The sequence below is a fragment of the Aedes aegypti genome, chromosome 3, assembly GCF_002204515.2.
Source record: "Aedes aegypti strain LVP_AGWG chromosome 3, AaegL5.0 Primary Assembly, whole genome shotgun sequence".
In the NCBI taxonomy this organism is placed as follows: Eukaryota; Metazoa; Arthropoda; class Insecta; order Diptera; family Culicidae; genus Aedes; species Aedes aegypti.
In genome coordinates, this window is record NC_035109.1 from 127,426,830 (window position 1) to 127,571,008 (window position 144,179).

The window sequence follows — 144,179 nt, forward strand, 5'->3', positions numbered from 1 at the left end:
ATTTAACGCGACTTCCGATATATTGATTGGTATTTTGTCTGTATTGATAGGTTGGCCAAGCCATCAAGCTGCGTGAAGTTATAAGTTCTACAATTGAGTGTTGACATGGTTCCATCTTGAGAATGAAGGTTCTATTATTTATTTGTGTACAAAGCAATCAGATATTGATTAAGTCGATTTGCATTTCCATAATCTTGCCATGACTATTAACCATCATAAAGAACAAATTGTTATATCACAAGTTGCAAGACTTACGAGCGCTTTCTTATTTTGTTAACTTTGAGCTTTTTTTTTGCTAACTGACACTTTAAGCATATGTACTTCGTATGGAAATCAAAAAAATATAAAAATCTCTATGTTCAGAGCATTCGTTATATTTTTTTTTTTTTGCTCGGGTATCGTGTTGTTCATCCATGAATAATCTATTATTCATTTTTTTTTCAAATCAAAATAAAATCTGTGGGGATTTGAATTCGAAACATGTAACCTTCTATGTTATCGGGTCACCAAGTGGCTCGGTTGCGTAGTTGGTAAAGCGCTCGTCTATCATACAAGAGTCCCCAATCCGAATCCCAGCCGAGCACAAGGGTTTTTTCATTATTTCACAAATAATTTATCCATCTTTACCACTCGTAATGAGTTAATTAACTTAAAAACCATGCGAATTGGATTAACGAACAGCTCAATATAAGCGTCAACAAAATAGACTAAACTAATAAGCCTTAGAAAGCAACATCAACCAATTACTTTCGTATTTCATAAGAAACAACCAATAAATGTTTAACTAAAACACATATTTTCAATGCTTATTAAGTTTCGACTGTGGTATTGATTCAATATTTGCAAGAAAAAAATGGCTTTAGTATTCTTAGTTGAAATTAAACACAACATTTTATTTTTTTCCCGACTTTCAGGTATTTTTCAAGGGTTCGATTTTCTATTGGTTTTTCGTCAAGATGGTTTTGCATAACCTAAAAATGTCATATGAAAGGAAATTTTGCGATATGGTCCATCCCAGTGGGATATTTTGTTAGTCTGACTAACTGCTATAAATTGTGCAATTAAATTTGAATTTGGGCACTTGGGTTTTGCTATCTCCAGCATTAAAAATTTTAATTTAATTTAATTTAAAATTCCCACCAACACTGCTAAACCATTTTTTCCCAAAGTACTTTCAATTCTTAAAAACATGTATAATGGCATGTATAATTTAATAAATCGTGTTAAATTATATAGTGAAAAAAATTGTGAGATCAATTAAGATGAAGGTTATGGGCAATTAGCCGTAATAAAAAAGGAACATTTTTCAATAAACTACAAAGTATGTTAACACATTTCCACTGGCTTGACTCGATGGTCTCGATAACATCTTCAACCATCCTCAATTTCAGTTTTACAAACCCAACCAGGAACAAGATTGCTCAAACGTGTTATACCCTTTCATCTCGAGCCTGTCCCCACCGGTGGCTTATAAATTGCACGAGCTGCTCGCGAATCCGGTATCGATTTTGCTTTCCAAAACAAACCCAACCGGTAAGCTAGGGCTCCCGGAGGTATGAAGTACACATGGAGGCCAGTAGCTCACATTCAAGATCTCCAAATGGCAAGCATCCTTAATTATCGAGTCGAACGAAAGTCATATTGTGGGCGTAGGTGGCTAGCGGGATCTGTATAGTAAACAACATTTGGGCCCAAGACACGAAACCATTTCCCGAATATGGTGCTCGATGGTTTGTGCTATTGGATTTTCCATGAAAGTTATAGCGAATGGATCGTTTATCATGTCCCGTTTTGTGCCTTTGAACCTTTGGGCTCGTCGAGCACTAATGGACGGAGAAGGCACTTTTGCCCGCCTTCCTTTTACCGGCTGTTATAATGAGGTTGCTTGTTTCATAAGAAGAAATGTACAATAATGGATTTCCTAGATTTTTAATTGGACAATTATTCTATTGAACAAACTGAAATTGAACCGATTTGAAGATGTAGACACGTGGGCACCGGTCATCTATGAGGATGGTATGAGGTATGACAGAAAACATGAACAAAAAGAGTTAACCAACGGTTATAGTTTGTCTTATAAATCATATATGCAATCATAGTATGAGCATAGTATATTTTACAGGTCTTATCACATTATACAAATGCAATAGCGATGAAAAAGCGAATTAAGCTCTCAATTATTCATTCAATAAATTAATTGGAAGTGCTTCAGCTGAGGATCAGGCTTTGTCACAGCACGAACTTAATGAAAGACTATTAGTACATCATAATGTGCTTTTTTGCGAATCATTTAGCAAACAAGTTCCAATTCTGCTAACCAGTTCTGATTTGCAGAAAATTAAGGAAAAATTCAAACATTCAAAACTGAACATTGAAATCACACAAACATAAGTTGGAATATTTGGGATCATTTTTCTAAAATAGAAAATACAATCTGGAATGTTTAATTTTTATAGAGTTTTAAATTCTATTATGCAAAAACCTCGGTCTTACTATGGATTTGTTCATGGTACAAACAAACTAGACGTCCAATAAAATACATCAAATTACACATCAAATCCATAACCCATGAATTCATGGGTATGGTATCCTTAATAATATTGTTCCGTGGCATGATTTGTACATCCTTCCTATCTTATTCTCCAAAAGACTATTTGATATTCAAATGGAAAAGATATATATTACTCATACGATGTGATCAGAAAATCGAAACAACGCTGCGGTATTAATCATTTTCAAAGCAAAATCTAATCTCACTGGAGAATGAACGCAAACCCATATGGTAATTTAAATATTTGGCAGAAATACATTATCAGCACCACACAGGCCATAGCGTTTAAGTTTCGATGTACCGTCCTTCCTCTGCGAAATACGAACACGCGAAATGTAAGCAAAGAGAGCAATAAAATGACCGCGAAATGCAAAACTCCAACACGCCATGTGAGGGTGGACTCTAGCAACGAAGAAAAAGAAGATGAGGCAGTCGCGGGAGGAAGCAAACTAAGGCAAAACAATAAATAAACATTCTGAGTAAATTTATTGAGTCATAAAAAGAAGGATATAAAGAAAAACTGGAGAACAAATATAAATAAACAATGTATACTAAGCGATCACGATGTTTGTATGTGATGCGCCCAAGTTGGTATAGATAGGGGAGATGCATACAATATGTTCATACAAATTTGAAAAAAAAAGTTCGATAACAAATCTTTGAGCTGTTTAGTAGAATACCTATAAATAAATGAAAATTGAATTAAGTACTATACCATTTAATTTCACTAGAGATTGTATCCCTTGACAGATATGCGTATTTTGACCACAACTATTATGCCGTCGTACTAGTACACGTCACTGAAGATGGCCTTACAGTTGACGTCGAAAAACGCATATCTGTCAAAGGATACAAACTCTATAGTGGAATTAAATGGTGCAGTGCTAAATTCGGATTTCATTTATTTAAATAAAAAGTTCACTGAATATTTAAAAGCTTTCTAAGTAACCACTGAGCATTTAACACTACAAATCGACAATATAATGCTAATGTGGGACTTATAAGACCCTTAACAGGTTCTATATCTGCACTATATGCGTATTTTGGTGAAACACAGTATTCTACTTTTTAATTCGTCAACTGGAATGTTTTTCCATCCAATATTCAATTGAGAAGTCCTCATCTGTTCAAATGTTTTTTTGCCATTCTCTTTCATCTGATGTAAACACCTAACGTTTCGAATCTTCAATAAAATTCTGGTCAGGGCGAATCGAACCTTCGTACTGTGCGTACATGAATTCTCTCTGCTCGTGGAAGTTTTTTTTAAACTACCTAAAGCAATAAAACAGTACTTCTTAGTGCCACAAAAACAGTACATTTCGCTACAATAAAAAACGATACTTTTCAGTACTATTTTTTCTACTATTGATCAATTTATGATCCTTGTTTGGACCCGGGCCTTCGATTTTTCGTTGGACTCGTTATTGAAAGCTAGCGGTTATAATCCTTCTTGGACACCGTCTTGGGAAAATAAAACTCTCAAGGTACTATAAATCACCTGAAAAGATATTTCTCTGAAAAGAGTTTCTTTCAAGTAATCATTATGAAATAGAGAATCCAATCTGGCATTCTTTGGAAAGGACTTTCTCAAGAATATTATTTAGTTCACTTTAACAAAAAAGTAAGAGGCTGTTTCCGACATACGACCGCCAAGTTGACGTTGGATAACGATAGCTTCTTTTATTTCCTGGTTTGAGACCGTCTCGATCTTATGAAAAATTTGTACTGCTAAAAATCTTATCAATTCTCACACTATTGGTTGCATGTCAGTTTTGACGTATTATGGACAGGCTTGATAATACTCCTCAACATCATCAGAGTTCGGTGACATACTCTAGTGCAGCGTGCTGCCTTTGCCTCTTGGCGAAGGAGCGAAAAAATGCTAAGCAGAGAGGCAACGAAAATTGAGCGAGGTAGATGTAGCACAAAACACACCAGAGTAAAATTCCACCAAAAAATAATGCTCTCACAACTCCCCGAGGACTGCCTTGTTCGGGCTGGGTGCTCAAGAGTTCTTTTGAAGAGTGAGTAAAGGTGAGCATCGCAACTAGAGAGAGAGAGAGTACCAGAAAAAATCCACGCATTTTTTGCACTCTCATTCGAATCCTTCGAGGATCTGTGTTGAAAATTTTGAGTTCAATTTTTTTCTCCTCAGAAAAACAGCAATATCGCCTCCTCTTTGCGTCGGAGAGGAGTTTCTATCAAGCCTGATTATGGACATTGTGTGTTATTATTTGCTTGCTGAACCAACCCTTCAACACTGATAGAATTGGTCGATGGAAGAAGAAGCATGAGCGGAAACTCTTGCTCTCCAAACAAATATTCCAGTTAAATGTTAGGTCCACGAATGATTCACTAAGATTGGTTTCTTAAGTGGGTTCCGAAGCCAGTTTGAGGTTGAAGTACTTGTCCATGAAGTCTGCGAACTCCATGGTCTTTTGTTTGCTCATATCGATGTTGAAATTGCCTGTCACGGTGATTGGCATGGTCTCCTTTTGATACTCGAAGAAGTTTCATGCCATAAAGAACTTTTTCTGCTTCGTCGGAAATAATTAAATTTCTGATAGATATCAGGGATGCTCTTAGGAAATTGCCTTGCCTCAATAGTTTAGAAATGAAAATCAATGGTTTTCATTATTGGAGTCGATTCGTAGAAAGATTTCCAATCGATTGGTGAAAAAATCTCGAAAATCTATCCTGACGTTAGTAAGTTATTAACTTTCAAAATCTAATCACTTTTCGTGACGCAAGCGATTTTCGTTTTTCGAAATTGTACCCCAGTATGTTGCCGTAAGACGTCTGACGTATCCAACGTCAAAAAATATTAAAGCTTTAGAAAAAGCTAAACTTGTGTTCGATGTCCGTGGGACACGGGAGCATTTCCAGACACCTGGAAAAAAAATTCCAGAACCCCACTCAGTGCCATCGGTGCCAAGAGTGAGGTCAAGGAACAAAACATTGCCGCATGGATGCTAAATGCATGATTTGCGGAGGTTCTTCTCACGCTAAGTTCGTCTGTCCTGTGAAAGATATTACCACAAAGCATATATGCGCGAATAGAGGGGGGCTTCATAAGTCAAACTTTTGGGATTGATCTTCGCGTAAGCGAGTCGTCGAAGCTCGTGCAGATGAACGGTCAAGTTTTTCGTTTCCGGAATTCCCCTGGTAGAGTATCGAGCAATGCACATTTCTCAGTGAACGATCGCTTGATTAGGAATCATACCCATCAGGAAGATTATAATCATACTCATTCACAAATATATTTTTTCCGTCGGTTAGCCGTTCGAATCTTTTAATTTCGAATTTAATTAATTCCTCCCCTTTTCATACTAAGAGTACCCGTTCTAATGGATCATTTAAGGTAGTTTTTGCAAGTGCTCACCGCATCAAAACAAAGGCGCCACTGTATATGGGATTTAACATTGTGACAGCATTGCTGTTTTGTCAAACACACAAGGCTACGGTGGCGCTATCTGGGCTTTTCATAGCGGCCGTTTTGTTTGGTTATTTTAATGATCCATTGTTTCAAATCAAATGAAAAAAAAACCCCTGCCGCCACAGGTAACTTCTATTCCGCCTCTTCGTCTACCGAAAATCCTAATGGAATATCATCAGATAATGTAGCCACTTCAAGTGATACGTCTGCCTCTGATTTTATTTTTATATTGAAGCAATGTTGGTATAAAATTTACTAATCACATTATTATTGGTTTACGTTTTTCAATTCGATCCAAATAATAATTTAAATATTTTAAATTGGAATGCTCGTTCTTTGAATGGTAAAGAGGATTAATTTTCTGTTTAATTTTCTAACGGCTTATAACATACACATAGCAGTTATTACTGAAACCAAAGTCAGAAGAGATCCAAACTTTTTTTGTATATCGGAATGATCGACTTGAAGGGGCTTGTGGGGGAGTTGCAATCACAATTCATAGGCGTATAAAACTTGATTTTTTTTTTTCTCATTTGAAACTAAAGTTTTTGATACTTTAGGTGCTTCTGTTGAAATACAGCTTGGTAAATATACTTTCATAGCTGCCTATTTGCCTTTTCAATACTTGCTCCAAACTGACTTGCAAAAATTGAATCGCAATAAGTCAAAAAGTTTTGTCATTGGTGACTTTAATGCCAAACATCGATCAAATAATAATTCGCAAAGAAATTCCAACGGCAGAATTTTATTTGATGAGTACTCTTCAGGATATTTCAATACCCTGATAGCCCTACACATGTTTTCTCTTCCAGAAACCCGTCTACGATTGATTTGGTCTTAACCGACTATAGTCATCTTTGTGGCCAACTGGTTACTCATGCTGATTATGATTCTGATCATGTCTCTGCTACATTTCGAATATCCCATGGAGTGATTCTCAATCCTATCAGCTCCACTTTTAATTATTTTCGAGCCGACAGGAACATATATGGAACAAATTTCGATAGTAATCTTGATGTTAACATTTCTTTACAAACAAAACTTGATATTGACAATGCTTTTGAAACTTTAACAAATTCCATTGTTGAAACCAGGCGCATTGCAATTCCAAAATGTGAAGTAAAATTTGAATCCGTGATTATAGACGATGATCTTAAACTCTTAATCCGTCTTAAAAACGTGAGGAGAATTTCAACGCACTCGCAATCCTGCTTTGAAAATTATGTTGCAGGATTTTCAGAAAGAAATTATAAAACTATTTTCACAATTGAGAAATAAAAATTTTGCAAAAAAAATTTCTCAATTGAACCTTGGCTCTAAGCCCTTTTGGAAATTATCTATAATTTTGAAAAAAAACAACTTAGAAGCCAATATCGGTATTAAAACAGGAAAACAAATTATTACTAACTAATTGCGAAAAATCTCAAAAACTTGCTGTGCAGTTTGAAAGCGCGCACAATTTTAATTAAGGACTTACTAGTCCATTAGAAAATCAAGTTGCTCAGGACTTCGAAAACATTCCCAATCAAGAGAACGTTTTCGAAAATTCTTGGGAGACTGATATGGAAGAAGTGAGAACTATTATAAAAAATAATCAAAAATATGAAAGCTCCTGACGATGATGAAACTTCCATAAAGTAGCTTATCATTCTTAGTAGATATATTTAACAAATGTTTTCAGTTGGCATATTTTCCTGACAAATAGAAAACTGCTAAAGTTTTACCAGTTTTAGAACCAGCCAAAAATCCTGCAGAAGCTTCTAACTATCGTCCAAATTTTACATGTAACAAACTTTTTTTTTCTATCTTTATTAACGAGATTTTTAGCCCTGGGCTAGTTCATCTCGGGACCAACGGCTTTACTTCCCTTCCGAAGGAAGTCGTCACTGAAAAATTTTTAGTGACTATCTCGGGGATGGGATTCGATCCCAGGTCCTCGGCGTGAGAGGCGTGTGTTCTAACCAATACACCAGGTCCGTCCCCTGTAACAAACTTGATACGTTCCAACAAATCTGAAGGCTATTCTACTGGTCTTGCTCTTCTAGACATAGAAAAAGCGTTCGACAGTATTTGGCATGAAGGCTTGATTGTAAAATAAAAACAAATAATTTAGCTTTAATTTTCCAACATTACATTGTTAGAATAATCCAAAGTTATATGTCAAATCGTACACTTCAGGCTTATTATCAGAATCCCAGATCTGAAAGACTTCCTGTAAGAGCTGATGTTCCTCAAGGCAGCATTCTCGGGCCAATATTATACAATATTTTTACCTCAGCGATGTCAAAAATCTTTGTTTGTGGATGACACAGGCCTCTCCGGCAAAGGACGAAGTCTGTGTGTCATCGGTAGTAGATTGCAAAAAAAAAAATTGAATATATTTTCTTCATACTTGCAAAAATGGAAGATTTCTTCTAATGCTTCCAAAACTCAACTAACAATAACCCACATGAACCAAAAGCTCTTATTTGAAACTCTCAAGTAGACATGTTGTCATGATGAGAGAGATTCCAATAAATTGGTCAGATGAAGTTAAGTATCTAGGGCTCATGTTAGATAAAAATTTAACTTTCAAAAATCACATTGAGAGCATTCAAGCCAAATGTAACAAATATATAAAATGTATGTATCCACTTATTAACAGAAAATCGAAACATTGTTTCAAGAACAACCTTTTGATCTTCAAACAAATTTTCAGGCCAGCCATGTTGTATGCTGTACCAATATAGATTAACTGTTGTAATACCAGAAAGAAAGCTTTGCAGGGGATTCAAAATAAAATTTTGAAAATGATTCTGAAGCTTCCTCCCTGGTACCGTAATTTCGGGTGAAATTGATCAATTTTCACGGTTTTTCTTGTCTGTTTTCTATAATGTTAACAATGCCAAACAATTGCATGCAGGAAAACAAGTACGAAGGTGAGTCTCATTGACTCATGTACCGAAATTTTCTAACAAATGTCATTTTAGTGCTAAGAAATATCTCTAAAACAAAAAATCGGGAAATCTCATTTCGGGGTGAAATTGATCACTTGTCAATGCGATTATTGTTAGTTTTCAAACCAACTCTATATAATAAATTTGAGGTCCCTGAATCCGAATATGCTTGTTAAATTCTTAACAATACAATAATTATAGAAATAATGAATAGTTAAATTTCAAGAATTACGCGAAAAACACCTACATGTATGCAATTTCCTAAGGAATATCTCGATATCTAACAGAAATTCAATTATTTCCACCGATTGACCAAATTGGTACGAGTTTTGGTTATGAAATCTGGTTTGGGGATATATCTCAAGCATCCTTACAAACTTTCAGGTTTATACCATGTTCAAATCCTTGTTTAGAACTAGAAGTTTATGGATGTTTGACAATATTGCACCGCGCATGATATTGGAATTATACATTGTTTTCATAGAAATAAGCATTCTTTAACGCAAAACACTAAACAATACACAATTCAACAATAGTTACGACAAACAACGTTCATTCACTGCAGGTTACATTGATATTTGTGCTCCATTAGGAAGAAATAAAATCGAGTGACACGGTGATCAATTTCACCCTACTGATCAATTTCACCCGAATTTACGGTACTCATGAGTTTCATAGAATATCCAATATTGAAACATTGGAAAAAATGACGATTAACATTATTGATAATTTCAGACAAAAATCGTTGCAATCGTCTATTGCCACGATAAATGGGTTAAATATCTAGGTTAAGTTATGTTAAGATGTTAAGTTAATTGAAAGCGTTTTTTTTTTCTTGTATATGCAGGTGAAATCAACTCACCTGTAAAATTCTGAACTGCTACGGCATGTGAAATGTAATATGTTGTGAACAAAAGTTTAATAAATGCTCAATTTAGTTTTACCAAATAAAGATGATAGTGTTTTCCAACACAGAACACCTAGATATAAGATATGAATGTAATGTTTGGATTGGAATGATACTACAGCAGAATTGAAAAAAGCTCAGCGTACTTTTGATTTGCTGATCAGTTTTGGAATTAATGACTTCTTCTTATAATTGCTGATGTTTTATCTATTTGAAGCCCAATATGATTCATTTTATCTATTTTCATAGCAATTTTTCTTTTCATTGATTTCTTTTCTCTGTGATTTTACGTTAAAAGACTGCTGAACTTTAAAGCTTTTCGACCACTTAAAAGCTCTCATTGAGGACCATTTTATAACACCAACTCCCACGTTAGTTCTTTCCACCATCCATTCAGTTCTGGGGTGGTGGTACACTGTGCTATGTTGCCAAATTTCCCCGTGTCCACCTATATTGACTTTGCAGCTGAACATTCACTTTTCTTCTTACCGCGGAATTTGTTTGGGCCGTCCATGAGCCATGCGGTCTTTTATGTGAGTGGAGAGGGGCCTGGACAAAGATTATCGTCCACATAAATTTTAAAAATTTTGTGTGGACAAAAAACCACGAAAGGGCAGTTGGGGTCCGGAAGTCCAAAATAATAACGCCGTGGTTTATGGACAGACCCTTTGAGCTGTTCTTCCATCGTTCTTTTTTCTCCAACTTTCAAGAAGCTAACACGCCATCATCAGCGGTGAGTGTAATCCCTCCAACTCCACGACCCTTGTTTCGCGCCGAATGGGGTTCGACGTTCTTCGCTCATCGAACGGTTGTTCTTTTTCATTCCTTTTTTTATTCGCGTGCAACCCCATAACGGCGTCTTTAGTTAGACGGATAAATGCTGGCCATGCTGCGTGTTGCATTGCAGACGGGTCGCGTAGAAATTCGCCGGCGACGGGCTGACACATGACTTTAACGTGAGGAAAAAACCAGATGAGAACAGAAGAATGGCAAAAACCTCTTACTTGCGTGCCAATGCAATGGATGAATAGAAAAAAAAATGTTTCCGGTTTGGGAAATTTATTTTTCCCCTCAATTTCGCTCCATATTGCATTCGGCTGTGGTTGACATTGAACTTTGTCGAACATATGATCGTACATAACGATAGTGTTTATGTTGCATGCAGCGTATGCAGAGTAATTTGAGTATTATTTTGGATTACAAAAAAAAAAGGGATCCCGGGTAGAGGGGAAATTCAAATGAGTCTCAAATTCTACAATTAAACTATAAAGTAACTCTCATTTCAAACAAACAAATAACGAATTTTGACAATCGAACTCTTTTGTTCAATGATAGAATTTGCTATTTAATTGCAATACAGGGTGTCCGCATATCATCCGGACAAACTTTTAGGGCATATCTTTATGCAATCAAACAGAACAATTTAAGGTAAAGATGCATCGAAGCCACACCTCAAAACTTCAAGAGTACAAATCTAGAGAACCGTATGGCGGTTCGAGCTGAAAACTTTTTTGAAAACAAATTTTCAGCTCGCACCATTATCTGCTTTTCAAGATTTGGTTTCGATTCACCTTCACCTTAAGCATTCCTACATACGACCAATTATATTCTTAATTTGTCAATTTGATGGATTAACCTTTTCATCGTCAAGTATAATCTTAATATATTTTTATATTTTCTTTTTCATCAAATTTCAAATACCGTAAAACAGGGTAACTTTGATAGTTGTTTTTTGAGAAAATCTTAATATTTCTGCATTTAATTTAAAAGTTTTTTATTTTATATTTTTGAAACAAGTAGCGATATTTCAGTTATCGATTGCACTTGATAAATTGCATAACGATCCATTTTAAATGGACTTATAAGTTTTCACATAATTTAAAGACGATTTTTGGTTTTGGGACATCTTTAATAATGGGTATGTAAACACATGGAAATCGACAACCAAACTACTGTTTGGCATCTTTTATATCCTGTAAAAAATAATATGTTAATCAGTCCACAGTTCGGGAAGTCTTACAACAACTCATATAACGAGCAATCGAAAATTTAACAACTTCATCAACACTAAAGAACAATTTCGTTCATCTCAATAATCAGCAATCGCTTCACAAGAACAACTATGTTCACAATCAACGACAATTTCGTCAGCTCTAAAGAACAATTAAGTTCAACTCTAAAAGGCAATTTCACCTCAATTTTCGAAAACAAATAAAATTGGAAATTCGCCACCCCAAAGAAAAACGGTTATCTCCAGCACACGTTTCCATGATCCTCGTCGCCACTTTTATATCCTGTAAATAAAAAAAAAAAAATTATATGTAAATCAGTCCACAGTTCGGGAAGTCTTTCTTCTGCGCCTATAGCAGCTAGTAATTATAGCTCACAAATCCTGTAGGTATGAACAAGTAAAAGGTACCAAATTCATTCAAGGTAGAATAAAGAATATCACTTGAGATAGGTAGACATGACAGCATCATTGCAGTTGGAACTTGAATGGAGAATGTAAATAGATTAGATATTGTTTATAAAATAACAGAATTTATATCCAAATTTACTTACAACAATATTGTGAGATCAAACATTCATGACAAACACCATTCTAAGTTTGTAGGAATTGGTATAAATAATATTTCTGAAAAGTTATCGATTGACATTCACTTTTCGATATTGAATTCAATCGAACGTTTTTGGAAAATGGAAAAGTACTCTTCTATCGTAACATTATGCATTACTTGGGCATTGCATACCTCTAGGCGTTTAACATCATATGGTCATTTTTGACTTCGATTAGGGCTCATTCATTTATTTCATAACGCTAAAATTGGCTATTTTGAACACCCATTCACCCCCTTGTAACGCTTTTTGTATGAATATTATTCAGTTTTTATATGGGCCGTAACATCGTTTGGACATCCACCCACCCCCTCCAGCGTTACGAAATTTGTGAATGGGTCCTTACGAAAATGGCCCCCATTCGTAAAACATAGAACAGATCGTTTGTAAGGGTTTTAAAAATGCTAAAATTTCATTGATTTTAATATTCGAATATAAAGCTTCAAATGTTAGCGATTCCAACGAACATAGCTCTGACATGAAGTGTCATACTAATACTTTTTACTTTTGTATTCGTTCTGCTTAACTGGTTAATAGAAATTATGTTATTTCATTTAGTATGTTGTAGGTCCATTACGGTATATGTAAAACTTACAAGGGAGGGTCACAATAGCGCCCCGGGGATTTCAACCGGACTATTTTTATTGGATTATATGAGAAAATGAAATAAATAATTACATATTCCTCTAAACGTGTAGGGGGAGATCTCCCAGTACCGGACACTTAAGCCACTAAATTCATAATTCGAAAAATATTGATTTTATGGGCTCGTGTTACCCATTTATGATAAATATCATCATTTTTATAGTGTACAAAAATAAATTTGAAAATATAGATATGAATTTTGACATTGAGTTTTGATGATGTATTTTAGTACCAAATTGATCGATCTTGAAAGGTGGCACCCAATACCGGATACGATCTGGAAATGCCTCGAATTCTGTAAATTTGAACATCATTGAATGTGTGCACTATAGAAATAGTTTATAATTATCAATTCAATGCAATTGCAACATTTACAAAAATAATTTGAGTTTTTCTTAGTTTGCAAGATGCCTATCAAAAACCTCTTTCATATATGATGAAAAATAGCACATTTTACGATGTTGTTATGAATGTTCATTCTTCTTAATTTTATTGCATGTTTGATACCATGGTCGACGGAACCCATGAAAAATGAAAGTATTTTGAGACACTGATGCAATAATTACAAAGATATTATATAACAAATCAAGCTGTCCGAAACTGAGGGACAGGAAGTGCTTAACCAAAATTGTAATTTGTCCATATTTACTTCAATTATGAAACAAAACACATTCATACTATCAAATTAGGATTATGTTCGATCATGCTTGCGGGATCCAAAGTATTTTTTCATATTCAAAATAATTACTAAATAGGCTCAAAATTAAGAAGATACGTCAATTTTTTAAAGATTTTCAAACTTTTCTACTTTTTTAAAAAGGGATGCATATTTCAAAGATGTGTTATTCTACGCAAAGAATAGTCTACATAATAGCTTTCTTTTCTACTAATACACCATCTTGATTGGACCATGATTTCTCAATGTTTCGACTTTGTCCGGTATTGGGTGCTGTCCGGCACTGGGGGATCTCCCCCTAGATAGGAAGAATAAACATACGGGCAATGTCAACATTTTAGAAGATGAGGAAATACGCACCCGGTTGAAATCCCCGGGGGCGCTATCGTGCTATTGTTAGTAATTTTAGAAGCCTGTTTAACCTTAGGATTGTTAGTAGGGTTAGATTTAAGATGTTTATATTTATTTTCAACACCACTTATTCTAATTTTCGAATTTTTAGAAAAGTCGTTTATTTGCTACATCTTTGTTCGTTTCTTTATGAGTTGTATAAATTTAATTATGAGTTCTTATGAGAACATTCCGATAACAATCCAATTGTTGAATTTCAGACGATTTAGTCGACAGTAACGACCTATGACAGGAGAAAACAAAATACTCAGGATTCTGAATTTTCGTATCAATGATGCGAAATCCACGATTTTTCACACGAAAGGAGAATGCGTTTTCGCTTCCTCACGTGAACATCTGTTTGCGCTCACACTTATTTTTCCTAGAGTTACGTTGGAGGATAACCGAGAATCATTCCACTCTAGGGATAATTTGTTTTTTACTCCATCATATTTTCGCTCACCAACTTCTCCCTAGAATTATCACTATGTGGATAAACAAAAACTGGATTCGAACCTAGAACATTGCTAAAAACAACTGCGATGCGTGCACGCTTACCATGCTTCCACATCAACTTGACAAAAGTAGTGATTAATTTGGCACATAAAAAAAATTGCTGCTCATGGCGATGGACACAGGAAAAGTTTTCTATGAATAGGTTGAAGAGAAAATAAACTTCTCAAACTCTCTGAAAATACCTAATAGGGTGATCAAAGTATTTTGGACTGACCGTTATGCGTATATAATTTGGTTATTTACGGCAAAATCAAATGGAAGCGGTCAAATTATATACGCGTAACGCACTGTCTAAAATACTTAAAACACCCTATAGTATAACTTACTCTATGACAACAAGTTCTCCTACAAATAGGCAGGGCCAAACTTCGTTGATGAGACATTTGACTAGAGTTTGATAAAATGTGTAAAGAGTATGCAATGTGTTTCAAAATATATAGATGAAAGATTTAATTGCTCAAGCCATAAATTATCAATTGGAGCATAAATGTAGCTTCACTACTAATGAGATTTGCAACACGTGACGTATATTCTGTCATGATAATTCAAAACAAATCTCTCTACCTCTCAATATTTTGAGGGGCTAAAAAGTGCTCGGCTCCCCAAAACTAGTGCCTATAATTAAATTAGAGTATGGGAAGCGCTTTCTTTTCCACGCCTTATAAACTGTTCAACAGGCAAAGCTGCATTTCTATTAAATTTGGAGAAAAATGGTTGCGTTATTCGTCAAAACCCACTTTACTGAATCATAGGCTAGGTTTTAACAGAAAAACTTAAAATATGTTAAAAAAATCTTTTAGTAGTACTAAATGTAATCCTATGGAACATCTTTTATTATTTATTATCATAGGCAAGATTCTCATAAAATGTTTTACAGGATGCTTATCAGGATTACACAGAATTATAGACAGGATACCTATACAAACCGAGATATAGACAAACTTGTTGTTTCGTAAAATAAATGTCTCTTTGCATTGCATATTGCATAACGAACCAGGAATTGCATTGCAAACCAGGAAATATTTTGAACTTGTCATTAACTAGGGGCGCAAAAATGCAGGTACACCAATTGGCAGGTACACTCATGAGCATGAGCATAGATGACCGTACAATTCGTAGTTGTTACTCCGTGATTGACCAGAGCAATCGAAGCTCCCAGAGATTTAATGAATAGGGCTTGGGGTTAGCTTACCATTTTCAATGTTCACAAATCGAGAGCTCAAATTTCAGAAGTCACTAACGGTCATCGGGGAAGGGAAGGAATGTTAGTTAGACAACCATTGTTACTAGAGACCGAAAAATCTTCTGCATCTCCACAGTTGTCTTGGGAGGATATTGGGTAAGTAGGATAAGGTAAAGATCTGGTAGTCACCTCCAATTGGTGATGGAATCTATGATATATTCACGCCTAATCGAATTCGCGATATTATTCGATAAGGGTTCATTCACATATTTCATAACGCTGAAAATGACTTTTTTGACACCCACCCACCCCCTCGTAACGCTTTTTGTATGAATCTTCTGAAAATTATGTATGACCCGTAACATCACAAGGACACACACCCACCCCCTTCAGCGTTATGAAATTTGTGAATAAGCCCTAAACGCATTGATCGCCGAACCTAGTGCTCATCGTTCGCCCTCGCAAGAGCAAACGATGCGATCAAGAGATCAAACACTACTATCTCGATCTGCGATCCGCGCCGCTATGATATCGTGCTACGCGAGCGACGCGCAACACGATTGATTCTGCTCACATCACCCGCCCCCGCAGGAGCAAGTGACGCAACCAAAGCATCAAACACTACTCTATATTGAGCAACGAAATTTTCAAAGCGAAAAAATGGTTTTAGCTCAGTTCCGATATTTTTCATACATAACATAGATTGACAGCTTGCTCTTGACATATTTGTAGTATAAATAGGGTTTCTCATATAATTTTTAAAGACATTTTCTCTAAGGCTGGTCAAAACCGGTGCTTCTACTTTAATCCATGTTTTCAAGTTGTCCGTGAGAAAGAGCGAGACTTCACCAACACACGGCGCACAGTAAAATTCAAAAGAACAAAAGAATTTATGGAACGTACACAGAGGCTCATGCAAGCAAATATCACCAGACCCACGGAATACGCCCGCAAGTATGCATGCATGCGACATTCCATTGTTTCAGCAGATTGTCAAATTATAGGGTAAATTATGTATTTTGGACAGGCTAAGGATATGTCTGGAAGGCGATCGATTAACTGCAGTAGATTCAAATATTTCATTACGTAATGTTACTTATATGCTTAATGTCCCATTGTATTTTGAGTTTCTGGGGAGGAAAAGCTTACAAAGTGTAGTATTAGCTTCCATAATAGCGTTTTTTGACGGCCTGTCTGACATACATTTCGGACACCTAATATACATTTTGGACACTCTCATGTGAATATAATTTAGACAGAGGCGTTATCTCAATATCCATACAATGGTTTTTTGAAAAGACGATCATATTATAAAACTTTAAGAGTTTACATGTGACTTATGCATTTTTTCGCTTATTGGATGTGTAGGGAGTCAATGCCGGTTATGGACCCTTTGCGTATTATGGACCCCCTACAGAAAAACATAAAATTAACACTCAAAGCAACTTTATTCCTATGAAAATCCACCGGGGGAACTTCTAATACATTGTTAGTCAGTAGTTTCAGGCAAAATATTTGGTTTGAGAAGCATAAATACAGATATTTGAACAGTTTTGTAAATGAAACCACACAAGAGGGTCCATAATACGCATTTCCAGGTGGGTCCATAATAGGCTCGCCGGCAGCGAGCCGGATTACATGGGAATCAAATGGAGGGTCCATAATACGCAACGTCAAATTTGTAAACAATCCTATTATGGACCCCGGGAGGGTCCATAATAGGCATTCGGACAACAGTTTTTCAAATGCACATTTCGCTGGAAAAATCGAATGATTTTGTAAGTTTCATAGACGTACTATGAAGTAAAAACATTGAATTTGTTGTTAGACTCCACAAAACGTATATGCGTCTGAGATATCGTTGCGGAAAAGCGTCTAGAATGAATTTCAGCTACTAAGGGGTTCATTACTAGCATTGAAACCCTATATTAGTGAAAATCAATAATTTCATTTAATGCAAGCAAATATCATCACATCCACGAAAAACGCCTGCAAGTATGCATGCATGCGACATTCCAGTGTGTTTCATCAGATGGCCAAATTATATCAACTGAACAAAAACCATAATCTATTTTGGACAATACTTGATTTATGCCTTATATACTCATGTTAAGATTTTAAACAAACTTAGCTTAAATTTTAGACATATTCAATCATGTTTCCACTTTCAAACCTTTTATGAATGCCAATTCTGAGCGTTATTATTGCATTTAATGTATGTTCTTGAAATGCACATCCTCTTGCATTCGTAGGTTTCACAGATGTTTTGTAGATACAATTTACAATTTTTACATTTTTGAAGCCAATATGTAATTGTTATGAAAATAATCATCAATAATAAGTAGCATAGTGTATTAATGATGCAATACATGATATCCAGTACATGTATTCCTTACCATCTAATTGGAAATAAGCATAGAACGACCAGCCTGTCCAAATTATATGCATGTCCAAATTACATACGTTACCCTATCAACTACACAATATTCATAATATATTTTGGACATCACATGATTTAGCTAAGTCCATCTAAAATCTTAACATCGGTATATGTTAAGATTTTAGATGGGCTTAGCTTCAATTTTAGATATATTTCATCACATTACAACCTTTAAATTTTTATGAATGCCAATTATGAGCGCTATTATTGCATTATGTTTGTTTTTGAAATGTACATCTTCTTGCATTCGTAGGTTTCACAGATGTTTTATTGATACAATTTACAATAGTGGTTATCACGCCCAATGGTATGAGTGCCCTATTGTAGATGTAGTTGTGAACCTTAGAGGAAAACAATATGCACTCAGTCTAGAAAAACACCCAGAAACCGGGTATAAATATTTCAAATTGGGTAATATTTCCATATGCATTTTGATGAGTCTGGAAAGTGTGTGCAAGTTTCTTTGAGGAAAACAAAAACAAACTGTGTATGACGAGCGTATGCTAGTCTACGTGTGTTCAAATGTCACTAAGCTCTATTTTGATATTTTTGAAGTCAATTCATAACTGTTATCGAAAAGGTCATCATGAGTTAGTAGCAAAGTGTCTAAATGACGCAACCATCTCACCATCTCATTGGAAATGAGCTTAGATCGACTAGCCTGCTTAAATTATATGCATGTCCAAGTTATATACGTTACCCTACCTACCTTGATACCTTGATGGCTACAGCGTAGCGTCACGCCATTGCCGGGCGTATTGTAGAGATCCATGTCTTGGGCGAAACTTCTTCAGTTGCCCCGAACGTTTAGGGTCGCCAGGTCCTTTTCCACTGCATACAGCCAGCGTATTCGTGGTCTTCCCCGAAGCCGCCGACCTCTACTTGATTCCTTGCTGAATATTATTTCCGCAATTCTTTTTTCCGACATCCGCACTAAGTGACCAGCCCACTGAAGTCTTCCGTATTTTACACGATTGATAATATTCGCATCTTTGTACACTTAATACAAATCGTGATTCATGCGTCTGCGCCACACACCATTTTCGAGTTTCCCACCGAGTATTGTCCGCAGCACATTACGCTCGAAAACACCGAGAGCTTTCCGGTCAGACTCTTTCAACGTCCACGCTTCCGAAGAAGCAATGTTTTATACAGGGCGAATTTTGTTTCCGTTTGCAAGCTGCGGGACCTAAGCTGGTTACGTAGTCCGTAAAAGGCCCTATTCGCAGCCGCAACACGTCTTTCCACTTTGCGGGAAACGTCGTTGTCACATGTCACAAGTGTTCCAAGGTAAATTAATTCTTCAACAACTTCAAACACATCCCCATCAAACACTACCTCAGCACCTACACCACCATGCCTGACTCTATCTCTACCTGCAACCATGTACTTCGTTTTGGTAGAATTAATGGTCAGGCCTATCCTCACTGTCTCCCTCTTCAGAGGCACGAAGGCCTCTTCCACTGACCTGCGATCGATTCCAATAAGGTCTATATCGTCCGCAAAGCCAATGAGCATGTGCGACCTTGTGATAATAGTGCCATGTCATTTCTCTGCACGTCAGATATACGTTACCCTACATGTGAAAAATACCGAAAGGAATACCTATCATTTTGAGTTAAAAAATATGGCGATCATCTTGGATTTCGACGCCATTTTAGTTTTAAGCAGTTGAATGAATTGTTCACCATGTTAGCACTCATCATGTTGAATTACAGGGGATAGGCAAAATGATTAAGATAGGCAATTTTTTTTCTCAAAATCAAAAGCTTTTTAAATGTTCAAAAAACTTTTTGAAAAATCAATGAAATTGGATGGATTGGAAGCATTCGATAGCAATTTTGGTCTTTTTTTTTTGTTTTCTACAAGGGGGAAATCTGGAAACAGATCCTCTGAGAAGGTAACTCAGAGAATGTAGGGATGACGCACCAACGACGACCCACTAAAACCAGCCTATGCACTGTGCTTGAGCAATTCTTTTAGAATTGCTCAAGTGGTGAACAGTGCATCGACATGACCCTTGGACTCAGACACTTATCTCCCCGGAACCACCTTACGGTATTTCTTCGGGGATGGACCAGTGCATATAGCACAACACGTGTAGCAGAAGTAGCCTAAACAAACTGCTTCTCCTAGCCGACTTAAACAATGTTACAAGGGACCAGCCTCGGCAGGGCTATTCCTCTGCAGCCAACTCTTGGTCGGCGCGCCATGGGCGCTGCAATTCTAGCATAATGTGAGTGACAGCCGTAGTTACTGCATTCCAGCACTCGGCATCCGCACACATTATCTCTATTATATTGTCGGGGACGTGTCACCTCCGCATTTAGTGAGCATGCGATCTCTCACAACAATGAAACGGGGGCAATCGAACACGACATGGTCCGCTGTTTCCTCCACACCAGCACAATTGGGACACGCAGGAGATTCTGAATGCCCAAACCTATGCAGGTACTGTCTATAACAACCATGTCCTGACAGAAACTGCGTCAGGTGGAAGTTCACTTCCCCATGGTTTCTACTATACCAACCTGGCACATTTGGTATTAGCCGATGGGTCCATCTACCCTTAGTGGAGTTATCCCATTACTGCTGCCAGCGTCTGAGCGTTTCCTCTTTACACGCGTCGCGGACTCCTCTGGTACTCCTTTAGTTGGAGCATTGAACATCTTCCTTGATGATGAGCCCGATGAGCGTCATCCCGGCTATGGACCAGTGCGACACTATCCTCGAAAGCGCCGCTATATCCGTAGATGCCCTTTTACAGGCATATGCAACGTGGCTAGCAAAGCTGAGCTTGTCATCGATCATTATCCCAAGATGCCTAAGGGATCGCTTCGACTCTTTGGTGCAATCACCTACCGAGATAAGCGCCCATTGCTCGGACTTGCGATTGTTGACCACCACCACCTCAGTCTTGTGACGGGCCAGTCCTAGTTCCCTGGACTTCATCCATTCCTCAACTATGGAAATAGAGTCCGCTGCTGTTAACTCTACTTCCTCCATCGATTCACCATAGACCACTAGGGTGATATCGTCGGCGAAGCCAACAATCTTAACATCCGTCGAAAGGGGCAGCCTCAGTACGTCATCGTACATCGCATTCCATAACAGCAGGCCCAGGATTGAACCTTGAGGTACTCCCGCGGTAGTTCGAACGTTTTTCTGCCCCTCCTCTGTGTCATACAGTAGAATCCTACCATCAAAATAGCTTTCTCGAAGCTTACACAACTGCACCTGTACCATGAGACGGTGGAGTGCGTGTGCTATTGCTTCCCAGCTTGCGCTGTTGAACGCATTCTTCACATCTAGAGTGACAACCGCGCAGTAACGGATGCCGCTCCTTTTAGGCTCGATTTCCACCTCAGCTGTCTGAATGACCGACTGGATGACGTCCAGAGTAGATTTACCTTTTCTGAATCCAAACTGGTTGTTGGACAGGCCGTCCGCACTCTCCGTATACGGCACTAGCCTGTTGAGAATCAACTTCTCCAATAACTTGCCCGCCGTATCTAGTAGACAGACAGGTCTATACGCCGACGGGTCACCTAGTGGTTTCCCCGCCTTTGGTAGTAGCACCAGTTTCTGTCGCTTCCATACATCGGGTAAGGTTCACTGATCAATGCATCGTGGTTCTGAACATGTCTGGATTCGCGTTCACTGCCGCTTTTAAGGCAACATTCGGGATACCATCGGGTCCCGGTGCATTGTTTGACGCGAATAATTTCACGACTTCTGCCAGCTCTTCGTTCGTCACTCTCGCCACTTCTTCTCCTTCATCTGCCGCACACGGCGCTGGGGGCCATGGGCTTATGGGATGGTGCGGGAAGAGTACATCGATTATCGATCGCAGCAACTCGGGCGACTTCTCTTGGGGCGCTATGGCATTTTTGGTCATAGCCATTACCACTCTGTAAGCGTCACCCCATGGACTAGAATTGGCACTCTCGCATAGACTATCAAAGCATGCCCGTTTTCGACTCTTGATTTCCTTTTTGAGAGCCAACTTTGCCTCTCTGAATGCCGCACCGCGTTCTTCTCTTTGTGCTTCTGTGCGTGCGCGTTGCATTCTTCGTCTAGCCCGAAGGCAGATTGTTCGAAGATTTGCAATTGATTCACACCACCAGTACACCGGCGGCCTGTTCTCTCTATGAGGGGCTTTTCTCGGGATGGAAAACCCATACGCTCGTGATATCACAGCAACTACCTCTTCACCGTTTAGGTCCAGAGTGTTCCGTTCGCGCCTCAGGGCTACAGTGAATACTTCGCCGTCGAAGCGCGCTGTTTTCCATCCTCGGGCTTGGGTCGAGTTACATCGCGCTGCCGTCCGCCCGCCTGGTATTATACTATAGCGAATCGATTGATGATCGCTATGAGCATAACCGTCATCAACACGCCAGTTCATGGTACCTAAAAGGTTAGAACTAAACAACGTCACGTCTATAATCGATTCTGCACCATTTCTGCGGAAGGTACTCACTGTACCCACATTTGCCAGCTCTACATTTAATGCGGCAAGGGATTCCAACAATAGCTGGCCTGTTTGATTGGTGCAGCGGCTACCCCACTCCACTGCCCATGCATTAAAGTCGCCAGCTACTGGCTGCCGATTAGCTTTCCGCCACCCAGTTCCCGTTGTTGGCTGGTATGCGGTATAGGTCCGATAGTAACACCACGTGAGTCTTGGTTTCAGAGACTGACTGCCAAAGCAGCTGCTGGGCTGCATCACAGTGGTTTAATTTCAGTAATTTGCCAGGCCATGCATATTGGCCTCCAGACACCGGAGATGTTCCGGGTTTTCTGAGGTTATGTCCAAATCACATTTTATCTGTCTTTTGTAATTTTGTGCAGTGTTAAGTTTTACAGATGTTGACATTTTTTGAATAAACTAGAACTAATTGAAGATCAAATTCAGGTGGACTCATTAAGATTCGTTGGAAATCTTCCGAGATATGGCCATTTCCGTAAAACTAGTTCCAGAAAATATGATCAGTCATGTTTGTATTTCAAACCATGTATATATCAACCAGAACTACAGTATTGGACAAAACATTTGCAACTTTTTCGATTTTCCATACAAAATGACCAACTTCGGTAAGCTATATCTCAGTTATTTATGGACCGATTCGAATGAAATTTTCACAGAACATCAGATATAACTTGAATTTTAACATATATTTTTGAATAATTTTTCCAATCACGAGTTTATAAGTAACAACGGTTTAACTAAAGTGTAATTTTCGACGAAAAATTTAAAGCTTTTTATCTCAAAATCTGATAGCCCTACACAAAAACTGTCTTCAGCAAACTTGTTCATCTCGTTAAAATCTACAACTTTGCAGAAGATACCATGAAGCTTCAACGTGTTTAGTTATGTCATTTATAAAATATCGTCAAAAAATTCACTTTAGTCAAACCGTTACTGCTCTTAAACTTGTGATTGGAAAAATCACCCAAAAATATATGTTGAAATTCAAGTAATGTCTGATCTTCTGCCAAAATTTCATTCAAATCGGTTCATAAATAACCGAGATATAGCTTACCAAAGTTGGTCATTTTGTATGGAAAATCGAAAAAGTCGCAAATGTTTTGTCCAATACTGTATATCCACGTGGCCAGGCAAATTACTGAAACTATAAAAAATTTTCCATCGAATACTTCCAGATGCATCCTATTTCATCCATTTTTGAAAAAGTTATACGCATTTGAATATGGGCAAAATTTTGCCTATCTCAATCAGTTAGTTGATTGTTTTTCAATAGTTTGACCCTTAGGTCATTTATTTCGATGTTTCATAAGACAAATGAGCGTATAAATTTATTTCAATTATTATTGAGCCACTCGTACCAATTCGGTTTAGCCCGCGTTCGTTGAAAATCGGTGGATCACCTGTGCTACCATGGGAAAGAGAGGGTTAACGATCAAAGCTCCGTCATCGTAATCATCGTCATCATCGAAACTTCAAAAGCAGTTTTTCTTGAGCTTGAGCTTGATTGGCCGCCCGTGGATGCACTCCAGTATCGCCAGATCAGCTGCACTTACACAAGGAACCAACCGAATGGCTGCTTGGGACTAACAGGCATCCTCAGTGTATAAGTGCTGGTGATCTTCTATTTTTAGGCAACAATGGCACCTGCCACGTCAGAATACAGACCAATGAGGGGAAGGGGGAGGAATTGATGATGCGTTGAACTGGCTCCCACGTAGACCGTACATTCCACTGCATCCTCGCCAGTTCATGCGGGATTGGGGGAAAGGCATGGCAGAGAGGTTTGCTTTTGTGGTTAGCAGACTGCCTATGTATCAGGCGTAAGAAAGGCGTGCGCGTGGAAGTAGGAAGCGTTAGGGAAACGGTTTCTTGTCCGTCTCTGGTTCTAGCGTTTGCTATGAACGAATAGTTTGAGTGTGATATATTTAGAATGGAAGATAGGAGCAAGTGAGAGATATACAACTACAAAGTACGAGGAAAGGGACGGGCCTGGGATTGAACCCATGACCTTCTGCCAGGCTTGATAATTCTCCTCGACATCATCAGAGTTCGGTGACATACTCTAGAGCAGCGTGCTGCCAGTGCCGCTTTGCGAGGGAGCCAAAATATGCTAAGCAGCGAGGCAACGAAAAATGAGCGAGGAAGATGCAGCACAAAAAAAAACCGAGTTAAATTCCATCAAAAAAGGGTGCTCTCACAACTCCCCGAGGACTGTCTGTTCGGGCGGCAGACTCGAGAGTTCGTTTGAAGTGTGAGTGATGGTGAGCATCGCAACGAGAGAGAGAGAGTGTCTGAAAAAATCCTCGCATTTTTCTGCACTCTCACTCGAATCGCTTGAGGATCTGTGTTGAAAATTTTGAGTTTATTTTTTTCTCCTCAGAAAAACGGCAAAATCGCCTCCTCTTTGCCTCGCAGAGGAGTTTCTATCAAGCCTGCCTTCTGCATATGAAGCAGAAGCGGTAGCCATCAGACCACCAACCCCTTCTAACAGTTTTTCTGTTCAAAACTAAAAATTATTCGATGTGTTTCGGTTGGAGAGCTGAATACAGTGAACAAATTTATTGAGCTGCCAGAATGCAAAGGTATGTGACATTTTGGTCGATTTAGAGTTGAATAAATAGAAAAAAAATCTGTTACTCAGCTTTCCAACGTATTACAGATGTTTGACACTTACACTCTTTTGCTTCTTATCCCCTCAATTGCAAGATTCCGAGGACAAATCTTTCTTTATAGAACAGGGTTTCCCAACCGGTGGTCCGCGGACCCCTAGGGGGCCGTAATGAGCTCTCAGGGGGTCCGCGAAGCCATTGAGAGTAAGTGTCGTTTATCCTGATTAATGAATAATTGTGAGGAATCTTTTATCCAACTTGATTGGAAGAGAACATTATTACTGAGTTGCAATTTTTTATGTGCAAACTATCTGTGATGTGTTAATTAAACGAACACCTATTTTGTATCTTTTAACTGTGAAAATACTTTCATTGTGATGCTATCAGTTAAGGATTGCAAGTCTGTTTTAATTACTCAACGCACATCCAGTCTAATTCTATCTTAAAAATTAAAAACTATGAAGCATCTGTAGCAATTTTCTGGAATAATTGCGGCCTAATATTTAGTAGATTTTGCCAGCTTACTGACAAGATCTAAGGTTTTCCGAGATTCCCTGACGATTTTTTTTTTTTTGATAACACTCCCAGATGTGTATCCAAGTAACCACTAGCCCGCTAATTCGTCTTTTGGGCTTAAAGGGCTGTTATACGGCTACTATAGGGCATGCAAGCTCTATTGAAACCTTATATTAGCACGGAGGGCGAATTAAAGTGCTATTTAATTACTTGGGTAGTTGGTTTCTAAAGAACCTATGAAATCTGCAAAACTCCTGGAAATATTTTTTACGATTTATTGGCGACCTCGGAATGTTTCCATGTGAAGTATTTTATTCTTTGAATTCCTGATTCACTATGGCAGTTGGTTTACAACTATAGAACTACTGAACTCATATTTGGTTAGTTGTTTCCAAGCACTTCTTACTGTCACGATTCACACAATTCGGACGAAAATATTTGCTCCCGTCGAAAAGGATCTAAAGTGCCTAAGATTTTAACTTTAATTTGAATCGTACATAAATGCGCCATATTGTTGTGTTTCAGACAATTGGATGGCGAAACACCCCAAGTAGTTTGTCCTACATTCCCTGCATGACTTGTTGAATTTTGTCAAATCCTTTATGGAAGTTCCTTGTCGTATTATTGGAAATTCAATTTTTAGCGACTTCTCCAAAGGACCACAACAGGATTCTTGCATTGACGGTTTCTCCATTAACATCTGTATGAACTACAAACATGATTTGTAGAAGTGGCTGCCCAGTACACCAGATAACACTTCAATAGTCGCATTGTGTATTTTTTACAACACAGTTGAGAAAAACACGCTTTTCGTTCACAGAAACAGTGTGGTGCTTTTCGCGATGGTCCACCATGGGTCAACCGGATGCGTAAGTCATTTTGAGAGATTCGGCATTCCTATAAACATTGTTTTCAAGAACATTCATGTGCTGCCGAGATGAACTAGCCCAAGGTTAAAAATCTCGCTAATAAAGATAGAAAAAAAGAACATCCATCTTTAGGGGTCCGCGAGACGTTTTTAGAGCTTCAGGGGATCCCGGCTTCGAAAAGGTTGAGAACCACTGTTTTAGAATATCTCTTAAGAAATCGCGAAAAAGAAGTTACTAGAAGATTTTCGCGAAGAAGAATCTTTGTAAACATTTCTGAAGGAATTGCTGGCAAAATTCCTAAGAGACCGAAGTCCTTCAAAATTTATTTTTTTAGAAGCTTTTGAGTTACAGCAAGAAAAGACACAAAAATTAAACATATCTTGTATGCTTGCAGAATTATACTTTATTACAATTGTATTCCAATAACTAAAGAACAACAAACTACTTGTACCCCGCTTAATCCATACCAGGTGGAGCTGGCTCCGGACGTTCCACATCCTTTTCCTGTTTGATTATCACAGGCATATGGGTAGCCGTCGGAACTTCTTCGTTGAAGTTAGCCTATCGAAAAGAATGAAACGTTTCATGTTAAAATACTATAATTGAGACTATCCCTGGCAAGTGATACTTACAACGACCTGAAGTTCTGTCCTCTCGGCAGGTGTATGCTGCGAAATACCTAACAAAACGTCCATGCGATCTTGCGAGACGTGACCAATCTGATGCTCCATGATCTCACGGGCATGTTCCAACATCGGTTCCCGGAACTCAGGACAAATGTTCAGCGCATCTTGCAGCTGGGGAGCTGGCAGCTGAATCAAGATTCCCAAACTTTGCGGTGTCAACCGTTGGGCACACTTGAGGAAACCATCCCAGACAACCTTTTGCTTCCAGACTTGTTTCATTATGAGACGCTGCAACAAGTTGGTCACAAACCCGGCCAACCTCGGGTGAAGCGTCAGAGATTGAATAACGGTTCGCATCAGGAGCGTTGGTAGAGGTGTGATTTCCACCAATTGGAGAATTACGCTACCGAGAACGTCGTGTGTGTAAGTTTCCTTTTCTGCCAAGCAAAGTGATGTGGCTTTCACTACCCATTTCAGCTCGACTTTGCTGGTGTCCATGGTATGAAGGGCCACAAGCAGTTCCGCCGGAGTAATCGGCAGATTTGAACTACTGTACTCAGCTCCCACGCCTAGTAATCGATTGAACACTTCTTTAACAACGACCGGATTCAGTTTGATAAGTTTCGGTAAAGCGGACAAAATTTCCTTCTTGGTAAGACCGTTTATAACGGGGATCAGTAGACGAACATCAGACACTTTGGTTTGATGCAAATTCCGGACTCGGTTTACGAGTTCCTGTGTTGGAATGGCTGAAATTAAATTAGGAATATTGATTGTAAAATTGAATTATATTGAATACGTATTCCCAAGCGTAACTTACATTTTTCCGTTAAAATATAAATGATTCTAGTAATGATGGTTTCGGAGCCCTTCGGGCAATTCTCGATAAGCTTAAGAAGCTCTTCGCTCTCGGCGCCAATTTTGCGCACCGGCGCCTCGATGGCTCTCAACATTGCGCGCTTCATGTCGGATGTAGCCTTGGTATAAACGTCCGACAGTCTGTGAATCATCTCCTGATTGTAGACTAGAATTTCCAAAAACAGACCCAAACAAGTTTTGGCTAACTCATCGGTCCACATTCTTGGCAATTCCGCGCGACCCAGCTCAAAGGCGAACACTTCTTCTGGTGGATTTTCTAGTTCCAGGTATCCAAGCCACTGCAATGCTCGCTTCTCCATTTCATCGGTCATTATACGATGCGTTGAATAAATGTGCAATAAATAGTGGATAGCTTTTTCGCGAATGATGCAATTTTCGTAGACGGAATATTTGAAGAGAATATCTAGATAAACTTTTTCTTTCGGTGGTCTTCTGATGAGTAAATCTTTTGTTATCTGCATACCGCAGTCTGCCAGTTCTTCGAGCTGACACATGTGATTCAACAAACTAATCACTTCATCCGGAATCAAAGGTGCTTCCAGATAGATGCTTTTCAGTAAGGATTCTTTTTCGCGCAAATCCTGTCGTTCCATAATGTTGGTTAACAGATTCAACACCAACTGGGTGTAAGGAAAATCTGGTTTCATTTCCGACTTGATGTAGGTATGTCGAGTGTAGCCCTGTAGAAGACTGTACTCTTCGAATATCCACGAGAAAGCCAAATCCATACGCTTCTTGACGTCTTCGTAGATGAACTCCAGAATCACGTCCCGCACCGATGGCATAAAACAAGAACCGAACACGGTTATAATACGCCTACGTTTGAAAGCGGCTCCTCCAATGAGAGCTTGCTTCTCCGCCTTCAATATTCTCCTTACAGCATCGAGCAGGAACTTGTGTTTCAAATTGTTTGGTTGTGGCTTCGTTATATCCTGCAGACCAAAAGCTTTAACTCTTTGTTTCAGTTTTGGTTCACCGCCCTTGACACGTTCCAGCGTTTCACGAAGTTTTCTAGTGTTTTCTGCACGCTTTCGTTCTTCTTCGGGAAGCTTATCTAGCTCGACGTCATCCAGATCGACTTCATCATCGGCTAAGCTTTCTGCATCCAAGTCTCGACGACGACCTACAGAAAAAAGAGAACAATGATAAAATGCTTGAAAATTCTGGTTCGAATAAAGCATATTAATGAACTTTTATATATTCAATGATTTTCATGGCAGAAAAATTTAATGCGGTTTGTGGATGCTCAGTTGGGGCTGGATTATCCACTGCAGTTTTTGTCGATTTTTACGTGGTGCGTGTATTTTTATGGGCATTGCTAATTTACGGCTCAAACAAGTGTGTCCGTTTATGTTATATAGTGTTCATTGTTAAAGGAGCGACGGATTACCGAGGAGTTTCAAAAAAGAAATTTGATGAGTTTGTTCTGATCAGCAGCGCATGATCACAATGTGTAGGTAAATATTAAACATTTGTCAGCCAGAACGTCTACCAAACGTATACCTCATGGCACTACCCTTTCCATAAACATTCCACAACATCCTTTAACACCTATGAGAGGTCGTAGAGTTCTCTGCATCTTTCTTAAGTATAGTTGTTCAGTCAATCATCCTTTCCCATTCCCCAGCTTTCGCAAGGCCGTAGCCAGGACAGCTCTCGATTATTGGAAGATGTGTCAATCTTGTCTAAGAGTTAAAGATTATTATTATTATTATAGCTTTATTAAGGAGATTTTCAGCCCTAGGCTGGTTCATCTCCGTCGTTAAAGATTAGTCACAAATTTCTTACTTTGATAACGGACGGGATGGAGGCATCCCTCATATAATGGTTCAACTTATGTTTTTTTTTTCTTAAGGTCAATATTATTGCCGTTTGATCAAAGTTTACAAAATTTTACAAATACAATAGCCATAACTTAAAAAGTTGAAGAACCAATTTCATGGTACGTAAAGAAAAGTTGTCATAAGTCATAACGGTAATTTTCCACTGCTCCTAATAGCTCAAACTTTTCAGAGACTCATTCAAAAATTACTCTGCTGATTCTTCCAGAAATTCCTTAATTCAGTCCTCAAAAAAATTCTTCAAAGTTTTCTCCAGGTTCATCGATCAATGAAGCGCTCCGTGAATTTTCCTACGATTTTCTCTCACGACTCCTTTGCGACTCCTTCTTCTTGGCATTACGCGCTCAATGGGACAGAGCCTGCTTCGCAGCTTAGTGTTCAATGAGCACTTCCACAGTTATTAATTGAGAGCATTCTTTGCCAAAGTTGCCACCGGGAATGGAAACCAGACACCTTCAACATGACTTTGCTTTGTAGCCGCGGACTCTAACCACTCGGCTAAGGAAGGTCCCATTTATTTTTGTGTTACTATTCCTCCGTCAAATTTTGAACCTTCACCTATATGCACGAGGATTTTTGGTCTTTCTAATATTTAGGTACTTCTTCTAGTATATTTAGGAACCGTAATCCGGGGGCAAATTGATCACTTTTTCACAACTTTCCGTCATGATTTCCTTTGGAATAAAAAAATGACAAATTTATTTCGGTAAAATCAGTACTTCATCGATCTCTATCAGTTTATGTAATCGATTTTTCATGAAATAAAATTTAACATATCATAATTAGTTTCAAATCAGAAAATTGAAAATGACACATTGGGGCGAAATTGATCACTATATATAAAGCATATTTTAGAAAGTAAAATTTCCCTATCTACTAAATTTGGGTCTCCTCGATCTGAAAATGATGTCAAAATTCTTACAACTTGTGTATATAATCAATTTCAACTTATGTATGCAAAATTAAACTTTGTAAATCTGCATAATACGCCTAAATGTATGCAATTTCCCTTGAAATAAGCACTTAATTCAACAAAAAGCGGTTTTACGAGCAAAAAACTATTTTTGTCATGCTGAACGATTTCAACAATGAGTTCAGCAGTTCACACTGAAGCTAACACAACATTTTTAACATTCAAAATTTACATACAGGCTTAGCACCAGCGGTTTGTTTAGTGCCGATATGTCCAACAGTATTGCTAACACATTCAAAAACTGTGAATATTTCTATGCGAAACTGACCTAAGAATAAATGAAATAGTTTAAAACCATCATTAGACATCTATAAACTAGAAAATATGGAATGTCCGTGATGGCAACGGAGTATTAAGCATCCTTGAAAGGAAATGCAATTTGGTACTGACCTGATGAAATTCACCCCATTGATCAATTTGCCCCCGAATTACGGTACTATTAACTGCCCCTTTGTACTTTCAGTTTTTCGTTTTTTTCTCTAATGCTTTCTGGTGTTTTGTACCTTGCGATATTTCTGCTTTCTGGTATTTTCAACCATATTTCGGGAAATTTCGCCTTGTAAATCATTATTTATGATTTCTCCGCGTTGTGGAGCATTCAAAACACAATTAACTTTTGAATGGTGGTGAAGATTTTGATTCCGCAACATGAATAATTTAACAAATAGAAATGGGTGGACTTTTCATGATTCGTATTCCGCTTCCTTACTTTTGCCTCATACTTCGGACACAATGATTCAAATTCCGGGCAGCTAATGAAAATCATAAAAGAAAAAGTCAATTCTTCAATTCAAGGTAGTTAGACATTATAAATTTTCATAGATATGTAGGGAAAATGCATATTAAAACAAGCTTCGAAAAGAAGAACTTTTATTTGGTCATTTCACATAACCATATTAAACACTGAGTGGCCATTTGGCATGATTGCCGTTTGGTACAGCCGAATGCCGAATGCGAAAAATGGCAACTTTGGCAAAGAAAACTCTCAGTTAATAACCTTGGAAATACTCATAAGAACACTGAGCTGAGAAGCAGGCTCTGTCCCAGTGAAGACATTAATACCAAGAAGAAGGAGTTTTTTTTAATATTCCAAATCGATGTAGCGCAGAATTGAAGTGTTAATAGCGAAGTAATTAATTAATTAATTCAATACATTTCATATGTTATGTGTTTTGGCATTTCTCCATAAATAAGAAGTTACAGGGTAACACAAACTATAGATGATTTTTCATCGAATTCCCTATGCTGAACTGGACAGAGTTTAAATCTGCAAATAGAACATGCAACGAATTCTTATCCAAATTAAGGAACAAATTTTTTACTGATTGTTGAAAGAGTTCCTTGAATAATCAATATTTAAAACTCCAGTAAACATTTCAACTTATTTAAAAAAAAAGATTTGTTGGGATTACTTTAGAAGAAAAGTATGTCAGAGATCCCTCCTGGTTATCCACCGAAAATTGCTCTAGAAAGTTAGGTAGCAATGCGTTAAACTGATCTGGCGGAAATATAGGTTTCAACCAAATTATTCAAACACGTTACCTATCAAATTCTGTCCACAATTTGTTCTTTATCTTTCTTTACCTAACATTAACCTTGACAAACAAATATCAGACATTAATTTTTGCATGGTGTTTTGTAGAAAAAAACGCCAGGAATCCCTACCTTTCTTGAATTTCAGATGTCAAGATTAAAAATAATGTTTGTCTTTCACATAACGAAAATTCTCACGACTTGCTGTTTTAGGTAAATAACATAATAATTGCTTTATCTTCATATCATGGAAATAGTGGCTTTTGTGATCGATTTTGTGAAAATAGTAACTTTAGAGACTTTTTTTTAATGAAATTTATGACTTTTTAGTGTCAAAAATAATGACCATGTATGTCACTAAAAACTGACTTGCTATCAGCAATGTGTTAATATGCCAAATTATCATTAATTCAAATGGCTTACGTCCTTATGCCAAACGACTTAATCCATTTGGGGTAGCCTCGTTTCAAATGTAAATGGATTACTTAAGCGCAACAACTATTGACCTCCTGGTGACCAATTCCATCATCGATCCGTACGTCTAAGACTCATTACGGAAGCTCCATCTCCGATCACAAGATTGTTTATCTTATTGCCGACATCCGAGTACCAGCAGCACCCCAAACAGTAAAAGTCCGCAACATGCGAAGAATTGATGTGGTTCGACTGCAGGTGGTCTTTCAAACGACAGATCTTCAGGAAATCTTCGACGCAAACGATGTCAACCGGAAGGTCGAACTGACAACTGCAAAATTACAGTCCCTACTAGACGCTCATGCTCCTGAGCGAGTTATCCAAGTGCGGGATAAACGAACACCTTGGATCACCCGAGATATTGAGCAAGCCATCGCTGTGAGAGATCTTGCTTTTGCGTTATACGTCCGTAATCCCAACCGATCCAGAGACAGCAATCAGTGGCGAGAATATGAACGTGCCCGTGATCGAATGAAGTCGCTGATTAATAGTGCCAAAAAGCAGTATGGCGATACACATTTTTCAGCTGACCTTCCTGCCAAAAAGCTATGGAGTAATATGCGTAGAGAAGGAGTACATATCAGGGCGAAGAAAACAGATTCCTCCAACGACTTCGACGCGCATCAACTTAACCGTTTTTTCACTGAAGGACACCTAACACTGCAAAACAGTGGTGTCACTCCAACAGCGCCAACAACTCGAGAAGCTGCACTAGCCATCGTTCAAGAAGAGCTACGTTTCCAACCCACCAGTATAGAGGAAGTTGCCAAACACATGTTTGAGATAAGTTCAAATGCAACAGGATGTGACAATCTCCCAATCTCCTTCGTGAAGATGCTGAGCCCATTCATACTACCATTATTGACTCATATCTTCAATACGATCATTGCTGACAAAACTTTCCCATCTTCCTGGAAAAAAGCAGTAGTAACACCGATCCCCAAATCGCCCAACCCTACGTCTCACAAAGATTTCCGCCCCATCAGTGTTCTTCTATCATTCTCGAAGATCCTTGAAAAGATTTTGCTGGCGCAGATCTCCCATCATCTCACAGTGATTTATTTCATCGATTTCACGATCAAAATAGAATAACTTCAAAACTATTGGTTCTAGATGCTTGGTGTCTTCGATGAAGTTTCTTGATATTAAAAGGCGCTTCTTTTGGTATTAGGGGTAAGATGATCAATTCACCCACAAGTGAGATAAAATAAATATTTTTTCTAAAAATAATGTTAGAGATTTCAAGTCTTCGGCAAAGTTGTAGAGTATGTAATTACAAACAACTTTGCCGAAGACGCAAAATTTCTATATATTCGCGGTAATGAGATATGGGGCATTTTGTCTTCGACACCCCTTAAAACTTGTTTTTTGTACATAACTTTTCGATAGAATTTTTCACATTTTTCAAATCTTTTACAAAGTTGTTTGGATCGATAAAATACACATTTTTGCTAAACACGAAAAACTCGTATCTCTTATCGTTAAAAAGTTATAAACAAATTTTGGTCCACTTTCACCTTAAAAATCTCCATTCTACGCAAAATGACGCAGCTAGTTTCATGGCAACTTCAAGTTCTAACTTTCTACTTTTGCATACAGGTAATAACTTTTGGAAACAAATGGTTTTTTCAGTGTTTTTCACAGATGATACACTCCCGTGCAAATGTTTGGGATCACCCACTAAAATACATGAACAATTGTTTTGTCCACATCTCTGTGATTACACGTCCAATTGAAACTCTCTACAGCGCATTTGAAAGCCAATGATTTATTCTCACTTCGTAAGTATTTTCCCGGAAACAGTTTCTGAATTTTGTATACTAAATTTTTACTTAAAGTTGTGACATTTTTCAAAAAAACACACTGGAAAAACATAGCCATTTTCCTCAGAATTGGATCGATAAAAATAGAAAAATCAATGTATCATGAATTTTAATCTTATATTCTTTGAAGAGCTACTCAATATCAATGAAACAGTAATTCAAGTCATCGTGCGAAAGTTTGGGTTCACCCCTCAGTATGATGCTTATCGTGCAAAAGTTTGGGATCACCTGAGCCGCTCGCAAATCATTTTTGTCAATATCTCTACCATTTTTCAACCAATTTCAATAGTTCATAACTTTTTCAAACCAAAATAATGGCGCGTTCATGATTGGCATGAGATTTCGATTTCGTGAATCGAATTCACGACTCCCTGATCTCTAGTTAGGGCGCGTTACCCCTACGCCACTAGAGGAGTCACGGAAGCAGAAGTTAACCTGAATTCGATTTCAGCTCAATAATCACGTGGTCCTTTTCCGCAAATTGCACCTCTTTCGGAAGAATTAGATGCCCAACCAAACACAACGCTTTCTATATATATCGAATGCCTAGCCCAAGAGCGCATTATTTTTAGGTGGAAAGTTCATCGTCCTTCATCAGACTGCATTGTAAAATTTGACGAAAATCGATTGAACTGAAGTGTACTAATCCGAACAGAAAATCGAAGGAAAGAAATTGATCAATGCAATTATGCCTTAGTAAATGCTAAATATGAAATGTCAGGAAAACAAGATCGATAATTGGTTCAAAAACAAGACTGGTGAAAAGGTATTGGGGCAATATAAACACTTTCTTGGAATTTAGTGAATGTTTATTGTTCTTCTTTTTGGAATCACTTCCTTACAAACTAAGAGCTTTGTGTGCTAAAGTTATTATTTTTTTAATGCATTTGTATTAGGGATAATATAATATCTTCAAGGCATCGATACTTTTATATAAAAAAAGTGTCATAGAAAAGTATCGATACCTACAAAATATCTAATAGGTAGAGGAGCTGATCTCAAATCGGTGCAAGCCGAACTTTGTCACCTCATTCAATTCGTCTGATCTCACCCGATTTACAGAATAAGCACAATTTCCTCAACGGCACAAATATACAAATTAGCGGGAAACGTACCATTTGGAGCCGGCCGTTCGATAGGTCAAACTATTTTTTGTGCTTTCATAGTATTGAATGGTTAGCTTCCACCGTAAATTCTGCTATTTACCTGAAGTAATCAACACCGTCAACAATGTCATAAGTTTACCTAAGGAATGTATCGATACCTACTCGAATTATTTGAGTAGTTTTTATTATGAAGGAAACATAGAACTAAAACGATTACGATAGATATTTTTAAAAATCGCATTGATGATTTATTCATAAAATAAAAATACTTTTGAGTCAAAATTCTTGATAAACTTTCGTGAATAAAACATGAGTTTTCAAAGGCTGCTACTACTCATTCGATTCAAGTAATTTCATTCAATACCTTTTTGAATTAAAACTATCGAGTATTTATTCGCATTTACTTGAATTGATTCATCCCTACATGTGACAGGAACGGTGATACTCTATTTCTAAAACAAAAAAACCATGGATCGACGGAAAATCGAACCCAGACACCTAAGTATGACTTCGCTTTGCAGCTGTGGACTTAACATAGACTAAGAAAGGCCCTGCAAACATTTCATTCAAAATTTATTAATTCCATTTCTTGAATCTTGGTAGTAGAATTCACTTTCGAGAATCTAAAACTAAATTAATAACTACACACAGCCAAATTTCTGACCCGGAAACCTACACAACTAGTTAACTAGGGCTAAAAGTGTCACTAAAAAAATAATTAAAGTGGTATTGCAAACAAACGCATAATGCTTCAATATTCCTTGCGTTATGAAAATGGTACAACAGTGAGAACTGGTACATGTTATACATTGAGCATGAGCATGAGCATTGATGACCGTACAATTCGTAGTTGCTACTCCGTGATTAACCAGAACTAGCGGAATTGCACAGGGAACCAATAGATGGGACTTGGGTCTAGTTTTCCATCCTCAATGTACACGTTCCGAAAGTTCTGTTTTCAGGGTTAATAACGGCGCCGGCCACGTCCTTACGGTCATCGAGGAAGGGAGGGATTGTTAGTGTAACATCCGTTGTTACAAGAGACCGAGTATACCTCTGCATCTCCACAGATGTTACGGGAAGGAAATGTTTTAGTGGGAAGGGATCGACAATTGCACAGCTCAGGATTCACTTTGGTAAGTGATGCGATCTATGCAATCGTATTCACACACATATATACATATACTAAAATAAACATATACGCAACAATGTCACCTCATTATGTGGAAGACTGGTGAGACCTTTTCAATTTTAACATGTGTCACCGCACAGTATAGAGGACTGGTGAACCAATTCAACACATACACACTTATTCACACATACGCACACTAATACGTGCACACACACTACACACATACAAATACACACTCACACATTCAACACACACATGGGCAGCAGGGACAGGAGTCCAGGGGCTTGACGAACCCCCCCTCTGCGAGTCGGGTGGGAGCTTAGGAAGCATTTCTTAAGCGAAAAAACTCCATGCATCCGTATGGATTACCACCTTTTGGCACTTCTCTCGAGAAGTGACCGAGCTCCTCCCAGTTAGCTCAAGCAGAGGATGCCTAGGATGTGGTGGGGGTTCAACAGTGGGCTCTGTTGGATCTCTGCAAAAAGCCACATATCCGCAAGCAACTCCGTACAAGCGGCCTGGCACCGCTTTCAAAGTGCCTTAGCCCAACCATTGGAGTGCCAACCGGCACATCAGGATCGATGCCAGTAACATCCTGATTATGGTATACTGGTGAAGGCGTTCAACAACGGACAAGCTACGGATCACGGATTGGATGGCGTTATTGGGCTGACAGTCGGGCCATTCTGCTCCCTGATTAAGGAAGGGTGACACCGACCTGAAACGGCGAGTGGGCTCATGGTTCGATTGCCTCCGTCCCGTTAAAACCTTGGCAGGCCTCCGGATACGTTCGAAATCTGTCCATCAGTTCTGATGAGTACGTAGGTTCGGATGGAACATTCCCGATCTACGCCGATCTGGCACTGTACCCGGCCCCCATAAGGGTCCGTGTCAACCCTCGCATGGCCTCAATGCTTGCAGGTATAGTTGCTTGCAGGTACAGATAACCATGGGATCGTGAAGGCGACTACGTACGGCAGATGGAGATAGCGGCTCGGAGGGGGGACCCTGAAGAATGGAAGTAAGCGTAATTGAAGTTGAGGATGAAGTGACAAATCCGTTTGTCAAGAGTGGATTGGTGAGGACACCGCCGCCGCAAACCCAGCAGGTGCAAAAGCAGCCCACGAACGAGCAGCAGGCTCAGCAGCAGGGTCAGCAGCAGTATAGCGTGTGGACGAAACCACCACAACCACCGAGGGTAGAGACAGCGAAAAAGTTGGTGGACGAGCTGCACGAGTATGTGGATAAGAGAAGTAACGTGCACAAAGACATCAAGGCGTTGGTGATTAAGCTCCAAGGCGCTCTTGGTTCAGCTGTAAAGGAGTGGAAAAACGTAGTGCAGAGAGCAGAAGCAGGGGAGAAGGAGTTGTTAGCGGTTAAAACTGCCTTAGAGGCATGTCGCGCAGCGGAAATGCGAAGGGCAGAAGCCGACACAGCTACGAGGAAGGTCAACGCGGCGAGAAGTATCCCCCCAGGGGTGCAGTCCACGCCCTTCTTTACACCGAAGAGGCCAAGGGCATCGCCTGGAGATGTCAGACCAGGTGGTCCCAAGAGACACAAGGATGTCCGTATCACTGGAGCTAAACCGCCACCAGAAGCAACCGACGTGGTAAACAGCCACACTGAATGGCAGGTCGTTGGCAAAAAGAATAGAAAGAAGGAGAAAGCGAGCAAGAAAAAACCGCCCGAAAAACGTAAGGTCGTCAGGACGAGGAATAAGAGCGAGGCTCTCATCGTCAAAGCGAGTGACGACTCGTACGCCGAAGTTCTACGCGCTATGCGGATGAACCCGGATCTTAAGGAGCTAGGGGAAGACGTGCAAAAGGTCAGGCGCACTCGTAATGGAGAGATGCTCTTTGAGCTGAAAAGAGATCCCAAGGCAGGCAGCATCTCGTACAAGGAGCTTACCGAGAAAGCTCTCGGAAACAAGGTGGAAGTAAGAGCCTTGTGCCCGGAAGCGACTCTCCTGTGTAAAGATCTGGACGAGATTACCACGGAGGAGGAAGTAAAATTAGCCCTGAAGGAGCAATGCGAGCTAGGAGAGGTCCAGATGACCATCCGTATCAGGAATGGGCCTGATGGCACGAAGGTAGCATCAATTAAGCTGCCAGTAGATGCAGCTAATAAAGCGTTGAGAGTGGAGAAAGTATGTGTGGGCTGGTCTGTGTGCCCGCTGAGCGTTTCTCAGCAACCGGACGTGTGCTTCAAGTGTCTGGGCTTTGGTCACTTCGCACGGAATTGCCAAGGGCCGGATAGGAGCAAACTATGCAGAAGGTGTGGCGAGGAAGGTCACAAGGCAAAGGATTGCTCGAAGCCTCCGAAATGCCTAATTTGCGCTGCTACGGGGGATAACGAACACCCTACAGGCGGTAGCAGATGCCCAGCCTCCAAACGAGCGAGAGCAACGAAGTCCCAGTGGAGGTAGTGCAAATCAACCTCAACCACTGTGATACGGCACAACATCTTCTGCGGCAATCTGTTGCGGAACATAGATGCGATGTTGCGATAATTTCGGAGCCATACCAAATTCCACCCGGAGATGGAAACTGGATATCAGACGGAACCAAAACTGCAGCGATATTGACAGTGGGAAAATACCCCATTCAAGAAGTGGTGCACTGCGCAGATGAAGGATTCGTTATAGCCAAAATCAACGGTGTCTTCATCTGTAGTTGTTATGCACCTCCACGATGGACGATCGAACAGTTCAACCGGATGTTGGACAAACTGACGGAAGAGCTAACCGACCGAAGACCAGTGGTAGTAGCTGGAGACTTCAATGCTTGGGCGGTCGAATGGGGCAGCCGCCTCACGAACCCAAGGGGGAGCAGCCTTCTGGAGGCCCTAGCTAAGTTGAACGTCGATCTCGCCAATGACGGTACCACCACCACCTACCGTAAGGATGGTCGAGAGTCTATCATCGATGTCACTTTCTGCAGCCCAGGAATGATACGTGATATGAACTGGAGAGTATGCGAGGATTACACCCACAGCGACCACCAAGCGATTCGGTACCGCTTTGGGCGCTGTTTGCAGATGGAATCGAGTGGAGCCCAGATATACGAGCGGAGGTGGAAAACAGAGATTTTTAACAAGGACGTGTTCGTGGAAGCGATGAGGCGTGAGAATAACTTAGTAAACCTAAGCGCAGAGGAGTTGACTGCAGCCCTATCGCGGGCGTGCGATGCAACTATGCCGAGGATGGGGAAACCTAGAAACTGTCGACGACCAGCCTACTGGTGGAATTCGACGATCGGTGACCTACGCGCACATTGCTTCCAAGCTAGGAGGAGGATGCAGAGGGCTAGCAACAACGTCGAAAGAGAAGAAAGAAGATTGCCCTATAGGGCGGCAAGGGCCGCACTCAACAAGGCAATCAAGCTCAGCAAGAAAGCGTGCCTGGAAGAGCTCTACCGCAATGCCAACGAAAACCCGTGGGGGAATGCCTACAAAGTGGCCATGGCAAAGATGAAAGGTCCAGCAATACCACCCGACAGATGTCCGGAGAAAATGAAGGTTATTATCGAAACTCTTTTTCCGACGCACGAGCCTACGGTCTGGCCACCTACACCGTACGATGAACAGGATGTACACGACGAAGAGACCCGTGTAACGAACGAGGAACTGGTCGTGGTATCGAAAGCCTTACCAGTGAAGAAGGCACCGGGTCCGGACGGGATTCCAAACTTGGCCCTTAAAACGGCAATCCAGGAGAATCCAGACATGTTCAGGACTACACTGCAAAAATGTATGGAGGACGGAAACTTTCCCGACATTTGGAAGCGACAAAAGCTGGTGCTGCTACCAAAGCCAGGTAAGCCGCCCGGCGATCCTTCTGCATATAGGCCGATATGCTTGTTGGATACTGTCGGAAAACTGTTGGAGAGAGTGATTCTTAACAGGCTTACGAAGTATACGGAGAACGAGAACGGTCTATCGAACATGCAGTATGGATTCCGGAAAGGTAGATCTACGATAGATGCCATCCGAATGGTAGTGGAAACCATGGAGACGGCACAGAAGCAGCAGAGGAGAGGGAACCGATATTGTGCGGTTGTCACTCTTGACGTTAAAAACGCTTTCAACAGCGCCAGCTGGGTAGCAATTGCCGACTCGTTGCACAGGTTGAGGGTGCCTAAGTATCTATGTCAGATTCTGAAAAGCTATTTTCAGAACCGGACACTGATATATGAAACAGATGCCGGGATCAGAAATCTGTTGGTTACGGCGGGCGTTCCACAGGGATCCATCTTGGGTCCCACCCTTTGGAATGTCATGTACGATGAAGTGCTGAAGCTGAACCTGCCCAGAGGAGTCAAGATTGTCGGTTTTGCGGACGATGTAGTGCTTGTAGTGATCGGCGAATCACGGGAAGAGGTGGAGGTACTGGCAACGGAGGCGATAGATGCCGTGGAAAATTGGATGCGAGAGAAGAAGCTAGCGTTGGCCCATCAAAAGACTGAATTGGTTATGATCAGTAACCGGAAGGCAGTACAAAATGTGAGCATCATGGTCGGTGAGTGTATCATAAACTCGAAGCGAGAAGTGAAACACCTGGGCGTGATGTTGGACGACCGTTTGAATTTCAACAGTCACGTCGACTACGTCTGCAATAAGGCGACAAAGGTGATATCGGCCTTATCCCGAATTATGCCTAACAATTCTGCGATTACCAGTAGCAAGAGGAGGCTACTGGCGAGCGTGTCAACGTCGATCATCCGGTATGCAGCTCCAGCGTGGTCGGCGGCACTGAAGACAGGACGAAATCGTGCCCAGTTGAACCGTACGTTTAGGCTGATGGCAATGCGTGTAGCGAGTGCGTATCGAACGATATCATCGCACGCCGTGCACGTAATAGCCGGAATGATTCCTATCTGCCTTCTACTGGAGGAGGATAGCGAGTGCTACAGGGATCGAGCCACAGGGAGAGGCCGGAACAGAGCGAGAGCCAACACGCTTAGTAAATGGCAGCAGCAATGGAACAACGCGGAGAAGGGCAGGTGGACTTACCGACTGATTCCAAACGTGTCGATATGGACCACTAGAGCGCACGGCGAGATTAATTTTCAACTGACGCAATTCCTGTCTGGTCATGGCTGCTTTAAGCAGTACTTGCACAGGTTCGGCCACGCAAGGTCACCGTTGTGCCCTGAATGCCGAGACATAGAAGAAACACCAGAGCACGTAGTCTTTACTTGCCCACGGTTTGCACAGCAGCGAAGCGAAATGACTGCCATCGTCGGAGACGACGTGAACGTGGAAAATATCGTCCTAAAGATGTGTAGTAATGAAGATAAGTGGAACGCGGTGAACCGATCTGTTGTTCAGATTATGTCAACACTACAGCGGACATGGCGAGAGGAGCAGCGTCAGATGACGTAGGCAGCCCTGCCGAACGAAGAAGGGCGCCGGACTGTTTTCGACACTCTAAAAGAGCGGACGAAGGGAAAGTGATACTGCTCGGTTCCGGGAGATATTCCTTTGCCGGGGAACTCTCCGCCGGAGTAGGCTAGATCCACCGCCGGGGACTAGCTGAGTAGACGCGACGTAGCACCGGTCCCGGGTCGTAGGAGCACCAGTGAACCGGAAGTTAGCCTCCACCGGAATCGCTGGACTGACTCCGGCACCCTACCGGTCGGCCCGTAAAAAATTGAAGAGCAGCAGTAGCAGCAGCAGAAGAAGAATCGGTATCGGAAGAACTTCCATCGCCGGGGAATTCTTCGTCGGTGTAGGCTAGGTTCACCGCCGGGGACTAGTTGAGTAGACGTGTCATAGCGACGGTTGAGGGTCGTCGGGGCACCAGTGAACCGGAAGCTAGGCTCCACCGGAATCGCTGGACTGACTTCGGCACCCCTCCGGTCGGCTCGTATCGTAGAAGTAGAAGAATCGGTGTCGGGAGAAATTCCACCGCCGGGGAACTCTCCGTCGGTGTAGATTAAGTCCACCGTCGGGGACTGGTCGAGTAGAATACGTCGGAACGCTGGTTTTGAATAGTCGGGGCGCCTACGAACCGGAAGTTATGCTCAACCGGAATCGTTGGACCGACCTCGGCATCTTACCAGCTGAACTATGGAAAGGAGATGGTCGCCGTAACCGTACGAGTGCGAGCTTTGTATGAGCTCAGAGTGGTGCACAAACTGGAGCCGAAGGGCTCAGAATGTTGCATGTAGGTACTAACAAATTGACGGGTCGCCAAAGGGCGAAAATAGGTATTAACAAATTACTAACGAGTGGAGCCGAAGGGCTCAGCATGAGGCACGTCGTTGAACGGTTTTAAAACTGCTAACAGGAGCCGAAGGGCTCAGGAGCCGAAGGGCTCAGCATGTAGAATAACAAATTGAAGTGGTGCGCTCAGCACGTTGTCCTCCCCTTCGAAGTAATACCGGAAGGTAGTTCCGGAGGGTGATGGTGATGGTACTAAACCTAGGAGAGTGTTTTTAGTGGGGAAGGCACTAAGTGGATCCCACACCGCGCCAAAAATTACACTGGCATGAGCATGAACATATACAGGCCAGTCTATGAAGATTTTTAAACTCCTAGTTGCATGAAAAAAAAAAAAAAAACATTCAACACACACGCGCGCTCGCACCCAACCTAGTGCTGGAGCTATAGCCAGCAACGTGACTAACATAATTACCTGAGAGAATCATTTCTCTCAGTGTATTATTCGTTTCCAATTATGCTAATGGTCACTCATTCTCTAACATAATCGGTGACTAGCAAGTATATAGAGAATACGTATTATCTATCTATCTGTTGTCACTTATACTAGTTAAACGTGCTTCAGTTCAGTCTTGGCAGTTTTTCGTCACGCTGTGGTTTTGAGTTGTGTTGTCAGTTTTTTCGCGGTTTTCGAGTCAAGCCAATAATTTTGGTTAAAATTTCACAATGGAGCACGTATTGGAAAAAAATGGCGATCGATTTTGGCTGATGGTTATTCCAGGTGATGGAAATTGCTTGTTTGGGTCGATCGTTCATCAAATCTACGGTATGACCCCTGCGCATCCATTGTTCAAGAGAGAACTGGTACATGTTATACATTGTATTGAAACCAAAGAATGTTTGTATTAAACATATCATCAAAGCTTTATAAAGTTTGAAAAATATACCTAACAATTTGATTTCACTGAAGTTGTGTCTCAAGGTCATAATTGTCCAGTATTCTTACTTGCTCCGATGTACCTTAACAAGAAAATTGTAGTTAACAGGGAGGGTTTAAAACTTAAAATTTTAAATTAACGATATATCATCTGTGAGAAACACTGAAAAAAAAAACCATTTGTTTCCAAAAGTTGTTACCTGTATGCAAAATAAGAAAGTTAGAACTTGAAATTGCCATGAAACTAGCTGCATCATTTTGCATAGAATGAAGATTTTTAAGGTGAAAGTGGACTAAAATTTGTTTATAACTTTTTAACGATAAGAGATACAAGATTTTCGTGTTCAGCAAAAATGTGTATTTTATCGATCCAAACTTTGTAGAAGATTTGAAAAAAGTGAAAAATTCTATTGAAAAGTTATGTACAAAAAACAAGTTTTAAGGGGTGTCGATGACAAAATGCTCCATATCTCATTACCACGAATATATAGAAATTTTGCGTCTTCGGCAAAGTTGTTTGTAATTACATACTCTACAACTTTGCCGAAGACTTGAAATTTCTAACTTAATTTTTAGAAAAAATATTTTTTTTATCTCCCTTGTGGGTGAATTGATCATCTTACCCCTAATACCAAAAGAAGCGCCTTTTAATATCAAGAAACTTCATCGAAGACACCAAGCATCTAGAACCAAAAGTTTTGAAGTTATTCTATTTTGATCGTGAAATCGATGAAATAAATCACTGTGCATCTGGACAACTCCAACCCTCACCTCATGGCCTCGCATCAATCAGGCTACAGACGCGGTTATAGCACCACAACTTCACTGGCAGAAGTGACACATAATATCTATGCTAATCTTGACAATCACCACTGCACAGTGATGGTACTAGTTGATTTCTCGTTAGCCTTCAACTGCGTTAAGCATGGACTCATCCTAAGGAAACTTAGCCAAGAATTCGGGTTTTCTGCAGCGGCCTGCGACCTGATCTCGTCATTTTTGATTCAGCGGAGTCAAGTAGTAAAGCATGGGGATACTACTTCTACAGAAATGCGGTTGACTGACGGAACACCTCAGGGCTCGTGTTTGAGCGCCCTGTTATTCAGCCTGTTCATCAATAGCCTGCCGAATGATCTCAACTGTAAGTACCAACTCTATGCCGATGACCTCCAGGTTTACATTTCGGGATCTATCGATCAGGTTAACAGGCTGGTTGACATCATTAACCAGAACCTGAGATCGATCGAAGCCTGGACCCAACGCAATATGCTGACGCCAAACCCTAAGAAAACCCAAGCAATCGTGTTTAGCAAGGAGGGAGACGTCATCCCACAAAATCGTATAGTATTTTGTGGAGAATCCATTCAACTTTTGGCTAAGGTTACTAACCTGGGACTTATTATGGACAACAGACTCAACTGGACACATCAAGTAAACGATGTAGTGAAAAAGGTCTATGGCACCCTGCGGACCTTTCGTCGTTTTCGAAGTGTACTATCGCTACCCACACGAAAAAAACTTGTCCAAGCTGTCATCGTACCACTGTATACGTACTGCGACGTGGTATACTATCCAGCATTAACAGAAGCGCTAAAGGAGCAATTACACCAAAGTTTCAAATCAGCCGTACGATTCGTCTACAATCTTCGCCGACGTGACACCACAGCTGACATCCGTCATACGATTCTAGGCAGAAATCTTCTAGACAATTATAGACTGCGCGTCTGCTGCTTCCTACGGCGCGGATACCTTCGAGAGCTACCCCAATACTTACTACAGCACCTCCAACCAGGAATAAACAACCGAGCACGCTCCTTCGTCTTGCCACACCATACACTGAAATGAATTTTATTGTAGAAACTACTGAATCCATGGTAAAATTAAGAACTGCACCAACGATTTTCAACCGACTACATTAATCTGTTAACTCTACCATAACATAGTCAACAAGAGAATGTATTCTGTTTATTTAACCAGAGTTGTAGTATTTATGACTAGAAATATTCTAGATTTGACAAGTTTGGCATTGTACTTTTCACTATACTGCGTTGTACGGTGGGTGTCACGGGTTGAAATACAATGCTTTGTAGTCGAGGCTACTATGGACATAGTCACATTTACTACACTGCTCAGTGATTTTTACCAGATTATAGTAAACTTAACAGAATTTTGTAGTCGGTTGAAAATCGTTGGTGCTGTTCTTAATTCTACTATGGATTCGGTAGATTATACAACAAAATTTGTTTGCGTGTACGACTGACAGTAGGAAAAGTGTGCTTATCAGCGGAGCTTCAACATGGAATCATTTCTCGCGGAACATTACTAAAGGGCCTATCTAACATTGAGAGGCTCTCTTTGTTTACTTTCTCTTTCATTAATAACTGAGTCACATTAATCTCTTCTGTTGCGTTTTTTGTATGAAACGCTAGTCAAGGAAATTAGCTTTCGATCTATAGTGAAAAACTTCCCAAAATCTTTAGTGTTCCACTGTTATAATCGAAAGAGAACGAGAGAGGAGAGAATCTCTCATTTGTACATAGGTCCTTTAGTAATGTTACGCGAGATTTGCCTTTAGCCCTTAGGCAACAATCGACGCTTGCAGCGTTTAAGAGAGACTTCACGTAGATTTATGGAACTAGAAATCTTACTTGTAATTGTACTGATTCCCTTTTAAATTCTCTAGACAACACCTAATTTTTTCGATTACTTTAAATTTCCTTTAAACCTTTCCTTGACCTGATCAAAAGTTTTTAACTAACAGGCTCACGTTGAATGAATGAATAAATTACAAATTACTTATTTTCACCTTAATCGACCCTCGGAATCCAAAGATGCCATCATAGTGCCGACTTGTGCCACTACTCACGTTTTCAACGACACAAAACTGAAGAAATAGTAGGCAAACATTCCTGATCTTCTTATTTTAAGCTTTCTGCTAGTGTACAAAGCCAAAATAAGAAGTGCAGTGTTGTTGGATGTTTTCTTCGCAAGATTAGTGCCTTTAAAGTTTTAGTGCAATCTTGAAAGTTGGATTCCAAACTGTTTCACCTTAACAATGTCGGAAAATGAGTGGGCACGGGATGCCTTCGACCTTTTAAAATTATGCCTTTCAGGTTTCTGTCTACTAAAAATGCTGCTTCTTGACATTCCTTGTGAAATTATGCCTTGTTTCACAGCCTTTTAATGCAATCTTTTAAACTTAAATTTGTTAAAGTATTCGTTCAATTTGTGATTGATGATATGACGCTGATAAAATGTAGGTCTTCTTGTTAATATACTGCTTCGCGACTAAAAATGGGTGAACCAACGTGCAAAGTTTGATTTTTGATTAACTTCACCGTGTCGCGAGTCGCTTCGCTATGCGCATCTATGCTCTCCGCCGTGTGCATTAAGGTGAAACATCTCGAAATCCAAAGATGGCCGGCAGAATGGCCGACTTGTACCCCTACTCATGTTTTCAAGGGCACAAAACTGGAGAAATAGTTGGCAAACGTTTCTGATCTTCTTATTTTAAGCTTTCTGCTAGTGCACAAAGCCAAAATAAAAAGTACATTGTTGTTGGATGCTTTCATTGCGAGATTTGTGCGTTTGAAGTTTCAGTGCAATCTTAAAAGTTGATTCCAAACTGTTTCACCTTAAGTGCACTATTGAGAAACGAGTTGCGATGCGGCGCAAACTTCGCACGCGGGCTAATCAAGTTTTCAACGCGAAGCAGTATATTTGATGCACATATCTCGCATAAACTATGACTTCCCCCGTAAAAGCCATTAGTAACCAAGTATGTAGCTTGTTGTTATTGAGCAACAGAATGAATTTACACGGTATTTGGCAATGCTACGATGAATAGAAAACCCTCCTCTATATCCCAGTGGTGATAGTTTTTAGCTTGGTTCATTCATTTGCTTAAAACAATGAGCTACACACTTGATAACCAATGGCTTTTAGGGTGAGATCACAAGTTATGCGAGATATGGATAAACAATACTCCTCGATGTAGTGCAGGGAAACGTGTATTTGTCTTAAGGATTCCGCAGAAACGTTGTCATTGATTTGTATATTGCATTGGTAGACATCGCGTCCATAGAAGTCCCGTTTCAATTTTGGATTTCAAGGATTATTCATACACACTTAATTCAGAATGCCGAATCTCGGCTAATTTTAACCGAGATCCGCACAGCCGAGTACCGTTTTGACTCATATTCCGAACACTTAAGGCCAACAGTTACTTCAAATGCATCTGATTGGCATAAATTGGCTGATATTTGTGTAAATTTTAATTTCTACGCAAAGTCTAACTGTTAGCTGTTGGGTGTACCGATAATAATGTTGATTTAATTAGTTTTAGTATTGTTTTTACCTAAAAGTATGGAACAACATTTTGCTTCAAATGCCGAACACTGTGTTCATTCTGTCTCATATTCCGAACACCTTGATTCAAATTCCGAACAGAACGAATAAATCGTATTCAAATGAATAATGTCGCAAATAAATGTATCTGAGCTTGTTCTACTGGTCTCAAACTAGCGAATGATCACTACTTCCGCGGTATAAATGATATTGGAGATGTTAAAATTGAATTGCAATTGACTGCCATTTCCTTGTTATTTGGTGACATATTTCAGCGAAACATTTCAACCAAATCGCCATACAAAAACCGAGTGTTCGGAATATGAGTCTGTTCGGAATTTGAGACAAAACGGTAGTCGGCAAACAAATATCCTGGGATCTCAGCAAATAAAAGCCGAGTATCAGTAAATCGTGCTTCGTTGCTAAGCAACCGAACAATTTGTTAGCTGAGTCTCGGCTAAATTCGGGAAACCGAGATTCGCACAGCCGAGCTCGTGAAAAAAATCTAAGTGTGTATAGTTAGTTAACATCTGAACAGATAGTACTGAATCAACAATTTCAATACTCGGTTCGTGGCCGCAGCTCTCCATTATCGGTTCTGCCCCACAATCGCCAAATCGCTGTGCACTTGATCTGCCCACCTAGCTCGCTGCGCTCCATGCCTTCTTCTACCAACCGGATTCAAAGCGAACACCATCTTCACAGGGTTGTTGTCAGGCATTCTTGCAACATGCCCTGCCCATTGTATCCTGTCAGCTGCCTGCCACCTTCTGGATACTGGGTTTGCCGTAGGGTTGGCTGAACTCATGATTCATTTTTCGCCGTCACAAACCATTTTCCTGCACACCGCCAAAGATCGTCCTAAGCATCTAACGTTCGAACACTTCAAGCAGGGTTGGGAAAAAATCTGAAATTCACTCTACAGTAGCCAAGCAAAGCCAATCACAGTCAGCGAAGCCAGTGAAACTCACGCCCATCGCTGCTGTAGGCAATATGCCTTGAAAATAGCAAAACATCCGTTGCTAAGGGCAACCCAAAACTACTGTAGAAAAATGTTCTATTTCCCGCTGCATTTCCCGCATTTAGAGCCTTCAATGACACTCATGATTTAGAAAATTCGTGCACTCAACATAGGCTACTTGATGAGTTTTTGAACTACTGTAATGGGAAAGCCACATGATTTTCGCGAAAATTCAAGCCTACTACTATTACCATTCCCAGCACTGACTCCAAGTGCTTGCAGGTTCTCCTCGAGCATTGTCCACGTTTCATGCCCATTGATACACCGGTCTTATAAGCGTCTTGTACATGTTACACTTGGTGCGGGGATGAATCTTTCTTGACCACAGCTTCTTGATGGAGACCATAGTAGGCCGAACGTATCCTCGTCTATCATAACACTGCTACCTAGGCGAGCCCTGTCGCGCTCGTCTCCACCTGCGTAACATGTACTATGTCTTGGACGCATTCACCACCAGTCCAACTTTTGCAGCCTCGTGTTTCAGGCGGGTCTATAGATCTGCCCTCTTCAAATGTTCGGCCGACAATGTCCATATCATCCGCGAAGCAAACAAATTGACTGGATCTCGTGAAAATCATACCCAGGCTGCTAAGCCGGCTCTCACCTTCTAGCGCGATATTGAACAACAGGCACGAAAGTCCATCATTTAATCGTAGTCCCCGGCGAGATTAAAACGAACTGGAATGTTCGCCTGAAATCTACACACAATTTTGCCCACCTTCCATCGTTGCTCTTATCAGTCTTGTGAGCTTCCCGGGAAAGCTGTTCTCTACACGGTCTATACTATCATTTTTCGCCTTGAAATCGATGCGTTGGAACCTGGTAATCACGACATTTTTGGAGTATTCGCCATAAGCTCTGGTCCGTTGTCGATTAGCCGTCAATGAAGCCGGTTTGATAACTTCCCACAAACTCGTTTACTACAGGTTACAGACGATGGAAGATGATCCGGCATAACACTTTGTAGGCCGCGTTTAGGATCGCTCGGAAAATTTCACAATCTAACTTGTCGCCTTTCTTCCACGTGGGCCCGCGCTCTCCGCGCCATTCAAATGTTCATCGAAATGCTACTTCCGTCCGTCAAGATGTTCCCATCCTTATCCCTGCATATCTCGACTCGCGGCACGGAGTCATTGTGGGATGGTTTGAGCTTCTGATAGAATTTCCGTGTTTCTTGAGACCGACACAGCTGTTCCATCTCTTCGCACTCCGTCTCCTCCAGGCGGCGTTTTTTCCCGAAAGAGGCGTGTCTATATTTAGAGGATTGTGTTGATATTGCTTTCTTCCAAAAATATTATTCCATTTTTTTTTTCAGTATGTTAATCTGCACATAGGAGAAGTAGTTTATTGGAAAAATCCCATTGGAATCATTAAAAAGGCTATTTGATGGCTATTTTGATAGTTATTTTAATTGGAGCGGTTTTCGCCACAGACGAATCCGGTACTTCCACATATTTATCTGATGTTTTGAGAATGTATAAAATAAGGCAACAATTGTTCAATGTCCAGATATCTTACAAATGAATTATTTCATCTGTTTTGTTCAATTCAAATAACTAAAATCTTTGCTCGACAAAAATTTTACTATTTCTTTAGTTTTCCACACACAACTGTTCGTCCTCCATTTTTCAATACCTGGAGGTTTCTTTGAAAGCCTGCAAAACGTCATACAACAAACACATCGCTATTACAAATAGATCGAATAAAAAAACACCTGAATCAAACTCACCCTGGATAATACTTCTCTCCTCGTCGTCACTGATCTTCGGTCTCATGGGGGGTTCCTTGGTCATGGCAGATGACCCCGGACCAACGCGCACATCGGTCATCTGTTGAGCGAACACCTGCGCAATTTTCTGAATCTGTTGCGGAACAGTCGTGCTTAGTGGCATCGGAGTGTAACTTTGCAAAAACTGCTGCGGCACTTCCGGTGGCACTTTGGTCAGATTATTCAGCACCAGCTGTGTGACGACTTCTAGTTTCTTAAGATTATCGGCCAGGAATTGTTCGTTCAGAACGTTTGACCTAGCCTTCTGTTCATTTAGTTCATCGTAGTCGATTTCCATTTGGCGTGGTTCCGAGGAGACTGCTGCGGCAGCGGCTGCCGATCTTTCCTTCTCGCGGCGCATGTGTTCGCCAAGTTTAGCTTTCTTAGCTGCCAGTTGGGACGTCATGGAGCTTTCGCGCGCTCTTTTGGCCCGACGTTGCTGTTCGCGTTTGTCCAGCTTGGGAATTGCTCGGCCAATTTCGCTGTTCGAGGCGCCCAGGTCCTGAAGTATCTGGACGATGGCGGTTTGATGTTCGTAACAAGCTGGGTGCTTCAGGAGGTTCAGGAACTCCATTTTTAATTTCTTACGCACAGAGCTAACCTGAGAATTCGAAAGGGTTGGTGGCAAGTTAGAGTGAAGATTCGATAGGGCTTCCACCACTTGATTCATCATGGAGGGACGCATCTTTGCTATGATGCAGAGTGTACCCGTACAAGCAATCAGATTCACCAGAGAAATGTAGGAAGCTGCATGGAACTGGAGGAGCAACTCAAAAATGTGACCAGCTTCGTCTTCCAGTTTTCGTCGCCGAGCAATCTTCAGCGTCAACGGAATATTCTCCAACGAGAAGTCGTTCTCCCGCTTCATACTGTCTTCGTCCGGATAGGTCTGGAGGATCACAACTCCTTCCAAAAATTTGATGGCATTTGTCCGAATTCCGTCGTTATCGTTGTCTATCATGTCCAAAATCGACGCCTTGATCAGGCATAATGTATTCCAGGCTTGTTCCACTTCCTCCGTAATATCCGACAGGGAACAAATCCATTGCAATGCTTGCTTGTAGATCGCCCCACACCCTTGAATAACTCGTTTCGTTACACTCGGGGCCGTGTCTCGGAGCAGGGCAAACAATATATGAACCACTTTCGGAAGATGGCTAATGTTCGTCTTGCAAACGTCCTCGATAAATCCGGCCACCGATTTTCGAACCTCCTGGTTGGAATCATGGGCAAAAGCAAGAATGTTATCCAAGAACTCCAGCATCAGGTCCGTATCCGAGTGGATAATCAGTTCCTGCACCTTGGCAATGATTTCACACTTCTGGGTTGTATTCGCAGTCAGGGATTCGTTCAGCGCTTCGATGATCTGCAAAAAGTGAGGTTATGATTGTTACGAAGCTCAGAAGAATCAGGAAGGATATAATGATAAATGTACATAAAACAAACCTTCATGCGGGCGGAAGCAGTCTTTTCGTCCATAAAGAGCGAAGCCGTTTCCTGGCTGAAGCTGGAGCTACGGAAGAAATCCATCTTTGCTGCTGGGTATTTGCGCTATCCGTTTCCGATCGTTCAAAGCCGATTTCACTGAGGATTCCAAACAAGAACGATTTCCGATAGTAAAGTTTCACTTCCGATCGATGTCGCACTGAATCTATTTCATTTTTGAACCATTAATGAATGAATTAATGAAAAATTAGCGGAAAAATTGCGACAAAATGTAGTAAAGTAATGCCAAGCCAACTTGCGAAATTTGACAATCCAGAAACCAAAACAAACCGAAGAACGGGCGGCGAGCGAGCGTTACGAATTGAGGCGTTACGCATTATGCATATGGTGGGCGTAAAAACAGTGTTGCCAAATTCCTTAGACAGGAACAAATTTCGAAACCTTAAACAGACTCAAGTCAGAAAAGTCAACAAACTTTACCTTACGCTCAGGCAAATGGACTATCGATAAACATAGGAACCCCTTATGAAAATTAGCCACAAGAAATCGAATTGAAATTCATAAATTTGCCTTATTAAACCAGAATTGGAAAACAAAAAATGTTTATGCGGCAACCTGGAATCTAACCAAGAACCTCGTGTAACTTGACATCGATAGGCCCGAGCGTACAACACGCGCCTATCGACGCCTTGATGTGAGGTGATGCTAAAACGATACATGAAGCGTTCGTCACAGACAAACAGACGTCACACTCTCATCGCTGTCCATCGACCAACTTTTTAACGATCGATTCGAATATCTGGTAGGTGGTCAATCGACCACCCGCAGCGCTCGCGTCGTTTTTGTTCGTGTTTGACGTTTACACACTACCGCCACCTGTTGGTCCATCGGCCAACTACAGTGTTTTTAGCATTGGGCGTATATGTTTTTGCGACTATGATTTTGATCGCAATTTGTTCTAAGTGTTACGTCTGTTTCTCTGTGCGTTCGTATTGCAATAATCGTTCCACCTTTCATAAGGCAAAATGTATGAAATTCGACAGTCCAGTTCGCTGCGTGTATCAATCCACAAGCTCAACCCGCTTAAATCTAGCAACTTTAACGGTGCGCGACTAAACTAAATTACATTGCGCAGCATCATTACGCTGATCCGTACCGGGCGCTGCTAACCGGGGTAGCAAAAAGACAGCGCTGCTTTCGGGAAGCATCGGGTGAGCAAATTTAGTTGCGCGATAGTAGCGCTGCTATTCGATTTTAATTTAAGCATACAGTGGGAGTTCTGAGATTCTGGTGGGAAGTTTGAAAATATGATGCGCATAAAGTGGAAATTATGAAATTTTGGGAATTCTAGTAAAATTTCAAGATTTTGATAAGAATACTAGGAATCTAATTTAATTATTGGAAATCCGGGAGAAATTTTTGAAATATTCGATTTCTTGAAAGAATTTGTCTTTCATTTGAATTTCACCTCGAATCTTTGGGATTTCAACCGGAATCCTTGAGATTCCAACTGGAATTCTCGGGATTCCAACCGGAATTCTTGGTATTCGAACCAGATTCCAGCTGAAATCCTCGGGATTCCGACTGGAATCCTCGGGATTCCGACTGGAATCCTTGGGATTCCGACTGGAATCCATGGGATTCCGACTGGAATCCATGGGATTCCGACTGGAATCCATGGGATTCCGACTGGAATCCTTGGGATTCCGACAGGATTCTAGTCGGAATCCCAAGGATTCCAGTCGGAATCCCAAGGATTCCAGTCGGAATCCCAAGGATTCCAGTCGGAATCCCAGGGAATCCCAAGGATTCCAGTCGGAATCCCAAGGATTCCAGTCGGAATCCCAAGGATTCCAGTCGGAATCCCAAGGATTCCAGTCGGAATCCCAAGGATTCCAGTCGGAATCCCAAGGATTCCAGTCGGAATCCCAAGGATTCCAGTCGGAATCCCAAGGATTCCAGTCGGAATCCCAAGGATTCCAGTCGGAATCCCAAGGATTCCAGTCGGAATCCCAAGGATTCCAGTCGGAATCCCAAGGATTCCAGTCGGAATCCCAAGGATTCCAGTCGGAATCCCAAGGATTCCAGTCGGAATCCCAAGGATTCCAGTCGGAATCCCAAGGATTCCAGTCGGAATCCCAAGGATTCCAGTCGGAATCCCAAGGATTCCAGTCGGAATCCCAAGGATTCCAGTCGGAATCCCAAGGATTCCAGTCGGAATCCCAAGGATTCCAGTCGGAATCCCAAGGATTCCAGTCGGAATCCCAAGGATTCCAGTCGGAATCCCAAGGATTCCAGTCGGAATCCCAAGGATTCCAGTCGGAATCCCAAGGATTCCAGTCGGAATCCCAAGGATTCCAGTCGGAATCCCAAGGATTCCAGTCGGAATCCCAAGGATTCCAGTCGGAATCCCAAGGATTCCAGTCGGAATCCCAAGGATTCCAGTCGGAATCCCAAGGATTCCAGTCGGAATCCCAAGGATTCCAGTCGGAATCCCAAGGATTCCAGTCGGAATCCCAAGGATTCCAGTCGGAATCCCAAGGATTCCAGTCGGAATCCCAAGGATTCCAGTCGGAATCCCAAGGATTCCAGTCGGAATCCCAAGGATTCCAGTCGGAATCCCAAGGATTCCAGTCGGAATCCCAAGGATTCCAGTCGGAATCCCAAGGATTCCAGTCGGAATCCCAAGGATTCCAGTCGGAATCCCAAGGATTCCAGTCGGAATCCCAAGGATTCCAGTCGGAATCCCAAGGATTCCAGTCGGAATCCCAAGGATTCCAGTCGGAATCCCAAGGATTCCAGTCGGAATCCCAAGGATTCCAGTCGGAATCCCAAGGATTCCAGTCGGAATCCCAAGGATTCCAGTCGGAATCCCAAGGATTCCAGTCGGAATCCCAAGGATTCCAGTCGGAATCCCAAGGATTCCAGTCGGAATCCCAAGGATTCCAGTCGGAATCCCAAGGATTCCAGTCGGAATCCCAAGGATTCCAGTCGGAATCCCAAGGATTCCAGTCGGAATCCCAAGGATTCCAGTCGGAATCCCAAGGATTCCAGTCGGAATCCCAAGGATTCCAGTCGGAATCCCAAGGATTCCAGTCGGAATCCCAAGGATTCCAGTCGGAATCCCAAGGATTCCAGTCGGAATCCCAAGGATTCCAGTCGGAATCCCAAGGATTCCAGTCGGAATCCCAAGGATTCCAGTCGGAATCCCAAGGATTCCAGTCGGAATCCCAAGGATTCCAGTCGGAATCCCAAGGATTCCAGTCGGAATCCCAAGGATTCCAGTCGGAATCCCATGGATTCCAGTCGGAATCCCATGGATTCCAGTCGGAATCCCATGGATTCCAGTCGGAATCCCATGGATTCCAGTCGGAATCCCATGGATTCCAGTCGGAATCCCATGGATTCCAGTCGGAATCCCAAGGATTGTAGTCAGATTCACATTGAATTATTATGATTCCGCACCACAATATAATAGATATTCCAGTAGAGTTACAAAAATTCCCAACCTGTAATGATCACCATTATTTTCACAACCCAATATGTTGACCCAAAAGGCAACGACCGGTACGGAAATGAGTTACTACTAAATATAGTAGCAACCGGTGTGAGAATGAGTGACTAAACTAAAATGACAGCTCTGTGGGTGATCATTTTACTCACCGGAATAGTCGCCCCCGTTAAAGATGCTCTAATTCAAATAATCACATTGAAAATGATTTGGAGAACCATAATCATACATTACTAAGGTAAAGTTTTGACATCAGGGATTAGGGCCCATTCACAAATTTCATAACGCTAGAGGAGGTGGGTGGGTGTCCTAGCGATGTTACGGCCCATACAAAAATTTAATAACATTCATACAAAAAGCGTTACAAGTGGGTGGGTGGGTGTTCAAAATGGCCAATTTCAGCGTTATGAAATAAATGAATGAGCCCTTATGGTATTTCGAGATTCGACCATATCGTGATCAAACGTCAACATCCCACTGCAAAATCGCTAGTGTTTGGAGGTGATTTTAACCTCCCAATTTCTAAATAACCTCCAAATCATCACCTCCAAGTTAGATCTAATAACCTCCGTTATATGAAATATGGTGGCGTCGATCGTCTCAAGTTTATCGTTAAACAGTCATATGAGCAACGGGTTGTTAAGAATGTTCACCGTATTGAATCGCGATTTTTCTCTTATATTTTTGATCGATCAACATTATAGAGAACATAATGTCAATGGTCGGAATTCTTGCTCGTGCACGCTTAAATATTTAAATACTGAAATGCTTAAAACCTAAACTAAAACCATATTCCGTCTATTTACTCCATGGAATGAATATCTTTTCATTATGCCTTTTTTATACATTTTTATGAATTACAATGCATAACTGCGCATTATTGTTTAGCTGCCACTATTCTTTTGTTTGCATTCAAGCCCAACGGCAGGAAGATGAAAAACAAATTAGTTGAATTGAAAGACATGATAGAAAAAACATTTATTTCAATATATAAGGCGCTCCACTATCACCGAACGACAATGAAGTACTTCGACATTCCGGAAACCCGAACACACCTGTGCGAATGACATTGGTGGTATCGGAACCCACGATGGAATCATTCCGGCGGCTGATGAAATCACACCTGGCTACACAGTCTCATGTCTCCGGTACGTTAGCAAACCTTCCCCTGGAATCGCCGGTAGGTTCCATTTGCCAGCCTGGAGTACGCTGTAGGGTAGGGGCTGAGTCCGCTGAAATAGTGAACCAAATTGGCAAATTGTGGTTATGATGGTAGGAAATGTTGTTGTGGAAGTTACCCTTTCATAATATCCTTAATGGCGCTTTTAGAACTACTGTTCTTCGTCTGCCATCTCTGCCACGAATGTTGTTGATCCTCGGAAGTTTCGTCTTTTCCTTCCTCATTATCCGGTTGGCTGAAATATATCCAATTTGTGTTACTAGTTCTCCTTGTTAGTTCTAGTTTTTCCGACTTACTTGTGGGACACTTGGGGACTGTAGAAATATCGTTCTATGCCATAACACCGACGAATATACGAAAAAACTCATGAATTAGTAGCCACGCATTGTTATTCCCATGCGATAGCCTACTGATAAAACTGTAAATAAAAAATCGCCAAGTCCCAGGTGTATCAAAAAATAGACAAAATCCATACAGAATAATAATTTTCAAAAATGCATTGCTAGGGGGGTCCGTAGCCTTGAGATTACGCTTTCGCTTCATAAGCGGAAGGTCATGGAGACAAACTGACCCTCTTTGTAGCCAGCTAGCCTTAAATGACTTAGGAACACGGCAAAATGAACCACCGCAAGAGGAAAGGACTATGGCTTATGGAAATCGATTGGATCTGAACAGCAGAGCTCTCTCCGACCTGCTCGGTTTAAGAATAAAAGAGAGAGAGAGTAGAAGAGAGTGAGAGCAGATGTAAATGTAGATTAGTCAAAAATAGATCTATATCGGTATAGTAGATACAGATGCACTGATTCCGGCACAAAGTGCCTTAAAAAAATGCATTGCAAAGGATAAATTTTATGTTGATGGTGTATATTTCATATGCATAAAAATCAAAAATGCAATCCGTGTGATGTTTTATACCCTAATAATATTTCCTAAGTTCTCCGTGCAGGCAATATAGAAAATCTCAATTTTTGCAGTGTAAACGTGTTTTAGTATGATTAAGATGAATAGAGGTCCCCAAGCAAACTACCACGAACACCAACGCACAATCAATCTAACACAAGTCAATTTCCTCAGAATGAAAACGTATCGATGTTTGTTTGACGTTATTGAGCTTTCGGTCAACAGCAGGCCAACAAGGAAGTGGTCGTGTTGCAGCAATTCTGTTTATATTTGGATTCTCACAGCAAACAAAAGCAAAGTTGTGACACTTCTCACAGCAAACAAAGAAAATTTTGTCAACATTGCACTACTACGCAGGCAACTGGATTGGTCTATATGGATATGAAGCTCTGCACAAAAATCTTCTCTACCACCCGGATAAAAACGTATCATTCAGTGAATGGAATAAACCATTAAGGTGAAACAGTTTGGAATCAATTTCTAAGATAGCACTAAAACTTCTAAGGCACAAATCTTGCGAAATGAGCATCCAACAACAGTGAACTTTTTATTTTGGCTTTGTGCACTAGCAGAAAGCTTAAAATAAGAAGATCAGAAATGTTTGGAAACTATTTCTCCAGTTTTGTGCCTTTGAAATCGTGAGTAGGGGTATAAGTCGGCCATTGTGACGGCCATCTTTGTATTCCAAGATGTTTCACCTTAATGTACAATATAACGTATTGGATACAATACAGCGTATTGTAATTGAAGGTCGAAGCAATATTATTCATGTTTGGATATACAATTCAAAAACAATATAATATATTGTAACAGAACATTGTATTGTTGTTAATTGGTTTAATACCTTACAATTTTGGTCAAATTCCTGTTTTCGCGTAAAAAAACTGTTGCTTTTTTCTATGTAGCTTTGCTGAAAGAAATAAACAAAACAAGTTCAAAAAGCCATAAATGTTGGGTGGAATATATTCAAAAAGTAAAAAAAAAGTAGTTTTATAGAACTCACTTGACATTAGCTATAACGACGAATGCAACCATGATACAGTTTGTTGAATTGTTTTTGTATTGTACAACAATACACGAATTGCTTATCAAGACAATACATGAACAATATATCGTATTGTATTTTCAAAATGTTTGTATGAGAAAATATCTTTATTTGTATTGTTACGATACTTAACCACCCATACATTATATTGCAAAAATCTCATATACCATACAGTGAACTGTTCAAAACAATATATTGTACTGTAATTGTATTGTCATTTTACAATATACTGTATTGTATTTCCAGTATATTAAATGGTACTGTTTCAATATGTTATATTGTTTTTGTATTGTATTTTTTATCCGGGGCACTTTCCCATAAAATTTGTGAACCAGCAAAAGTCAAAATCCCTTGCAAAATCAAAACGTATTACAACTAAAACACTGATCATTTTGATAGAATCAGCAGCACTTCCAGCGGGTAGGCATTGAATCGGGTGGCCATAATTGAGCGTACACCTCTATCGATGCGAGCGTCGCGACGCAACACCCGAACGTTGACAGCTGCGAAAGTCGGCTGAAAACGAATTGGAAACCGAAGCCGCTCATCAAAAATGGTTGCAAAGCGGTGCGGTGCGGTTGTTATCAGTTCACGCTAAAATTTAAATTTTATCCAGACATAGGCCGTAAAAGTTTTCAATTTCTGGTTTCGTTTGTGCATTGCTGAGTGGCGAGTAATTTACAGTGAGATTTGTGTGATTTCTGATCGGCGATTGAAGTGAAAATTCAGTGTCTGGGGTGCGTGTCAAAAAAAAAAGTGTCGGTGTGGATTGCACATCTTTAATTTTTTGCGGTATCGTAAAGCAATCAAAAAAAGTTGAAACAAATGAAAATGTGGCACGAGGCACGTAAACAGGAGAAGAAGATCCGGGGGATGCTGGTGGACTACCGGAAGCGGGCCGAGCGGCGGCAGGATTTCTACGAGAGAATAGTGCGTTTGTAGTCGGAACCAGTTTGTTATTTTTTCACTTTGCATTTTTAGAGCTACTATCCTTACTCTGCACAGTGGGATGAATAATGAAAAACACAGTCAAAAATATATTGGATAGTATCGTATAATATCGTCCCCTTAATGCTACAACTAGATAACTCGAAAATCAAAATTTTGAGATGTGCAAAATTGTAACTATGACCGTTTTACAAGGTGATGGTTATTCGCAGAGAATATGATTGGAAAATAAACTTCAAGTTATGTATATTGAATCACACGCTTATGAGCTGTAAATATTTTTCAGATCTAATTAAGAATAATATTTTGACATATTGAAGTCAAAAATTTCAAATTTCGAGTTATCTAGTTGTAGCATCAAGGGGACGATATGGTCTATTCCTGTTCTACGTTATGATGTATATACTTGTATATACTAACTGATTAATACTGATAAGGGATGGTACACAAATTATGTCACGCTAAATTTCAACTTTTTTGACCCCCTCCCCCCCCCCTTTGTCACACTTTTTGTATGCGTCCTCCGAAAATTTTGTAAGGCTTGTCACACTTGGCTCGACCCCCTCCCCCCCTTGGAGCGTGACGTAATTTGTGCATGACCCCTAAAGTTTATTTTGTCTTTACTTTCATATAACATTCTTGACAGTGCTCTAAAAATAAGTTCAAACTACAGTACTGGCAAGAATTAAGTACAAAAAGGTCTATTTTCATATAAAATGGTTATGTTTGGAAACCTGTAAAAGTTAACCGCGGGAGATAAACGGCAAAAAGTCATTTTTTTATGAAAAAAAAATCCAGTCGGAACACATTTTCACCTAATGAATTACAGTTTTAAACAGAAAAACTTCGTTTGAAGTTTCGATGATGACGATGATTACAATGATTGATGCTTCAACGTTAAGAATCAACCCAACGAACAATTTTGTTGAATAAGAGTTGAACAAACCATTCTCAAGCATACTTCAGCTGAAAAAACCGCTATTCAACTACTAATGTTACCTGAAAATAGTTTCAAAAATATGTTATACGATGTTAAACGAAGATCTTTTCAGCTTTGGTTCTTTAAAACAATAGAACGAAAATAATGTTCAAACAATAATTTCGCCAAATGCCCACCACGGTGTGTTTCGTAGAACAAGTTTATTACAAAAAAATAGGTAAGTCTGAAACTTCTCCACAATAAAGTCTAGGTTTCTCGCGTTCATTTGCTGCTAAAACCAAAATAATCGGTCGGGGGGTCCAGAGTATTTTTTTTTTGTTTGATTTCGAGAGACTTGCACATATGTTTGAATTTGCCTATCTATGTGTTTATGTACATTAGGGCGGTTCATAATAAAAAATGTTTGAGAATTCAATCTCACATATGTTCCTTACTATCCTTACTATAAAAATAGTGTTCTGTGAAATTCGCAGCTTTCTAGGTGGTGATTTAAGGTGGCCCAAAGACAATGTAGGTTTATATGGAAATTACTATGAAGATATTTTGAGGTATATTCCAAACACGCTTGTACTGTAATGTAAGTACAAACTTATTATCCCATTGTGAAAGCTCATTCTTCAAACCATAATAAAGAAATTTGCTGAAGATAGAAATTCAATTCGACAGATAGCAGAAGAGATATTCATGAGTTTGTTTGCTATTATTTAGCTTAACCCCTCTACCGGCAGCTTCATTTTTTCAGCACAAAAATATATTTGAATCGCAATTTTTGTTTCTCTATATTTTTCCACCATTTTTTCACAACTTCTCAAAAAACTCTTCTACTTTTGGAATCTATGTCGGTATTGACCATTGGTCAACTGGTTTTAAAAATTTTTCGGTGTTCCTTGGGGGACCGACACTTCCCATATAAAATTTCAATATGATGTTTTAAGAAGTTTTCAAGATCTCGTTACGGCTAGAGTGGTACCAAAAATATAAAAGCTCATTGCTCAAAAACAGTTACACCGATTTGTTTAATTTCTTTACAATAGTCTTTCATCGAAGTTTAGTTTTGAAAAGCGAATAACCGAATATGAGAAAAAATCTGTAGCCAGAGATAATTACGAGAGTTATGGCTATGCGTCGGTCCCCCAAGGAATTTTGGAATATCTCCGAATAAAGATGACCAACGCTCAAAACCGATACAGATTCTGAAAATAAGAGAGTTTTTTGAGAAGTTGTGGAAATTTTTTTCAAAAATTTTGAGAAACAAAAAAGTTATCGCGATTTGAATATTTTGAAAAAATGAAGCTGCCGGTAGAGGGATTAATATGGGGTTATGGTACTGCAAACAAGTACAAAAATCCCAAACCCATTTTAGCCTCATGATGTTAGTTTCTGATCTTTTCATAAGTACTGTGCCATTAAGATAAAAAATATAAGATTTGTAACTTCTCAAATACCATCCAAATAAGCGTATTTTTCAGCACCATGGGGCAAGTATATTACATGTCTTATAACAAGGTTTATCACATGCGAAGCCCTCTACTAGTTAATTCGAATAACTGAAATTGTGTTGTTTGAAAGGCGGATAAGTCACTTTTGTATCTAGGGGTCATGCACAAATTACGTCACGCTCCAAGGGGGGGGGTTAAGCCATGCGTGACAAGCCTTACAAAATTATCGGAGGACTCATACAGAAAGTGTGACAAAGGGGGGGGAGGGGGTCGAAAAAAAATGAAATTTAGCGTGACATAATTTGTGTACCATCCCCTATGAGTAAAAAGAGAAATCAATCAAGTTATCAATGGTTTAAGGATGAATATACATAGAAGCCAAACCTCGAATTTTCAAAAGCACAAGTCTAGAGAAGCAGACAACCGGTAACTCACTGGTCACTCGCTGGTGGCGATTAATCAATAAAATGTTCAACCCAAAAGGTTGTCAGGTTTTCAAGATACAAATCTACAAACAAGCTCTTGAAAATTCGGGATTTGATATCGATGCATCTTCACCTATTAAAAATATTTCCTAATAACCTCTTACATCATTATGACCAATTTAAGTACGATTTTCAAGGTTTTTCGTGGACAATAACTAAAATGACGTTTGAGACAGTTTTGCAATTATGCGTATATCATATGTCATATATGCTTATTACAGCTCTTTTGAGCAAGAACAACTTTACCTTCCAAGCCAAGGTGTTCAAATGGTTTGATCTTGCAGTTTGTCCCGTATCTATGTTCAACGCAATGTGTGTCGGTACAAAAACACATATCCATGAATACTTCACATAAAATAAAAAAAATGTTCTGGACCCCCCGACCGATTATTTTGATTTTGGTCGCAAATGAAAGAGCAAAGTCTAATTGTTTTTAGTTCGAAATTTCAGACTTACCTATTTTTTTGTAATAAAGTTACTCCACAAAGACACCGTGCCACAAATACCGGGTACCCCCGTTGGTTTGACCACATTTAATCTGAACACTTTTTAATCTGTACCCCGCTTATTTGCACATCGTTCAGATTAAAAATGGTTCAAACGTCATTTAGCTAATGGAACGGAGTAAAGTGAAATGGAACGCTGTGGAACGAAACGCAGAATCAAAACAAACCAGTGAAAGAGGTTACCAGAAACACGTTTCTAGGGTGACTGGATGTTCAAATTAAAAATGAACCCCGATTATTTGCATGAGGTACCGTTCAAATTGGATCCTAAAATGTTTAATGAAATCTTGTTTTTATTTAATGACACGAAAGAGCGTGTTACTGTAACTATTTTAGCAATTTTTCCCGCTCAAATAACGGCTATATCATATTTAAACTTTAATTTAAAAATTTGGTCCATAAATGAACCTTGACACTTTTGATCATGTTTGACGTTCGCTTAATCGACAAAAACACCACAGGGCTTTTAGTTTTAACACCGGGGTTGTTCCTATCTCCCTGGCCACGATCACAGGGTTTAACGGTGCCAAAGTAGAAGGTGCACCATAATAATACCCGTCTGTGAAACATATCACCTTCCCAATACTTTGGCACACCTCCAACGGTTCATGATTTATCATGAAACGGCTGCATTCAGGTGGAGGATCTGTTAATATGTTTCGGCATATTATCAGGTCCTCTTCGAACGGAGGGACCGCCAGGGCTCATTAGTTACTTATAAACCAGTGCTGGTTGTTTGATGTTTCAATTCGCTTACACGAGCTGTCGCATCCTTTGTACTAATCAGCAATGGTGGTTAAGTTTCGAAGCCAACGTGTGATCAATCGTTTTATAATGCAACATAAGAATGGATGTTTGGTGGAACTGTGCGTTACACTCGTTAAATTTAGTGATTGTGAAGGTGCTAATAGTGATTTTATAATTAAATCTATAGTGATGAAAATTTGAAAATTAAGGTGGAAGTGATTCTGATAGTTTTTTTAAAAATATAATAATAATGATGTGAACTCTACTAATTTAATAATGGCCATAATACATTGTGCAATCATTTTTCTAAATATAAACTTAATTGCCTAGTTCTTTAAACGTGCATGATAAAAGTGTTAATGACAGCGAGTGCAAAAGAATGGATCGAAGTGATTTTTTTTAATGAAACTTTCTTGATCATAGTGCTAAATCGTAGTTTGAATAGTAATGACTCTACAGCAACAAAAATAATGATACATTTAAATTGAATATCTTTTAATTACTTAGTAATGCTAACAGATGGTAATGCTAACAGATTTATATGAAAATGGTGTGATGTGAAAAGTGATATAATAGAAAGTATATCTGAAGTGTATTACGAAAGTTGATGAGTGATAATCGGTGATATACGTGATAGTGTCGAAAATAAAAGTGACGATAGTGAGTGATGAAATGAAATGGGGAATGAGGACCTTTTGATAAAACTATTTCGTTCTTCACTTTAACCACTCTAGTAGCATTTCAGGCCTTATCATAGTTTGATAGTAGTCTAAAGTACTAGACTGCAAAACTACGGCAAGGGCTGATTGCTGCTAGCGTACACAGTGACCATTTGAGCAACATTGCTTAGGAACGTCTGTGTGATGAACGCAATAGAGGCTTATAAAAGCAAATGCTGGGAAGGAGCTTAGGGCAGATTAAGAGTGCCAGTACTACCCCTATCGCTACCGACAAAAAAAAAAAAAAAACACCGGGTTTGTTCCTATCTGACATTTTGGAAGGGACACGGCAAGCAAAATACACCCAAAATTTAAGTTTAAGCCAAGGAATGTGACAAAATCTAAAAAAATGTTTTTTAAACCTAATCAAAAGAAAAACATTAAAAAATAGAGTAAACATGTGTTTTTAGCCAAAACTTAAGCGTTTGGCATTGAAATCGGGACAGGCCTTTAGGACCCTATTAGCGGGGGTGCACGGTATCGTAATTTTTCATAGTTTATTTTCATATAAATTGATAATCGGAAATGAATTACATTAGCATGATGGGACTCAAGTTTGATGCTTTGAGATATCGAAGTCCTAGCAGGCATGAAGACAGGTTCCTTTGACAATTGTTAGGCATTAAGAGCTCTCTATAAAATATGTTGCAGAAACTATACAGAACCTCACGCACGGTAGAGTAAATTGGGACAAAAGTTTGAGTAGGGCAAGAGTTCCCTTTTAAGATGTTCAGTTCAATTCAAAACAAACAAATTACTCTAAATATCATAGAAATCGATTTAGATTAGGGAAAGTTATAACTTTTTGTTTTAGACGACAAAATAAAAATAAAATGTTATTTGATTTTTTATTTCAGAGCGTTTCTAAGCATGTGTTTACTACCTGAAAAAACCTGGAATTATCAGAGAATTCTATTGAACCTGGAAAAACCCTGGAATACTCAGGGAATTTCGATAACAATCAGGAAAATTTCTTTGAGGCAGTAATTCAAGGTAAAGGATGTAATTCAAGGTGACAAAGGATTTTCGCGTCAAAACTCCTAAATAAGTTTTGGCTGAGCAGCTATCAAAACGCTCCTTGAGCTGTTAAGTGAGGTTCTTTTCCGGTAATGAAATTTTATCAATTTCCCAACAAATGATTGAATTTCATGAAAATCTCTAAATTAAATCAGTAATAGATACACATTCGAATAACTAAAATAACTGGAAAACTGATTTTAAGAAAATAATCTAGAATTCAAACAACTTTCAACTTAAAATGTTGAAACAATTAATTTCAGGGCTGGTAGCAGTTATCTTTTTAGAGACTTGGGCTCCTTTTTTGTGAAAGTTTCTAGAAAGTCTTTATTTCCCTGGGCTTGGCATTATATTTTTCAGAGTGTGATGATTTTAGATATTTGATTGCTGTATTGTGTAGTGTTGATTAGAGGTTGCATCAACTTAAAAACAATGGCAAAATTTTTATTACATTCAGATTTTTTTTATTTTGATTTAGTGATCCTATTCAAACTACTGCATAATACGGTTATCATTCATTGAAATCATTTATACTCCAGGAACATATAATTTCAAGCTAATGAGAAGATTACAAACTGAGGGTGGATTAGGAGCACAATCAGACCCCTGAAAGTGCAATGTGGGTTAGTGTATGGGAAATGCCATTGACGGTTTGTAATCTTCTACGAGATTTCGAGATCCAACAGGGCGCGTGCACCGGGTTGCGGATAGGAGCAAAGGGTGATCAGTAGCATCCACTTAAATAATAAGACAAAATGCCGTTCTTTGACTAGGTGATGTAATGTGATCTCCTATGGTGTTGTAGTACTACTATAAAGTATTTCACTTCATTCTGGGAATTCTGACCTTGATATTAATTTTTCACTTAATAAATAGAATGAAATAATCATGCTTAATAAACACAAACCACCTTTACTGCAGTAATAAATCTAATACCATCAATTTTCTATATTTGACAAGGTTTTGAAGAAAATCAATGAGTGAAAGAACTACTTTTTAAATAAGCCACATTAGCTAAGTCTATACACTTATAAAAGTTTCGTCATAGGGTCATGGCGAGCGTTTGGTATGTATGATAATAGTTGATTCTTATCTAATGGGGGTATAAAAAGACCACGCGGACAATTTCGAAACAAATTATTTCTATACATCGGTTTTATTAACCGAAAGGCTCAGCTTTGCTGTAAAACCATTCCTTAGCAAATACTCATTAGTATTATCATGTTTCAAATGTAACGCAAGAGTGGGTGTGGTTGGGCTCTGCGTTACACTAATTGTTTGCATTCGACAATGAACCGATGCACGAGTTCACTATTTGACGTTCCAGCGGTGCCGTGTTATCTACGTGACCATGGCAACGATGGCAACGAATGAATTTGGCACCGCTCAAACGTCAAATTAGTGAACTCGTGCATTGGTCCATAGGGGTATCAAGGAGAAAATGAATTGATGCCGGGCTTAAGTTCTATGGCAGCACAGATCTGGAGAGCTGGACAGCCGCTCAGGCTGAGGGCTTGATAGAGTTGTCACTCGCTGATGACCAGGCTTGGGAACTGTGACCACTATTCACCACAGTTCATCGATTCTGCCAGTCAACCAAAACACAAAGCAGCATCAGCATTAATGGATCAGTGCACGAGTTCACTACTTGACGTTTGAGCGGTGCCGTGTTATTTATGTGGCCATGGAAACTAGTGAATTTGGCACCGCTCAAAAGTCAAATTAGTGAACTTGTGCATCGGTCCATACCATCAGGCGTTGCGCTGCCAACAGTTCACACACTGCTTGACTGTTTTTGTCTCTCCACTATGATAGTTTTCGCGCAGCCATCTCGAGGTGAATGATTGAAAACAATGTTCAATAATTCAATCGCTAATATTTCGCTTGTGTTTTCAACTAATTGTAATCTATTAGCGCTAATAGCAAGAGCACAATCATTTCGTTGCGATACATATAAACAAGTTCAATTTAATGCTGCCTTTATCCAGCAAAAATGCAAAACCTCGAAAACCGGAAAAATCGTGCTCGAGTCATTTCGCATTCGGGTTTGAAAAAACGTTGGGAAGAAGCAGATTACAGTTTTGAGGAGCCGTGACATTTTTTTGTTTTGAACGGTCATGGTTTGCTTTGGATTTTGATGGTCGTGTAGAAAAATGTGAATGTTGAGGTGGTAAATGTTTACTACAGTATATTTCCCATCCCTGCTGATGACCAATCCATCAGGGTTTCGGCATGAGTGGTTGGTTGGTTCTTTGGGTTTGTGCTCATGAAGGGTTGAGATTTGGCTTTGGTTCAATTTCACCTTAAATTGACTTCAAAGACCTTGGGAGACAAAAAATCATTTCTGGGGTTCAACAATTAGTTACACAGTTAGTTTACTTGATTTTTTTTTGTAGGCATTTAGACGAAAGGGTGGATTTTGATTTCTGTAGCGACAAATAACAATTAGGATATAATCTGACAAGTAAAAATTTGTTTAGGAATATCATACAAACGACATGATAGAGTTCAACAACGACATTCAACAACTGCTTTACTGCTTGTTTCGCTATATGGATAAATGTTTTTAATTTAACATCTCTCATGTCGCCATTTTAAGTTTATTTCTCAAATTTCTTTGATTTTACAGTGAAACTTCCATGAGTTGATGTTCCATGACTCGTTATCGACTAATGGAACCATACTAAAAACAAAATGTCATGGTTACTATGATGGTTCCCTCAAACAGCTCTCTATAGCATTTCTGTACCATTACTCGATATTTCCATGAGTCGAGATAGATATCGAGAGATATCGACTCATGGAGGTTTGACTGTATCAGCGGCTTTCATTTTTTTTTTCTAAATATTGGTTTTTCTTTACATATTTTCTATTTGTTAAAAATACTATTTCAATATTAAATTGCTTTGATCGTAGGCTTTAAAAAAGTCAATAGAATTGTTTGACCTACGGATCCATTGCATTTTGCAGCATTTTTTTAGCATTATTGTGTCAAGTCTATCCCATTTACCTAACACCCAAGCCAATCCAATTTTCCTTCTCCCATGGCGTTTGTGTAGTCAGCATAGACTATTCAGCCATCACCCCTCCTATCATCGGCTTTGGATTGACTTGCGCTCTTGTTGCCCCACCAAACGCTGCAAAATGAAAATGAAACTCTGATCCATATCTGTGTGCTATCCATAAATGTGGGGTGACTGTAGGTTTAACATTTTTTCTCGAAGCAGCAACTAATAACTTTCGAATGTAGCATAAAGATCATGTCTGGGACTTTCATTTTAATACTTCAATTTAAAGAACTGCTTCCATCAGTTGATCCACTACTAGAACACGAAGACAACTACTGGTGCAAGGGATCCAAATTTTTGATAGGATAAAATAGCAAATCGACTAAACTAGAGGCAAGATATCCACCAAAAAACAGCGCATGCCGTTTTTTTCTGAAAAATATATGTTTTATTCCATAATCCAATCTACTGATACATTACAACCATTAGTACCGGCAGCCTGTTACTTTTAAATTTAAGGAAGTTTGACTAATTATATGAAAAAAATATTCACCAAAATTACATGTTTCCACTTAGTTGTATGAAAAAACGGCTATATTTTGAATACATTACAATTAGCCCTGGGCATTTTTTTATGCAAACAAAAGTTTATGGTTGGTATAAAAAATATATGTCATAAAAGTATCGATTTCGGCCAGCGAATGTTTGACCAAATCTCTTGTTCCTTCCGGTAGGGCAAAAATTTGTATACGCCAATCGATTTTAAATCTGATAACTAAAAATGGGTTAAGGAGGGCAACGTGGCGTAGTTGGCTACACGTTCGCTTCATCAGCGGATCGTCATGGGCTGGGCTGGGAATCACCCAGCCTCCCCAACAAAAAAACTCTTCGTCAGTCCGCTTGAAAACTATACACGAACTCCACCCGTCCAACACCATGGCCGTCTGAAAGCGGACTGACAACTGACCCTCTTCTGGGCGAATATGCTCTAATGTACTCGGATAACATGACGATCGACCAACGGCAAGGAATAATGGACTTCTCTCTGGACTGATAAAAAAGCAGCATCACATGTAACATCGGATCACCCAATCACTGTACGTTCCACAAACAGAGATGTTTCGTGGTGGAATAAACGCCTAGAAATTCTTAGAAAAAATACTAGAAAACTGTTCAATAGAGCAAAGAGGACCAGGGAATGGGACCAATATAAAATTGCTCTGACTGAATATAATAAAGAAATAAGAAGATCTAAAAGACTGGACTGGAGACATACATGTGAAAGCATTGAAAACACTCCTGTAGTTGCAAGACTACAAAAAGTCCTATCGAAAGATCATACAAATGGTTTAGGTACTGTAAAGAAAGAAAACAACTGCCTAACATCGAACGCAAAAGAAACGTTGGAAGTTATGATGCAGACACATTTTCCTGATTCTGTACTGATTAGTAATAATGATGAAAACATGTTAGAAAACATTATCGGTAATGAAACAACCGAGATGGACAGTCATGGTGAACACAGTAATAACTTCTCGACCTCTTGTTGTGACGCAAAAAATATAGCTGAACAAATTTTTACTGTATCTAAGGTTGATTGGGCAATCAATTCATTTGATGCATTCAAATCTCCTGGTGTAGATGGAATATTTCCAGCATTTTTGCAAAAAAGTAATGGTATCCTTACCCCATGTCTTTGTAATATGTTTAAAGCAAGTATTATACTTGGATATATACCCAAATCATGGCGACAGATTCGAGTGATTTTTATTCCGAAGGCTAACAAAAAAGATAAGACTTCTCCCAAATCATTCAGACCAATAAGTTTGTCATCTATAATGCTCAAAATTATGGAAAAACTTATTGATCAATATGTTAAATCTACTTATATGAGAAAGTATCCTCTAAATAATAATCAATTTGCTTATCAAACTGGTAAATCAACTACAACTGCGTTACACGCACTTGTAACTAAGATAGAAAAAACGTATGAAGCAAAAGAAATTTTACTAGCAACTTTTCTAGATATTGAAGGAGCGTTTGATAATGCGTCTCATAGATCCATGACGAGGACAATGTTAAAGCGAAAGTTTGACATATGTATCGTTCAATGGATTAATGAAATGCTATCAAAACCTGAAATATCAGCAAAACTCGGTAGTTCATTAATATCTGTTAAAGCAGTGAAAGGATGTCCACAAGGAGGCGTTCTTTCGCCTCTTCTCTGGTCACTTGTTGTTGATGAATTACTGGCAAGTTTAGAAGCACAGGGATTTGAAGTAATTGGGTTTGCAGATGACATTGTTATTATAGTCAGAGGAAAACATGACAATATCATTGCAAGCAGAATGCAAGCAGCTATAAACTACACAATTAAATGGTGCGAATCTGAAGGACTGGACATCAATCCTCAAAAAACAAGCATCATTCCGTTTACTAAGAAAAGAACATTCAAGATATCTGATCTTCGTATGAGAGGGACTTTAATGACACTTTCATCGAATGTTAAATATCTGGGAGTCATTTTAGATCGTAAATTAAACTGGAGTCTACATTTAAGTAACATACTCGATAAGGCAGCAAATGCACTATGGATAAGTAAAAGAACTTTTGGAAATAAATGGGGATTGCGGCCAGCTATGATCCACTGGATATACATGGCTATTGTGAGACCCAGAATTACGTATGCTTCATTAGTATGGTGGCCGAAGACTTTGGAAAAGAGTGCAATAAAAAAATTAGAAAAAATACAAAGGCTGGCTACTATATCCATAACAGGCGCAATGCGCAGCACACCTACAAAAGCATTAGATGCAATGCTTAATCTACTCCCTCTGTATCAATTCGTTCAACTAGAAGCTGGAAAAGCCGCACTACGGCTTAAACGAACTACGGTTTTTTATGATGGTGACATAAAAGGTCATTTGGAAATTTTGAAAAAAGTTCTAATTAATCCATTAGTTACAGTCAACAATGACTGGATGGAAACGACATTTAATTTTGATCGTAGGTACAATGTAGTAGAGCCGGATCGCTCTGTCTGGGATGTGGGAGGACCACAAATTCGCTCAGGTTCAATAGTCTTCTATACTGACGGTTCCAAACAAAACGATCAAGTGGGAGCTGGTGTTACAGGTCCCGGTGTATGTTTATCAGTCTCAATGGGTAGATGGCCAACCGTCTTCCAGGCTGAAATACAAGCTATACTAGAATGTGCTTCTATTTGCTTAAAAAGAAAATACAAGCATTCCAACATATGCATTTTTTCTGATAGCCAAGCAGCGCTCGCTGCTTTGAAATCATACACATGTACTTCGAAGTTGGTTTGGGAATGTACTCTATTACTTCAAAAATTATCGGTAAATAATACTATAGTTCTTTACTGGGTGCCTGGGCATCAGGGAATACAAGGAAATGAAAAAGCAGATGAGCTGGCAAGAGTTGGATCATCTCAACATTTACAAGGGCCAGAGCCTTTCTGTGGAGTCTCACCATGCTCCATTAAAATGGAGCTCAGGAACTGGGAAAAAGCCATGGTAAATACCAACTGGAATAAAACTGTTGTAGCCCGCCAATCTAAAAAGTTTATAACACCCAATAAATCAAATACACAAAAACTTCTCGCCCTGTCAAAAAAAGACCTGTGTGCATACACAGGACTAATTACAGGACATTGTTTAGTTAAATATCATTTACGACTAATCAAAAGAATTGAAGATGATATTTGTCGCTTTTGTAGTGAGGAAACAGAAACCTCTGAACACCTTCTGTGTAACTGCGTTGCACTTTTTGCTGTGAGATTAAAGTATCTTGATCAAGGGTTTCTACAGCCCTCTGATATATGGTCCTTAGCTCCATTCAAAGTAGTTCGGTTTATACGACATATTATTCCCCATTTTGAAAATACCGAAATCATGAGTTGAGGATAACTAATCATAGTAAACTATCACCTTGAATACGGTTATACAGTGGGATTCCGTTTTTGGCAACAAAGTCTAAATTTTCAGTTGCCAAAAACGGAACCGTGCCAAAATCGGAACCCTTATTTTAAATTTTATTTTTCAACTACTGGTTTTGAAAACATCATTAGAATGTTATTACATCATCCTTATAGAACCATATGGCATAAAGACTTCTGAACGGTTCACTTCGAAGCAGTTTTCCGTAATATTGTACTATGCTATGGATCTATAGCGCCGAAATGTTAATTGTGGCAAACGTTCAACATCCAGCTTTTTTTTATCGAAGCATTATGTACACTATTTGTATGAGTGGGCCATCTTAGATTAATAATCTCAAAAGTGGCTTTTATACAAGAACTGAACATTTTCCTAAAAATGTGTAAGAATACGAAAAAAAATAAATGTGTTACTGTATTCATACAAAGACGTTTTTAAGTACAAATCAAAAGCCCTGGGTATTGAAAAACATCAAAAATCAGTTCAATTTTAGGCTTTAGCGTAAAATTTTACAAAATTCGGTAAGTTTAGAATACCTTCCTAATTAATGTTTCTGATAAAGTAAAGCATTTCATAATGAATGATTGACTGCAGTCAAAAGACCAAACATAAACAACTACATCTCATGATCCATAAATGCGACTCGTAATTTTGTAGAATACTCATACAACTTTTATTATTTCTACTTGAAGTGAGTTTTTATTTAGCTAAACATATAAACATATAAAATATATATTTACATATATCCATGTTATGAAACCTCAAGAGCCTGATAGGAATCTTCAGGTGCTCGTAAGTAATCTACAGGAAAACGCTAAGGTTCCGAAGCATCTTGCTAAGAATATTGCTGCTATATTGCCGAAAATTCTCAAGTCTCCAAGGAAAATTTTCAAATGTTTTTTATTCTTATATATTATTTATATATATTTTCCCGCTAGGAATTACCAGGATGCCCTAGAAATCTTAAGAGTTTATTAGGAATCCAAAATTTCTGACTTAATCCCCAATAACCAACTGTACATTCTCAGGATCCCATAAAAAAACCCAAGTGTCCGCTAGGAATCTGCAGACATTCTCAAGAATCCGTTAAAACTTCTGAGAAGTCCTTTAAGGACTAAGAATCACCTAAGGATTCTCCAGGCTTCAGTTAGGAAACTCATAGTCCCAGCTCCAAAGGAACATTTTGTTTATGTTGAGACCCGTATCCTTGATTAAAAATCTTGTACCGAACTCGTCTCTTAAAAATCTAACGTCTTAAAGAATTTCCAACAAAGAGGGAGCGTAGTCAATTATTGAGAATAAGTGGTAGTAGTTTGGACTGTGTTCGCATTTGTGCCGGTATTGAATGGTGTTCACGCACAACGCGAACAGTGTGCAACATTTCCACCCTGATCAGTTCAGTCATAGTTTTCACCATCTTGTTGTTGATCTTGTCTATGTAATCCATTTCCCCCTATTCCCATTCATGTAAAACAACCACATAACTAACCTCGAGTCGCCGCGAGTATTTCGGCTACCACCACTAACAAACACCCTTTCCTACCTGAACCACACACACACACTACTTCACGCAACCCGACCGACCAGCTTGAGCTCTCCATCATCACACCACCCGATGCACCGCCAACTGTCTTGCGCTGATTGGATGGCGCCTTTTCCAATCACCATTCAGACAGTAGTAAGAAGAAGAAAACGTTCATTATAAATAGTGCACCCATTCTTGAAATTTGTCATTCAGTATTTAGCCGTTGTATGGCACGCGCAATAAACCGTCGTAGTTCGAAAACCGATACCCAAAGCGTTTCTCTCACCGAAGCAGCCCAGCTAGTAGTCCTTTTCAGGACTGTTGTTAAGAAATCATATTCACAGTCTGAGCTATCGACACCCCAGGCATTCCTTCAGGGGAAGGAATTGGCCGATCATCCCTGGCATTCCGAAGAGGAATTGGCCGCCGAAGCAGGGATCCTTCAACCGAAAGGATTGCCCTCGTCAACTACTGTCCGTGATCGGACAAATGAAACATTGGAATTCTTAAAAAATAATATGCAATATAGTAAAATCTTCACTTTTTTATGGCTTATATGCTGCCACTTCTGCAATTCACTAGAATTAAGCAATTTATTCTATGAAATTCCCTAAAAGTTATGATGCATGACATATTGTTGTATTTTCATTTATTACTGCGGTGTGTTTTTCATGCGCAATGTGTGTAACTCCACAATAATAACAGTGAGCTAAAAAGGTGACTTTTAGTTGCCTAATGTGCTTGTGCTCTGTTCAAACAAGCTGTTCCAAAACTGGAGAGAAGTGATTTTTAGTGTACCACCTACTGGCAGACCCAAGTGGGCTGGATACTTAATAGAAATGCCTTGGAGATTGATCTCTAGTTGAGATTGTGGTGGAGATGAATGGCCTTATGAAACGTTGCGAATGCATGACAAATGACCATCCTGAAGTAAATAAGCGCGTACGGGAGCCCTTAGTAGTTAATGAGATTTGGGGGATATCAACGAAAATGAAGATTTGGAATGTAAACGGTGTGTAGTTGACCTGCCATTCAGATAAATAAAGCAACAGACATGGTAATATTTACAAAGAATTACAAATTTTGATGATATTCAAAAATGTTGCCAAAAACGGATCCATTTTGTTGCCAAAATCGGGGGGTGCCAAAAATGGAGCATGCCAAAAACGGAGCATGCCAAAAACGGAATCCCACTGTACATTAAAATGGGTGGTGTATCACAATAGATCAAATAAATGGTCGCAGTGATTATACACCCAACACAGGAAAAAAAAAAAAAAAAAAAAAAAAACATCGGATCAGCTCCAAAAATAGATTTGATCGATAAAGCAGATTGAAATACGGACAATGTACTAAAAAGGAGCAATCGTCAATTTGGATTTGCTCTGGTGATGCTTAAGCTGGTGAATAAGAGCTCAATGAATAGAAAAAAAACTAAAAATGGGTAAATATTTTGAAACAAGTTTGTTCAACAAAATTGTAGCCTATATGTTGAAGGTTCACTGTGTGGTATTCATTTTATTTCAACTACCGTCAAACGGGGTGACTTGCAACACATGGTAATTTACCACTATATTTCACTATAAAATACAAATATTGGAAGAAAATTTGTCATAAATCGGTCCTACACGGGTAGAATTCAGAATCCAAAAACAAGATTATGACTCATAATATCATGAGTGTTTTCAGTTTATGAAAATACACCATGATTAGGACTCATGATATCATGAGTCAGATTGCCGTAAGCAAAACACACGTTATAAATCATGATTTGGGAATCAGTTTTTTTCTCCGTGTATAATACGTCTAACCCACAATTCAAAGTATTGACCACAACTAAATCTGTCATTGTATCGATTTTTCTATATAAAACATAATTCTTTTAAATATGTTGAAAACTGATATTTTATAGATGTTCAAAATTGTAGCCTGAAAACATGAGGTAGGTAGATTTAATTTCTAAAGGTAATACTGTACATGGTGTTCCCTCAACTAAATTTCCAATTTCAGCGTTACGTAATAAATGGACGCTGCCTAAATAATCAAATTTTTCGTGTACTGTTTGGAATGCTTTGAATAAATAAAAAACAATACTTGACAATTGCGACTACTAAAAACTATCGATATTTCTTTGAGGGAAAAAAATAATTTGACGTTGTGTGGTGCAAGTCTTATTGACTTTCATAGGTATTATATGATGAAGTTTTGTGTTTAATAAATTACAGTAAGGTGGGTCAAAAGTTCGACTTTAGTGGACTTGCAACACTATTCAACTTCAATCAACCAAAACCATGACCTAAGGATCACCTAAACGTATACATTTCTTATTAAACTTTTAATGACCTGCCCGCTTACAAAAGCGATAAAAAAAAGATTGAATCGAATAATTATTGACAATTGCGACTACTAAAAACTATCGACATTTCTTTGGAGGAAAAAAATAATTTGACGTTGTGTGGTGCAAGTCTTATTGACTTATTCATAGGTATTATATGATAAAAGTTTTGTGTTTAATAAATTACAGTAAGGTGGGTCAAAAGTTCGACTTTAGTGGACTTGCAACACTATTCAACTTCAATCAACCAAAACCATGACCTAAGGATCACCTAAACGTATACATTTCTTATTAAACTTTTAATGACCTGCCCGCTTACAAAAGCGATAAAAAAAAGATTGAATCGAATAATTATTCGAAGTGCAAATTACTTTTACTCTTGGTACAACAATTCTGAAGCATGTTATCAGAATATAATAAATTTTGAAAGACGAAAATAAAGCTGTTCAATATAAGATACAGGACTTTGAATTTTCCAAAATAACTTCGCCATAGACCTTCAATGATATGCTTGGAGACCTGTATTTCAGCTTCTAACAAAGCAATTGTTCTGAAATTTAAAATGAATGTTAAAAATAAATTTAAATGATACCTATGATGATATAATTAACTTCTATGTGAAGCTCGATATGGTATTGCGTTCAAGAAAAATAAAAAAACGTGACGGAATTGAAAGATTCAAGATTTTTATTCATGCGAACTCTGTTTGAAATGACATTTCTTCTCAACTGCGTGCTGCGATCGAAGAAAAATGATTTACTTGACCATTTCTGACAATAAATTTCCCACACATCGAGATAAGCGATTACCTACTTTTTGTTCCAGGTGCATACTGCACATAACTGCTTATGGGAAGTATGCACTTTAACAGAAAAGTAATTGCCTATCTCGATGCGTGGGAAATTTCTTGCAAGAAATGCTTAATGAAAGCATTTTTTTATAGCAGTACGCAGTTGAGAAAGAATGTCAATTCAAATAAAGCTCACTGTAGAAAATTTCTTGACCATTTCTTGCGCAGAAATTTTTACTTTTCTTGAGCTGAACAGCATACCTAGCTTTATTTGTCACATTCGACTTTTTTTTGACAATTTCGAGCTAATACCGTGGAGAGTCATCAAATGATAAATACTTTCGATCAACTTACTGCAATCTGTGAGATTGTTCTACAGTCGCCTCTCCACATCTCGATATCGAAGGGACCATCGAGATAAGGAGAGATCGAGACAAAGAGCATTAATTTAATGAACACTAGATTGAAAATCACTCGAAAAAAGTACCAAGTTGTTTTCTCACATCGGTAATTGTAACCGCATAACAGTCACATTGAGAATCATACATGAGCCTCGTAATGTAGTAGCAATGAAGTTTCTACCACAATTATTTTCTGACTATTTACCTAGTTTGCGATATGAGTTGTACAACATTTCAACCTCAAATAAGCACTTTTAAGTTCTTGGTAGTTTTTAGAAATTTAAGTTTCCTTCCATATTGCCATAAAATGCACATTTGGTACTTCATTCACTCAATGCCTCCTTTTGCCGAATGTTACAAATATGCAGCTATGGGCAATACTCATAAAAATTTTCATGTTATGAAAATTCGCTCTTTTCAATAAAAATGATCAAATTATTGTTATTGAATATTTCAAAAATGATCATTTTAGGATAAATGTTATATTCCTCAACGTTTTGAATTGTATCTTAGTGATTCAATTTGTAAGAAAATGTTTTCCTCTAAATATTCAAATATCAAGAATTTCATTATTTTTTACAACTAAAACTTTAAGTTATTTTCGCCATGCAGTACTTCACCATTTCCAAAACGTGACCATTTTGAATGAAAATCGACATGTGTGTACCTAATTCTTGCCAGCACTGTAGCATACAGAAACAAATATGTTGATTATCCTATGTTATTTCCAGAAAGCCGATCCGACGCAGTTTCTTCAAGTTCACGGTCGCAAATGCAAGATCCATCTGGAGGCCAGCGTGGCTGCAGCTGCCGAGAATCCGGCCATCATGCAAGTGATATTGCGAAAGCATAATTTCTGCTTTTGTTCTACATATACACCTATAACAAGACTGTCCCATTCGATGCTTCCTGTTGTGACCCCTTTTCTTTCTAATAAAGTTGCTCGAACAACGGCTAGTCTAAGTTGGACCCTATTTTCTTCCTTCGCGCTCAATAACGAAACCAGTTTCTGTTTTGTAACAATACAAGTTGAAAATAGGGTTTGATTGCATGACTACGTAAGCGAAGAGACATAAATTCGCACCGTTGTGGACCTCAACCGAATAGTTGATTAATTTGTTGATATTCCTGCTTAAAGGATGCCGTGGCAAGGTCAGAAGGACAACTTGATTGATCGATTTGATGTGCGGGCCCATCTGGATTACATTCCGACGCTGCCGGCCAAACAGGACCAACCGGTGGAGGACGACGTGCTGGACTTGGAGGAACGCTCCATGAATTACGAACGGTATCGCGTTCTCGCACAGAACGAGTTTCTCGGTGGGTAACTATGTATCCATGATTGGTTCAATATTGCCGGGCCTGTGTGGGAATGCACAGCCAACAGGATCAGCGATTCCCAATCATTAGATGCTTTTTAGAGGATAGGTAACTTCTCTGCAAAATTTTGAGGCATTCAGCGAAGCACGAAGTAATAATCATGGGCGTAGCCAGGGTTGTCATCAGTGGTGGGTGCGCTACCTCAAAAGTTCATTCACGAATTTCACGGGACTTTCATTGAAAAATGTCAGCCAAAATATCCAGAGGAATACTCGGAACAGTCCCATTTATATAGGAAATCCCGTAGAATATGGGACTGTTTTGTGAGTATGGGCGTGCAATAATAATCTAAACGGAAATATTAACTTTGAATTAATAACATTAATTACCGACTCCAAATTGGGAAACGCTGATGTAACTAAATTGTTGAGAATTGTGCAAATAACAGTTGTTTCCTTTTTTAGGAATCAGTGAAGACAAATATTTACATCAGTTGCATCTGGAGGAACAGTTCGGAGTCAATGCACAGGTTGAAGCTGAGCAGAAAGCATCCTCTTCGAAAAAGAAACCATCCGGTGGAGTGGCCATAGGTTACACCTACGAAGACAGTGATCCAACAGGGGTCGTTCCTTTCAGTCAAACGATCACAGCCATCGAACAGTCAACCGCCACTTCCAAGTACGATGAATGTATGAAGAGTGACTCGGATTCGGATCTCGATATGGACGTTTCCATTGACATCAACAAAGTAGGAAATGCACAGGCCCATGAGATGAATGCTTGCGGAAGGCACTACGGAATGAAAAGTAACGATTTCTATTCGTACCTTACAAAAGACGCCGATGAGGCGGAAGCACTGAAAATGGCAAGGGAAGAAGAGCAGGAGAAAATAATGTTTAGCGGACGAAAAAGCCGAAGGGAACGAAGGGCACAACGGGAAAGGAAGTTTGCCGGAAGGCCAACCAGTCCACCAAGCTATGCGGCAAAGGAAGAATTGGTTCCGAGAACTTATGACGATCCGAACGACAGTTCACGATCTCCTTCGCCTGTAAATTCAGGGAAAATAACCTACATTACCTCATTCGGCGGAGAAGATGAACTCCAACCTCACTCCAAAATATCCATTAGCTTTAAGAAAGATAGTCAAGGTGAAGCTAGCACTTCCAAAGGTGGTTCTTATGCTCAAAAAGTTAAGCAAAATCTAGAAAAGCTTAAAAGCATGAGCTCGAAAGAAGAAGAACACAAAAAACCGGCTCAATATCAGAGGAGATCGCGAAGTTACAGCGATCGAAGTAGAAGTCGCAGTAGAAGCACTTCTAGGACCTGGCGACGGAGAAAAAGTCGCAGCCGTTCAAGAGAAAAACGAACATATTCCAAATATAAAAGACGTTCTAGGTCTGGTTCACGCTCTCCCCGATCCCGAGGACATCGAAGCGACCGACGACGAAGAAAAACTCGTTCCTCATCGTCATCGCCTTCGCCACCTGTGCGCAAAGCAACATCCCGCAAAACATCTAGTTCGGATTCCGATTCCTCTCATAGTGATCGAAGCCGGTCCAAAGCAGTTCCCGCTCAGACCGAACGTAAACCACAAATCAAGACAGAGCCACCGGAAAAACCATCAACTGCCGGTCTGCCACCTACCCTAGTTCCTCCACTTCCTGTGACTTCGGAAATCGTTTCCCAAGAACCGCCACTGCCAGCCGCAGTGGTAAAGAAAGAAGTCACACCACCCAAAGTACCTGTTCTGATCGAACCGGAACCAGAGGTGCCCATCCGACGATACTACGGTCGTAAACGGGACAATCAAAGTTCGACCGACAGCGACCTATCGACAGATAGCTCCGACGACGAACAACAAAGGAAAAGTGGCGATCCGGTGGCGATGGAATCGTCTAGCAAGTGAGTCGGAAAGATGTAAAACGATTTCATTTCTAGTTCCCTGGTATTCCTATTTTTGGAAATATTTTTTGGCTATCTGTATTATGAAGGGACTTTCAGTCAGGAAATCAGACTTGGTTTGTTCTAATTTGCATATCTTGTACTGCGGAATTGAAAAGAGCTTAGTCACAATAGCTTCAAACTTAACATTTAATGACATTCAAGCAGTTTCAAATCGTAATAGATAATTGAACACATACTCCAATAATCAGAGGAGAAAAAATCAATATCTTCATCATCCATCTTGCCTTTGGAGGAAAGAAAACTTTCTTTCCTCCAAAGGTTTTCTAATTTCATTTTTTACCGTCCTCACTGACTCCTCAGCAATACGATTTGTCATATCGGTAGGGATTTTCGTGAAAATTCTCTAAACAATATTTGTACACGATTTCTTCAGTTAGTTCTCTAAATATTCCACCAAGATAATTTCTCCACGAATCTTCCCAAGGGAAGTGTTCTATTCATTCAAAGAATACTCCATTCATTCTAGTTATTTAGACGACTAAGTAACTAGAATGAACATTTTTCATCAAGAGAGCCTTCAAGAGTTTGTTCAAAGCTCCTTGTAGATATTCTTTCAACAAAAATCTCCAGAAATCCATTATCCCTCCCCTTGGTTATGCGACCTTGCCGCGATGGGAGGGCATAATCCATTAGCCCATATGATGGAAACCAAAGGACACTTTGGCACTTTTTGCTTAAAGCCGCGTCATAATTCATATGGCATAGACGCAATAATATCTCGGATGTGATCCAACCTGCTTTTCGTAGAATTTTGAGCAGAAAAACCGACTGTGTTATCCTAGGGTGTTTAGTTCGAACGAGCTTCCTTTTGTTTTTCGGCTATCTGAAAATACCGTATCACCGGGATTTTTTCTTTTTTTAACGGGCGGTTTTAAATAGGTACCTATGTTTGTTTTTACGCGTATCGTTATTTTTTATTTTTTTTATAAGGGTGTGGCTGAGTCGGTGGCCTCTCATCAAGTAAGTGCTACAGCAACATTTCCTTCCCCTATCCCAAGTTACGGTAAAGATGGACGTGGCCGGGAATAGCGATATGCATGCTTTTCTTCTTCTTCTTTCTGGCGAAACGTCCCCACTGGGACAGAGCCTGCTTCTCAGCTTAGTGTTCTTATGAGCACTTCCACAGTTATTAACTGAGAGCTTACTATGCCAATGACCATTTTTGCATGCGTATATCGTGTGGCAGGTACGAAGATACTCTATGCCCTGGGAGGTCGAGAAAATTTCCAACCCGAAAAGATCCTCGACCGGTGGGATTCGAACCCACGACCCTCAAGCTTGATCTTGCTGAATAGCTACGCGTTTACCGCTACGGCTATCTGGGCCGTATTCTTGTTTATGATTTGCTTTTAGTATTCTTGTTTATGATTTGAACAAGGTATACTCCCCTGCCTTGTTCCTGAAAGTAGTCAGGATGAGATTATTAAAAATAAACATGAATGTTGCTAGTATCCAATCTACGAAGTATACCGTAACTAGGCTAACGCTACTGAGGGAGGTAAATGATGTTCATGCTCAAAATCTTAACGCAATTTCTGATACTACTTTTGCAAAATTCCTGAAAAAATATACGAATTTATTCTTTGGGCTTCTTCAGGAATCAGATAAATTTTGGAGGTAATTCTAGATAAATGTTTTGTTCAATTCTTGCTGGATTGATTGTTGAAAAGATCTTGAAGTATAGTCAGTGACAAAAGTTAGAAATCGAATGCTGTTTTTCCATACGAAATGTCTAAGTGTGGGGCTCTGATTGTTCATCCAAAAGCGTTTTGTTAGATCATATATTTTCATAACATCGTAGTATAGTAGTTGAACGATGTACTGAAACCCGATTACGATATCATTGGTAAACAAAAAAGATATAGCTAGCATAAACGAGGTGTTCACTTTATTAAATGAACAGCCTTTAACTACCAACTGTCCAAGAGATGCAAAAATGAAATCTTTTAGGCTTGACTTACCTAAAACTGACGAATTCCCACCCAAAATTGTATTCAAAAACAACTGTCTCACATTCACACCAATCGACATTTGCACTCATCTTTGCTTTACTTGCAGTGTCCAAACGACGGAAACGACGGGTAGTTTACTCCCGGGAGGAGTCACCATCAAGCAGGAAAAGCTCGAAGGTGGTCCTAGTGGTGCTGCTTCCACATCCTCGTCGTCAGCAAGGTTTGGTGGTGGTAGCTCAGTGATCGGCACATCCGAGTCCAAAGTCAGTAAGAATAATTCAAATATCATTAGACCCTTCACCTCACACTACTACTGCGGCAACGTCAAGTATCACTTCTACTTCAACGAATCGTTCCACAAAACCCTCATCGTAGAGAGTGAGTGGACGGTTTTTATGTTTGAATTGGTTGGAAATTGTTCGGAAATTTTGAGCGGGGAAAACAAACGTCGGGTGAATCGTTTTTGGGCTGTGGTTTTAGAGAAAGTGTTTTTTTTTATAAAAATATTTATTACCAAATCAAATATTGAAATTGTTTATCAATGATACGCGAAGTGATTGAAATATTCTTGTATTTCATCGATTAGCTTAATTTTTGAGTTTTTAGCAGACGACTAATGTGTAATCAGAGACAGCTATTGCAGTATCGATCGTAGGCAACGTGAATCTGCGACAATCATTTGCGTAATCTTGTTTGTTCGAATATGATTTCAGGCAGTGGGTTTGTCTTCCGTTGGTGCATCGAAGTCACTTAACCCAAGAGATCGACTGAAGCGCAAGATGCAAATTTTACTGAACAAACAATGTAAGTTGCGGAACGGTTTGTGCTTGAAATTTTCGTTAATCATCATACTCTGTATTTCAGTCAAAGCGGATAAAAAGGCAGAAATCGAAAAAGTTGAGCGCCAGATTCAATTACAGCAGGAACGTGAAGACGAAATGCGAGAATTGGCCCTTAAGCTTCGTCGACGGTAATTGTTTGGATCTATTGTTTTGAAGCCTCTATTTAACTATTTAATCTTTTTACAGGCAACGTGAACTTCGTCACAAATACGGCTCGCCAGAAAGTGAAAAGAGTCCTTCCAAATCGGTAGATAGCTCTGATGACGAGAAAGGCAAGGAGCCTAGATTACCTACGGTCAAGGAACCCTCTCCGCCACCAAAGCCTGTTCCACCGTCGTCATCAACGTCGGGTTTCAGTACAAGTGCAGTGATCGAACGGAAACCCATGCTTCGTCGGTTTGCCCAGGCAGAAGCCTCTAGATCTCCGAGTCAGACCCGATCCATTAGACGACGTTCCCGAAGTCGAAGCCGATCTACTGCCGGTAGTCGTAGTACAGCTGTTCCTAGCACGAGTAGGAGATATGACGACCGTCCCAGGCGCCATACTCCTCCCCCAACTACGAGATCGCGATATCGCTCGCGATCTAGATCTCAGGAAAGATTCCGTGATCGTGATCGAGATCGCGATCGGGATCGGGGTCGTTATGGTGCCAAACCTTCCCGGGATTATGGTCGTGGCGAGGGCAGCCGTCACTACCGACGTAGATCGCGATCGACTTCTCGGGAACGGCGCCGATCTCGTTCGCGTACGCGAAGATCGAGGTCCAAATCAAGAAGCAAAACCAGTGCCGGTAATAATCGCAGGGATAGATCGCCTAAGATAGTGAAGAAGTTGGTTGATTATTGATACAAACTAGTGGTTTCCTGTCGTTCATTCTATATACCATGCCGTTTTCTATTGCCATATAATCAGAATTTTTCAAAACCGTTTAAAGCTACTACCTGTTGAACACTTTTTAGCATCGTGTATCATAAAATATATCGAAAATTTAGTGCACGCGGGTTTCGAAAGTGGTTCAGCTAATTGTGCGATAATAAAGCTGCATTATTTTTCAGGTAATTTTGTTAGCATTTGTTTCTTCCGAAATTGCCATTTATATGGGAAATGTAGCATAAGCAGAAAAAAATACACAAACAAAGCTCTGGAACATATTTATGCATTGGTCTAGAAATGCCAACATGCATTTTTCGAGAAATTCGCCCAAAGATTTTTTCAAAAAAATTTCCGTAGAATTCCATTGCCGAACTTATCGATGAAGTCTCCTGAAAACCTATGAGAATTCTTCTACATGCATTCTTCCAGGAATAGTGGATAGATAAGGAGCCGGATCCTATTTTTGGCACTTTTGATTCACTTCAATGCAGATAATGACTAAATAGATTGATCAAGGCGACGATGAATCGTACAGAGGGTTACGGAAAGGTGATGGTTTTTGGTGTTTGCAATTGCAACATTGCTTTATACACCCTATTAAGTAGCGCACCCTATTAAGTAGCGCAGGGATAGACACAAGTGGAACAATTTTTAGATATTTGTTATTCCCATGATATTGTGAGCTTCTTGGGAAAGCTGTGTGTGAATTTCCATAGCTCTACGCGGTCGATACTTCATATGCCGCCTCGAAGTCGATGAAAATGTGATGCGTTGGGACCTGGTATTCACGACATTTTTTGCCGTACAGTAAAGATCTGGTCCGTTGTCAATCGGACGTCAACGAAGCCGGCTTGATAACTTCCTATGAACTCATTTACTACAGGTGACAGATGACGGAAGATGATCTGGGATAATACTTTGCAGGCCGCGTTTAGAATGGTGATCGCTCGAAAGTTCTCACAATCACAATGTCGCCTTTCTTGTAGATGGGGCATATTACCCCTTCATTCCACTCCTCCGGTAGCTGTTCTGTTTCCCAGATTGCGCCTATCAGCCGGTGCAGACAAATGGCCAGCCTCTCCGGGCCGCCCATCGTTATGAGTTCTGCTCCGATACTATCCTTACTTACTAACTTTATTGTGCTTGAGCTGATGAATGGCATCCTTAACCTCCCTCAAAATGGGGGCTGGTTGGTTTCCATCGCCCGCAGTACTGACGAAGGCATTTCCTCCGTTGTCCTGACCTTCACCCTGTGCTCTCAGCGCCATTCAGGTGCTCGTCGAAGTGCTGCTTCCACCTTTCGATCACCTCACGCTCGTCCGTCAAAATGCTCTCATCCTTATCCCTGCACATCTCAGCTCGCGGCACGAAGCCGTTGCGGGATGCGTCGAGCTTCTGATAGTACTTACGCGTATCTTGAGACCGGCACAGCTGTTCCAGCTCCTTGCACTCCGTCTCCTCCAGGCGGCTTTTTTTCTCCCGAAAGAGGCGGGTCTGTTGTTGCCGTTTTCGTCTATAACGTTCCACTTTCTGCCGGGTCCCTTGCTGCATGCTGACCGCCCGCGCTGCATTCTTCTCCATAATCTGCCTACATTCCTCGTCGAACCAATTATCCGTCGACTCCGTCCCACGTACCCGACGTTGCTCTCAACTGCATTGTTGATGGCTGCGTCTTTATCATCATTAGTGTTTCCGAAGTGAAGGCTGTGCCAGTTTGTTATGCTGAAGTTGAAGAACCGGCCTTTGAGCCTCAACTTGCACATGCCCCGGGATGTACAAAACGCTAATATGATCGGTAGTTCTCTATGGACATGAAGCATGGGCCATGCTGGAAGAGGACCTGCAAGCACTTGGAGTGTTCGATTGACGGGTGCTTAGGACCATCTTTGGCAGTGTGTGGCGAAAGCCGAAAGAGTGAGCTGTTGCAAAATAACCGGATTAGAACCCTGCAAAGTTGGCGTTCGCGTCGATTCCGGTTGATACAATAAGGCGTGCTATAGGATCTGGAGAGCGTGGGCCAAAATGGAAGTTGGATAGACACTGAAATGGAGCGAGTAAATTGGCGTAACACCAAGAAATAAATAATATTATAGTGGAGCTCAAGAGACATAGCTCACCCCACATCTCGAGTTCATATTGACGGTGATGCAGCCGAAGTGGTCGAAAAAATCATGTATTTGAGCTCACTGGTGACCTCCGACAACGACAACACCAGAGAAATCCAGTGACGCATTGTGATTGCAAATAGTGCGTCCATTCAACTACACAGAACTCTCTGTACGCTATCGCACGAAGCGGACTACCTATCTACCAAAAGTTGATTAGACCGGTACTCATCTATGGGCATGAAACATAGGATCAATGCGCTCTTGGTGTTTTCGAACGGAAGGTGTTGCGGACCATTTATGGTAGACTGCAGATAGAAGACGGAACGTGGAATAGGTGAATGAACCATGAATTGCAGCAGAAGCTGAAGGACCGATCATCGTCCACTTAGGGAAAAATGGGAGGTTGTGGTGGGCCAGGCAAAGACCCGGCAACGTGATGCGCAGCAAGCTAGATGAGTCGATTAAGTTGAGGACGACCTTTGGACCCTTCGCAGAATGCGAGGCTGGCGAAGGGAAGTCATTGATCGACACGTCTCTTAAGAACAGCAGAGACCACTCATGCCTTAGTCTGATTGTTAAGGTAAGGTAAGTTAGTGATTTCTTCTCCGAAATATTTAATTCTTCTTCTGGGCGGAAATTGTGAATTCTTTGAGGAATTCCTCCTAGGATTCTTGCAAGAATCCAGGAATTATTCTAGGGATTCCATCACAAAAATCCTGCAAGGTTTCTTAAAAACATCTAACGAGATACCCGAATTTTTTTCAGAAATCGCTTTTAAACTACCAAAAGGATTATTTTAAGAGGAAAATAACCATCATCGTTTTAGAAATTTTCAAAACCAGTTTTTTTGCTCAAAACCGAAGCAATGTTTATAATAATCTATCATTGCATTGCACTTGCTATCTGTTATGCAGTGATAGATTTTGATGAGGATATCTTCAAGTTTGAACGAAAAAACTGGTTTTTCATTTTTAATAATTGCTGATGATTGAATGATGGATTCTTGAGCCTTAAAATAACTTAATTTGTTCCTCTAGTGACGTGTTCAACAAATTCTCTAAGAGGTATTTCAATTATTCATCCAGGCTGCAACTGAATTTCTTGAAGGGCGTGGAAAGAAATCCTCGAAGCACTAGCACTCCTCCAGGAATTTATTTAAAAAAATCAATGGATTCTTTTAAGAATTTATCCAGGGATTGTTATGAGAATTTATTCACGATTTCTTCAAGGAATTCTTGGAAATATATGATAGACACGCTGAAGAATACTGAAGAACTATTGCCCGGAGAATCTGGGGATTGTCATGTAAAACTAGAGGAATCATCAGAATACTTCTTGAAGCAATTTTTCAAGGAAGTATCAGGAGGAATCATTGGTGAAATGCTGAGGAGAATCCCAAGAGAAATAACTGAAGGTATTTCTGGAAGATTTATTTTTAAATAAGTATTATTTTGGTTTGCAAGATCATTGGCAGAAACGTGAAGAGATATCTTGATGGATTGTTGACGGATTCTACATAAAATCAGTTAACTCCTGATAAGATTTTTGTTCTGAAGTTCAGTTTAGATATATACAATATTTCACTGACCTCCCCCTGGTAGCCCATACCTCCATCTCGGTAATTTATATTAAAAGTATTAAGTAAGTTATATAAATATCATAACATGAAAGCATAAAAATGCATCCTTTCTGTTTAGTTTCCAAGAATTTTAGATAAATTGCAGGATGGGAGCAACTTAACAGGAACCCAGACAACCAAAATGTACGTATAACGAACTCACCTGGAGGCTCTATATGTGCAAAATTTCATTTATAAGATGTTGCGAAACGGCCTTCTACGTACAAAAGTGGAGGCGATATGCGTGCATATATTATGTGATGAATAATAACATACAATGCGAGTGTATAAATATTCTACCGAACTAACCTGCAATATTATGCGACTTAACTTATGATAACAAATGATGATTTGACAGCTGCTACGGATTGATCTGATTTACTTTGTACGTGTGTACGGGACGAAGCAAAATGTACAAATGAACTCAGAAAAGAAGTGTTTTATGCGAGGAAACTCATTAATCTGTCGAGTTTATCCACGGTGTTTAGCGAGTTTGATGTAATTAGTATGAATAAACGAGTTGTAACGTGAACTTTCATGCGATTTCTGGTTGTCTGGGAATTATCTCCGGTAATAAACTCCATGAATCTTGCTTGGAATTCTTCTATGTGTATCCATTGGAATTAATTTGATCAATCTTTTGACATGCGTTTTCTCTTGCTTTTCTAAATCGTTGAACAATATTATGAAAAAAACCGACAGCAGCTGTTTTTTTTCCTTTCATTGAATAATTTATGTTGGCAATTATTCAAATTGTTGTAAGAGGTATTTTTCTTGCAGACATGTCTAAGTGATTTTTTTGCAATTCTTCGCGACATATCTAATGAAATTGACACAAAAATCAAGCATCAGCATACATTTGACGGGTGTACAAATTGATAAGGTTATATATTACGGGGCCCAGATAGCCGTAGCGGTAAACGCGCAGCTATTCAGCAAGACCAAGCTGAGGGTCGTGGGTTCGAATCCCACCGGTCGAGGATCTTTTCGGGTTGAAAATTTTCTCGACTTCCCAGGGCATAGAGTATCTTCGTACCTGCCACACGATATACGCATGCATGGGCTTTGTAGCCGTGCGGTTAGCGGCGTCAGTCGTTTAGGCGTAATGTGCTACGAAGTGTGGGTTCGATTCCCGCCCCAGTCGGAGAAAACTTTTCGTCAAACGAAAAATGCTTCACTGGTCCACTGGTCGTTTTGGCTGAAGACGGTGTGAATTGTCTTTTAAAAAAATGGTCATTGGCATAGTAAGCTCTCAGTTAATAACTGTGGAAGTGCTCATAAGAACACTAAGCTGAGAAGCAGGCTCTGTCCCAGTGGGGACGTAACGCCAGATAAGAAGAAGATATCATCAAATAGATAAGCTCCATTATCACAACAATTAATACAAATATTATGATGTTTGGGGTATGTTTTCCTGGAACCATAAAAATCACTAGAATGTCTTCGGCCTTTTGTGATATTTTCGCATTTGACTAACCCATCCTGACAAATTCCTATTTAACTTTGATCTTTTTTAGATTTCTAAGTTTTTATTTCATTGATACAATGCTAATCTAATCTAATAGGGTCCTAAAGCCCTGTCTCAATTTTATTACCAAACGCTTAAGTTTAGGGCAGAAACACATGTTTACTCAATTTTTAAATGATTTTCATTGGTTTAAGTACAAAAAACATTTTTTTTATGATTTTTGAGATTTTGTCACACCCCTTGGTTTAAACTCGAATTTTAAGTATATTTTGTTTTCCGTGTCCCTTCCAAAATGTCAGATAGGAACAACCCCAGTGTTAAAACTATATGCCCTGTGGCATTCTTGTCCAAAAAGTGAATGTCAAACAAGATCACAAGTGTCAAGGTTGATATTTGGAACCATTTTTAAAATTGAAGTTAAAAAATGATATAGCCGTTATTTGAGCGGGAAAACTTGCTAAAGTAGTTGCAAGAACATGCTCTTTCGTATTATTGAATAAAAACGAGAATTCATTAAACATTTTAGGACCCAATTAGGCTAAAATTTTCAAGTACTACGAGCATATGTTTGGAAGAATTTCGAATTTTACTAAGATAAGTAACTTAGGCAAAATACATTTATGTAGAAAAGGCAAAGCAATCGGAATTAACTTTTTTAGCAATTTTAAATCACTTTAAAAAATTCCACATTCATAATGCAGGTCAGTTAAATCTCTATAAACTGATCCACACGTCAAGGTCGTGTGTTTTACTTATAGATTTGCGCAATAAGAAAACCACATGATTCGAGTGTGGTACCCATATGAATTTTGTCATTGACTTCACGGCATTCACGGTACCAAAATTGGATTGTCGTGTGAATCAAAACATGAATGTCTAAAGTTTAAATAATGAAAACTGACTGCTTTACTTATCGAATACGAAAGTAGTGGCTTAAGATAGCCATGTGTGACAGAACATGCATATCGTGAGATTGAAAGCATAAATTTGGTAGAACCCTAGCTCCCAAAATATGGATTCGAGGCACCTCTGCTTGTCGCAAGCTCACTTGAATGTTTTTTCATAAACAAATGAGCCAGCAACAAGCGGAGCGCCGCAAATTCTATTTTACTCAAAGCTGAAAACTAGGAAAATCTGTCAGTGGAATCCGATTTTTCTCCTAAACCATACATTATATTCAATGTTGGAAGTAATATATTGTATTTATAGAAAGGTAGATGAACCTCTTATTTCGGACATGTTCAATGATTGAAGAAATATCGAATCCCCTATTTTTCCTCTAACACTTTCAGCTTCAGAATTTACTTCTTCTTTTTGGAAGCATGATGGTGACTGTCGTTCGACCAGGTTCGAGGTCCAACTACAATTTAGTTCGCTGTGGGTTGATCACAGACAATTTAGAAATTTGGAACACGGCAATCGACAGCAAGCTCATCGATTTTAAATCGACCAACTCAAACATGATGATCATGACACAAGATAACCATAAGTAAAACACACTGAATCTGTGCTGTGTGATGATCTATGCACCCATAGGTTGACGCATACAAACCTGAACGGAAAAGCTTCTGGAACTCATGTATGTATGTATGTATGTAGGTAGCCACCAATCCTTGCTTGAGTCTTGCTCTGCATGCGGTTCCACTCAACAGTAAGGTCAAATTGTATTACCAATCTGAATTCAACATACCGCTGTATGAAGGGCCAAAAGGGGGGTGGCGGACCCGTAAGCAGAAACACTTACGCGAAACCCGCGGGAGAAAGAGAATCTCCTTCCAGCCATATGATCCAACAGATTGAGCATTAGAATTTGCAGTACTTGTCGAGCTACCCGGAAAAGCTTCTGGAACTCATTTGGAAAGAATATGGAATCCCTGTTGTCGGTATTTGAATCAGTCCATAAAGCAAAACTCAAGAATTGAATGTGTGTTACATGAAGATTGCAATAAAATCATAACAAACTGATATGGACGTTCATGAATTGATCCATAATTTCTAACACATAGATCAAACGTGTGGATTTTTATCAGTATATCTGAGAGACGTTGAAAATGCATTTAAACCTTAAACTGTGCTTATTCTTTTTAAGGTGAAACAGTTTGGAATCAACTTCTAAGATTGCACTGAAACTTCTAAGGCACAAATGTCGTGCAGAACGCACCCAACAGCAAACTTTTTATTTTGGCTTTGTGCACTAGCAGAAAGCTTAAAATAAGATGATCAGAAACGTTTGCCAACTATTTCTCCTGTTTAGTGCCTTTGAAAACGTTAGGGTCACAAGTCCACCATTGTGCCGGCCATCTTAGGATTCCGAGATGTTTCACCTTAATATGGCACTAAAGCTATTTTCTTGTTTGAGAGGCTATTTGTTTTATCATTATCTTTTATCCGCCTGAATTATGGTTGCTAACACCTTTTACCGAACATTTAAAATTATACCGTTTGTGAGGGCGAATAATTACAACCTATTTTGAATTACTTATGGCTGCAGGTCACTAAGTCAAGGTCACCTCCAGTGGAAAACGAAACCCGAGCAGAAGAAATGAGAATCCGCGAGACGATCATAAAATCCGTCCAAGAAAGGCTGAAACCCATCCGGCTGCCAGCGTCAGACTGAAACAATAGCCTGGCCAAATTTAGCTAAGAAAAAAAATCACCCGCGTAGCTAATTGTAACGAAGCAACCAAAATATGATAATTTTTTACCCACAATTGTACGGAACTTGGATCGTTGGTCCGAGCTGGCTGTTGTTCATATTTGCTGGCTCGTGACCACTTGTGGATTCATTATTCGCAACACTCGCATGTAACAAGTGCGACGATGAGATGGGAATTGGCGATGGAGACGATCATCAATTTAGCGAAATTTTAAACACTTGAGTCGTGTTGTTGACTGCAGAAACGGATGCTATCTATGACCTGAGGAATATTTGGTGGTCAGATTTTATTACGTCTTTGTTTTTGTAATTAAGTTTCCCCAAAACAAAGCAGACAGGGCACAATTTGTGCTAGTTTTTATCGCTTCTTGTAAGGTTGTCGAATAAAATGCGTGCAGTGAAATTGTTTTAACACCCATTATTCAAATTCGTAAACAATCCCATAATTTATTGTGACATGCAGTGTTGTGAAAAACTCAATTTCTCATAACTCACGCTTGAGATTTTTCATGCGTGAGTTGTCAATCACGCAACTCAGCAGTCAAAAAATCATGGATGAGTTGGCTCACCTTTTTGACTCATTGTCTCGTATTTCCACAATTTACTCACACACGGCAATAATTACTTGTTAGTCTGGTAAAATTATAGTAATCCTTTCTAACGTAAACAACAACATTCGGGTTTCACGAGTTTTTGACGGGTTTTGCGACTGAATCATTTTTTTACGGTTTGAGTTGATTGAGTGATTTTGCATCAAAATCTCAAGCGAGAGATTTGCGAAGCAGATCTCTAATGAGTTTGCTCTCATGGGAGAGCAAATTGATTTAGATTTGAGTGTGAGTTTATCAACACTGGTGACATGCCGACAAGATGAATTTGATGTTTATTAAAGCGGCCCTTATACGGAAAATATGATCGAATTCAAAACCTTAGAGCTTCAAATGGCATTTTGAATGCATAATCAATTAACCTTTACGTCCCTGACCATAGACGAGGCATTTCAAAATAGCTACCATTTCACCCATTTTCATACTTTTTTTTTAATTAGCCTTAGTGGGTTTTAAAAAATAAATAATATTTGCCGTTAATGAGTTATGCATAAATCGGAACAATGTCTTAGATATTCTGGATTATACTAGGGCCACGGCCCTAGGGGCCTTCCTTAGCGATCTTTATTGGAAATTTTCTCGATTTCCTTTGGCATAGAGTATCGTCATACCTGCCACACGATATACGAATGCGAAAAAAAGTCAACTTTGGTTCTCAGTTAATAACTGCGGGAGTACTCATTCAACAGAACAGAAGACTAGGGCCACGGCAATGCCAAATACGACAGATGTGATTTTTTTATTTATCATACCTAATTCTAGCACCGTATTTTTTATGTAAAACTTGTGAAAATGAATGATTGTGATTATTTGCTCACGATTTGAATTAGTGTATCTTTTCTGGACACAGTTGCTGGTTCCGTCAAGGATTCTTTTGGGATATTTTCGTTTTATGACCGTACCTTGTGGCGTCTCAATTTTGTCGTAACTTTGTTAGTCTATGCACTTAAAAATACGTTATTATTGTAATAAGAAGTTTAATCTGACTGAAATGTTATGTGATTCGAACAAAATTAATTGGCACATTGATCCAAAAGCCATACATGGATATATCTAGGAAGACAAAAATGTATGCGCCTAAACCTTCAGTTTTAGAAACATGGTGTCTTCCGGAAAGTTTCTCCATATTTTGCAGATAGGATGATAATTTATATCAAAAACATTGATCCGATCGCTTTTCGTAATTTCGAATACCAACCGGTTCCGACGCGAACACCATCTTTGCGGGATTGCTGTCCGGCATTCTTGCAACATGTCCTGCCCATCGTATCCATCTAACTTTGGCCACCTTCTGGATACTAGGTTCGCCGTAGAGTTGGGCGAGCTCGTGGTTCATTCTTCGCCGCCACACACCGTTTTCCTGCACACCGCCAAAGATCGTCCTAAGCACCCGACGTTCAAAGGCTCCAAGTGCTTGCAAGTCCTCCTCGAGCATCGTCCACGTTTCATGCCCGTAGAGGAATACCGGCCTTATGAGCGTTTTGTACATGGTACATTTGGTGCGGATGTGAATCTTTTTTGACCGCAGCTTCTTGTGGAAGCCATAGTAGGTCCGACTTCCACTGACATATATTTCCGCATTGGAAACTTTACTAATAAAAGAAAAATCGAATTCACAAATTTGCATATAACACTTTCAGCTTTAAAATTTGCTTCTTCTTTTTGGAAGCATGATAATGACTGTCGTTAACCGCAATTTAGTTCGCTATGGGTTGATCACAAACAATTTAGAAGTTTTGAACATGGAAATCGATAGCATAGCTCATCGATTTCATCATAACAAACTCATTGCGCAAATCGATGAATTGACCAACTTGAACATGATGATCATGACATAAGCTAACCATAAGCAAAACACACTGAAACCGTGTTGGGTGATGATCTATGCGTCCATAGGTTGACGTATACGAATCTGAAGGGAAAGCTTCGTGAACTTAGGGGTAGTTTGGCCAATGGGGTGGAATGAGCACCCCTTGAAAACTGCATAAATTCTTGAAATTTCATCTGAAATAACATGCAACCCCAAAACTGATGAGGAAATGAAGCGATAAGCATGTTAAAAGTTAGTGTTCAAAACTAAAAGAAAACTAAATAAATGATGTTCGAAAAAACTGCCCATATTGCCCCGAATGGCGCTTAAATTTAAATTTCATCATTACAGAATGATGATGTTTGACTGATAGAATGTTGCTAAAAAATATATGTTCATAAATACTAATAACTTTCAAGTGAAGTAACAACATAATTGAATTTTTAGATTATATGAGATTATTTTGTAATCAAAAATGGGGTGCTCATATCACCCCATCAGTAAAAAATCGACTCAAAAAATGACAAATTTTGAAAAATCAGTCATGCATCCGTAAACTTTATAAGACAAAGGAAATCATGCGGATCTAGTGTATTCATCTAAAAACTGTTGGAAATCATGCAAACATTCGAAAATATTATATTATTATTATTATTATTATATTTTCAGCACTTTTATCGACTTTTCCTTAAGGTGGCCAAACTGCCCCACTTTCCCCTATGTGGTAAAATTATGGAATCCCTGTTATCGGCTGATGAAACAATCCATTAAGCAAAACATTTCATGTGATACACACAGGAAGTTTGCAAGAAAATCACAGCAATTCGATATGGACGTTCATGAATCGATCCATAACTTTAAACACACAGATCGAGCGTGTGGATTTTTATCATTGTATGATTTCAAAACAAATATATGGAACAAAATTTTGCTTTAAATGCCTAACAATGTGTTCATTCTGTCTCATATTCCGAACACTTCAATTCAAATTCCGAACAGCATGAATAAATAGTATCGCGTTGAAAAATATCGCAAATTAATTCTTAAATGCTAGTTCTTGAACTTGAACTACACAATGATTACAACTAATAGTGTTTAAAAAAGGTTTAAAGGCTTTCTAATTTAGTAGCATCTGGCCTACGGGTTACTTATCTAAAAATAATAGGACTTATCTTTATCTACCTTCATTCTTGTTTACGGCGGGTTCGACTCTCGATCGGTCGAGGATATTTTCTGGTGGAATTTTCTTCTAGACATACTGCATATATGTTGTGGGTACTTTCGAATGTAAGCTCCCAGAACGGCGTTTCTCCGAACCCCAGTTCCCTGAGGGCCATTTTCTCAAATACCACGTTTCAATGAATATCCCATTTTTCCGAAATGTTTATGATACTAATTTTCATCATAACTCCAATTTACTGCATCATGTGATTGACCAGAAATGGGCACATTTCTCTTTCCTTCGATTGCATTTCTTCCTAGGCTAAAATCTTGTCACCGGAAGATAATCGTGAAATTTTTCAAAATATTTCACTTTTCGGGGAACCGGTTTACTCGAGGAAACGGCATTTTGGGTAAAGAGAGTTGGAGTTCTGGGAAGTTACATTCGGAGAAAAGTAATACAAGCGTCACATAATACAAAATGCAGGCAGTTACAAAAAAAAACCCTGAATTATTACACTGCGGAACACGTTTTTGTCTCAAGCACCAAAATACCGCTATTTACATAATTAAGGGTTGCTGAATCCATTGCCGTTTTCAGAAATATCATAGCACGCCCAGCTTTTGAGATATTGACTGTTGAAAATGCAAAATTTGACTATTTCAGCCAACTTGCATGCAAGTTTGCCATCTTATATGGCTATTTTTTTGCTTATTTTGACACAGAATTAAAATTTTATATATTAAACAATACTTATGAACAGTGGTAGTGCTTCGTGAAGCCCAAGCAGGACAGTTCGGTTTTGCGTCGTCCGATAGATTTTTCTCACGGTTCCGCGCGTGTTTTCGGCGCCGGAGATTTTTTTTTCCTGTTTGGAGCGTCTTGCTGTGTAGTGCTTCGTGAGGCCCAAGCAGGACAGTTCGGTTTTGCGTCGTCCGATCGATTTTGCTCACAATTTCGCGCGTTTTCGTCGCCGGAGATTTTTTTTCCCTGTTTGGAGCGTCTTGCTGGGTAGTGCTTCGTGAAGCCCCAGCAGGACAGTTCGGTTTTGCGTCGTCCGATAGATTTTTCTCACGGTTCCGCGCGTGTTTTCGGCGCCAGAGATTTTTTTTTATATATTTTTTTCTCTTTCTGTTTTGGAGCGTCTTGCTGGGTAGGTATTTGGGAAGGCCCAAGCAAGACAGTTTGTTTTCGGAACGCCAAGAAGTTTTGCTGTCAGTGTCAGTTTTGTGTTCAGTCGAGAATGGATTACCAACTGGTGAGTTCGTTTCATGCTTATGATAACAGATTTTTTCTTGAAAGCGTAACTTTTATGCAATACTAAAACAAACTTTGTATGGTTCGTCACTATAAGTGTCGGCATTATGCTATTTTTTTTATACAATTTCAATAAACATATATTTTTCTCTTTTTGACATTATTGAATATTATCTTTTGAATTGTTCGACATTGTGAATGTTGACGTATTTTTTAAAAACTTCTACCATATCGAGACAAAATGCACAGTAATACTCATATGTCATTTTCAAACAAACTATGTATGGTTCGTCACTACAAGTGTCGGCATTATTCTTGTTTCATATAATTTAAAATATATACATGTAATTTTCAGTTTTCGTCATTAATAAAAACGTCTTTTGAATTGTTCGACATTATACATGTTGACGTATTTTTTAAAGTTTCTACCAAAAACTTCTCGAGACAAAAATACAAAACTAGCTTTAAATATAAGTTGTATATTTCCCCCTTGTCCATGGATCGCATCACCGACCAGAGGTGACTCCCAGATCTTTTCCTCCCTCACTAATAAACACCCTTCCCGTGGTGATTGTGGAGATGCAGAGGTATTCTCGGTCTCTAGAAGCAACAATCATTACACCCTAACATTCCTTCCCCATCCCAACTGACTGTAAGGACTTGGCCGGCGCCGTTATTGATCAATAATATTAGATCTGCTAAAATTGCACTTCGAGAGTAAGCGGACACGGTGTGTTTCGTAGAACAAGTTTATTACAAAAAAATAGGTAAGTCTGAAACTTCTCTACAATAAAGTCTAGGTTTCTCGCGTTCATTTGCTGCTAAAACTAAAATTATCGGTCGGGGGGTCCAGAGTAATTTTTTTTGTTTGATTTCGAGAGACTTGCACATATGTTTGAATTTGCCTATTTATGTGTTTATGTACATTAGGGAGGTTCAAAAATAAAAAATGTTTGAGAATTCAAGCTCACATATGCTCTTTACTATCCTTACTATAAAAATAGTGTTCTGTGAAATTCGCAGCTTTCTAGGTGGTGATTTAAGGTGGCCCAAAGACAATGTAGGTTTATATGGAAATTACTATGAAGAAATTTTGAGGTATGTTCCAAACACGCTTGTACTGTAATGTAAGTACAAACTTATTATCCCATTGTAAAAGCTCATTCTTGAAACCATAATAAAGAAATTTGCTGAAGAGAGAAATTCAATTCGACTGATAGCAGAAGAGATATTCATGAGTTAGTTTGCTATTATTTAGCTTAACCCCTCTACCGGCAGCTTCATTTTTTCAGCACAAAATATATTTGAATCGCGATAACTTTTTTGTTTCTCTATATTTTTCCACCATTTTTTCACAACTTCTCAAAAAACTCTTCTACTTTTGGAATCTATGTCGGTATTGATCATTGGTCAACTGGTTTTCCTTGGGGGACCGACACTTCCCATATAAAATATCAATATGATGTTTTAAGAAATTTTCAAGATCTCGTTACGGCTAGAGTAGTACCAAAAACATAAAAGCTCATTGCTCAAAAACAGTTACACCGATTTGTTTAATTTCTTCACAATAGACTTTCATCAAAGTTTAGTTTTGAAAAGCGAATAACCGAATATGAGAAAAAAATCTGTAGCCAGCGATAATTACGAGAGTTATGGCTATGCGTCGGTCCCCCAAGGCATTTTGGAATATCTCCGAATATAGATGACCAATGCTCAAAACCGATACAGATTCTGAAAATTAGAGAGTTTTTTGAGAAGTTGTGGAATTTGTTTTTTTCAAAAATATTGAGGAACAAAAAAGTTATCGCGATTTGAATATTTTGAAAAAATGAAGCTGCCGGTAGAGGGGTTAATATGGGGTTATAGTACTGCAAACAAGTACAAAAATCCCAAACCCATTTTAGCCTCATGATGTTAGTTTCTGATCTTTTCATAAGCACTGTGCCATAAAGAAAGTAACATAAAAATATAAGATTTGAAACTTCTCAAATACCATCCAAATTAGCGTATTTTTCAGCACCATGAGGCAAGTATATTACATGCCTTATAACAAGGTTTATCACATGCGAAGCCCTCTGCTAGTTAATTTGAATAACTGAAACTGTGTTGTTTGAAAAGCGGATAAGTCACTTTTGTAACGAGTAAAAAGAGAAATCTCGCATAATATATGATCTCGTCCAAAAAGCCATAGCTTGTTATTACTGAGCAAATGAATAGATTTACACTTTATTTCACAATGCTACGACGAAGAGAAGATCCTCCTTTGTCTCCCAGCGGTGACAGTTTTATTTTGGTCCGTTTATCTGCTTAATAACAACGAGCTACACACTCGGTTATCAATGGTTTTAAGGGTGAATATACATAGAAGCCAAACCTCGAATTTTCAAAAGCACAAGTCTAGAGAAGCAGACAACCGGTAACTCACTGGTCACTCGCTGGTGGCGACTAATCAATAAAATGTTCAACGCAAGAGGTTGTCAGGTTCTCAAGATGCAAATTTACAAACAAGCTCTTGAAAATTCGAGGTTTGATATAGATGCATCTTCACCTATTAAAAATATTTCCTAATAACTTCTTACATCATTATGACCAATTTAAGTACGATTTTCAAGGTTTTTCGTGGACAATAACTAAAATGACGTTTGAGACAGTTTTGCAATTATGCGTATATCATATGTCATATATGCTTCCAAGCCAAGGTGTTCAAATGGTTTGATCTTGCAGTTTGTCCCGTATCTATGTTCAACGCAATGTGTGTCGGTAAAAAAACACATATCCATGAATACTTCACACAAAATAAAAAAAATGTTCTGGACCCCCCGACCGATTATTTTGATTTTGGTCGCAAATGAAAGAGCAAAGTCTAATTGTTTTTAGTTCGAAATTTTAGACTTACCTATTTTTTTGTAATAAAGTTACTCCACAAAGACACCGTGCGGAAACTCCCATCCCTTATTCATTTGGATCGTAGTGCAATTCTTACCAGTTCCGATCAATCACGGAGTAGCAACCATTGACATGTACAGTCAGTCTATGCTATGCTATGCATGCTATGCTATATATTAAACAATACTTATGAACAGAGTTTATAATACTTAAGAGTTTATAATACTTAATAGTTACCTAACTATAGAAATGGTCATAACATTATGAAGAGGGTATGTCAAGTTCAGGGCCGGATTTACAAATGTGGGGGCCCCGGGGCCAGAGTCTTCTGGGGGCCTTTTTTCAGAAAACAATTTTGATGCTATAGTATGTTCCCATTGGTGATTTCCCTTATTACTTACCGTGATGCTACCATATTTCCCGCACGCTCCTAATTTCGCTCACTGCCATTTTATCCATATTTGTTGATAAATATTGGACTATATAATTGCATGTTATGAAACCATGGCCGAAGTAGAATTATTCAAAATACTAACCAGCAAAAATTTATTTCGCTAAATATGTTTTAAAGGTCAATGAGCGAAATTAGGAGCGCTCGCGAAATATGGGTACTTTACGGTATATGTTTAATGTTTTTGATAATATTCTAACTACCAAAAGTTAGATTTGAACTGCTTTGTGGGCCTCGTGGCCGTGCGGTTAGTGTCGTCAGGCATTGCTTGTCCGTTGTCTAGTGTTAAGTTACAGTCTGTGCAGCTAAATGGCTGAAGACGGTGTCCGTGTCTTTTTTTTAAACCCTTTATAAACGCAAGTTGAGATCAAAACCTACTTTTGAGAACGGGTTTGAAGTTTCTCAGCAATACTGTACTCTGTTTTCCACGATCGACAATGTATCGCAAGTTGTAACAAGTGTGATAAATGGAAGCAGCGAACGAGAGCCCAAAAGAGAGAGCGATGATAAAATCAATTTTTCTTGCATGTTTACCGGTGGGGGTAGGTGTTTTTTTACTGATACGATAAACAATCCACGAACTTCCAATAGCAATAGTGCCCCCAAGTTTGAAGCGTGTTTAGAGGGGTTTTATCATGCACTACTATCCCCCCCAATCTGATCAAAGTTGTAGCAGTTAGCGTTGGGCGAATTTGAATCGATGTTCCGAAAATCGATGTTTTCATTCCGATTAATCGATTTTTTGAATCGATGTTTGGAGCATCTAAAATCAGGCAAGTTGATTCTCTTCAATCGATTTTTTATTCAATTCATTTTTTTTTAAATCGTTAAATATTTTTTAATGAGTTGGTGGAGAAGAAACCAAATTTTGAGCTAGCCTTGAAATGGTAAATCTGTTCGATTGATTTCCAAAACTGATTTGATTGAAACAAGTCAAAATCGAATGCAATTGCTTTTGGTTTCATGCGCAAATTTTAATTTGCATGCGATTTGAATCGATTCGAAAACTTCGATGCAAAGGATTCGATTAAATCGGTGAATCGATTCGTCAGTTCAAATGTGAATCGATGCAGTAACATCGATGTTTTGTACAAATTTGCCCAACGCTAAGCAGTATACGATAAACAGTCTCTCATAATGTGCAGCATATTATGATAGTTACAGTGAGCGGTACATGAGAGATTCTCTCAATTATCTCAGGATTCAATAAAGTGCTCCAAGTTTACATTCCTCGACTAAGTTTTATTCATTTTATACACACAAAAAAATTAACCAAAAGAAACATAAATGTGTACTTGAGTTGGTCTCGATAGGTTTTGGTCTTAGAATCAATCTCGCCTTACCTGTTGCTTGATCACCACTTGCGGTTGAATGAGTTCGTCGAAATTAAATAATTCTTGCTCGGGGGGATTGGAGGTCGTTGTTGTTGCACTGGTTCCATTCCCGGTGGATGTACTTCCAGTGGTGGTACTTTCCGTCACGCCTGCACTGACCGTCGCATGTTGACTGCTTTCATCGGAACCATCCTGCTGCTTCTGATGCTGCTCGCCAACTTGATCCTGTGCTTGAAGTATTATGTGGCCACTTTCAGTTAGGATGGCCTGCTGTCCTTCGGCGTCTTCGATATGTTGCTGTCCTTCGTCGCCTTCGCCAGCATGTTGTTGAAGGTGTAGTTGTATCTGTTGATCGCCGCCTTCGCCTCCGGCTATTACCGTTAGATTTCCTTCCTGGTCCACTTCGCTGGAGGTTGCAAACGCCACTGACACTGGAATTTGCAGTCCGTCCTGGGTAGTTATATGCGTTCCTTCGGCGTTCAGTTCACCTTCTTGAGATTGCTGGATAACGATATTTCCGTCCGCGTTCAACAGAGAAGCATCAATCCCTGTATGTGAGCCAAACAAACAAGCCAAGTTTCTACAAATTATGATGTTACTGTTAAAAGGCTTATAAACAAGTAGGGGTGATCGGGGCAATATGGGCCGCCTAAGAAAAACGTCATGGAATGCATAGAAAAACAACAAAAACTATTGTTTAAATGTTAGTGACTTGTACTATAACATGTTTTCTTCTATGTTATGTCGATAATCAATGTTAACGTCAACTTGAAAATTATTTTAGGAACGTTTTTGGAAACCATGTTTTCCTGCGTGTTTACCAACCATATGGGGCATTATGAGCCACCCAACGGGGCAGTATGAGCCACCTCATTCAAACGTATGATTTTTATTTAAAACAATATAGAGAAGAGTGAGTGATAAAGTGTACGATATGTTTTTGAAGCGTATCAATATCCGAGTTTGATTGTCGTTCGTTCCCTGTCTCTCTTTTCCCCCTTCAAATTGTCTTCTTCTCGTCGTGTCTCCCACAAACCGTTTTTGTTTAGATTCGTTTCAGATCTGGACATCCTGTCCCTTCAAGCTCCATCAGCATAGTAGTCTAAGTAACTTAAGAAATCTCGAAAAATCCTTTCCTTTCCTGTTGTACAAAATAGCTTACTTGAAATACAATCAATTCTCCATAACTCGATACTGAAGGGGCCATCGAGCTATGGAATACAAATCTATTTCAAATGCAATCCCAGGGACCATCAAAGTAGCCATAAAAATCAACTTTAACTGTGGTTATTTGACTTGATATCGACATACACAACGGGCCACTGCACAGAAATCTTCCTCTCTTTTTCACTCTTACATAAAGTTTGTAAACAACAAGGCCAGTAAAAGTCAAAATCCCATGCAAACTCAAAACACTGTTTTTACTTTTTATGGGATTTTGACGTTTGCTGGCCTTGTTGTTTACTAATTTCATGGAGGAGTGAAAAAGAGGGATAGATTTTTGTGCAAAGCCCCGTAGCTAGTAAGATAAAGTGACCAGACGTCCTGGATTATCCGGGACCAGTGCCGTAGCGTGCGGTTGGCCAGGTTGGCACCCGCCAAGGGCGCCAGCTTCTAGGGGGCGCCAAAATGCGTGACGTACTTGACGAAATTCAACAAGTTTCTTTTTAATGAGTGCATTTCTCACTTCACTGTTTCACCAAAAATCTTCGATATTAAGATATACAGTTGAAACTAATATTAGTCAAATTTTCATACATACCAAGCCATAATTTCTACAAAGAATTTTGGTCAGTCTTTCCACATTATCCAATGTGTGATTCTGACAAAATTTCAGGCGGGCTATGGACCGAATTTTCAACAGATTCTTCGTTATCACGAGAATTCAGGCTGAATTTTCATAGAATCGAATTACAAATTCTGATTAAATTATGAGTTTAATTCTCACAGAATCCCGAGCTGGTTTTTCAATGAAATGCAAAAATGGCAACTTCGGCTAGGCACTGAACTGAGAAGTAGGATCTGTCCCGATATGATAGAGGCGCCAAGAAGAAGGAGATTATTGAGGATTTTCTTGAAATATAATTTGAAATCTGCAGTTTTTATAACATATCGCTTTTTGATCAACAAAATAAATTATATTGAAGGAGTAAACTGAAAATTCATTTAGAAAAAATCGGCAAAGTCTACAAGCATTTCTTAGTTTTGTTTAATACATCCGGGTAGATTCTACAGATTATTTTCTGGCTATATGAAAGGAAATACATTGAAAAATTTTGTAACTTCGTAGCTACCAATCAGCTCTCCTGAAAATAACATTTGAAACATGGTCTATGCTTTTTAACAGAATTTAAAAAAATATTATTCAAAGCCTAGTTCAAAGCAGACATTCGAATTTTTAATACATAGTTTGCGGATTTTGAGAACATCTTTTAAATAAGTCACTCTATTATTTTGGAAAGAATCTTTATTATAATGCATTTTTAGTGAAATGAAAAACTTGATCATGAAATAAAGGGCGCTTAAATAGTGGTTCGCCAAGGGCGCCAGGAGGCCACGCTACGGCTCTGTCCGGGACAGAACAATTTTTAACTTGACATTACAGTGTCAATACTTTTTAGTTAAATTAACTTAGTATATAGCAGGGTTGGGAAAAAATCTGAAATTCATTCTACAGTAGCCAAACAAAGCTAATCGCAGTCAGCGAAGCCAGTGAGAATCACGCCTATCACTGCTGTAGGCAAAGAGCCTGGAAAATTGCAAAACACCCGTTGACACTAACGATTTAGGAAGCTCATGCACCCAACATAGGCCTATTCAAATGACGTTTAAAATCAGCTGCTCGGGAAGCACTTTGACATTTCTTCTATGAAAATGTCAGGCCCGTGTTAGCACCGGTCCTACACCGATGTAAACAAATGCATAGACGGATCTGTCACATGAAAAGGCCTATAGGCTACTTGATGAGATTCACGTTTTTGAACTAGTGTACTGGGAAAGCCACGTGGTTTTCGCGAAATTCAAGCCTACTACTATTACCATTCCCAGCACTGGTATACAGTACATCTCTTATAAGCGGTTTCTTCACCACCGCTTAGGCCTTAAACCTGGTTCAATCATATGGGTAAGCGAAGGTGAAGAAATCGGCCCTTAGACTGAATATGAATGTAAGTTGCACATCAAATATAAGCAGCGCTTCATTGGGGATTAGATCTGACAAGCGTCCCGGATTTTTTCCGGGACACATCTGGTCACATTATTGTTAGAAAGAGTTGACTATACAGTCGACTCTCCACAGATAGAGAGAGATCGAGACATAGAACATATTTCTAATGGATACTAGTTTGAAAACCGCTCCGTTGTCAGGAAAATAGGTAAAATAACAAAAAAAAATCAGAAGTTGTTACGTGTTCCTACGTTATTCCGAATCACGAAAATCTGGTCTAGTATCCTTTGATAATGGGCATATCAACATATGGAGAGAAAATCGGGAATGGAAATCACATCGAGATATGGAGATATCGATATATGAAGAGGGAAAATATATGCAGAATGAAGGAAGTAAAGAAATCATCGACATAGGGAGTGATGTCGACATGTGAAGAGTCGACTGTATATCAAATTAATGATTGATATTATTCTTTGGAATCCTTGAGATACGTGTGTGCAGTATTTTTTTTTCATTTTCTTTCATTAAATTCAGATTTTTGTAAAATAGTACCAAACCAAATTTATTTGGTACTCATTTACACAAATCTAAACTAAGTGGAAGAAAATGAAAACAATGTTTGATTAGAAATTCTCTTAGAAACAAACAAAAGCTGAAACCAAAAATTTAAAAATCATTCGATGTGATTCAAAAAGTTGGCATCATTGGTTTCTAATAACTCTTGCATGTTCAATAATAATAATTTTAGTCGTTTTTTGTGGGGGCCCGGGGGCCATGGCCCCCCTTGGAACCCCCGTAAACACGGTCCTGGCCAAGTTCAAATTCGACCAAAAAGCCAATAAAAGAGTAATTTGTGTCCTTGGAGATTCCAAGACCACACACGAACGTGTTTTCGAAAAAAGGTTAATTTGTAAAAACGAAAAAAATGCCGCTGTCAAGCTTAAATTTGTTTTTCGACCTCTTGGCGCAGGGTCAGCAATGTGTCCATACATGGGACGTTGATTCCCGATGATGGGCTGGCAAATAATTAATTGTACAATTTTCGACACATGACGAATCTTCTGCCCTCCGCCCTCTGTGCATCGCATCGTCTTCACGTCATAGGTAATATCTTCACTGAACAGAGGTAGGGTTTTTAAACCATTCCAGCGGAGGGTTCACGTTCGGCATCCACCTTGTGGGCAAATACCACGCCGAACCGATATTTTCTGTGTCACCATGTCAGACTGACTTGGCTGACGGAACGACGACAGAACGGCTGACCGCAAGTGGCCGGGTTTACGCTATCCACCTTTTTACATCTCCGTCAACTGCGCTCGACAAGAAGGGTCATGATCTTTCCGATGTTCATAGGTCGACTATGCGGCGGTGCCTGCCTATGTGTGCTCATCAAATTCAATGATTTATTTCAACTTGAAATTTATGATCGATTGATTGTAGTTTGCGGAATTTAATGTCACCGAGCGTTTCCTAATTGATTGCATCAAAATCTGCGCGTTAGGTTTAAAGTTTTTACTCGGAGATTGTGGGAGTACTCATTCAACCTCCTAAGGCCGACGGGATGTTGCATAATACAAATCTAAACTCTCAGAAGACACTTGATACAGCTTGGTGGTTAGGGTGTCTCAGGAATAAAAATATTCGAAAAGTCAGGGTGCTCAACCATATGCTTAGGGGGAGATCCCCCAGTGCCGGACAGCACCCAATACCGGACAAAGTTGAAAAATTGAGAAATCATGGTGCAATCACGATGGTGTATTAGTAGAAAAGGAAGCTATTATAGAGACTAATGTTTGCGTAGAATAACACATCCTTGAAATATGCACGCCTTTTCAAAAAACTACAAAATTTTGAAAATTTTAAAAAAATTGACGTGTCGCCTTAATTTTGAGCCTATTTAGTTATTATTTCGAATATGGAAAAATAATTTGGATCACGCAAGCATGTTCGAACATAATCCTTAATTGATAGTATGAATGTATTTTGTACCATAATTGAACTAAATATGGACAAATTACAATTTTGGTTGAGCACCTCCTGTCCCCCAGTTTCGGACAGCTTGATTTGTTATATGATATCTTTGTAATTATTGCACCATTGTCTCAAAATACATTCATTTTTCATGGATTCCGTCGATCATGGTATCAAACATTCAATAAAATTAAGAAGAATGAACATTCAGAACAACATCGTAAAATGTGCTATTTTTCATCATATATGAAAGAGGTTTTCGATGGACATCTTGCAAACTAAGGAAAACTCAAATTGTTCTTGTAAATGTTGCAAATGCATTGAATTGGCAATTATATACTATTCCTATAGTAAACACATTCAAAGATGTTCAAATTCACATGATTCGAGGCATTTCCAGATCGTGTCCGGTATTGGGTGCCACCTTTCAAGATCGATCAATTTGGTACTAAAATACATCATCAAAATGCAATGTCAAAATTCATATTTATATTTTCAAATTAATTTTGTACATCATAAAAATGATAATATTTATCATAAATGGGTAACACGAGCACATGAAACTAATATTTTTCGAATTATGAATTTAGTGGCTTAAGTGTCCGGTACTGGGGGATCTCCCCCTATTTAAAGATTTTTTGTAGAACAAATCATTTGTTTTGATTTTGAAGTAAAATTTCTATTGCTTTAAAACGATGATGTAATTATGAATAACCTTATCAAATATTTCCGCATTACTTGAATTCCAATGCAATGTTCCAATAATGTTGATGCTATTACTAAATCTAAAATATCTAAAGATTATTTCATCGTATACGTTTTTATATGTTCATTTCATTAAAACAAAGTAATCGCATTACTGCATAGGGGGAGACCCCCAGTACCGGAAAGCTCCCAACACCGGACAAGATCGAAACATCATGGTCCGAGCAAAATGTATTAGAAAAAAAAAGAAAGTTATTATAGAGAGTAATGTTTGCGTAGAATAGCACATCCTTGAAATATGCATGCCTCTTTTAAGTAGAAATGTTTGAAAAACGTTAAAAAGTTGACGTATCGCCTTAAATTTGAGCCTTATTAGTAATTATTTGAAATATGGCAAAATAGATTGGATCACGCAAGCATGATCGAATATAATTGTAGAGAACCCAAAACACATCTCCATTTAGTGGTACACAGAATAACAGTGACGTTTATTATTTTCCTCTTAGTGACCCTTATTTCTTAGCCTACTACATCTCTCCTTGTCTTTAATAAAATTTAATTAATAATTAGCTGACCTAATTAAACTCGAATGGTATGAAACAACATGATAATTACTAAAACATGTAAAAATAATTATCCTAACATGAACTATTTTGGTAAGACTTTGCTGTTATGTAATGTGTTTTAAATAAATTGATATGTTTCTTCAATTCCAGAACTACGTAGCGTTCTTGCTGTGCATCGAGCTTCAGTATAACTAATAAGTATCCTACCATGTTCTTTGGTTCAATCGTCGTATTCTTGGACGTCACAAACTTCGAAGTTGACAGTTGCGCTTGCCTAAATTTTATGGAAAATATGTATTAGTAAATAGCTTATTAATAATAGTCGATTCAAAGCTATATACTTTACCGTATTTTTCCTTTTTTTTTAAATTTACATAGAAAATGTGTTGATACTTATGTTTTTCAGTGGAAATCTCGTGCATCCGCGTTTTCTTCAGTTTCATTCTTTTTGAATATTTCATTCTTCAAATGTTAGTGGACATTTTGCTTTAATTTTTTTTTCTGAAATTGTAACTAAAATTGCATCTAACATATCAAAAATATTAACATATACTTATTATATATTATATTGCATATTTAATGAGAAACTTCATTATAGAACAAACTATAGAATAAACAAATACATTATTTTCTTTGGACTATTCGCGCAATTTAATGTATCATAACACATATGGTTTAAATTATTTCATGATCCTAACATTTCACTTTTCTTTTTACCGTAGCTGAGCTGAAAGCTTATACACTGAGTACACTAACTTTTTAAAAAGATCAATTATATCGACTACCAGTAGCAACACACTTGATGTGGTCCCTTTTTTCATCTTTCAGTTTAAGGATTAGACCAGCCTCGATTACTAGTTACGAATTTCTCATGCTTCGTTATATGAGATGTAGACCGGAATGTTTCCCTTTAACCTCTACTAGGGTAGGTGTACCAATTATGGATGCAATATGTCAACAGTAGTGATAAAAATCAAGTTGTAACCGCGTTTCTAAAACGCAAGCATGACTTGTTGGTGTCAATTACTAGTTTAAAGCCTTGCAATTCTGTTGATTTAAACAGTTTTTGTACTAAATTGACTTTAAGCTTCTAAAAATGGATTTTAAAAAGCGTTGTCTTTGTACCAATTATGGCAATAGCGTTCCTAGCATTCGACATAAAAGTGTACCAATTATGGACTATCGAATATTTGCACGAAATGAACTCAAACGCCATGAAGAGCGAATGATAATGCAACGCTAATATGTAATGAAGATATCGCTCATAAAATTTTCCAAAAATTTTGGGTTAAATAGATGTTAAATCAATTTTTTGCAATGGGTTCATGGGAGAAAATTAATTTTCGAAAAAGAAGTCAAAATGTAGTGTAAATGCAAATTATGATACAAAAAAGCATTAATGATCTCACATTACCTTTCCAGTGCCAATTTTTAACGAAAAAAAGAGGGAGAATTCAAAAATCGAGTGTCGCTGAAAACCCCTCTCTACCATGAAATTAGCATCTTCCGCTCGCGAACGTTTTCGAACGTGCGATTGAAAAATCTTAGTAATTGAGTACAAAACATGAAGATAATGCCTTACCGAACCGTCCCGTCGTGAAAGTCACCCGTAAAATAGCATTAATTCTTTTATTAAACCGCCTCCAGAGTATTGCCATAATTGGGCTCTCATGCACTCTTTGTACCAGTTATCGACATAGTGGAAATAACACGATTTCCAACATTAAACAGTAGAATTGATTGCATACCAGCTAAATTTATTCATTTGTTCTCACTAGGCAACATACATTCATCGGTTGAAACAGTTTATCAGGATGAAAACATACATTTCGTAACGGAGGTCCCTTATCCAACTGCTAAGAAGGTGACATATATGTGAGGCAAAATTTTCAAATGTTCATTTTTCGAAGTTTATTGCACGAATGTTCTTTTCAAGGTTTAGTTACCATCAAAAACAAATAGTTTAATCATTCCTGTGAATATAAGCCATTATAGTCTAGTGGAACAATAAGAAAAACCTCTTTTTGTTCCCACTATTGCCATAATTGGTACTATAGCCATAATTGGTACTTCTACCCTAATCAAACAAGAGCGGACTGGACAATTTGAGATATTCCTTCATTATTTTTTTAAATGGGCCGAATTTTCACAAACTCCCTACGTTCTTTTTACAGAAACGGACCAGGGTTTCTACCCTTTTCGTTCCTTATGGAGAAGTAGACCGGAATTAGTTGTTCCCTTTACTCTCTACTAATCAACCAAGAGCGGACCGGATGATTTGTGTTATTCCTTCATTTTTTTCAAATGGGCCGAATTTCCACAAACTCCCTACGTTCTTTTCACAGAAACGGACCAGGAATTTTATTCTCTACGTTTCTTATGGAGAAGCAGACCGGAATCAGGTGTTCCCTTTACTCTCTACTGTTTGACCAAGAGCGGACCGGATGATTTGTGTTATTCCTTCATATCTTTTTAGACATGGCCCGAATTTCCACAATCTCCCTACGTTCTTTTTTTTCAGAAACAGACCAGGATGACTGTCCTCTATGTTTCTTTCGGAGTAGCAGACCGGAATTACTTAAAGTATTCCCTTTACTCTCTACTAATTAGTTATCATGTAAGATATTTGTAATATTCCTTCATTTCTTTTCAGAAATGGACCGAATATACTTTCCTTCATGTCCACGACACGAACCCAAAGAAGCTATAGCTAATATCTTTCTTTATTACATTTCTAATAAAATGTGTTTGCGTTATTCGTTACTCATTTCATGATTTCTATTTATCGTTCATATAGTTTCCATTATATTTGAAATATTGTTATTCATCTTCCACGTATTGTGCATACGTTAATAGCAATTTCAAGTAAATCTATACAAGTCATGCACTAATTTATTGATTATTGCATAGTCATGAACACTACCATGGGATTTATCTTTCTATCATATGAAATTAAATCCACCTGATCCACCTTTCCATTATGTATTTATCAAATAAAATACACAGATTGTCCACGATGACTGACTATACGCCCTTTTAAATAATAGAATATTAGGTGAAATATCTTTAAGTTTCAATTGAATATCAAGATATGATGCACACAAAGCAAATGATGCAAAACAAAGCCAACCTTATAATAATTATGATAAAAGTGCCAACCACTGATGTGATGTATTAGCTAGAAAGTAAATTTTATTATATTTTCTCAATTCACAAATTAGGACATTAACAAAATTTGCGATAGTAAATTTGATTCCCAGATTTTAATTTTCCATCAATGTTGTCCGTTTATACATCAAGCTTCCAATGTACAGTAGTTTCTCGATCTTATCACTATTCGTTTTAAAATCGCTTCATAATATCTCTCTGATCTTAGAACGCTTTTCTGTTGAATTTATCACGCCACAAAAATTGTATGAAATTCATACATTTTACATTAAAAAATAACACCAAACAATCAACATATATCTGTTTGATCGATCCCTTGCGTGATTTTTATTTCATTTGCTCTATTTCTGCATCATAATTCTCAAATTTTAATTACAGTCGCCTCTCCACATCTCGATATCGAAGGGACCATCGAGATAAGGAGAGATCGAGACAAAGAACAAATTTACGATGAATACTAGATTGAAGAACACTCCGTTGCCAAGAAAGTAATACACAAACAGACGTCATTTTGCGCTCCTAATTTGTTTTGAATCCCAAAACTTTGGTCTAGTAACCTTCGATATTGGTCATATCGACATACGGAGAGAAAATTGAGAACGAAAAATCAACAGAAACGCATCGAGATATGGAGATATCGAGATACGGAAGATATCGAGATATGGAGAGTGAAAATGTATGCAGACTGAAGGGACTTATGAAATCATCAACATACGGAGAGATATCGAGATGTAGAACATCGAGATGTGGAGAGTCGACTGTATAATTATAGGGCACATAAATACATTTTTATTAAAACACGCTTCGCTATATCGCGCCAAAAATTGTTGAATCCGTGATATCGAGAAATTACTGTATCATGATTTTAAATAATGTAACAAAAATAGCCATATTCACTACATGTAGAAAATTTTCTTAGCTCATAATTTTCCATCTTAACAATGTTCCATAATTTGAACACCTGAAAACTAATCCTTTTTATTTCAATTATGACTCAATCTTGAACAATTAAAACGCTGTACGGCAGAGTATTCGTTGTTGTTTATTTGCAAAAAAAATACTTTATTTCACATTGATCGAATCCCCAATATACTTATATTTAACTACCTTTGCTTTTGTGTAACATTGCTCGCAATCTTTAAATGAACACATTAATCAGAACAACTGAATCAAACCTGTAATCAGCATATAATAATCCAATTTACTGTATTTTTTTATGAATGCTAAATTATTTGCATCTTATGATGAAAAATTTGGCATTTTACTTTCGATAAAATCATTATAATAGCATTGGAACGTATGACAACAATATTATGAGGCCGATTCATTACTTGCCGAAAAAAACATAAAGCAAAAACAATCAATGACAAACGTATCGAATACCCCCCTTCTTTTCATTTTTTCTCAGCCGCTACACTAAAATCTCTTGTTAACTTACTTCTGGAATAAATTCATCGGCATATTCACCATAATCTATCTCTCTTGAATTTAAGCTGATAAATAATCAGCTCTTTACCGCACTCAACAGGATTTAATATTAATCTTATCTGAATTGAGTTATAGTATGCCTTCGCGTTCCACATGCTTTCTTTTTTTTTTTAGTTTAGTTTATTATATGTTATATTTGTAGTTTTTGAACCCAGTATCCTGAAAATCGCTAAAACTGGAAGGGTACGACGTGCGGGGCACGTTGTGAGAATGCCGGAAAACAATCCCGTAAAAATGGTGTTCACCTCGAATTCGGCCGGTACAAGCCGAAGAGGGGCGCAACGAGCTTGATGGTTTGACCATGTGGAGCAGGATCTTGGAAGTGACGATCGAGAATGTGGAGGAATGCAGCCATGTTTTGACGGACTTACCGCCATTGAAAGTAAGTAAGTATTTTTTCTACGAAAATACTATAAATAAGCATATCTTTCATTCTAGGGTACACCCTAGTAGTGGTACTGTCGCTCGGTAAGGTATTCAAAAATCATTCGTCTCTCACCATGACTGTAAGCTTAACTTTCCCCCATTGGATCACGTTTAGCATTTAAAGTTGGGATAAAGAGTGGCGCGGTGGTCGTTGACAAATTCAAAACTGTCGTTGCCTATAAATGAATTAACGAGCGTCCGTAGATTCTCAACATCGTCACCGTTGTCAGTCGGGAGCGAGGGAGAAGAGAACAATTGTGGGATATCGATGACTTCGATGATCAGATGGTGCAAATCTAAGGCCCCTCTCGCCGATAGCATCAACAGGTATAGGATACATTTTCGGAGTTCTCAGGACAAGCGCTCGTTAGAGGCATTATTTTCAAATTCTTTTTCGCAACAGCGCGACTACACCGCGAGGTGACTCAGTAGGGCGCGTGAATGTTTTTCCACTTTGTGTGTGACAAATTACCCCTATCTTTATGGGCGCTCGCCTATCGCAATATGTAGTTTGAATTCTTAACTAGCTTAGCTTGATCTGGGTACCGATGTGAATAAGATTAAATTTGGTTGTCTTACTGGCGGGAAGATAAATAAAGTTAGGGTTTCTCACGGTGTGATGTGATTTCTCCTTTCAGCCATACACAGGCATGCAAAATTGCAATAAATGATAAATTTCCCCAGAAATTACCACACAAGACCAAATTGCTGTTCGCAATGGTTCATCCCGTACAAAAACAGGACAAACGTCATACATTTGAATCAGAAGTCTATCAGTGTTGCCGAATACGACTAAATAAACGTAAAAAATGCATCAAACTTTTTTACTTGACTTTTGTTTCTTTTTTTATACTGACTTCGTTATACATACCACAGTCGGAAATTAGTGTTCTTCTCATAGTGCCGAAAACATGAAGAAGCGTGTATTTCTAAAAGGTAATACAAATATCAGAACAATTACACTAGTTAATATAGGGAATACAAGACTAGGCCACGTTGTTCTGTTTCTCTAACAGGCTATCCATTATGTTAAACTATAACAAAAATATTTATCTTTCGCGTCTCATGATCGTGAAAACACTAACAAAATAAAAAAAAAATACTCATCGCAATGCCGCGTACTCATCCTTACATTTAATCACCGTCGTTAAGCTTATCTACCATCGTTAGCGACAGCTTTTAAATGCTGCTCATTGAAATAGTATGTAACAGCGTACCGCAGAGAAGATTATTGTTTTCATCGCTCACGAACTTACGCCATTCCTACCTACCTTCTTCACCAGTTTAGTGCACTTCTTATGCTTCGTTCCGATGCGTTGCATTGATTGACCCCCATATGCATCCCATACAAAAAATCAACGCTCTGCTCATCGGCACTTTTTCCTACTATGCCTACCGATAAATAACCCTCGAGGATAATGTTTGGAAATCGGTGTTACTAAGACGTCGCATGTCCCATAAACTATTCACCTTGACATTCTCCCCTTTTACAACAACGACGCGCCGTCAGACAAACTGTCTGTGATGGCGAACGGACGCGGTTTGGCGTTGTTGCTGCGGATGATCGTGAAGATCATTGCGCTTCTGCCTGCATCAATTATTGGCGAAGAGTTCGCGGTAGGTAGGAACGTACCTAAACGATAAACGATCGGGCCATCGGTAGCATGAAGCATAATTGTGAATCACCAATCAGCATTTCTTCAATGGCACCTCTCGAGTATAATATACCGTAAATGGACGACGCTTACATCGTTGAGCTGACGCTTTTCAAGTACAAAAAGAGAATATACAAGCCCGCTTCAAAGGACGGTGCTCTCTTCGCGCCGCACTATGGAATGTTTGGAAAATATAGCTGGCCAGAATTATTTAGATACATTCAGTAGCGAAACAACGGTATTTTTGCAATTTCTTTTAGTAAAAAAAAACACACTCAGATTCAAAAGAACAAAATATTTTTTTTTGGAGATCTTAGAAGTCATCTCAGTATTATTAAATTTATAGTGAAATTAAGATTAAATTTTTTAATGGAATTCGGATCTTTTACAGTAAGGAACGCTTCAATATCACGCATAATGGGGCCAAATATAATAGCGATAGCTTTTAAAATAATCACCTGCATAAGTGAATCAAAAGTGCCAAGAAAAGGATTCGGCTCCCTACTAAACTGCACATAAATGCATAACTACCCCATATGGATCTTTAAACCAACACCTTTTTTTCATCGCATCAATGGACCAATGCACGAGTTCACTAATTTGATGTTTGAGCCGTGTTATTTACGTGACCATGGCAACGAGTGAATTCGGCACCGCTCAAATTAGCGTCATAATGCATTGGTCCATTATGTTTTAATATAAGCTTAGCAACGCACGTAAAATAAACACACTTTGTTTGAAAATATTGTAGGAAAATATGAAGTTGGTGCCGTCCCATATTGAAAAATAAAGGCATAACAGCCTCTATATAAACTTTCAACCGAAATACCAAATGCAATACGTAAATTGTGTTTAAGTTTAAAATTGTACTAGAAAATTATGAACATTTGTTTGAGAAGATAAAATTTGAGCGCTATTTTCTCAAAGCCTACTTTTGCCATATGGGACAGTTGTTGCTTCATGGGCAGTACAGGAAGTTGCTACAAAAGTTTAGTAAACCTGGTTTGGGTACCATCATCAGAGAAAATTTTAAATATGACTTTTGGCCAGCTCGATTCGCCTAATACCCCTTAGTGCGCTGAACTACTCCAATCGCAAACGCCCGCGGCACTACTGCAGATGCTTCGCGTTATTTCACACGCTCGTTGGTGGGTACATTACGGTCGATGCTTGCTTTGGAGATTCCTGTGTGCAGATGTCTTATTTATGGCTAGGATCAGTTCATGGCTAACGAACAAGCCTCGTCAAGATCTATAATTGTTTATTGTGATAGTATAAATCATTGGAATGTCTTCGATTTGAACTAACAGCCAGTATCCCTTGATTAGAATTGGATATTAAATTGCTATCCTGAGACCTGAAGATGCCTTTTTGCCTGAAGGTGATAATCAAGCATCTCAGGAAATTTTGAACGATCGTCTTGTGATGCCTCAAGTGTAGGTAATGTGTGGAAGACGAGATGCTATCAAGGCAAGTTTGCGATTCTTGGATGGTCAAATGTTTCCGCCTTTTGAGTGTGGCAAAGAGAACGTACTTTGAAAATTTATGACACTATCAAGTGTGTACTTCGTGTGCACTTGTCCGATAAATAATTGATCGTCCAAGAGAGATCGGTCGGATTTGAACATGATGTGTTTTTTTTCTCTATTCAAAGTTGTGCGTTGCACAACAATGAAAAAAAAATTGGCGCTGTCCTTGCTAGGCGAGCTTTTATTCGCGATGACGTTCATTATCATTGAACGATTTTTTTTCGGTAGTTTTACACTTTGTTGATTTATACATCTTTTTTACCCATTTATTAAACAGGCTGAAACGTTCTGTACTTCGTATTTCCCATCACCATAATGTCATACAAACTTTGATATAATTTTCAATAGCAGTGATTAGTTCTACTTAATTTTTAATCTTTCTAACATCAGTATTAAGGAAGACAGGTTAAAATATGTTATGTGAAGTTCAAATCTGTTATTATAGACGAACATTTTGAATCCACCTGAACAACTTAAGGAGAAAGCAATTAAAACAAAATACTACAGTCAATTCTTCCTTACTAGATATTTATGTAGCCGCGGACTTTAAACACTCGGCTAAAGAAAGCCCCTTAGCCTTAGTGGTGGAGGACCCTTAGCCCTTAGGAGAGTTGACTGTATTAACCAAATCGTATGTAGTTCGACTGTAGTTCCTTGTTGATGATAGATTGGCTTTTCAGTCTTGACCAAATTAAAAAAAAAAAAAACTATTATTTTATTTTGTCCTGACAAAATGCTCGGCTTTTATTTGCTGAGATCCCAGGAAATGTGTTTGCCGACAACTCGGCTGTGCGGATCCTGGTTAAAATCAGCCGAGATTCGGCGTTCTGAATTAAGTGTGTAGTAAAAATTTTTGATTAGTATTCAACCAGCGTGGTGTTCGTTGCCAAGCTATGGATGTCAAAAACTGTTATGACATTGGAGAACATAACTAAATAAAACTCGTGACGGGTCTTGTGGATGATCTTTTCCGAATAATAGTTTCTCTACATCCCAGAACATAGAGAATCTTTGAGCTTATTGTAAATTGGCAAAGAAAGATAGCAGATAATAATAAAGGGAACGATCTAAGAACATTTCGTTGCGGTTCGAGCTCTTTCCCAGTTGTGACGTTAAACTTGATGATAAATACTTGACAAAAGAAGTGAAAATTTGTTTGCCAAATATCGAAAGCTCCAATCCAAAGATCTTTTATTGCAGCATAATGCAAAAATAGCCTATATACGAGAGCAGATTATTTTTCGAAAAAAATGGTGAACACGCAAAACAAAATCTTCTCACAGCATAACTTGAATAAACACCACATTTTTAAAAGAAAATATTTGTGGCAAAACTATTGAACGATTTTTTTTGGAAAGGTTAATCGAAAACTTCGTATATTATCGGAAGAACGGTCAATTTGTGATTGAAGTTATATTTTTACAGCAAGCCACGAAAGGAGATCATGAGTTTATAAAAAAAAATTGATGAAATATTTACAGGTTTTAAAGTAATGATCATTCTAAAGCACGGCTTGCAAGGATTGATAAAACAGCAAAATATAAAAATGTTTAACATTTAGCTTTACTGGATTTTATCTTGTAATAGTATAAATATAAAAAACAGCCTATTTTAAATTAAGGCAAAATTTAAGATTAAAACAATTGAAGACCAGGCGCCAAAAATTATTGCGGCATAATAAGAAGAAAGACCATCAAAAATTGCGTTCAGAATAATCGGAGTAAGTGCAGTAATGTTTTTTTCTTTTCGCTGATAAATTGAGCAGATCAATGTTATCGATTGCCGCTGATTTGAATCAGTTGGAAACAATACATGTTAATTTTTGTTAAATATATAAAAATCTTCATTGCAAAAAAATATTCCAATAGCGCTTAGGAGTTAAAAATTTATATTGGAAAGAAAGGCAGAAATTACCTTAATTAATAAAATACTATTGACAAAAACTTTCTTTATATGCTTTAGTTTATTCAAGAGTATATGATTGTTGAATAAAGTGTAATTTTTATATAAATTGACTATAAAATAATCTTGATGTCGTCAGAGGGATTCAATAGAAGCGTAAAAATGAATGTCATTTTAAGACATTCTTGGTTTCAGACTCATTATGCCAAACGACTAATATGTCAGATTTATGATATTATGAGATTTGTTTAACATTGAAGATGATCTGTTTGGACGACACTAGCTTGCTACTAAAGGTACGCTGCCCCTATCTGCCTATTTATTCCATTCGTAGGGGAAAAGCACTAATTTTCGACCTACAAGAGTTCTGCCAATCGTATGAATGGGTCGAAAATTAGTACTAAGTCGAAAATTGGTACCTTTCCCCTATTTTTGTCAACTTTATGGTCAATTCCGTTTATGGTCATAAATTCAGGTATACTCTCATAATAGTTAAGAGGAAAATAAACGTCATCGTTTCACAAATTGTCGAGCTTAATATGGACAGGTATATCAAAGTAAATAAGATTTTTTGTCGGAATTATTTAGTGGGCGAAATGATACTTCGCTGCTCTGAAAAATAATAAGGGGATGCAAAAGTTCTTTGCGCCTATGATCCTGAAATGTTGTTTTGCTTCAAATTTATTCATTCATAGCTTACGTTCGTTAAACTTAGAAGAGACAATTTTTTTTATTTGTTTACCGGCATATCGGTCTGTTTTGCTCAAAGTAATAGGGAGCAAAGAGGAGAAGGCAATGAAAACTAGATGGATAGGTAGCATAAGGGAACGGCGAAAGAAATTGGGTTAGATGTTGAAGAGGGCATACCATATGAAACAGCATTACTTGAAACGTCCTTCCTTGTGACTAACGTCCTCTATGGGAACGGTTTGGCGTGTTGTTCGAATAACACTACCAAGACAGTCTACTATCCCAGTTCCTCTTGCACCCTTGCATACCAGTTCTCCTTGCATCCTTTGAGCAAAACAGACCGATATGCTGGTAAACAAATTAGAAACATAATTATCATGGTCGATACCTTTGTATTGAAAATAGCAATTTTAATAATTTCACCTCACTGTAAATAGTTCTTTCTGGTATTAAAAATAATATAGTTAAATTTAAGTACCTTTTTTGATGGAAAAATAAGCTTAATTGTAAAAGAAGAAAAAAAAATATAAATGCTCAAACTTATTGCACGTCAGTTGACTATATAAATTGTTCGAGATAGACTATATAAATATATTTACAAACGCATCACAAGGATTTTGGTGTGTCAAACAAAAGTGCATGTAATAAATAAGGACGGTTCATTTTATAAAGTGGACACCAATGAAATCGCAATCGGTTTTCTGTACATCGTTCGACTTATTGCACAATATTGTGATAGTAAAAAAAAACACCAAAATCATTCAATTTCACACTAATAAGGCACAACGTTTAGAACAGTAGATTTTTAGAGGTTATCAAAAGCAATGATTATTAGAAATTGTCTGGAAAATTCGACAATCTATAATTTTTATTTTCAAATGATGCTCGTTCTTTGAAAGTATAACACTGCGGAACACGTTTTTGTCTCCAGCATCAAAATACCTCTATTTACTCAATTAAGGGTTGCTGAATCCATTGCCGTTTACAGAAATATCATAGCACGTCTAGTTTTTGAGATATTGGTTGTTGAAAATGCAAAAATTGACTATTTCAGCCAACTTGCATGCAAGTTTGCCAACTTGTAAGGCAATTTATTTGCATAATTTGCCACAGAATTCAAACTTTATGTGTATAACAATACTTATCATCAAAGTTTATAATATTTTTGGTGTGGAAAAATTATTTTTTGATGGTTTAGAAAAGTATTGTATTTTGCCATATAAGAGAAACGAAGAATTTTGTATGGAGACTGCAAGCATGTTGAAAAAAATCGGTTTAATCTGAATTTGTTCGTGAAATTCCAACCAAAATATATCTAAAACGAAAGTTTAAGTCCTCTTTTGCATGCTTGGTGGATAAGATCACAAAAAAGTTTGATAAAATATGCTTCAAATTTTAAGTAAACATCAATAAAACCAATGTTTTATACAACTTTTGCGACCTGTAGCTAAAAATTGTGACGTGCTGGGAAATTTCTGTGAACGGCATCAGATTCAGCAACCCCAAATCTACTAGAGACACATAATTTGATTCTTGAGACACGCAAATATGTCATTTTTGTTGCGCTGTGTAATCAATCAATCGCCTGTTGAAAAATATGAAGTTATTTTTGGAGCAACATTTTTTACAGATATCATAAAATAATTTTTCATCGAACTCGGATTCAGTTTGGCTTTCTATTCCGCAGAATCATAAGGTGTTCTGTAGCTTAGTTGGTTAAAGCGCTGGTCTAGCGTACACGGAGTCGTGAGTTCGAGTCTCACTAGAACGCGTATTTTTTTCGCAAATTCATGTCTCAATTTGTCAAACAAACACACTGTGTCTTCTGATTACAAGTTCCCAAAACTATTAATTGAAAGCGTTTCTGTTTTCTCTTATACGCAGGTGAAATCAACTCACCTGTAAAAAATCTTAACTGCGACGGCAAATGCAATGTAATATATTGTTAACAACATGTTTAAAAGCCTAATTCAGTTAACCTAATTAAGATGGTACTGTTTTTGAACACAGAACACCTAGATAACAGAAATAAACGCCAGTCAACATACGATTTTGATTTGAAACCTCGATTGCTCATACTGTAAGCCTTACAGACTACAACACTTTCCCATTTCATACAAAACATTTTGATATGCATAGAACTAATGCACAACTCAAGGAAGAACAACCATCACAAAGATGGTTCTTCCATTGAAAAACTACGCGTTGAGTGTATAAAGAAGAGAGATGAGTCTTCAACTGTTCGAAGACGCAATCAATGTTCAAGAACGCAAATAAATTTTATTGGAAAAAAGTGCCGTCTAGAACCTATCTAGCCCATGGCCACTTCAAGCTCAATGTTTTTTTTATATGATGCACCACCATAAAAATGTAAGTTTACTATCTGGATATCTAAACATGTATTTTATCTTCCTCTACTCGATCGATAAATCATCATCACAGCAATAAACATCGCCAAAATAAAATTGACGGATTCTTCTTCATTAAAGTGGCCCTCACTCATTGTGTGAGTTCTTTTGTCAGTAATAGTCAAAGCTGATTACATATAGAGATAAATCATCTTAAAATTTTGAAGAGTGCGCCTTAAAACATCACCCATTGTCAACGTATGCGTTGGATTCATACACCATCCAGCATGTGCTAAAGTGCCAAATGATTGCACAATCAAGTACAGCTAACCCCAAACAACTTTAATGCTACATGCTTTGCAGAGGTTATGTTTGATTGAACTTTTGAAAATTTCGATATCAGATAAACTTCATGTACCCCAAAATGCGCATCATTGGAACTCAACCATTCGTACTTTGCCTTCCAGCGTGGGTTGCTCAACGTGATGTGTATTTGGGCTTAAGACTCCGTTGGATAAAACAATATTATCCCCAGTGGCATCATTTCGACACTAAACAAGGACCGGTTTCAGCGTTTAGAGAAGAGCGCCACCCAGCCTCTGTACATTATCCGTCAAAGCTGCATCAAACCCTTCGTCATGTATACAGATGTTCATTCTTCGGACCGATCAACCGTTGTCGAGAGCCTCAATTTGCATTCTCAAGACAAGTCTGTGATGGGTAAGGAACCCTCAACCATCCAAAAAATAATTTGATCTTCATCAAGCTTTTCGCCCACCCTGGAAAAATGTTCAATACAAGTCTTGCAAGAAGCGTTAATTAAATGTACATATGGCGGCAACGAACCGATCAATCGTGAGCTGCTACTAAAAAATTCGATAATGTTCACCAATCGTTTGGAGATCGTTCAGTGCTGCTTGTATTAATCAGCTGAGGCGAACGTAGCAAAACGAACTATCCATTATTTTACGATAACATTTCATATCGTTTTAAGTTGTACATCTATTTTGTGTGTGTGTGTGTGTGTGTGTGTGTGTGTGTGTGTACAATCCACCTCCCACTGACCGGCAGTGCTTTTATGGAAGAAAATTGTATGCATGTATTTATTGATACCCTTCGATATCTTTATATCTGCAGACAATTTTAGCCCAGGAGATGAAAGGTGATAGCTCTACTGAAATTCCAACGACCCATTTCAAGAATGGCAGTAAATACACACACATTCTGAGGTCATTTTCATATACAGTAAGCCCCGCATAAAAACACCCAGATATCAAATGGATATCTGAAATATTTTTACACTTCCCGAATCGAACATTAAATGTTCGACCCTGGCACGTATTTAGTTTCATATGGAAATAGGTAGGTAAATAATAATAAAGAATGATTTTACCAGGATGTAATGCTGTTTCTTCCGTCGCAGCACTGTGCTTACCGCAAAATACAACGCACTTTTTCACTGCACTACGCGCGAAACACGATTAATCCTGCTTGACCGCTTCACCCGCCCCCGCAGGAGCAAGCGGAACGGTCAAAGGATCACACACTACTAAATAAGTCCGCGAATCACGCCACTTTTCGCCCCCCCCACTGCACTGCGCGCGAAACACGATTAATCCTGCTTGACCGCTTCACCCGCCCCCGCAGAAGCAAGCGGAACGGTCAAAGGATCACACACTACTCTAAGTTGTACATCTATTTTGTGTGCCTAATTCCACTAATCGCTGGGCAATAGGTAGTTGAAATTCATAAAAAAGAAAGAGACTACACAGTTTTTGACTTCTAACAATCATTACTATACTCTATAATTTTAAAAAATGCTTTGTCTCATTTCCTTATCCTCAATCTATTGGTTCGTCATTCTACATTATCACCACGAACCTAAAGTGCAGTTAACACCACTCTTTCCCAACCGAAAAAATAAAACTTTTTGACATGTGTACACCGTATGTACCTTCCTTACAAGCATGAACAGACGATGATCACTGAAATGCATTGTGTTATTGGGTATGATCACGATAATTGTATGATTGGCTTCCATGCCGCTGGATTGATCATGTGCAAAGCAGAAAGCAATTGGCAAAAAAATGATAGGTTTGGGACCTGGGTTGGGTTTGTTTTTGATCTTTAGTCTCTTCATGAACTTGATTGTGTGGAAAACAGGTATGTTCGAAAGGATTATTTCCAAACCGACGTGAAGTATGAAAGAATAATGCAAAATAAATGTCTTATAAAAGTACAAAAGTTGTTTCGGTTAAACTGTGCTCAGTTTTACGTATCATATTGCTGCTGAAACAGCGCTATGCATTATCTTTCCTTTCGTTGTTTGGTAATCATCCGAGATTTATCGAACAAAACATGGATAAAAAAGGAAAACCAAATAGAAATTTGAAATAAAATTGAGTTGCCAAATAAATTTTTAATTATCCAGATGATCACGGGAAAATATCCAACATTGTATGAGTGCTAAAGGTTGACACTAAGGAGCTCACATTCTGATGGGATCGAACTATTTGACCCTTAGCATGACGAAGTTTAGTTGAATTTCATCTCTTTTGGAGAACCGGGTTAATTTTGAAACCGACACGTTAATGCTTCAGTGGACCTTTGAAGGAAGCACCACACTAGACAACGGTCTAGCATGCAACAGAGTCGAAATACATTTCTGACGAAAAGTTTTCCGAACTGAAGTGGGCATCGAACCCACACCCCTTGAATCGATGCGGTTAAATGCTTGGGTAACACTAACCGCACGACCACGAAGCCCACGTTAAAGCAAGTATGTGGAATTTTCTCTTATTATCGATTGACTGTATTGAGTATATGTTTTCAAATTACTACAAATTAGAGTGTCCATCCCGGGACATCCCGGGACAAAAAATCGCGGGATTTGACGAATTTCGGGATTTCCCGTTTCTCGGGATTTAATTTCTGACATCCCGGGAATCCCGAGATTCCCGAAATGTACGTAGAATTTGATGGAAACCACTAAATTTCAATGGAAAACAATGACATTTTTCCTCACTATCAACCTTATTTGATAAAGTAGAAAAGCATAATGAAACGAGTAGGGGGAGATCCCCCAGTACTGGACAGTTAAGCCACTAAATTCATAATTGAAAAATATTGGTTTTATGTGATCCTGTTACCCATATATGATGAATATTATCATTTTTGTAGCGTACAAAAATAAATTTGAAAATATAAATAGGAATTTTGACATTACATTTTGATGATGTATTCTTGTACCAAATTGGCCATTCATAAAAGGTGGCTCTCAATACCAGACACAATCTGGAAAAGACTCGATTTCTGTAAATTTGTACATCACCGAATATTATCACTTCAGGAATAGTATTTCATAACCAACTTAATGCATTTGGAACATTTATAAGAACAATTTGAGTTTTACTTAGTTTGCAAGATGTCCATCAAAAAACCCTTTCATATATAATGAAAAATAACACATTCTATGATGTTGTTGTGAATGTTCATTCTTTGTATAATTATTGCATGTTTGATACCATGATTGTTGAAATCCATGAAAAGTAAATGTATTTTGAGACTCTGGTGCAAAGATGATAAAGATATCATATAACAAATCAAGCTTTCCGAAACTGGGGGACAGAGGTGATTGACCAAAATTGTAGTTATTCCACATTTTAAATATTCCAGTTTAAATATGATACAAAATACATTCATACATTCAAAATAATTACTAATTAGGCTCAAATTTAAGGCGATACGTCAATTTTTCATCGATTTTCAAACATCTCTAATTATTCAAGAAGGCATGCATACTTCAAGGATGTGTTATTCCATGCAAATATTACTCTCCATAATAGCTTTCTTTTCTTCTAATACACCATCTTGATTGGACCATGACTTCTTAATTTTTCGACTTTGACCAGTATTGTGTGCTGTCCGGTACTGGGGGATCTACCCCTACTTATTTTCATGAAAAGATCAATGTATGAAGTAAGAAACACATATTTTTATTTTTCTAGTTGCAAAGTTTTAATGCTTATTTTTTCAACATCAGCAGTTTTTTAAGCCTATGCTGAGATAAAAAATTTGAGAATACACCTAAACTGCCGCAAATCGCAAGTCAGCAACACCTGTCAAATGTAGGCTTTGAGAAAATTGACTGCGAAGCTTTCAATCTCGTTTTCCATACATATATTAAAAAAAAGGAGATTGGAACATGTTTCGATTTCAATGAAACTTTCATTATTTGCTTTTTACTCCGTTACCTTCCAAAGAAATATATAAAGATGATCAAATAACGATCCATTTTTGTGCTACACGATGCGAAAATCTGTAGTAGGACTTTTCATTATGACACAATTCGATTTGGTGTTTTTTTCTAATTTCACTGAACAAAAAGTGATTTCTCGTTAGTACAGCTGAAAGATCATTAGAAGAAATAATGAAAACTGATATCAACTAAATTTTGACCAAAATGCAGATGAGACTGACTTGCGATTCACGGCGGTAAACTTTAGTCAATAATTTTCAGTAATTAACTTTTAGCATGATCTAGCATGAGAGTGTAGCTTATCAGAGCGTCTGTTCTCCATGTTAGGGGCGGCTCAAAACAGCGTCTGTTCTCCATGTTAGGAGCGGCTGATCATCGTCCTAGTGCCAGCGTGGGACTCTAAACAGTGCTGTGCACGATGATCCTCCGGCGAGACAGGGGGTTGGTGCAGGCCTTACAAGCCAGCCGTAAAAATCATCAGTACAGGAAGCATACAATGTAAATTCGGACCGGAACAATCGGCATAGACCCAGGCATCGAAAACGGATTAATGATTGTAAACTCGGATCATGGAACTGTAAATCTCTCAATTTCTTGGGAAGTACCCGCATTCTTTCCGAATTATTGAGGGTCCGCAAGTTCGACATCGTAGCCCTGCAGGAGGTCTGCTGGAAAGGGTCGACGGTACATACGTATAGGGATGGTTATACCATCTACCAGAGCTGCGGCAATAGACATGAGCTGGGCACAGCTTTTATCGTGATGGGCGAAATGCAGAGGCACGTGATTGGGTGGTGGCCAATCGACAACAGAATGTGCAAGTTGAGGATCAAAGGCCATTTCTTCAATATCAGCATAATCAACGTGCACAGCCCTCACCTAGCAAGTGACGATGACGATAAGGACGCTTTCTACGTGCAACTGGAACGTGAATACGACGGCTGCCCAAGCCATGATGTCAAAATTGTTATCGGAGATCTCAACGCTCAGGTTGGCCAGGAGGAGGAATTTAGACCGATTATAGGGAAGTTCAGCGCTCACCAGCTTACGAACGAAAACGGCCTTAGACTGATTGATTTCGCCGCCTCCAAAAACATGGCCATACGTAGTACCTACTTCCAGCACAGCCTCCCGTATCGGTACACCTGGAGATCACCCCAACAGACTGAATCACAAATCGACCAAGTTTTGATTGATGGAAGGCACTTCTCGGACATTATCGACGTCAGAACCTATCGCGGCGCAAACATCGATTCGGACCACTACCTTGTGACGGTTAAAGTGCGCCAACGACTCTCCGTTGTGAACAACATTCGGTACCGACGCCCGCCCCGGTACAATCTGGAGCGACTCAAGCAACCCGAAGTCGCAACTGAATACGCGCAAAGCCTTGAGGCAGCGTTGCCGGAAGAGGGAGAGCTCACCGAAGCCCCTCTTGAGGACTGCTGGAGTAGTCTCAAAGCAGCCATAAACAACGCAGCGGAAGGTTCCATTGGGTTCGTGGAAGCAAATCGACGGAACGGTTGGTTCGACGAGGAGTGTCAGACGGTTTTGAACAAGAAGAATGCAGCGCGGGCGATGATGCTGCAGCAAGGCACCCGTCAAAACGTGGAACGATACAAACAGAAGCGAAGACAGCAAACCCATCTATTCCGGGATAAAAAGCGCCGCCTGGAAGAGTTGGAGTGCAAAGAGATGGAGCAGTTGTATCGTTCTCAAGAAACACGTAAGTTCTACAAGAAACTAAATGCATCCCGCAAAGGCTTTGTGCCGCTAGCCGAAATGTGCCGGGATAAGGATGGAGGTATCTTGACGAACGAACGTGAGGTGATTGAAAGGTGGAAGCAGCACTACGATGAACACCTAAACGGCGCAGAGGAGGAAGATCAAGACAGCAGGAGGAATGGCTTCATCAGTACGGTGGATGAGGGAGACGTGCCAACTCCCACAATAGGTGAAGTTAAGGATGCTATCAAACAGCTCAAGAACAACAAAGCAGCTGGAAAGGATGATATTGGAGCGGAACTTATTAAAATGGGCCCGGACAGGTTGGCCACTTGTCTGCACCGATTGATAGCCAGGATCTGGGATACAGAACAGCTACCGGAGGAGTGGAAGGAGGGAATAATATACCCAATATACAAAAAGGGTGACAAGTTAGAATGTGAGAACTATCGAGCGATCACCATTCTTAATGCAGCCTATAAAGTGCTTTCCCAGATCATCTTCCGCCGTCTATCGCCACTGGCAAGCAGATTTGTTGGAAGTTATCAAGCCGGATTTGTGGACGGGCGATCGATGAAAGACCAAATCTTTATGTTGCGGCAGATCCTCCAAAAGTGTCGCGAATATTAAGTCCCTACGCACCACCTATTCATCGATTTCAAAGCGGCCTATGATACCATCGACTGCGAAGAGCTATGGAAGATTATGGACGAGAACGGTTTTCCCGGGAAACTGACTAGACTGATCAAAGCAACGATGGATAGTGTACAGTGCTGTGTGACGATATCGGGTACTTTATCGGACCCGTTTGAAACACGCAAAGGACTTCGACAAGGCGATGGTCTTTCCTGCCTCCTGTTCAATATTGCGCTAGAAGGTGTTATGAAACGGGCGGGCTTCAACATGCGGGGCACGATCTTCAATAAATCCAGCCAGTTCATTTGTTTCGCTGACGACGTGGACATTGTCGGAAGAACGTTCCAGGTGGTTGCAGAACAGTATACCAGGCTGAAACGTGAAGCAGATCGGGTTGGATTGAAGGTAAATACGTCGAAGACGAAATATCTGCTGGCTGGAGGAACCGAGCGCGATAGAGCTCGCATAGGCAGATGCGTGACGATCGACGGGGATGAGTTCGAGGTGGTGGACGAATTCGTCTACCTCGGATCATTGATAACGGCGGATAACAACTGCAGCAGAGAAATTCGAAGACGTATCATCGCCGGAAGTCGTGCTTACTATGGACTCCACAAGACCTTGCGGTCTGGTAAACTTCACTTCCGTACTAAGTGTACCATGTACAAGACGCTAATAAGACCGGTAGTCCTCTACGGGCATGAGACGTGGACAATGCTCGAAGAGGATCTGCAAGCGCTAGGAGTTTTTGAACGACGTGTGCTTAGGACGATCTTCGGCGGAGTATGTGAGAACGGCGTATGGAGGAGAAGAATGAACCACGAGCTTGCGCAACTCTACGGTGAACCCAGTATCACGAAAGTCGCCAAAGCTGGAAGGGTACGATGGGCGGGACACGTTGTGAGAATGCCGGACAACAATCCCGCAAAAATGGTGTTCAACTCAAATCCGGCCGGTACAAGACGAAGGGGAGCGCAACGAGCTATGTAGGTGGTTTGACCAAGTGGAACAGGATCTTGGAAGTGTGGGGCGATCGAGGAATTGGAGGTTAGCAGCCATGGACCGAGTTAGTTGGCGTAACATTGTGGCGCAGGTCTTGTCTTGAAGGACGTAGAGCCAGCAAAAGTAAGTAAGTAATGATCTACAATACCTTCAATTATCTTTAATCGTTTCATTTGTTCTAAGGTTTTTATTACTATTCAAATGTTAGAAGCAAATTGCTTTAAAATTATGACTGAAGTTTTTTATCTGGAAGTATGAGTGTTATAGAGAATTTGAAAAAATACATAGCAAACCCGTAATTAATCAGGCTAAGTTTTCATTTCTGTTAGGTTACTTATTATTATTATCTTTATTAACGAGATTTGCAGCCCGAGGCTGGCTCATCTCGGAATTAGGTTACTTCATCAGATAAGAAATGTGATTTGCTATAATAAATATATTATTTTGAAAAATTACATTATCTGTTTATTTCATTGAGAAAAAAATTGTATTATTAAATTTGTACTTCCATTTCAACCAAAATGCTAGTTTTATTGAAAATTTTGATAAATCCCGGGATAAGCATAAATTTTTGTCCCGAATCGGACGAGCAAAATGGCCGGGAAATGGACACTTTACTACAAATCTATTTTATCTAAAACTAGTTGTCTCTGCAAACGTTATATTTCAAAGCAGTAGATTTGTGGATTTTGTCCAAAGAAAGGTCTAAATCTTTAGTGAATATCCTAAGAAAACTTTATCAATTGCAGCATACTAAATGGAATTCTTTGTAAAAAGTAACTATTATGAACCATTGCACAGTGAGAAAATCGGGCTCCAAAACGCGACTAAATGCAATATCTCAGCTGGGTAACGGTTCAAGGAAATGATTTTGGCCATTCTAGATCGGAAAAAGGCTGCTGAATCGATTGGTGGCGGTCCCATTGACCGGAGACTTCGCCCTGGCCACCTAGAGCCCTGGAATCATCCTGAGTTCCTTACAGCAAGTAGAATTAATGGAACTGTCATGATTACGTTTTGCTGCGAAGCCGCACACGAAAATATTCAGTGAAATGAATGATTGACCGTTATGGCCATTTTATGGTTCCGGAGCAAACCCGGAACATCCGTAAAACTGGCAATATTAAAAAAAATATATTCTGATAGTTCCTTTGTCTCTTGTTTGTTAAAAACAAGTATTCTTACAATTCGTAGGGGGAGATCCCCCAGTACCGGACACTTAAGCCACTAAATTCATAATTCGAAAAATATTGATTTTATGGGCTCGTGTTACCCATTTATGATAAATATTATCATTTTTATAGTGTACAAAAATAAATTTGAAAATATAATTACGAATTATGACAATGCATTTTGATGATGTATTTTAGTACCAAATTGATCGATCTTGAAAGGTGGCACCCAATACCGGACACGATCTGGAAATGCCTCGAATTCTGCAAATATGAACATTATTGAATGTGTACACTATAGGAATAGTTTATAATTACCAGTTCAATGCATTTGCAACATTTACAATAATAATTTGCGTTTTTCTTAGTTTGAAAGATGCCTATCAAATACCTCTTCCATATATGATGAAAAATAGCACATTTTACGATGTTGTTCTGAATGTTCATTCTTCTTAATTTAATTTCCTGTTTGATACCATAATCGACGGAACCCATGAAAAATGAAAGTATTTTGAGACACTGGTGCACTAATTACAAATATATCATATAACAAATCAAGCTGTCCGATACTGAGGGACAGAAGGTGCTCAACGAAAATTGTAATTTGTCCATATTTAGTTCAATTATGGTACAAAATACATTCATGCTATCAAATAAGGATTATGTTCGATCATGCTTGCGTGATCCAAAGTATTTTTTCATATTCAAAATAATTACTAAATAGGCTCAAAATTAAGAGAATACGTCAATTTTTTAAAGATTTTCAAACATTTCTACTTTTTTAAAAAGGCATGCATATTTCAAGGATGTGTTACTCTACGCAAACATTAGTCTACATAATACCTTTCTTTTCTACTAATACACCATCTTGATTGGACCGTGATTTCTCAATGTTGCGACTTTGTCCGGTATTGGGTGCTGTCCGGCACTGGGGGATCTCCCCCTATTTAATAATCTAAATGTTTGCCCATAACGGCCATTTTATGGTTCCGGAACTAACCCGGAACAACCGAAAAATTGAAATACTGAAAAAAAATTTTTTCTGATAGTTCTTTTGTCTCTTGTTTGTTAGAAAGAAGTTACCCAGCTGAGCCCGATTTTCTCACTGTGGCATTGATGAGTGCTGATAAAAATAATGATTTATCACTGATTATTTCATTGACGTCGCTTTATAGAATCAGAGTATAAATCTTCGTACAAAACACGAGTATTCGGAATATGAGTCTGTTCTGAATTATATTCTGGGTCACCTTATAAGTAGGAAATTCCACATATTTTACAATATTTTAAATTTAATCCTTGGCCAGGAAACAGGCGAGATTCACGATGAAATTTCCGTGGCATTCTTATGACGGGATATAAGAAATTCGAAATTCTTTGCTGTTTCCATTTAAACCATTTGCGCAAACTTCTTGAATAAGTCAGCAGGATTTTTAATAAGATTTTCGACAGATATCTGTAGTTGAGATCCTAGCTGACATCATCCGGCCCCCTCCAGAATTATGGATTGTAATATTAATATTTGTAATAAAAAAAACATTTTACATAATTCTAACGTGAAGAAAAATCTTCTGAACCAATTTAAATGAGTCTTATTATTGACAACAAACTCTTCAGTAACTAGGTTCTTTTAGTATGTACAACAATAGTTAGTAAACCTCGCTGGTTGTACGCAACACCAAAGCAGCGATTCTCACTTCGGTGAATCATGTGACAACTGAGAGATTAACCGCCCGCCTGTCACTTGAATGGTTACCACTGAAACCAGTTCGTTTTTGTGTGTGATAAGCGCGATTTCTTGACATCTTCGTTGCAAAGACTATCGTGGTACAAAAAAGCGTCAATCTCCTGAAAATTTTGTTCTTGAAATTCGTATTTTCTGAATAATGCTGTTCGATGCTATTGTTATAATAGATCTGTTGTTTTTGCGTTGAGCAACATATTCATTATATTACACAGCGTAACAAAAATGACATTTTTCTCTGTCTCAAGGATCAAACTATGTTCCTCTAGTAGATTTGGGGTGGCTGTATCTAATGCCGTTCTCAGAAATGTTCCAGCATGTCACAATTTTTAGCTACAGGTCGCCAAACAATGTATAAAATACTGTTTCCATTGATATTTACATGAAATTCAAAGTATGATTCATCAAACTTTTTTGTGATATAATCCACCAAGCATGCAATATATGACTTTGCCTTTCATATCAGATGTAATTTGGATGAAATTTTACGATTAAATTTAGATTAAATCTAAATAAAAGATTAAAATTGGCTAAATAGTCTAATTTTGCATTTTTGACAGTCAATATTACAAAAACTAGACGTGCTATGATGTTTTTGAGATGGATTCAGCAACCCTTAATTTAGTTAATAGCGGTGTTTTGTTGCTTGAGACAAAACCGTGTTTCGCAGTGTTATGATGTACCATGTTTTTGGAGGATGCCCTGCTCGAAGTGTCCAGTGATGATTATAAAAATTCACTGAAGGAATCCTTCTATACAACTTATATAATAGCCCAGTGATGCATTTTGAACTGAACGCGAGCCAAAAGTGAACTGAACGCGTTCTAATTTTGCACAAAAACCTAGTAAGCATTGAACTCTCGTGCCAGATTCTGCACCTGCTCAAGAACGGCCCATTCACTTCAAAATGCACAACGCAGCTGAAAACCATAACAAACTACATAAGAACATATTGAGTTGAGGCATTACAAATATATGGAACCATTGAAGTTTCCAAACATATTTGCTAAACTTCCGCATTCAAATATGTCGTGCATCTGCCATGAAGACAGTTTTCATTTCACGTTCAGTTTTTAGCTCGCACGGGTTCAAATTTTTGAACTGCTCATTGTTCAAGCCTACTTGATTCCTCGTTCAAACTGGAACACAAATTGAACGCGTTCAAATGCAACACTGTAATAGCCGACAACATTATTTGAGAAAATAAGAAAAAAAAAAACACTGAGAGGACCTAGGCAAAAATACTTAAGACTTGGAAAAAATACTAAAGGTTCTTAGACAATAGATAGCGAGCATTTTTGACGAAAAATAATGCTTAATTCATTACAGATCTCTTCAAGGAATTTCAACCTGGCTAAGTGTTTTTTTTTCAAGTGGAAGGCAAAAACGTAGGGTGAAAAAGTTTAACAAAACCGACCACAGTTTTTATTCCAACAATAAAATATATCTTCGAGTTTACTTCACTTTTTTAAGCTATTTTTATGAATTAATTTATTATTTAAATACTAAACAACAATCTTCTAAAACAAATATATTTGTATTGTTGATTATATGAACAAATGTGACAATATTATTATAATATAACTAATTTCCAACAAATTTGTAGCAAAGTTTTTGAAGCCACCCTTCGATTTTCCTTGAATAATTTAGTATAAGCATATATCTCATGTGATCAAATATCTCATGGAATGTTGAAGGGTGACTTCATAATTTTTACTACAAATCTCTTGGAAATTAGTCAAATAATATTGTCACATCCGTTCATATAATCAAAAATGCAAATTTAACTAAACCTTTCAAACCCTCAAAGTTTTTTCAATTCTTCCAGAAAATCATTGATTCTGTCATATGCTGAGATATTTTGCTGAAAGTGATATCTAGTTAAACTGTGAATTGTCTGTTAAACTGTGAAAATGAACTGTCCCTGTGAATTCCCTGAAATAATTTTCATAAAAAACATTACAAATTCTTTCGCGAAGTTCGTCAAAAGTCTTTCAGAAACATTTCCAAATGTATGTATCACAAATTGAGTCAGAATTTTTTTGTTTTCAGGAAATTCTGCTTCAAATTTCCGGAATATACAAGAATTACTTACGAAAAATGTTTTTGAAATGTCTCTTGCCTTTGAATCTTCAGAGAAAATTTTGTAAAAAAAGGGTTTTTTTCTGTTAAATTCCACAAAAATATCTTAAGCTTTTCTGTGAGATACATCGTAAGGAATATCGTCAAAAAGGTTCAGAAATTATATGGTGAATTCTTGAATTTTCCAAATTAAGTATCTTTTTCGAATTCAATTAAAAAAAAAAAAAAGACAATTTACACCGTCTTCAGCCAAAGGCTGCACAGACTGAACGATCACTAACATTAGGCAACGGACAACACGGAACACCCAGTAGTCCAGTGATGAATTTTTTCGTTTGACGAAAAGTTTCCACCGACCGGAGCGGGAAGCGAACCCACACCCCGTGACACAATACGCATAAACGGCTGACGCCACTAACCGCACGGCCACAAAGCCCACAAATTTAAGCTGCAATTATCCTACAAATTTCTTTAGAAGTTCTTCCAATACTGTATGTGTTACTCGTTAAATCTGATATGAAATGGATATGAAGTGATTTGTAGAATTGTTTGTGAAAAATTTCGTAGAAAAAAATATTGAGGTATTCCTGGAGTGGGTTTTGAACTAACAATGGAAAGTGAATTGATTTCTATATGTTATTTACGTGAGAATCCCGGAATTAAGAAAAACTTAATAAGTAAGTTCTAAAATCTAAAACAATAGCTGATGGAATTGTCGATTACAAAAATGGAAGCATTAGTATCCCACCTCAGAGATTATCCAAAACCAAACTTTAATGGTCGTATTGAAAATTTGAAGATGTAAACACATATTGGACATAAAAATCTTTACACGGACAGCAAAATACGTTTTTCACCTTCAGAATTCATTTTCTTTATTACATAGAGATAATACACAAATCATGTAAAGTTAAATTTCAACTTTTTGACCCCTTTCCGTCCCTCCCCTTTGTCATGTTTTTTTGTACGAGTCCTCCAAAAATTTTGCAAGGCTTGTTACGCTTGGCTTGACTACCTCCCCCCTTGGAGCGTGACGTAATTTGTGCATTACTTCATATTCAGTAATATGAAACAATTCTCGCATAACCTGTGATCCCGCCCTAATAGCCATTGGTAACCGAGTGTGTAGCTTTTTATTACCAAGCAAACGAATGGATTCAACAATGCTACGATGAAGAGAAGATGCTCCTCTAGTTCCCTGTGGTGATAGTTTTCATCCTAGACCATTCGTTTGCCAAGAATAAAGGAGCTACACACACGGTTACCACTGGCTTTCAGGGCGAGATCACAAGTTATGCGAGAATTATGCTTCCACCAGCAATGATTTCAGCAATTTGTTATTATAAAGGTGAAGATGAATCGAATTCACACCTGAAATCTTGAAGAGCCAAAATCTAGAGAACCAGACAAACATTCCAGTTTTGTCTAATGTAACTTGTGTGTTAAAAAGTTTAAACATATTTCAATTCTTTAACTTTATTGTTGTATTGGAAATACCTTCTTAAAAAGCTTTACCATAAAATAAAGATTGGACTCGGAAAAAATGCGACACTTTGTTTTGGGTGTTTTTTATCGCATGGATAAAAATTAATGAAATTTTGGGTAATACTAATTTAGAGTTTTGTATTTATGCAAAATTTTATCACGATCTGTCAAATAGTTTTCGAGATGCATTCGAAACAAGAAGAGCTACGCCACCAAATCTTGGGCGTGGTGATCGATAATCCTAGTCAGTCGCACGATGGATCGGTAAATGGCTTGGAATCCACTATTCCACCATCTCCCGCATTGTAGTGATATTACAAGAGACGAAGACCATCAAGCGGCGCGCTGGAAGCGGCTGAAAACCGAAAACGGAATACCCAGAGAAGGCACGGAAGATAAAGCAGTGCTTTACAAATAACCCGAATATTTCCACTCGAGACGTGGCCAAAAAGGTCAATTCGTCGGAGTAGTTCGTCCAGCAGACCATGAAGCGGGCTGGGCTTCGTGTTTTTAAGGTCGGGAAGGCGCCAATCCGGACTAACAAGCAAAACATGGTGGCCAAATTGCGTGCGCGGAAGCTGTACCGTGAGTGGCTGGTCAAGCCAGGCTGTCTAGTCATGGACGACGAAACATACATCAAGGCGACCACCAAACAAATCCTCGGCCTCGAGTTTTTTGTCGGTACGTCCTGCATGGAGGTCCGGAAAAGTTTTGGAAGAGAAAGATGGATAAATTCGCGAAGGAGTACCTGTTGTGGCAGGCGATCTGAGAGTGCGGACGGTACAGCAAGCCATTCGTTACAACCGGCACCATAAACGGGCAGATTTATCGTGATGAATGCTTGCAGAAGCGTTTGTTGCCCTTCCTCTGCTCTTACCGTGGTTCCACGCTGTTCTGGCCGGATCTCGCTTCGTGCCATTACGCTAAGCCTGTTGGTACGAAGCGAAGGGCGATAATGTGGTCCCGAAGGAGGCGTACCCGCCAAATACACCAGAACTTCGTCCGATTGTAAAGTATTGGGCGATAATGAAAAAAAAGGTTGAAGAAAAGCGGAATAACATGTTTTTGAATGTGATGAATCTTTTAAGAAAAACTGAGAGAAATTGTGTAAGAAAGATGAGCAAAGCCTTTCCCAAGATCTCATGAGCAGTGTTTAGAGAAATGTACGAGCATTCAGCTCGGGGCAGGAAATCCAATAAATAAATTAGACCAAAAATGCCAAATAAATAATGACAAAAATGCCAAAATACCGTCAAACGGGGCTTCTTTTGACATTATTTCCACATACTTCAACTTTGGAGATTTGTAACTCGAAGAATTATGAATAGATTTTGAAAATTCTTGCCTATATTTAAGTTGTATATGTGCATAACGAACGTGCAAAATATGAGACAAATCCATCATGAAATAAAAATATTGCTTGGATAGCGAAAAAAATGTGTCCTTCTAAATAAAAAAGGGGCTACTTTGGACACTTTTAGACATCAATACAATTTGATAATAAAATGATTTGTTCTCATAAATTTTTAACAGATTCTATTTATTATCGTACATTAGGATGTTTTCGAACGTTTTTTCAGTGACAAACATAATTTAGAAAATTGTAAAGCTGAAAACAAATACACTTAAATAAAACTTTTTCTGCGAAACATGCTCTTTACAATTTTTCAGTTTGTAGCTTCAAATATATCTTCTTTTGAATAGAACTGTCAGTTACGAATGTTTGACTATTTAAATTGATACACACGAATGATGTAACTACCAAGTACTGCGATGATTCATGAGTTTTGTACAAAAACATTCGTTTTGATTCTTAATGTTATATGAATGATATGTAGAAGGATCTCATCAATTTCTGTTACTAAAAGTTTTTATTTTTTTATTTAAAGTTCAATTCGTAAAGTATAAGAATAATGTTTCGCAAGATCGTTAAAAAATGAAATTTTGTTTATCTGACATGTATGTTGGTTCTCAATAGTTTTGAGATGGCGTGAGAATAGTATATTTGTAGCAGATGAAATATGCTTTGTACTGCGGATTCATGTAAAATATGATCAAATTTTTTTTTCTAAGATTATATTGTAAGTTTACTGTTAATAAGTATTGAAATATATATGTTTTATTGTTATTCACTTTTCTGAATCCGTAGTTTAATTTTGTTTGTGTTGAAAAATATACAAACAAGTCTAAACTAAAACAAGGTCGTAAAATTGCGACCTGTGATCAATTATTTTTAAAAAACAACAATTTTCAACCATAAATTATCGAAAGTTTCTTTGTAACATGACTATTCGACAGTTTTGCGATGCTCACAACAACTTTGCACGTTATGTGAAAAATTCCAACAAAGTTTACATAGCAAATGTTTTGTACCTTAAGAATATTTGTTCGGATTTTTTGACACATTTTCTTCTTTATCCTGTTATTGTTGATGTTGTTCCAAAAAATGTTCATGCCTGGTTGTAGAGCATAAATTGGTTAATAAAAGTTCTGTAGACACATAATGGATCAGATTAATATTTATGCTGCAGATAAATCCAGAACGCGAGTGTCCAAAGTAGCCCCCGGAATCAAAAGTAGCCCCCGGAATCAAAAGTTGCCCCGTTTGACGGTATATAGTTTTTGAATGCCTGAAAATTTGAAAGGTATTCTAAAAGACAAAAAAGATACGGACACCGTCTTCAGCCATTTAGCTGCACAGACTGTAACTTAACACTAGACAACGGACAAGCATGCTCCAGTGGCACAGCCGAGAAACATTCCTGATGGAAAGTTTCATCGGCTCAAGCGGGAATTGAACCCACACTCCAAGACACGATGCGCTTAACCTTCGGGCTGTCGTGCTGTTGAACTTTGTACAACAGTTGTGATTTATATGCTATCATTTTGCAACAAAGATATCTATCGACACCAAACCAAAATGTATTCCTCAAGAATCTTCTTCAGAACAATACTCGACAGTTTTTATTTAAAGTATGGCCCTTTATAATACGGTAAAATCAACAAATGTACATGGAAGTCGCATAATAATGAACGCACTATATACGGTTCGAGTAAACCACAGTTTGAAATCGGTATATCTCAAAATCCAGATAATATAGAAACTTGGGGTCTTTAGTAAAGTTGTTCTGGAGATGAAGCGCTATCTGATGGTACCTCATTTAATTCGGAATTTGACCGCTAGGTGGTACTAGTGGGCATGGAAGTTTTACTTTTGTTTTGTTGATATTTCAGGATCCTGACCATTTAGAAGGATGGCGTCTTCGGCAAAGTTGTTTAGTAAGTTAAGGAGTATTATTATTTGAACTAGTTGATTCAAAATTTTGCCACTAGGCGGCGCTAGTGTGCATGAAACTTTTTTTTGCAGATATCTCAGGAGCATGACCACTTAGAAAGATAATGTCTTTGGCAAAGTAGTTCAGTAGCTTAAGGGCTATCATTGTTTGAGCCAAGATATAGGATATTTTGCCAACAGGCGGCGCTAGTGAGCAAGAATTTTTTGTTTTGCGGGTACTGCAGGATCTTGACTTTTTAGACAGTTACCTTCGGCAAAGTTGTTCAAAAGCTCAGGGACTATCATCATATCATCACAAAGAAATAATTTGAGCTACTGAACAACTCTGTCGAAGACGCCATCTTTTTAAGTGATCAGGCTCCTGAGATATTCGTTAAACAAATGTTTGGAATCATTCAGATATTCTTTGTTCGGGAAGGTTCATTTTTAAGATGATTTCAAAATAATTGCTGTAGTTAATCAGTATTCTACTGCCTTTGGAGAAATATAATCAATGATAGTAGATAGACTAGTGCAAAAATGTGGTACCTAGAATTCGTGCGAGTATGCATTGTCCTTATATGTAATTTGAATTTTTGAAATCTCATTCTGGTTCCTACGTGATCAGCGTTTCCTTGTGATAGATAATTGCCTACAATTAGAAATATAATGAGTCAATTTTCACGTAATAAATTGTCCGGTGACATCTTCAACAACTCCCGTGGTGCTAGAATGATTGCGCAAGATCTCATAAATATCTGTAAACAACTAGTCGCGAGATGGATTTCACCGGGTATAATTGTGTAATAACTCAAAAGAACCTGTTCAGTATCAGGTTTACCATCAGTATAACATCCTCATTGCGGTGTCCGTTCTGCTCGAAAATAATGCACATTGTCGGTACATAGCGCATCGCAGAACAGCCTCTGTGCATATGGACGAAGGTGTATCACGACGACCAAATAAATCGCAGATGATCTTAACATCTTAAGCTCCTAACAAGCTGCTTACCCAACGAAAGATTATTTTCAGTGTGATTCTAATTAAACACATCTCACCGAATGCGTACAAGACACACTAATAAGCTGAGGTCAAGGGACTTTGTGACCGGTCCGTTTAATTATGCATACTCAACTAGAGTACTGTGGAATGTGATCATGTCAATTGAGAAGAAGCAACCACCAAAAAAAAGTCAAATTTTCGTCAAACCAATCTGACGTGGGTAGCAATACAAGATACAAATCGACATGCGCTGTTGAGAGTTAAAAAAGTTTCTATGGCGACCTTTAAATTTGGCATTTTGTAAAACAAATTGTTGCTTAGCTGCCGCGTTTACGCGCTGTTCTGTCTGGTCCGCACTTTTGGAAGCCTTGTACCGATCAAGAAATTGCAAGCCACTCAAAACATCCTGTTCGATGTAATCAAATCGCAATTATTCATCCGGAATTTACAATAAGCGATTTTTCAAACCTTCCGTCAAGCTGTTTCACGTGTGGGATTTATACAGTCGGCTGTCCATAACTCGATATTCTAGGGACCATGGTTTTGTTGAACTATCGAGTTGAAGAAGTTACCGACACAAAAAGTATCGAGTTGAAGAAGTTACCGACACAAAAAATCTTTAAATCAATGGCACAAATTTCTGTATTTTTAATACTTTAACTTTAGCAATGTTAATTGATAATGTTTTGAAAAATATTATTTGATAACTGTTTTCAAAGTGTTTGAAAAATTATGTTTGTTTTTTTTCTGACAATCAACATTTTTATTTTCATATTTTTACCTTCATTGCAATTTGCAAATCTTGATCGGCTCCAAAACAAGAAGTATGTAGTCCAATTTTCACCGAATAAGAAGAATTTTGAAAAGATATCGTGTTCTGGGGAGTCGACTGTGCTCATGAATGCAACTGCGTCTAGTTGGCACATGTCGCAACCCAGAGGTCAGCTTGTTCGTGGACAGTGACCTTCACCTGGGCGCTTCGCCACACCACCGGGCCAGGCCTTTGCTGGTCGGTTTACCTTGTACGGAGACGGAGAGATAAGTTAGGCAGATGAGTAAACGCCCATTTTTCGCTTTGCTTTGCATCGTTGATGTTTGTAGGGTTCCCCGTCTATTCGGGTACCTTGAAATGTAGTTTAGGCAAAGTGGAAGGAAAACGATAGTGAGAGTATTGCGATGCGTAAAAATAACTACCAAGGAGTAATAAATGTAAGTAAGAAGAGCTGCTGCTTTATAATGTTCATAAGACATTTTAAATGTCATTAACGAGCTAAAAAAACTTACATTTCGATGTACCAACAATAGGGGAGACTTAAGTTTCGTTTTGAATATACAGTCAGTGACATAAGTTAGTAACCAAATGCTGTTTTTTCATACAAAATGCCCAAGTTTGGTGTGCTGTATCTCAGCTTGTGGTAGTCCGAATTGGCTGAAATTTGGATGACGAACTACAAATAACTTGAATTTTTGCCCGTAAGGGAACTATTATACATTGCAGTCATTTTACATAAAGTTTCAGAGGGTTGTTCAAAGACAAAAGTAAGTAACCGAGAGACTTTTTAATTTATTCGAAAACGGTAAGTCGTGGAAAGTAGGTGTGTTCTGCAAATTTGAGTGACTTCTGAAATTGAACAACTTTGTGGAACAAACCAACTTTCCACGACTTACCGTTTTATAATTATATTAAAAAGTCTTTCGGTTACTTACTTTTGTCTTTAAACAACTCTCTGGTTAGTGTCATATCAATGTAAACTCTTTAAGAGTAGTTTTATCCATAACGATTGATATAGGTAGCTGAAAAATGGTAGAAGCTTAAAGCTTAAAGCTAGAAGCTTGAAGCTAGAAACTTAAAGCTAGAAGCTTGAAAGAAACTTAAAGCTAGAAGCCACAACAGAAGACGACGTGAGGGGTGCACTGTTGTCTCAATGCAACCTGGAAGAAGCACCGCAGTCCATCTGGCTGAGGAGAGCGTACGGGGGTATGCAAATAGCGACGATCCGATTACCAGTCGCAGCAGCCAAAAAACTCGTCGAGGCTGGTATGGTCAAGATTGAATGGTCGGTTTGCCCGCTGAAACTGATCCGTCGGGAGACAAATTTGGTGGAGAGATGTTTCAGATGCATGGATTTCGGCCACCGGGCAATAAACTGCAAAGGCCCGGACAGATCCGAACACTGCAGGAAATGTGGTGAAAAAGGTCACGTTTGCAGGGACTGCCTGAAGACACCTAGGTGCACGCTGCGTAAGGTGGAGGAAGGTAACGCCCGTACGACGGGTGGCTTCAAATGCCTCAAATATCAGAAGGCGAAGGCAGGGCAGTAATGATGATGAAGACAACGCAGGTGAACCTCAATCATTGCGACGCCGCACAACAGCTGTTGTGGCAGTCGACAACAGAAACAAAGCGCGACATTGCGATCATTGCAGAACCGTATCGGGTTCCTCCCGATAACGGTAATTGGGTAGCATACAGAGCAAAAACGACGGAGATCCAAGTAATGGGTTGATTCCCTATCCAAGAAATATTCAAATGCTCATACAAGGGTTTCGTGATCGTTAAAATCAACGGAATCTTCGTGTGTAGCTGTTACGCACCCCCGCGGAGCGTAAACCCAGATGTTGGATGTGCTAACCGACAAGCTGATCGGTTGAACGCCGGTAATAATCGGAGGAGACTTCAATGCTTGGGCCGTGAAGTGGGGTAGTAGACTGACCAACGCGAGAGGATACAGTTTGCTGGAAGCTCTAGCGAAGCTCGATGTAAGGCTGTGTAAAGTAACCTACCGACTGGCCAGAACCGCGTTCAAACAGGAAATAACGACGAGTAAAACGAACTTCTACAAGGAGTTGTGCCGGGAGGCTGACGCAAATCCCTGGAGCAACGCCTTTCGAGTAGTGATGGCGAAGATCAAGGGCCCAGTTACCCCAGCTGAAATGTGTCCCGACAAACTGAAGGCGATAGTGAACGATCTCTTTCCTACGCATGCTCCAACCGCGTGGCCGCCCACACCGTACGCTGACGTAGATGAAGAAAATGCCGGTACACAAGTGTCTAACGCCGAGCTGATAACGATTGCGAAAGGATTGAAGCTGAACAATGCTCCCGGACCAGATGGTATCCCTAACGTAGCGCTAAAGGCAGCAATCTTGGAGTTCCCAGACATATTCAGGACAGCGTTGCAGAAGTGTCTAGCGGAAGGCTGCTTCCCAGACAGATGGATGGTGCAGAAGCTGGTGTTGCTGCCAAAACCGGGAAAACCGCCAAGAGATCCTGCTTCATATACACCAATATGCTTGCTGGATACTCTTGGCAAACTTCTGGAGAAGGGAATCCTCGGCAGGCTGACGATCGACACGGAAGGCGAGAATGGATTGTCGAAAAGGCAGTTGGGATTCCGTAAAAAGACTTCGATGGTGGATGCTATTCGGGCAGTCATCGGGTGCGCGGAAAAGCGTCCAAGCAGAAAAGGAGAGGCAATCGATACTGCTCAGTGGTAACAATAGACGTCAAGATCGCGTTCAACAGTGCCAGTTGGGAGGCTATCGCCGCAGCCCTACACAGAATGCGG

The 144,179-nt window shown here is 38.8% G+C and overlaps 2 protein-coding genes and 1 long non-coding RNA gene across 4 annotated transcripts; 1 reads left to right on the forward strand and 2 right to left on the reverse strand.

Annotated features, from left to right (window-relative positions):
- Positions 1–27,148: 27,148 nt before the first annotated feature.
- On the reverse strand, positions 27,149–53,173 carry LOC5580150 (symplekin). Its single transcript, XM_021848754.1, has 5 exons — positions 52,848–53,173; positions 51,363–52,767; positions 28,226–29,407; positions 27,412–28,154; positions 27,149–27,340 (listed from the first exon to the last, which is right to left on the reverse strand). The coding sequence occupies exons 1-5, from the start codon at positions 52,929–52,931 to the stop codon at positions 27,236–27,238; spliced, it is 3,519 nt and encodes a 1,172-aa protein (XP_021704446.1). The 5' UTR covers positions 52,932–53,173; the 3' UTR covers positions 27,149–27,235.
- Positions 53,174–57,321: 4,148 nt separating this feature from the next.
- Positions 57,322–57,909, reverse strand: LOC110678900. Its single transcript, XR_002502030.1, has 2 exons — positions 57,835–57,909; positions 57,322–57,773 (listed from the first exon to the last, which is right to left on the reverse strand). It is a non-coding gene; the product is annotated as an uncharacterized LOC110678900 (long non-coding RNA).
- A 2,103-nt stretch (positions 57,910–60,012) lies between these two features.
- On the forward strand, positions 60,013–85,441 carry LOC5580142 (CLK4-associating serine/arginine rich protein). Of its 2 annotated transcripts, none has more exons than XR_002501099.1 (8): positions 60,013–60,413; positions 79,034–79,131; positions 79,441–79,622; positions 80,087–81,524; positions 83,646–83,806; positions 84,253–84,343; positions 84,404–84,509; positions 84,568–84,601. XR_002501099.1 is itself a non-coding variant. In XM_021848537.1 (8 exons), exons 1-8 carry the CDS (start codon positions 60,309–60,311, stop codon positions 85,226–85,228), a joined length of 2,838 nt encoding a protein of 945 aa, XP_021704229.1. In that variant the 5' UTR covers positions 60,014–60,308; the 3' UTR covers positions 85,229–85,441. The 2 variants fall into 2 exon arrangements, 1 of the variants encoding a protein (XP_021704229.1); XM_021848537.1 differs by having other exon boundaries at positions 60,014–60,413; positions 83,646–83,802; positions 84,568–85,441.
- The last annotated feature ends 58,738 nt before the right edge of the window (positions 85,442–144,179 follow it).

Bases quoted from the DNA above. Each gene is read 5' to 3' on its own strand.
- LOC5580150 (XM_021848754.1), bottom strand. From the start codon at position 52,931: ATGGATTTCTTCCGTAGCTCCAGCTTCAGCCAGGAAACGGCTTCGCTC. The intron at 52,768-52,847 runs GTTTGTTTTATG...CACTTTTTGCAG, and splicing joins CTGCTTCCGCCCGCATGAAG to ATCATCGAAGCGCTGAACGA. The intron at 27,341-27,411 runs GTAAGTATCACT...TCTTTTCGATAG, and splicing joins GGACAGAACTTCAGGTCGTT to GCTAACTTCAACGAAGAAGT.
- LOC5580142 (XM_021848537.1), top strand. From the start codon at position 60,309: ATGAAAATGTGGCACGAGGCACGTAAACAGGAGAAGAAGATCCGGGGG. The intron at 81,525-83,645 runs GTGAGTCGGAAA...CTTTACTTGCAG, and splicing joins GCGATGGAATCGTCTAGCAA to TGTCCAAACGACGGAAACGA. The intron at 84,344-84,403 runs GTAAGTTGCGGA...TCTGTATTTCAG, and splicing joins AATTTTACTGAACAAACAAT to TCAAAGCGGATAAAAAGGCA.